We start from the raw sequence: 132,772 nt of genomic DNA on the forward strand, positions 1-132,772 counted from the left end.
TTCATGTAAATAAATAGTCTACTTGCAGTATCCTAAATCAATGGCCAATTAATTTGGTTCACATAAATACAATGTAGGTGTGTCTGTGTGTGTGTGAAGGCTGTAATCCCTTAGAGTCCTTCGCCTACCTCACTGACTTTTTTTTTATAATTGCACTATCCAAAGTCTATGGTAGGCTTACTTTTGCTTCACTTAAATGGAATGTACTTTTGCAATATTCATACCAATGGTACGTCGGGTTCACGTTTGTAAACGAATTTTCTGCTTGCAGTATCGAAACTCAATATTATATTTGGTTCACATTAATGGAAGTCCTATTTGCAGATTTAATGTTTGCAGACAGGAAATAGGAATTACAGGTACCTATTCAAAGTCTACATTGATGGTACGTCTTGCTCACATGAATTGGAAGTTTTTTACAGTATTCAAACGCAATGGTAGGCCTATATTTGGTTCACATACCTGTAATGGCTATTTGGAGTATTTAAAGTCAATGGTGCATCAGCCTAATTCCGGCGACCCTTATTATTGGTTATTCATTTTGTAGTAAAGTATGCTCGATGACTCGATGATATTAATCCGATTGTTCTTCTCTTTTTCTCTGAACGGTTTGTAATGAGCAATTTTAGATGATTCGTTGACTATCATACGTTTTGACTCTTGTTTACCTTTTTATTGTTATCTCGCAAATAATGCCATGGCAACCAACTAACCCTTAAGGTCCATGTTAAATTTCTAAAAGTTTAAATTCACGTAGGGAAAAGCCCTGTGGTCCGATTTGTACCGTTTCAGATTTATACCTTCCCATGGTTGGTTACTATGACTGTGCTAAATTTCGTGCAGATCGCTTCAGCCGTTCAGGAGGAGTATTTGTAAAACAAAAGCAGGGAGTGTAGTATAAGAGCTTCGCTCCGCTCAATTAATTTAAAATTGATAAAATACTATTCAACCAGGCAATGAAAACTACTAAAGTTATATCTAACGTTAAATCAATATACCATTCGATTATGAGGTTCGTGATGTTTCGGTGGTTCGGAACCTACCTTTGCTGAGGAATAATTGATAAAGAAATATTTAAATATTATTTTCAGGGGCCTATTTCATAATAAACTACAAAGTAATATTATTAATAAAACAACTGATTGCCCAATGCAAATCTAATGGAAATTACAAATTACAGGTTGTAACTTGTAGCTTATTATGAAATGGGCATATTTTTTTGTTAAATCAAGATATAATTCGATTATGTTTTAGTTAGTGATGTCCCAGTGGTTCGGAACCTATGAATTAGCTGTCATTTGTTAAAAAAATTAATATTATTTTACCAAAAATTATAAAAACAACTAAAGTCACATCATATAGGCTAGTTATACCGAGATAACATTCGATTACGTTTAGTTTAGTGGTGTCCGAGTGGTTCGGAACCCATCTTCGCTGCAGTTTGTTTGAAAACAAAACAAAAAGTGTCTTACGAAATAATTGAAACAACTTAAGTCATGTTTGATTTGTCGATCAGCTGTTTTGTTTCAAATGAATTAATAATGTCAAAGATTTTAAATACATAAACTATTATAGTAAAGTTTTCTAAATCATGGTAATTTATTCTCAACAAAATTTTACTATTCCCAGCATTAAAATAAAGTAGTAAGATCCATTATTAGTAAACTTTAAGTTATACAATCCTTGATTGAAATGTAGTATACGTTAACAGTCATAAGTCACAGCAATTGTTATGTAGTAGACTTTGACTATTTTCAAGTAACAAACAGATGTTTCTGTAAATAAAAATTATCTCCTATGTTATCCTTATGGAGAAATACGAAACTTTAAAAGGCCCCAGGGCCTCACTCTCTAATTATTTCCCTAAAAAGAAAGTTTCCTGCACAACTTCACGTTACGCTCTTTCCAATGACATCAAAAACATGTCAATCGGTTCAGTAGTTTCGGAGGAGTAATTGTCACAAAAAACCTGCTTGCGTATTAAATAAGTACGAGAGCACGCCCCGTGGTCGAAAAATCGACCAAAAGCATGTGTTGTACAAACTTCTCTATTTTCATCCCACACTGTAAATAAAACATGTGATTGGAATGTCTTCCATTTGTTTTGATTTTCTGTTTATATTGTGTTGTTATTTTGTCATCACCATAGCAACGCATAAGACCCATGTTAATTTTTTAAAATTTCAAATTCATTTTTTGTGCTTATTTTTGAGCCTATTTTAATTTATAAAGGGATTCTGCACACCTACAGGAAAATAGCTTTCTAACGGTATGCGTAGATTTTCCCTACGATACACACGAGCTGAGAAAAAAGGTTTTAAAGAAACATGCTTGCCTATTAATATATAGATAGATAGATAGATATAGATCTAAGTGGCCCCCGCCCCTAGTGGGTTTGGGTAGAGTTTGTTGACATCAGTTACATCTCCGTAGTTTTGAGCTCACAATCGGAACAAATATACGTAGTTGTAAATGCGAGATTTTTTTCCTAGGACGCTAGTAGACACGAGCCCGTAATTGTTCTTCACATTACTTCAGGCTAGACCTATGGGTTACGGCAATATCACTTAGATAAAATCCATTAGTGATTTACCGGAGTCCCGCGCTCTAACCACTAGACCAGCTCGCTTTAAATGCGAGAATAGTAATATATAAAGTGACACAAACGTTGAACGGAGTAGACTTGGCAACAATGCAGGGAAAATAGATATGGCAACACTGTAACCGGAAATGGATACAATACGCTGCACCGCAAAGTAAACCAAACAAATAATATTAGTCATTCAACGAATGACTATTATTATAGAATAAACGAAAATGAGTTGTATCGTATCTCAATTTCAGTCCATCTGCTTTCTTTGTATGTCTGTCATTGCGTATATAACGCTAAAATTCCAATGTACGTGGACTATTTCGAGGAAGCAACAGTATCTATAAAGATTGAAATTGCCTTCCTGTATTTACTGGATTGGTGAGAATGTCTATTGCCATTAAAACATATTCTAACCATTTTCAAAATAAAATCATTGTTCAAAACTCCCCTTTTGTTCGGTATTATACATATTTACGTCTTTATAAAATAATAATCATCTCTACAGAAAATTCACAAAATCTGTATAAATTATATTAGCCTACAGTTTTGTATGTAAATCGCATAGAATCTTCAATTTTACGTTGCCTAAACTAAGAATGCAGAAACTAGTCTTACCTCAACATATGTTTGGCTGTATGCATTTATTGTATCTCTGCAAAATGTTAGAAACTGAAGTACCTATCAAAATTCAAATGTGTTTCTGTATTTCCTGCAATGGTAAGAATGTCTTTAGCTCTTGATTAAGATCAGTACTGTTGATTTAGAAGTTGTTCACATATACAGTAGAACCCCGGTTTACCGAAATAAAGGGGGGGAAGCCGTTTCGGATAACCAATTTCTCGGTTAACCCATCATATGGTGCAATTATTTCCCTGCACGCTGTTTAATGAAATCGAAAATTATGTTGTATTGATAATTTTGTAGCTTAAATGACGTGGATTTAATGTATCCCAAGTACAATAGTTTTAGCCTGTAAATAAAATTAAATTACTAGGTACTATCCTGACTAGTAACCCGGATATTCTGCGAATTTGAAATTGTACTGTACGAAAAATTTAAGTTGTAATATGTTTTTGTTCTCACTTCTCAATGGCCCTTTACATTTAATTGGGGCATTGGCAGTTGTCAACAAGTGATAACTATAAATTTACTTATGAAACCCTCACAAAACGTTATCATAATCCATGGGTGTTAAAATCATAGCATTTTATAAACCAACTCATTCACATGCCCATTTTCCAAGAAGTAATTGACAAAAATGTAAGGCATTATATTTCAGTTACGAGAGCAAAGTTCTTCTTTAAGTACAGTAGCTTAGATGTTACCACTGTCGATAAGTAATTCTATGTTAATGACTAATAAGTTTGATGTTAAATGGACACGTTTCGAGGAAATACGTGTGACCACAGAAGGTCTTCCTACTCTAAAGACAGTCGTACAGTAAAAAATGGTTTGTAATGATTGGAAAATGCACATTTCATAAATTCAGATGTAGGCTTTAACGGAGTCAGCTCAGCATACAACAGCAACAAAAGCAATCCATCATTCTACAGCTAAAAAATTGTTACATTGGTAATGAACTCGAACTGTGCATTAATTGTAATGAATACCACCCCATTTGTTAATTTATTTCTCTCCATTGTTGAAACTTGCACCCAAAGATCTAGATGTAATTTACCAACACCAACTGTTTGAATGTTAACTGCCTGAGGTCATATAAATTCAAAGAATGTACTAGTAAAATACATATAAATGCATACAACTACATAGTGTTAAAAATCACACATTTTTACATCTCAGTATATATCGATCAAAGAACACGTCTCCAGGCAAGGTATGGAACAGTCCTCCGTAACTGGGTATCAGTGGCTGGCATCGCATCACCCCCCCCCCCCCCCCAATAATATTTATTGCAGAAATAGGAGATGATCGTGTACTCACAGTGTTTTCACTAAAGAGAACTGAGAGTGAGGAAGGGTATTTTCGTAAATACTGATACAAAACCATTTTCATCCGCATGTACAATTGATGTTATTCAATTTGAATTCATTTTTTTTTTAATTTGGTGTGTTTTAATGATTTTCACTACTGCAAAAGTAACATCGTGCAAATACATGTTCAAATTAGTAAGTTTTCAGAATTAAATAGTAAGTTGTTGTAAAGTGTGGACTAATTTTCTTATATTTAAATTCCTCTGTCAAAAACCACAACTTCATTAAACAATGACAACTGGTTCCTGGAATAAAAATAATGAACAACTGCTCCACAACTGCTCACGTTAAAGCCGAGTACTTTCTTATCTATCGGAACTTCCGTTGCAAATCATTCCCACGACTCGAGGATAAGCAAAGACTGGCAATGGTGTAAAACAATAAACTATATAAACACATGTAAAGCTTCATTTGAAGCGAGTTTGGAAACATTATATAATTATTGAACAAGTGATTTTTCTTCCTAAATCCTAAATACGTACGGAATAAATCACGTAACACAATAACAGCCTTGAAATTTCCTTTTGTAAAACTTTGGTTTACTATTAGCTATTACTATTAGCCAAACTGTTGTAAAAATTGCTGTAAAATGGTGATATTTTTCGTTAAAACTTAATATGGGGATATAACAGAGCAAACCTGTGAAATCCGCCGACTTTTACGAAGATTAGATTACAAATACTGTTCAGATGTTTTGTTTATATTTCGCTAATGCCAAAACACACTGTAACCTTAATGTGTCATGGAAAGATTGCTCTCGATAAGGTTAAGGCTTTTTTTGTTTTAGCTAATACTTACTCCAACATATATACATCAAAATAACCATCTTGACGTGTAGATTTGTAAACTAGCTTTAGATTTTTATGTACGCAATAAAACTCGAAAGAGACGCAAAAGACCCTTTGTTTCCTTTTATTAGCGAATTACCCTTTAGGGAAGTAGTTATTACCGTAGGTGGCACGGTAAGACCTATGCCCGGGACTGATTTACTTTTTCATTTTGATGTCATAAAGGTGAAATATGAGCAGATTACTCATCAGATCAATTTTAAAGTCAGGCTGAAAACATGAATGGATCGTCTGCAACTGTAAACGAGAGATGAAAAAGTTAAGAAAATAATATAATATTACGCATTTTGCACTTGGTACCCCTTTAAGTATTACATCGTACTGAATCATTGTTTTTACACACATTTCTTAAACATAAAGTAAATAAACTGTGGTGAACTGTCCATTTATTCAAGGTAGTAGTAATAATTGTTTAGCAAACCAAAACTCAGTTATAAACTGTTAAATTGAGAAAGAGGATCAATGAAAGTCAGGTGTAGAATGGTCAATTTTTCATATTATCTAGTATTCAAAATATCTGTTTCTAAATCTTTAGATGCTTACTAAGAAAGTATTTTAAAGTATTTTCTTTCAAATACTGGGACGGGTGGCGTCGTCATGTAATCCAGCTACTAGGAGGTCACGAATTGTGGATATTTATAGGCATGCACTGTGGATGCGATACTCCCAGGTGTGGATTAACGTCCGCACGAGTAAGTACTACCATAGACTAACAACACAAGTAGACTTCTCATCCCATTGTAAATTTTGAAGCACGTTTTTCGTGTCTAGTTCATGTTCGTGACACAAAGGTGCTAGTGTCGACGAAACTTTGTTTCCATTATTTTAGGGTCAATTTCTTGATTTGTGCTTTACTGTTTGGTTATATAACTAGGGGACAAGTTATTGTTTATGATTAGATCGTATTATTTGGTTAAACGAGGTTTTAAATGGCTGTATAACGGGAAACAAATTGTAAACAAAACACGACCTCTACATAAACCGTACATGAACTAACAATAAAATTGTCTTCAGCTGTTCCATAAGGATGAGAAATCTACTAAGGGAGTATGTTTTATCTATGGTACTACGATTATCCGCAGTACTATCCTGATAATTAGACCAAATCGTATATACTAAGGGAAAATGTGGTTCGGATTCCACTATAAACTGTAGGTCCCTTAGTTGCCATTAGCTGTATGGGCTATTAATTAACAGCTGTGTCTAAGGAATGTCGGCCTTAGTCACTAACAAGACTACAAGATCGCGCCACTCACCCTACACTCATCTCCATTCATACTTGGCTTAAAACACCTACTATGTATGGTCGCCATTTCATTGAACTGTATTAACAGTATAAGTTAATTTTTAAATTTCAAAATAATGACCACATTCAATTTTTTAAGGATAGCCTAATATATTGTAATATGTATCAACGGTACGCCTAAATAACCCCGTTACAACACATTTGCATATTCAGAGAATGTATAAAGACTTATTCGAAAATCCTGCCTAAAAAAAAATTTTGTCAACTCATGTCCAAAAATAAGTGTTCAAAAGATTAATTCATAAGAATAACATATAGGAAGTGAATCTGCAGGTTTCCTGCGAATAAAATTCTTCTGTTGGAAGAACCATTAAATAAATAGTATTAAAATCGTATTGGTCGATCTTTTGTGGTAAACATTTCCGTGATTTTGTGACAATAGATGTCCTCTCTGCAACTCTAATGCTACAGCCTTTTTGAGGTCATACTTTTAAATGGGAGTTGACTAAACTGACTTAAGGATAATAACAAACTTTGAATTTATTCATACATTATTACCGAATAAGTTAATTATCAATCACTGTCTATTCTATATAATTAATACGCTACATGAAACTTAGTCGGTTGAACTCCTCCGCCATTTCTTAATCGATTTTATCCATTGACGTCTCATTGAAAAGAGCGTGTCGCGTAGATTTGCAAACTGTTTTGAAAAAGTCCCTTGGGCTCTGCCCCAGTGGCTTTGAAAGTTCCCATGTTATCCTTATGAAGAACATAATTGTTTACATTTTGATCATCATATTTATTTTTTAATTCATTGAAACGCATTGAGTACATTTATTTACTATTTGAGTTTGTGTAAATATAACCCCCAAGACGGATCGTGTTAGTATGGTTGTATCTTAAATTTGTGTATTTATCGTTGTTTTGTGTCGCTATGACGGATCATGTTAGCATAATTGTAACTTAAATTTGTGCATTTATCGTTTTTTGTGTAGTTAAAATTTGTTTATTTGCTGTTTTTTTTTTTAAATGCCTACGACGCAACGACAACGAAACATAGACATGAGGCGTATCGTGATAACGACCGCAGCTACAGAACAGTGGCGCGTAGTAGGCTTAACTCATCACAGCCAGCACCTGACCCTGGACAAACTCAACTATATTAGGTTACAAATGCACCCTAACACTACCCCAAAACGATTTTTGGTTCTCGATTGGCCCTCTATCAATGACCTGTGTTGCCTGTACAGCGAGGAATTTTGAGAAGGAGAAAACCGGCCGGAATGCCTTAGGTTTATCAATAACGAAGATAATCGTGGACAACCTTATTTGGCTATAAGTCAGGAAATGTTTGTAGAAAACATTAAAAAGCAATACCTGGGGCCCATTTCATAATAAATTACAAACTAATATTATTAGTAAATCAGCTGATCGCCCAATGCAAATCTAATGGAAATTACAAGTTACAAGTTGTAACTTGTAACTTGTAGTTTATTATGAAATGGGCCCCAGGTTATGAAAATGATACAATATTTACAGGACATGTTGATTACTGTTATAAACATCGCGAGGCGAGTATCTCAATGAGTTACACATCGGTAATCTGTAAGTTGATTCTTTTAAACTCATTGTAAATATTACTGTTATTCGTGTTATTAGGTTATAGAATTTAATATAGAGGTTATAGCTGGATTATTCGACTGTAGACTCTTGAAAACATTTTGAGTTACTTTTTTTTAATAAACTAAATAAGTAGTTCCTTACTCTGTGTTTTTAGTTTTCCTGTGGTTCACATACTCTTACCCATTAAATTTAGCTTTAACCCATCAATACAACTAGACATTCCATCCCCATGTTAACTTTATAGCCAGCTTTGTGACCAAAATCGTCGTAGTTGATGTGAGCCACCTACAGATTGCGCTGATCTAAATTACTAAATTCTGCCTAATACACAATCTTTTTAACCAAGTCAAACATAGGGAATGACTTCTGATGAGTTATAGCAACTGTTATGACCCATCAATCAGGTCAGCAACAAAAAATAAGGTATAAAATAGAATTTCAGACAATAGCGTCTGTTTAACTCTGGAAGAAAACCCTCGAGAATTACCACTGATACATCCTGTACTGAACCTAAATTACTATTTCCTTTACTGACCTGGGGCTTTGGTATGTGACAGATGATTCTTTTCAGATCCCTATTCCCAGTGCATTGTCTTTGAAAGACTAATAAGTTAAATGATTTTTCTCTAGAGATACTTTCCACAATCACCTACGGCTCGTGCGTAAACATTATTTCCTCTCGTGTGCAGCAAAGGTACTTTTCACTTTTGTTACACATTATATTTTTTCCTGCAATTACTAAAAATCATATAAATAATTAGTCTTCCAAACACTTTATAACACATTTTTAGGTTAGGCTTGAATTAAAAAAATTAAAATGGGAAATGCTGCACCAGCTGATCGTAGTCATGGTATTTTTAAGTGTCATCAACCCATTTCCCAGCGTAAAAGGATTGTGAGCATAATGAAAGCACGTTTTTTGTGTTATTTGGTAGAGAGTGGTGTCGTGTGTGACAAAGAAGAAAACGGCGCGAAAAGTCAAAAGTGTGCGGCGAAGTAAGTAAATGCAGCAATTAGCAGCTTTCTGTTCTATAATCAGTGCAAGAAAGTCCACATTGTCAGGTGACTGTAGGAAAAGGTATTGTTCTCTCTCGCACATCATTTTGTCCTCTAAATGCCGATGTACAATTACTGATACTTTTAATATCATTATATATTTAATCCTTTCCCATTACCATCCCAGTTTATTATCTACAGCTAGTTTCATATTAACAATCTTGAAGTATAAAATTATGGGGTGGCTAGTTACTGAACTGATTTAAGACCCTCAAGACTCCATATTTCTCCTCTATCCTACCTTTTCAGGAATCAGTATTAGTTTTGAATTTCCCCTGAGTAACCTTTTCCTTACATACTACACCAAAAACAGCTCACTCCATCATTCCATAAATATATAATTTATAAAACAATCAATATTAATTTTGCCATGTGTGTACATAGAAATGAATCTACTGATTGATGATAACTATTCGATGGATTATTTTAACACTTTAAGACATTTAATACTTTGTCTGAAATGGCGATTCAAGAAATTATCATTTGAAAACTGCTGTGTTTTAGTAAAAGAATAGATTTAAATAACTTTAGTAACTCATTTTATTATAGGTGAAAACAGAAAACATAACTGTACAATCCCAAACATTAGAAAAAAGCTGATCAGCTGGTATAACAAAAACGATCCAAGAAATTATCATTTGGAAACAAGATGAGTCATATGCATTGTTTTAAAAATGTTGACACCATTACGTCTACTACATTCTTAGTTGTTAAAAATGTGTCAGTGACTAAAAAATAGTTTAGGAAATAGTAAAATAGATAGTAAAAATACAAAACAGTTAGGTGCGCGCACCGTATTGGGTGACTCGTCACAGTGGCATACAATGTTGGTTAGGTGCGAAGCATTGGAAACAGGTTTCACTTCACTCTACCGTTTGGCGTGCCCGTTCTATTTTAATTCTGTGGTCACTGCCTGCTGGCGCTCTATGTCAATGACATTAAAATCAAGCTTCTATTCATACAATAGGATTGAAAATCTACATTACTAGGCTGGTAACGGACCGATTTTTAGGTTATACGACAGTATCAACACAAGCAGTGCATTTATATAGAGCTCAGCCACATAACATAACCTCAAATGCTGGGAATATGCACCAAAGTCCGCCACTCTACACAACTAGGCTAACAGACCGGATTTAGGTTATACGACAGTATCAACATTAGCAGTGCATTTATATAGAGCTCAGCCACATAACATAACCTCAAATGCTGGGAATATGCACCAAAATGCTGGGAATATGCACCAAAGTCCGCCACTCTACTCAACTAGGCTATTAACAGACCGATTTTTAGGTTATACGACAGTATCAACATTAGCAGTGCATTTATATAGAGCTAAGCCACATAACATAACCTCAAAATGCTGGGAATATGCACCAAAGGCCGCCACTCTACACCAATAGGCTACTAACATGACAGATTTTTAGGTTATGCGACGGTATCAACATTAGCAGTGCAATTATCTATAGCTCAGTCACATAACATAATCTCAAAATGCTGGAAATATGCACCAAAGTCCGCGAATCTACACCGATAAGCTATTAACAGACCAGTTTTTAGGTTATACGATGGTATCAACATTAGCATTGCATTTATATAGAGCTCAGCCACATAACATAACCTCGAAATGTAGGGAATATGCACCAAAGTCCGCCACTCTATACCACTACGCTATTAACAGGCCGGTTTTTAGGTTGTACGACGGTATCAACATTATCAGTGCATTTATGTAGAGCTAAGCCACATAACATAACCTCAAAATGCTAGGAATGTCCACCAAAGTCCGCGAATCTACACCGATAAGCTATTAACAGACCAGTTTTTAGGTTATACGATGGTATCAACATTAGCAGTGCATTTATATAGAGCTCAGCCACATAACATAACCTCAAATGCAGGGAATATGCACCAAAGTCCGCCAATCTACACAACTAGGCTATTAACAGACCGGTTTTTAGGATGTACGACGGTATCAACATTAGCAGTGCATTTATGTAGAGCTAAGCCACATAACATAACCTCAAAATGCCGGGAATATGTACCAAAGTCCGCCACTCTATACCACTACGCTATTAACAGACCGGTTTTTAGGTTGTACGACGGAATCAACATTAGCAGTGCAGTTATGTAGAGCTAAGCCACATAACATAACCTCAAAATGCTGGGAATATGCACCAAAGGCCGCCACTCTACTCAACTAGGCTATTAACAGACCGATTTTTAGGTTATACGAAATTATCAACATTAGCAGTGCATTTATATAGAGCTAAGCCACATAACATAACCTCAAAATAATGGGAATATGCACCAAAGGCCGCCACTCTACACCAATAGGCTACTAACAAGACAGATTTTTAGGTTATGCGACGGTATCAACATTAGCAGTGCAATTATCTATAGCTCAGCCACATAACACAATCTCAAAATGCTGGAAATATGCACCAAAGCCCGCGAATCTACACCGATAAGCTATTAACAGACCAGTTTTTAGGTTATACGATGGTATCAACATTAGCATTGCATTTATATAGAGCTCAGCCACATAACATAACCTCGAAATGTAGGGAATATGCACCAAAGTCCGCTACTCTATACCACTACGCTATTAACAGACCGGTTTTTAGGTTATACGATGGTATCAACATTAGCAGTGCATTTATGTAGAGCTAAGCCACATAACATAACCTCAAAATGCTAGGAATGTCCACCAAAGTCCGCGAATCTACACCGATAAGCTATTAACAGACCAGTTTTTAGGTTATACGATGGTATCAACATTAGCAGTGCATTTATATAGAGCTCAGCCACATAACATAACCTAAAATGCAGGGAATATGCACCAAAGTCCGCGAATCTACACCGATAAGCTATTAACAGACCGGTTTTTAGGTTGTACGACGGTATCAACATTAGCAGTGCATTTATGTAGAGCTAAGCCACATAACATAACCTCAAAATGCTTGGAATATCCACCAAAGTCCGCGAATCTACACCGATAAGCTATTAACAGACCAGTTTTTTGGTTATACGATGGTATCAACATTAGCAGTGCATTTATATAGAGCTCAGCCACACAACATAACCTCAAAATGCTGGGAATATGCACCAAAGTCCACGCATCTACACCAATAGGCTACTAACAGACCGGTTTTTAGGTGATACGATGGTATCAACATTAGCAGTGCATTTATGTAGAGCACAGCCACATAACATAACCTCAAAATGCTGGGAATATACACCAAAGTCCGCCACGACCGATTTTTAGGTTATACGACAGTATCAACATTAGCAGTGCATTTATATAGATTTACAAGTGAATATATAACTGAAATGTTGATACCAGAGTGCTCCAATGTTGATAGTATCAACTTTAGACTGAGTATCAACAAGAGTAGGTAAGATTTAAGACAAGTATCAACTTAAGGCCCACAAGTATACCTATATATATATATATATAAGCAGGTTAATAATTTTCGTATATCCTCTCCCCCCTCAAAAAAGAAAATAATTAGGTAACATTAAACCATTTAAAATCAAGCACATTTAATATTTTCAAAACTATTCCTGTAAATCACCCCAACAACCATCACAGTTTTGATGGATATCACACACCAATTAACAATTTTAATCGGTTAACGTGGCTTATGGCTTTTATCGATCAAAGATTGCGCCTGCATGAACGCTGCTAAAGCTGAGATATCGACAGGCACGTGGACACAGCGCCCCCCGCTGGTAGCCGGCCATCGAACTCAACCATTGCAAACGCTGAACGTACACACTCAACCATTGCTAACGCTGAACGTACACACACAACCATTGCTAACGCTGAACGTACACACACAACCATTGCTAACGCTGAACGTACACACACAACCATTGCTAACGCTGAACGTACACACAACTATAACCATTGCTAACGCTGAACGCACATACACAACCATTGCTAACGCTGAACGTACACACAACCACTGCTAACGCTGAACGTACACACACAATCATTGCTAACGATGAACGTACAAACAAAACCATTGCTAACGCTGAACGTACACACAACCACTGCTAACGCTGAACGTACACACACAACCGTTGCTAACGCTGAACGTACACACAACCACTGCTAACGCTGAACGTACACACAACCACTGCTAACGCTGAACGTACACACAACCACTGCTAACGCTGAACGTACACACAGAACCATTGCTAACGCTGAACGTACACACAACCATTGCTAACGCTGAACGTACACACTGAACCACTGCATTGTACGGTATTGATATTGGTTTTTATCATTTAAAAATTAACAGCCAATTTAGTTGTGTCCACCCCAAACAATTAAATAAAACATTAAACCTTCAAAATCAGATTTTTCTCTAAGACTAACCACTCGAGTTACATGTAATCCCGAGGGGGCGTTTTATAACATGACTTTGTAGAGTGGAGCAAGATATTTGGTGGATGTTACATAGAGTTGTATAAACACAATTGCATGTCAGGTGAGGATGATAAGTTAGATACTTAGCATCCACAAGTGGTTTTGTAACAAGCTGACCAAGTTTTGGTAAACCGAAATTTCATAACCTGTTTGTGCGCTCAAATATTTTCCTATTGTTAATTTATTTATTGATGTGTGTTTCACATTGGAAAGACAACCAGATACCTTATTGTTATCATAATGAAAAATAACCTCATGAATAGAAGTACAGTTCCAACCGATGCGATGCCGTGACTGCACACATCAAATATCGATATTTCATCGCGACCGGAAGACTCATGTACCGGAAGTAACTGTACAATCACTAAGTACCACATCCAGGTCAGTAACAACACGACATCGACCAATTACTGTTATTGGATATAAGTCTACCTAGCACCTGAGGTTCCGGGTTCAATCCTTGTTTGTCCGGAAACTTACATTAGTAGGCCTACAGTAACACTACTACGATTTACAGTGCATAAAGGGGCCACTTTAAATGATAGGGTTGATTCAATTAGTGTTTCATCATAAAGATACTGTACTACTCTTGTAAGTAAAGTGTGACTGAAGGGTGGTAGCACTGAGGGGAGTTTAAGGACAAGGGTGGCAGCACTGAGAGATGTAGGAGGACGAGGGAGGCAGCACTGAGGAAGTGGGAGGACAAGGGTGGTAGCACTGAGGGAAATGAAAGTCCAAGGGTGGTAGCACTGAGGGAAATGAAAGTCCAAGGGTGGCAGCACTGAGGGATGTGGAAGGAGAAGGTTGGTGGCACTGACGGAAATTGAAGAACAAGGGTGGCAGCACTGAGGGGAGTGGAAGTCCAACTGTGGCAGCGCTGAGGAAGTGGGAGGTCAAGGGTGGTAGCACTGAGGGAAATGAAAGTCCAAGGGTGGCAGCACTGAGGGAAATGAAAGTCCAAGGGTGGCAGCACTGAGGGATATGGAAGGAGAAGGTTGGTGGCACTGACGGAAATTGAAGAACAAGGGTGGCAGCACTGAGGGGAGTGGAAGAACAAGGGTGGCAGCACTGAGGGAAGTGGAATAGCAAGGGTGGCAGCACTGAGGGAAGTGGAATAGCAAGGGTGGCAGCACTGAGGGAAGTAGAAGAACAAGGGTGGCAGCACTAAAGGAAGTGGAAGTCCAAGGGTGGCAGCACTGAGGGAAGTAGAAGAACAAGGGTGGCAGCACTAAAGGAAGTGGAAGAATATTGTAGGGTGGCAGCACTAAAGGAAGTGGAAGTCCAAGGGTGGCAGCACTGAGGGATGTGGAAGATAAAATCCGTGGTGAAATGCGCGGCAGATTGTTTGGTTACATATCGCAAGAGTTGCGCAAAGATTGCGAGAGGGGACGTTGCCCCATGAGATAACAGACGCCAGTGTATCTGAGCTACCGGCCGGCGCGGCGAGCGGCGCGGTGTCCGGACCTACAGTACCACATACTACCTTGATGGCACGTTCTTATCTACTTCCCAAAACATCTGAGTACAGCAGAACTACGGGTGAGACGTGCACCTATTCTGAGACATGGTGTCTCGCTCTTTTTTCGAGGAGCTCTTTTTGAAAAAATTCTTGGTTCAAGTAACGTGGGAACATCTAAAATAGGGATCTTCTCTATCTGAAGACAACGAAGTACCAGTAAATTTAAATCCAAACCTAAATCATGAGGAAATAGTAATGATTTGCCCGGTCCATTATCGAAGTTTAACGGATGAATGCAAATAAATGCTCCACGATGGCACACTTAAAAACTGTTTTGGAGAATAAGCAAGAGCTTGAGGTGATAAAGATTTTGTTTGAATCCTCCCCCCTGGATTAAAACATTAAAAAAGAGTATGAATCACAAGTTTTTGAATAGCCAATGCGATTCAAGAAAATCGACACTACAAAAACATAAATTTTGTGATATAATAAAAAGATATGTGCCCGGAACGTCTGATAAAAAATTGTTTAAACTGTATATAAATGAAATCTAGCAGAGAAGGAGGTAAGCTATGTTGTAAGAGACAGACCGAAGACCCAGTTCTGTTATCACTAAAGGCTTATCAGTCGTCAACCTCTATAAATAGCTGTGGACTCGACACAGGAACCCGACACGTTCTGTTAACACCATTCTGTATAAGTTTGATTACCTGTGATCATTAGTGTGTGGTGTAAACCCGATAAAGACGCATCGCTATCATCTAACGATATCACGTAATTAAATATAAATCTTTTATAAGGCTCTTATAAAAGTGAAGTACAGCGCAGCCTAGTGTGCATCACTAAGTGAAGTACAGCGCAGTGTACATCACTACAGTGAAGTACAGCGCGGCCTAGTGTACATCACTACAGTGAAGTACAGCGCGGCCTAGTGTACATCACTACAGTGAAGTACAGCACGGCCCAGTGTACATCACTACAGTGAAGTACAGCACGGCCCAGTATACATCACTACAGTGAAGTACAGCACGGCCTAGTGTACATCATTACTGTGAAGTACAGCGCGGCCTAGTGTACATCACTACAGTGTAGTACAGCGCGGCCTAGTGTACATCACTACAGTGAAGTACAGCGCGGCCTAGTGTACATCACTACAGTGAAGTACAGCGCGGCCTAGTGTACATCACTACAGTGAAGTACAGCGCGGCCTAGTGTACATCACTACAGTGAAGTACAGCACGGCCCAGTGTACATCACTACACTGAAGTATCACTACAGTGTAGTACAGCGCGGCCTAGTGTACATCACTACAGTGAAGTACAGCGCAGTGTACATCACTACAGTGAAATACAGCGCGACCTAGTGTACATCACTACAGTGAAGAACAGCACGGCCCAGTGTACATCACTACAGTGAAGTACAGCACGGCCTAGTGTACATCACTACAGTGAAGTACAGCACGGCCCAGTGTACATCACTACAGTGAATTACAGCACGGCCCAGTGTACATCACTAAACTGAAGTATCATTACAGTGAAGTACAGCGCGGCCTAGTGTACATCACTACAGTGAAGTACAGCGCGGCCTAGTGTACATCACTACAGTGAAGTACAGCGCGGCCTACTTAACTGTGGCAACAGAGATATCTCGGGCGTTCACCTCTCTGTTGCATATCAATATCGAATTGAATTAAACCTTTTCCTTTGAGCTCTCTGTGCATTATCATACATCGCAACGACGGCCTGGTGCTGCCAACACTATAGCAATGCACAAAGTTTGCCCTTGGCGTTCTATTAGAATTAGATAATATAGCAAATAGTGGAAGTGAAAGCATTACATAAACTCCTTCTAAGTCGTAGCATGGACTAACCAACGGTTGTAGCATGCATTCATAATGTTCTGATAAATTAAAACATTGGTTAACTGTTTAACTGTTTAATTAAAACGTGTTTCGCTGCTCCTGTAGCGTAATGGCTTAAGTTTATGAAAAGAAAAACTAGGATAAAGAGCCTTCTCGGGTAAAGTACAGTATATATATCCAGCGTATAACAACAGAAGTCCAAGTTCCAGTCCAACGGAACATAATTGTTTCATCGTTGAAAGATTATAGCAACTTTCTTTTATTGAACCATGATTTAACAAAAAATTATGGCAAACTTAATAACTTACAATAATAAGACTAAATTTTTCACTTCAAACTTGCAAGTATTAAAAATTCCATTTTCTTTTCCAAGGAGTAGTTTAACTGGAGTAACTGGAGTTAAAATACGAGCGTGTTTGATTTGGCCCTTGAATAATTTGTTCGTATATCAGCATCAAAATTACATCTTTGGCACTGCAAAAACTTGAATTTACTTGACACACATTTGGGGCGAATCGTGTCAAGGTTTTGTTGAGCTCAAATGTTAATCTGTTTAATCAGTAAACGTTGGATTTTAAATCCCGAAATCAAACCTGGTGGTTACAGGAAATTAACATTAGTATTAATAGTACAGTATTAAATTGTACCTTTTTGATGATTCGGTTGTTTGACTCATTATTCAGCACTGCTTTAGAGTACACAACATTTTTAATTTACATCGTGTTTTGCCAAATCAAAATGTATAGAAAATTGGAATCCCGGTTCTGGTAAAAAGTAATCCACGTCAAGTTGTGCTAACGTTACGTACTCGTTTAGCTGTGGATGGTTACTAAGTGACATTATGTAGCAGACACGATTTCTCGTCAATAGAATGATTGGCCTACATTGACACCGCCATTTTGTATTAGCATGATAAAGAGCCTCAAGGACAAACTGGGCCCCTGCAAGGTAGGTTCAAAATGGGCCTACTACGTCACCTACTGCAGGGTCCAGAATTAGGATGCTTTGTGAGTATGGACCATGTCCCAAGTAACATCATAGTGACAACTGCAAAGCAGGTTGGAAACAACAGGGCCAAACAGCATCCAGCGGTCTCAGGATTTAATTTCGGGGGGTTCAGGTGCCCCGTCCAACCCCCCAATCACTGCCTCATAAAACATGTACAGTACGTAAAACAGTATACTTACCCTTAATTCCCCCCCCCCACAACCACACCTCCTTGGATAGTCTCTCGCTACATACCGAAACAGCGAGCTCAATGTAGACAATTTTTTATAGTGATGCGGCCAGTAAAATTGTATCCCTACTTGGTGAAAATTTGAAGTGATGTATCGACTGGAGGAGACTATGTGATTACGTTGGTAAAAAACTAACGCAACGGGGAGAGAACGCAGAGAAGATGGTGAACTACCTCGTCCAATGCAAACTGCTGGATGGACGCTTCTTGATGTCAATTAATTTTGTGGATGTCCATGTCACGAGGAAAAATACTCTACAGATGCGTTTTCTCAGTTGGAACACATAACTCTATGGTTCTTGTATCACTTAATTATATACACAGTATTTGTCTGCAACACCAATTGCTGTGTTTTAAATATATAATAATGAACTAATAAGTAAATGTTTGAAACGGAATTCAAAGTCATGAACACTATCCCACATAGGAAAAACGTAATGTTACTTCTCTTGATGCAATATTAGTCTATCGTCTAAAATCAAAAGGAAGGAAAAGTAAACAAACTAACTAAAACAAAAACAAATCAGCTGATGTATCTTAAATGTTTTAATGTGATTAAATACAGCCCTTTAAGATCTGATTTTTTCTTGGAAGTTTCACAACAAAACCATTAATTCTATTTGGTTGATTGGTGTACGGCTTATTAAAGTTCGTGATCCTTGTTAGCTTTTTGGAACATAGGTCTCCTTATTTGCAACGTTACCCTTTACCAATGTTGTTTTAACAGTCAGGTGAAATGCAATAAGTACGACACTATAGGATTGTACTATGAGATCAAATAATAAACCATAAATGTCAAATAGAACCAAAATGCTGGAACACCAATGTTCATAATTGTATCACTGCAGGATGTTTTGGGTCATAACTAGTCACTAAGCCAACACAATTATCCGCTAGGCTGTCTAATAGGATTCGCGGACCAAGGAGCGCACAATACCTGCTCTAATGGGAGGTCATAAATAAAATCCGTAGGGGTAGGACCAAGGAGCGCAGAGGCACCTTGCGCGCCTCGGTCCTACCCATGCAAGGAACTAATCCCCTAATTATACGGATTAAAAGAGACAATGGCTGGGTCAACCCTGCAAGTAAATCCCATTAGTCGTGCCTCATTGAACACAATACTTTAAAATGAAAATGTAAGGAGTAATTTTGAAACTATAAATATGTTAACAGAGACAATGCAAGATACTGTATTATGCATTCGAAGTAGTTATCTTAAAAACAGTTGGTTTTTGTCCTACGTTAATCAGCCCATTTTCAATGCAGACAAACTGCATATTTTTCTAAGTTCAGTTTAATAAAAATTAAATATTTACCACTAAATAGTACGGAACTAAATTTGCATTATTCTATTATAATTAAAATCATATTAGATTATTCGAGACAGCTAAACTTTCTCTCTGCGTTTCAGAACTATCAAATGTTTACATTATTTTGTTTTGCAGGTATAGTTTATACAATTTTGAAATAGCTTTGAAGGCATGACGACTATTAATTGCTTGATTCTACGTGATTTGTTTTGATCATCGACCCGTGATTCAACCTTCGTCTCCGTCCTGTGGAAACACCTGACATTTTCTCTCGTGATAGAGGTTAGGATATTGAATGACTTAATATTACCGGACGTTCGTACTATTTAGGAGCAACGCATACCATTCTTGAAACTAATTCTTAAGAACAACATTATATTATGTTGTGCATTTCCAGATTAGGTGGGTGAGCCTACTGCTGAAAGTTATATTTGCCAAATGACAATGTGCCTGGGCTAAATTTACTTCAAAAAGTAGTGTTGTTTACATAGGCTTTGTTTAAATTTAAAAATACTTTTTAATGGTTTAAGCATCGTTTAAGTAGATTTTATAGCCTCCGGATTACCAATGAATATAAACATAATTACTCTATTTTAATGCTAAATTCAAATAACAATAACCGGCACATACTCTAAAAGGAATTCTAAAAAAAAGAGTAAACTACAAAAAATAAAACTTGTCTTTATTCAAGTAGTGTTACCAGTTACAAAGTAAATTATCTATTATAAAAAAATAAACTTTTGAGTCTAGAATCAAATAAGAGATAATAAGTAATGAGTAACTTACAATCAGTGACGTGGGTTTTTTTTTTAATTTCTTGCTGTACATCTAATAAGGTGACCAATTTTACAAATTCGTTACCGGTGCAGATTCCTAAAGAAAGTTCTATTCTCGGTTAATGTTAACGATGCAATTGGTACATTTTCTAACTAATGTCACAGATTCGTGGGTAAAAATACTTCATTGGGGCAAATAAATCCTAATCAGAGTGCACCATTAGTCAGCATCCACAATGTAATATACTGTGATTTTTCTTTAAATTAACAATAACTGTTTCATCTAAATAAGGCTAACTGATTATTTCAGGGCAAAATAATCAAACTTATTTATCCAGCGAGAACAAAGTTATTTTTGAAAAACATCAAACCGTAGGCCTACAGTTTAAACATTTTTTAGGCCTATACAAACATTAGTAACAATGAATTATGTTGTTTGACGTTGTGACATGTTGCTATTTAGACATTGTGATGACAATGTTATATTATACATCATTTGTGTAATTTAACAAACGTTTTACATGGTGACAACATAAACGCCAAATATAGATGATAATTCGAAAACTAAAAGAAAGTACTGTAATACAAATTGAGTTTAAATTAGGAAGATGATTTGGAATTGCAATAACTTTAAAATTATATGGAATTTGATTCATGCTACCATATAAAGTGTTGGCTAAGTAACTTTAAAAAATTGTTCCTTTGTAAAATCTTGTTTTTGTAATATTATGTTATCACTGTTGGCATTAAAAAGTAAAGCTTACCTCCTAAGAAATGTGAAATGAATTGAGAATGGCCCGTATTGTATTTTTGGAAAAAAATATATGGGATTCGAAATAGTACAAAATTGTCCACATAAAAAGTCATCATTTTTACACAAATACAATATACATAGTAAAATTCTGACTCCGATCCTTGCTCTCGAGTCTGAGAAACTGCAAAGTATATCAACTATATACTGTATTGGTACGTATGTTTTGTATTACCTTTTCTTTTTATCAATCAATGGAAAAATAAAGTACTTCAATGGACATGCGCATTTTACATATCATAAAGAAGAGATGGTTTCTGTCTGTTGAATTTACCTATAAAACTAAGATGAAAAATTCAGGTTGTTTTTATCAATGGTGGGTACACGTTGAAAGCATTTAATTGTATTCATGGTTTTAAATTAGCTAAGGATTTTACAAACCATTCCTGCATAAAAATTAGTATATTTCATAGCGAGGGGTCCCATTGCAAATTTGCACATTTTAATAGGGTTCAACACCTTTTCTAAGGTAAAACTAACGGTGCTATACCCCTTTCTTTTCAAAGATTATGTTTGTTTAAAGCAGTTATTAAAAGTGAATAAACTTACTAATTACAATAATTTCCATTCATTGATCTTAGATCCACACCATGAAGACTAAAGTCACCTACCTTAATCAAGTCGCAATTATTAAAAAGTAGCCTATTTAAAATCCATTTTTATAAAATAAAAAAAATCTAAATGTGGTTTAACATTCAACTGAAGGATCAGCTTTTATATTGCAATTTAAATTCGAAAGTGAAAGTGTACGGCCTGGTAATTTGTTGATACATTAGTTTGGTAATAAGTTGCACTAGAAAAATATACCTGAATCAATGGTGTAGTCAGTGAGGTGCGACTAATGGGATTTACTCACAGGGTCGACTCAAGCATTGTCTTGTTCAACCCTCGCAAGTAGGGGATTAGTTCCTTGCACGGGTAGGACCAAGGAGCGCAAGCACCTCTGCGCTCCTTGGTCCTACCCCGACGAATTCTTCGGCCGAGGGGTTGACAGTTTTACGACTTGCGCTCCTCTGTCCGTTTCCCGTCTAATAGAACGACCTTGGAGAAAACTAAATAATCACCCAATTTTGCTAATTTGGCTAGAATGGCTCATTTGAAATGAAACCTCCCATTACACCTGAAGCAGCTCGAACTAATTTGTCGTCCTTTTACTTTGCAGCGAATAATTGGTTTGTCAACGGAGAGATTAAATGGTGTGCATAGATTCAAGGTCAAACTTAGTTGAAAAAAAAACGATATGTTTAAGTCTTGTATGTAAGAAATAAGTCTTGCCTTTGTGAAATCATACTGACCGCCATTTAGATTATGATCAATTTAGCACTTCTTGATTGCTAAGAAGAAATAGATAATAGCTTATTCCCTTTGTGCGAAATTCGCTAAAAACAGAATTTCTTCATACATAGAATACCTTGTATCCGGTCCTTAGAGCCAAGTGTTGGATTATGATTTGGCTAGATTAATCGGTCAGCTTAAAAAGAAGTTATCCCAACCCTAATTTGAGGAACATATTTACGTCTAAAATTGGCAAATATCTCACTTTGGGTCATTCGTTACCAACATACTGTAGTTGATTTTTTGATAGATTTTCTAATCTTTAGAAACAGATGGGCTGTAAGAAGTGCTCTTTGGACCAACGATCACATAATTTGGACTTATCGTTTGGATCCGTAAAAAATCAATTTTAATTTCTACAAGCGGGTGCCGAAACGAAGACATACGAATGAATTCACTTGTACCAAAATTCTCCAACCCCCTATAACTTGAGCTCAAGGCAATTAACAATAATCCTCTTCTAATCGCTAAAGTATCCGGAGAAACTAAAATCAATCCCTACACGAGTTACATCAGCTACTGCGTGTTAACTTTCCGATCAGCTGATCTCATAACATCTCCCGCCCATTGCGGCTTTCTCCCGCCAAATAACGCGCCTGTCATAAATCTACTGGAGGAAATACGCCGAGATTTACACAGGGTTGATAATGAATGCTGCCGAAGGGCGTATAGCTTTAACAAAATTTAAGATGCAAGAATTTGGCGGGTGTAACAGTTTGTGGCCCAGTACAGACTAAAGATAGCATAAGCTTTGTACCATTAGATTGACTAATGCTAAAATATAATTAAAAAATCCTTTAGAATAATAAAATATTGTGTATACAGTGTGTATGTAAAATACACATTGTATTGTGCGTGGTTTAGTTTAGTTTAGATTGCATCAATTAATGCCAAACAAGGATATAAAAGAATCCTACAACAGAGTATTTTATACTTTGCCTACAGTGCCAACAGGCATTCTATAGAATAAATAGACAACACATGAGTTCAATTTCATATGGTGCCTGGTTCATTTTAGGCAATGTATAGAATGTCTGGTTGTATAATTTGCCAGTAACGTATACACTCATGTGTATAATCACATGTGTTACTCGAATCGCGCGTGGTAAACTCTTTACGCACCAGCTGTGAACATTGACATTGCCAAGTTTCAAGGTCATATCGATGACGTCACTGACCACGTAGGTGCGCTTAGGTAACACATGGTGTGTTGGTTTACATGCACTTTCCTGTAGATAGCGTTCATGACGGAGCGGGGAAAGTTGAAAAAATGAGAAATCATTGAGTATTGAAGTCAAAATCGCAAATCGAGAGCACTGAGTATAATTTGACAAGTGACGTTTCTATAATAAACATCTTTTTCAGAAAATTAATCGAGATTTTTGTTCATCCTACAACGTGTAGTGTACGAAATGCATACAATTTGCATAATTATTTAATTCAAGAACAGCAATTGAGGACGAAAATAAATTTGATATCAACAATCAATCAATTAGAAATACAGTCCACTCTTGGTAATTCAAACACTTGATAATTCAAAACTTTCGATAATTCAAAATGAAGGCTCAGTCCCTAGAGAATCTCTCAATATTTCAAATTTTTACCATGCATTTTGATACACTCGGTATTTCAAAGTCCAAATAGAGGGCAGGTCAATTTGTAACACGCAGTAATTCGAAGTTTCGTCGGAAAAACACTCTATAATTCGAAGTAACTCAGTAATTCGAAGTTTCGTCGGTTAACACTCTATAATTCGAAGTCATGCTGTAATTCGAAGTTTCGTTGAAAAAACACTCTATAAAACAAAGTCACGCAGTAATTCGAAGTTTAGTCGGCAAAACACTCTATAATTCGAAGTGATCTCTTCCTGTTATAACAGGAAACTATACAGTACAGTACATCCTGTTCCTATGGTAGGCTAGTGTTGGACGTTTTGATGTTTGTTTAGTTAGAGCAGTAGTCTGAGTTAGTTCACTGACTTGTTTTTCTAAGTTGGCAATCCGATCTCTAGATTGCGCGACATCTCCTTGAGCACAAACGTAGTTGTCGACAGCTGATAGATAGTTCAGCTATTGGCGAAATATATAGCGCTAAATAACAGACTTCTTTGCAACTAAAGTAACTGAAAAATAAGCCGTTGATTGTTTAAAAGTGTACTAAAATACGGTACAGTATGATGTTTTATTGTAACGTGCTGTACCTTTGTATGTATTAAAAAATGAACTCTCTGTAATTCGAATGGTTTATTTTTCTCCCGATAAATCGAACTCTTGATAATTCAAAACTCTTGATAATTCAAATTTAAATGCTTGGCCCACCAATTTCGAATTATCAAGAGTCTACTGTAGTCGCTTATTCTTTACAATTTTGTAGTCATACATCTAAGTCGTCAAATATAAAAATATAAACAACTATGTACAATTTAAACACAAAACTCGATATGAATTTGAAAATATATATTATATTTTACAAGAATATGAATATAGATGAATAAATACAATTTCATTAATATTTCGACGGTTCATTAATAATTATTAAAGAAACATGTTCGATTTAAAACGATAATCCATAATTTGAATTCGTTCTGATATAATAGATCGTTTTAACGAAAACTACTGAAAATTTTTTAGTTTGTGTATTTTTTCGATTTAGTGGATAAAAAAATCTTTAAAATTACACCATATTTATGGAAATTGGTGTAGAATTAAGGAAGTTATAGCGTACTGACGGAAAAACACTTTAGAAATTCAAACCTAAATATAACAATAAAAGAATTCAAAACAAAAACTAATTCGTTGTTGTTAGGGCTCCTGAATATTTTCCTAACATTCACTATTTAAGAATGCCGTTATAATTGAATTATTAATGAAGCGAGGTAATTTCAGGTCAGCTAATACCTCAGACCTTGAATATTACGAACCGAAATTCCAGCGCAATTTCCACAGATGGGTGAAAGTTGAACAATTTTGCTGAACGTTAAATGCCAAGAGTTTCTACTGCAAATAGACATTCTTGCCTAAACTAAGTAAAGTTTGACGAAAAATAATTTTAAGTTTTTAACAAGCAAAAAAGTATATTTTAAATTCGTATACTTTTGGATGACTAACTTTAGCAACAAGTTTACTTTGTAAATTAAAAATGTGACGAAAATCATAAAAAAACACACAGCTTGTCCCAAAATCTACATTTGCTAGCCTAGTTGATTTTTTTGGTCAGTGCCCCAACATGGGTGCTGAGAAACGAGTTCGATCCCCGATTTACCTAAAAAAAATGTTAACGGTTTTCCAAAACGCGTTTGTAATTTAATTTATTATTTTATTCAACATACCACTTACGTATCTCATATTAATAAGCAAGTATGTTTCTTTAAAACACTTTTTTCTCAGCTCGTGTGCATCGCAGGGAAAACATACACATTAAATCTATTTTCCTGTAGGCCTACATGTGCAGAATCCCTTTATAAATTGAAATAGGCTCGAAAATAAGCACAAAAACTAATAAACAATTAACATGGGCCTTATGGGTTGCCATGGTGACGAAATAACAATGAATTATAAACAAAGAATCAAAACAAATGGAAGTAATTCCAATCACATGTTTCATTTACAGCGTGGGTTAAAAATAGAAAAGTCTTACATATTTTTGGGCTAGTTTTCGACCACTGGACGACCTAATACTTAAGACGTCAGGTAATTCGGCACTTATCCCATATAAATCGTACCCATAATTCACTACGAAGTTAGTTATTGAGTACTTCTTTCGATATAATTATTTAGTAGTTTTTTATCCAATAGACAATAAATAAGTTTTTAACCCGCAAAGTTCCAACAAGATGGCGGATGGTCGCCAAGCGGTCAGCTGTGAGTAGACAGATGAATATTTACAACGCAGATTCGTGTCAGGGAGAGCGCATAATTGTATCACTAAAACTGTCTATAAATACGGTTCTTCATTCCTTCATTGGTGTCAAAACCTGCGATCCACATTCTAACCCGAATAGGCTAATAAACTTTCAATCAAACCTTTGATTCATAAAATTCGACATAATAATAGGCTACATTGCGTTTAGTGGCGCATAAAGAAATTAGATATTATAGGGCCTATTGTTCTAAAAGACACTATGGACATATTTTGTATTGTATTATGTTATTTAACTAAACAGTCTTTATAAAATAAAAATGAAGAAATATCCGTTGAAACGCAATTTTGAAAATTTGAGGCAACGAAAAAGTACAGAGGACAAGAATACAACATTACATACCGTACCGGCTATTAGTTATTTGTTGTATTAATGCCAAACCGGACTACAGCTATTTCTCTAAGGAAAGCCCTATTATGACAACATTACAAGAATATATGAATTAAAAAAGACAATGTCATATAAAAATAACATTTTCCCATCATAATCAGTACTGCAATGGAAATGAATATACAGTAACTGTATTAAGAATTGCGCATTTGAATAAATGTTATAGACATATTATAAAACAAATAAATTTATATTTAAAGTAAAGAGGTTAATTTAACACGTATAAAAATGTTATAGATCTAATGGTTACCAAAAACATAACATTTCTGTATACACCATCAAATAATTCACTTATAGCTGTTGATTAATTCACATAAACAGATTATACAAATTACTAATAAAAACTAATACACATTTTACACTTACTTAATGATACAAATATTTATTGCACATCGACAAAATAGTTAGAAAATGTATTTGGAAATACAGTACTAACTAACATACATCAAAAGGAGAAAAGTCCTCAAGGCGAGGAAAGCTCTCAAAAGCATTGAACGAAATTGTTTAAGTACTGTTCAATGTAAAGTAAATTTTAAATGCATTTCAACCCCCCAAATGCATAGTAATACGTGGTTACAGTAAAATTTCTAAGATAATTTTTTTGTTTAAATATTAACATTTTTTTTTAAGTACAAGTACCTTTGATTCTTAGTGGTGGCAGGACGAACCATAGTCCGCTTCTCTTCCTTGGGAAGGCGCAAATAGTCCTGGTCACCCAATAGAAACAAGTCCTTAGATATGATCATGTCCTCGCTTATCAGTACTGTAGCATCACAACACACGCGCTTCACACGATGTGTTCGTTACAGCGATACGCGCAAGACTGACGGGCGGCGCGGCGACGGACGGCAGCGGCACGACTGACGCATGCGCTACACACCTAGCGCTCCTAGCGGCCGCCGCCGCAACCACGCAACTGTGTCATACCATTGTTGTACGATCAGCTGATCAGCTGTCCGCCCGTTAACCGATCACGGCACTGTTATTATCCGGTTCCGTGTTTTCTGATATTTTCGGGACTTTTTAGGTGTTGTGTTTAGATTAAAGGGGTTAGTAAGAAACACTTGGTCGATTCACACATATCAGTTCCGGCACGTTACAGTAAAAAAATATTCTTTAAGATCAAACATTGCGCTTTCTACGCTCATCCGACGCAGTTCCGTCAGTCGCTTTGCCGGCGTCCGTTAGTAAATTTCAGATATTCTTCCCACCGATATTTTTTTATTGTTCGGACGTCTGTGTTTGGGGTTAGAAAAAAGGGGTTTTTAATTAAATGCTTGTGTTTATATTTTAAGTACTTTTTGTAACGTTCAACAAGATGGACGATGACAATTTGATTGTATTGTGTTTATTGGCTGTAACATCAATGTAAATAAAGTGACAGAAGACTGAATGAAACCAAATAACTGACAGTTGACTGAGGAATTGCGAATGCAACTGAGACTGGACTGTGACTTGTCTGTGATCGACCTTTAGGCGCATCTGATTGTGACGAAAATAGTAGGCTATCTTGCTAGACTTTTGGGCTGTCCAATCAACCAAAACGTACAGCAAAGGCAGAGTTTTAAGAATATATCGTATTTGTTATCAATATAACATTGAACTTAAATTTATTATTATATGTAAACTACAAGTAATGTATTTCATCACATGACAGCAACAATCGCAACCGCTGTTTACTAATAATAGGCATTACTTTGATAATGTGGGGTTGTTATAAAACATGATGGATTAGAATTTTCCTAATATTTTGGGAGGCTCTAATGTTCCTACGTTTTGATTTTGAAACAAGTTATGTTCACTTTTATCTCACAGACTATTGAATTAAACTAGCACGACTGAAGAAACGTTTTGGTTTGGCACAAATAAATAATGTGTTGATACAACTAGATGTTTAGACCGTTCTACTGTTTATTGTTAAATAATATAACATTTCTTCCTTGAGACGAATTATAACCATTTACAAACTGTAATATTGCGTCATAACTTTATTTAGAGTACGCGTCCGTCAGAGTAAGGTATTGCTATACTGTAAGTGACTACAAGCACAGTTAATAGAACACCATAATTGGTTCCTAGTCTTTGCTACAAGGAAGATTATTTTTCATATCAGGGGCCCATTTCATAATAAAGTAAAAACTAATATTATTAGTAAATCAGCTGATCGCCCAATGCAAATCTAATGGAAATTACAAGTTACAAGTTGTAACTTGTAGTTTATTATGAAATGGGCCCAGGATGTCAACAATTCAACAATATAAACTGCTGATTTAATATTACAATAAATAGACGTTTAGAATATACGAATTCACAATAAATCAAAAGTTAAATAATTAACGGCAAATTACAACAAAGCAACAACAAAAACAGCCGTTCCAGCAGTTTAAACATTAAGGACGTTTTAAATTCAAATTGAATTACAGATTAACTAATCTTAAAATAGTGAATAACATAATAAGCCTTAGTAAAAAATTTTCATTCTGAATATTTTCTAGTAAAAATTATTACAAAAATTACCTGTGCCTAAAATAGTTTAAACTCATGTAGGAAACAGAATTAGTCGTGACGATATTTGAATCAAGATGTTTTCTCATAAATCATAAGTAATCCATATTGGATTTCGTATATTGAGTTTGTAATCTCCATACTTTCAAAAAGTCTATTATATAGTCTATAAAAGTCTATATGTTGTCATGTGTATTTTAAAACTAGTAGTAAATTGAAAAAAAAAAGAAATCCCTCAATATTTTATTACAAAAACTTCTGCCCGACAGTTTCTTTTAGACGAAATATAAATACATTTTACAAACAGTATTTGCAGAAAACTTGTAAAATATGTTTGAGACTTAAGCTCTCTTTTTGCCGGGATGAGTCAAATGTGACACGGGGAAGGTACAGGACAGTTGTGACAAGTTACAAGTCGTGTAACAAGACAGTTATTACAAGACAGAAGACGTTATTGTTGTATCGTCATTTTCTCTTATCAGCTCCTTTTGCTTGTCATTTATCCTCACTTACTCAATCCTTCCTAGCGAGCTATCAGACAACGCAAAACACGTTGATTTTATATACTGTAATGTACTTCAAAAGATAGCATTGTTGTTGATGGTACGAGTAAGGTCATGCCAAGACCATGATACAAAATGGTATCTTGAATATTAGAAACGGTATGGTTCTTGAATATAAGAAATGGTATGGTTCTTGAATATAAAATAAACGTTTGGACATGACATTTTCGAGTTTGAGCTTTGAGTGGAAATATCCGTTTTTTGTCCCCCTGAACCCCAAAAAGTTTGTAAGTGTAAGTGAGTGTGGAACTGTACACAGCTACGGAAACCTGTAGTATGATTTTGAATAAATTTAATTTGTGGGTAATAATCCATAGTAGGTATCAAAAAGGGGGTTTACATTTATAAAAATGTTGAGTGTTAATGCTGATTTCTTATAAAACCCCATGATGTAATTAAAATCAGATTTTTCAAAAAGGGTACCAACGATTTTAATTAACATTTAGTATGTTATAGACCTTTTGACTTTGAATGAAATGGTACAAACCCCAATGTTGTAATGATTACGGTTCAAAAACTATTGCAATGTTGTGTTTTTCTCCATAAATATCATAGTTACTTCCACCGCTTGAATATAATAAGGATTTTTGGCAAGCTAAGTGACCGATCGTTAATACAGTTTATTTTGAGAATCTGAAACGATTGAATTGTCTTGTCTTACACATTGTACCAGTATAAGTACAGTCCACTATTGTACTGTACCAGCTCACCCCTTGGCCCTTGCGTTGCTTGATATGTTCCACGCACAGGTCCATAGCCTATGTGGACGGGCAAATGCAAGGTAAAAGAGGCCGCCAACCGTTTTATAAAAATGAAAGAAGAAATACATAACATATAAGTAGATTTATCAAATTCAAAATCTGTAACCTAACAATAAACTATTTTACTACTATACATAAAATAATGTTGAATTAAATTACGTCCCTACAACAGCATTGCATCATCTAGTAACAAGTTACCAACGAAATTTACATAATAGACCAGTTTGAAAAGTCAGTTCAAACTTTATGCACAAACTTTTCAAAGTTTGTAACTTGTGCGAGTTCGTAGTCAAACTAGTTGTAGAAGAGTGAAGTGAGATCATTGAACTGAGGGTGACGACCTTTCTTATCACTGCTTATCACAGTGATAAGCTACTTACGCTAATACTGTGCAAAAACCGCGCACTTAGTGCAAACCAGACTTGCTAGGCTGATAGAGCTGGTGTGGAAATTGACACCTTTTTACTTTAGTTTCTTATTGTGTATGGTTTATTAGTAAAGATGTTGAAAACTCAACAAGAGACAAGATAAGAAACAAGACATTCCGTTAATGTTTTAGAGATGTAAATTTATTAGGCCTTACTCCTTAGACACCCCTGATCAAACATTCGGTCGTGCATTAATTGTGCCAAAGAGTTCCTTGATTGCGCCAAGTCCACGCCAGGTAGTGGTGAGTTGCCAGCAGAAGGAATGTCCTTGTTTACACGTCATACTAACCTAACCTAACCTACCCTAGTATACAGTCAAAGAAGGCCGCCACTTGGTGCAGTTATTGAACGTATCGGGTGGCTGTGGCTCTCTGGAGTAGTTGGCGCAATTCAGGAATACCCGACTACCTGACTTAGGTCAGTTGGCGCAATTAATGCCCGTCAAGCATTCATACATTGATTTGTAAACAAAACATAAAAAAAGAATCAAGCCTCTTAATACGGTTCACTACATTTCTAACTTTACACTTTTTGAACTATTTGTTTGGCAAATGAATTAAACACAGTATAAGTGCCACTTTCAGTGATATTTGACTTACTGGCTACACTTAGAAGTACAATAAAACTGCATAGTTTCGTTTCATTACAATGTTCATATGAAATTTGATTTAGATTTAAGGGTGGACATTTTTGTTTTGCCTATATTCTGATAAAATTATCGCCCTTATCCTACGATTGCTGACCTTGTTGCAACGATTTTGATTTTGGATACGAACCCCAGCTTCGACGATGGGTGAAGGGTCCACATTTGCATCCAAAGACGTCTCTAAAACGTTTGACTATCCGTTGTAATGTCGAACGCTGTGAAGAAAAGGAATGCACTAGTCCACTGATAATTCATTTTCGCCATTCAATTTGTTATTATTGCTGTGCACATTGATAAAGTAGTTGTGGTACAATGTTCTGGAGGATTTTCCTCTCCATTTTTGTAGCGTGGCGATGCAACAAAAGTACGACCTAATCTCTGACGATTTATAAGCAGGTTTGGCGATTAACGAGGGAAAGATTAATGCCCACTTCAGTGAATATTATTCAGCTGATCTAAAACGCTAGTGTATGGAAGGACCAAGACAACCAGGTAAATGAACTTTTCCCTACGGCTTATACAACTTGTTTGTTGTATAGTGAAACAAAGTATTTAATATGTTGATTTGTTGATAGGCTAGAGTAATTTTAGTAAGGTTTTCAAGATTTGGAGGAAAATCTGGTGTAGTACTTATACAGGGTTCTGTAGGCATAAAATCCACATTTCCCCTCCCCTGCCGGAGCAAATCTGCAGGTCGTGCATTAATTGCGCCAAAGCGTTCATTAATTACGCCAAGAGCCCTCAAAAGGTCCCAAAAAAGTCTTTTAGTTGCGCCAAGCAAAGCCAGGTAAGGTTGGGTTGCCAGCAGAAGAAATGGCCTTGTTTACATGTCATCCTAACCTTCTCAATTATACAGTATAGTCAAAGAGGGCGCCACTTGGCGCACTTAATTAACGTATCGGGTGGCTCCCTGGAGTAGTTGGCGCAATTCAGGAATACGAGACTACCCGACTCAGGTCAGTTGGCGCAATTAATGCCCACCCAATCTTCAGACTAAGCGAATTTCAATTTGGTTAGTAGAACATACACAATTTACGTTCATAAAAACGCTTTCTCCAATAGCTGACAAATAGGGTCGAGGAAGGTGCTGTAGAAACTGTAGAAACAACAAGAAAGCCAAACAAAACATAGTTCAACATAGCGGGTTTTTAGAATATGAATGTGACATTATTGTAAAATATGGAGTGAGATGATGACTTCAGGGGTGACGCACGAAGAATATTCGGAGGGAGACACATTGAATTTCCCAACTATATTACACGGATTTCTCAACTATATTACACGGATTTCCCAACTATATTACACGAATTTTCCAACTAAATTACACGGAATTCCCAACTATATTACACGGATTTCCCAACTATATTACTCAGATTTCCCAACTATATTACTCAGATTTCCCAACTATATATTATACGGATTTCCCAAATATATTACACGAATTTCCCAAATATATTACACTGATTTCCCAACTATATTACACGGATTTTCCAACTATATTACACGGATTTCCCAACTATATTTCACGGATTTTGTAACTATATTACACGGATTTCCCAACTATGTTATACGGATTTCCCAACTATATTACACGAATTTCCCAAATATATTACACGAATTTCCCAAATATATTACACGGATTTCCCAACTATATTTCACGGATTTTGTAACTATATTACACGGATTTCCCAACTATGTTATACGGAGTTCCCAACTATATTACACGGATTTTCTAACTATAATACACGGATTTCCCAACTATATTACTCATATTTCCTAACTATATTACAAGGATTTCCCAAATAATACTACACGGATTTCCCAACTAAGTGTATTACTCAAATTTCTTAACTATATTACCACGATATTACTCAGATCCCCAACTTATTAATATTATGTTTTAACGGTAAGAAGGGTAATTTACTTTTAACGCATCTTAGCTGACATACAACAATAGAAAACGAATTGTTGATAAACACTAAACACTAAGTGAGTACGGCTCTCTACGCGAAGCTAAGAAAGAAATTACCCTAAAAAGCCTTGAATTACTCGGTACTACGACTGCGGACACGATACGCAACGTACTGTAGTTGCTCAACATATAAAATTACCAACACTTTTTTACTTAAATTATTGGGGTACACTTCCATATCTGTTGGCACAAACAACCGAATGAGTAATATTAATTATTCGATTGTTTAATTCATTATATCGATCTATATTTTCATTCGGTTGTTTGTGCCAACAGATATGGAAGTGTACCCACAAGCTGTTATACCCGTCCTTTGCAACGGGGAAAATGTGAGCTAGAAGTGTGTAGAGCTGGTGTGTGATTTAATTTGATAAGACAAACTCATTTCAAATTGTAAACGTACTTACTTTCAAACCCCTACTTTAAATGTGAAAGATCCAAAAGAATATGGCAACATACCTTAGTGTAGCGATAACATCAATTACTTGATATCAATTCTTCGTGAATGATGTTTGACCACAACACTTCAATTTTAGTTAAGCCTCTTTTTACATGTAGCTTACTATATTACAAATGAAACTGTGAGCAATACTCTAAAAAGCGTATACAACATTTCTTTAACCAAACATAACCCTCTTACTAAATAATCCACATATTGTCCACAATGTAAATAAAACATCACAAACATCTTTTTTGAGTAACTAAACAAACACAAGTTAATTGCATTGATCAGCTGTTTCTTTAGATAAAAATTAAATAATTTAAACTTTGGAAGCATGTCAGACATTTGGAAATCGGCCTGTGTCTATTGTAGTATCTATTACTACACCGATTCACACCACAGTGTGGCCGATTCACACACACTGGCTTTGAGTAGTATACAGTAGCTAGCTACATACCACCTTCCACTGCATACTATCACTTACCGTACCTTATTTTACCACCTTGGCCACTGAAACCTCTAAAATTATCCTGGCATCCCGTTCTCTTCTATCCCCTGCCATTTCTAAGGAAGATACCAGTCTAAAGATGTCTTTCATTACTTGGTCTTCCAAGTGGTCGTCTACCTTGTAGTACTCCTTGGAATACACTTTTAAAAGTTGAAGTATCTTCTCTCCGCCATGCAAAGCCTGCCCAGCCCATCCGAGATCCGAGCCTTTTGGTCTACTTTTGGAATGTACCCCTTTATCAAGTTTCTGAATCATACAGTACTACTGGGATAGTTATAATATGGTATGAATCGATTTTGGTTTCTACTGACACCCTGCAGCTTACTGGTCAGTTTTCTGGAGACCTACTACACCGGTTGACATTTTCATTACGAATAAAATGTGTACTGTATGCAGTCATACTTATATTCAAACATCTAGAAAAAGATGTATCAACACGTAAACCACTTATATCTTAAAGGATTTAGCACTTATACTTAGACGGATTGCATTTATGACAAAACTTGATTATACGTTTAAAAATGTTAGTTCAAAATTACACAATCTCCTGATAAAATAAATCTTTTACGGTAGGAAAGAAACTACATTTTAAAGTGAAATAGTGTATAGGCAAACTCTGACGATCAATATTTTTGTATACAAACAACTTGTAACATAAACATTTTAACGACAGTTAGAAACCAGCTGTTAGTTAAACCACCACTAAAACAACTTAAAACTCGTCCGTCGGCTGCTAGACTTTTTGAAAATTAAAACTTAATTTATAAAACACTGAAACCCTAAACGAAAATTATGGCTTCAATATTCCCTAGTTCTCAAAATTATCTTTCTTTCAACGCAAAAATCAGGAAAATCCCGTCAAGTGGTTGATTCAGAATCGTGAAATAAAAAAACCCCTGTTACGTTTTAATATAGGATATAGCCTATTATATAGAATGCCAGATGTCAGTTTAGTTAAAAAAAAAAAAAAAAACAACTTGACAGTTTCAAGCTTCCCAAAATCCCAACTCTCATACCTTCAAATATCAAAAAATTCCAAAATTTCCAACTTTTATACTTTTTAAAGACGATTGGAGCGGTAGTCCCCCCCCCATTTGGGCGACGCCCCTGGATGCCTTGTGCAGATTATTATACCGACTATGATCAAAAGTGTTTTTGTCACAATCAATTATTAAAGCTCAAAAAAGATCAAGAGCATTTTAACAGTTTCGAACTGCTTGAGTAGCCTCGATACTATGATCAGATCAGACGCTTTCCAATGCAGTATCCAATCAACGAAAAGCTTCTTCGTTTTTCAGGATCAACCCAACCCTGTATGTCAATATCTTGCTCATAGTTGTAGCCTACTCCTACTAGAGTACTCCAATATTTAAAATTTTGCGTTGGTATCACAAGTTGTACTGTCATGTACCATTCGACGTGGTACCAAATATACCTCACTCTGTGTTTGGTAGAGACATTTTTACCTCCTTGGTAAACCTTTTAACTTGTCCGCTCCCTTCAACTCACAATTATGTCACTGTGCTCTACGGGTCAGTTTTCTGTACCAATAAAATTTAAAAAAATCCCAACATCCGTTAACATATGTTTATGACATTTCACCACTACGAACACAAAACCAACAACTTATAAAAAACCAAGTAAACTCCTTGATCCTGTACATTCCTCTGTTGGAGATGGGTCAAGGAGTGTGCGGTGTCACGGTTCAATTCCTCCGTACCATCAGATCAGTTCCAGTGTTCCACTGTACCAGCTGTTGCACGGAGGCTGAGGTTGTTGACCCCGCGTGCCAGTTCCCGCGCATTTTGGGACTGACTCACTGACCCACTCTGCTCACGGCGAACAGTGAACAGTTATGTGCGCTAACATCTATGCGATAGCGCAGGCGTACGGCGGCCCTGTCACGCGCGCATGGATCAGCAGCGCTGAGACACGTAGCGCATAGGGAAGAGGGAGGGGGGAAACAGAAAACTCAAAAGCCAAAAACATTGTGTGTACAGTATTGTGTAAAAATGTGTAATCCTGGTCGTGGGGGGAGGAGGTTGAAAAAATCAAATGATCAAAAATCAAATCAAATTTAAAACTAATGTGTAGTCTATATCTAGTATTATTACTATATCTGTAGCCTTGGGTAAACTTGAAGATTAACATAAGTAGAATTGTGTGGTGCTAATGATGAATTTTAATTTTTATTAATAAACCAATGCATTGTCAATATGGGATTTCAATCAAATTTTAGATTAGAGAAACGTCTCTTAGCTGCGACCCAACATATGAAAATTGGGACAGATAATTTAATATAGACTATGTTTGATTATAGGTAGCCTACTTAATTTTTTTTTTTTGTGGAATATTTATTATCTTTATCCAACCCAACCTGGTCTTGCAATTAAATGAGGTTGCATCCATCAGATGATAGACCAAATTGTCCAAACTACAACTGGAAACTACCCTTTGACCTAAGAACACGTGGTATAGTAATGTGCATCTAGTTATAATAGCTATGACTTTAAATCAATGAATTTTACCTTATTAATAGCTGAAGTTTTATAGCAAAACTACTATTCGAAACTAATAACTTTAAGGTCTGCAAATTAAATACATAAAAACAATCTTATAAAACATACATGCGTCTGCTGTTTTATTTTAGCCACATTAGGAATTAAAATATAGTTCTACAATAAATGTATGAAACCTAAACCTTAAGATAAGTGTTTTACAGTTTTATTCGAAAAAATACTAAGGCTTTCAACATATAAAAACAAAAAAAATGTTTGATTGAAACTTTTTCTAACATTTTCGCCCCGAAATATTAAAAGTAAATTTAACACCTTCCAACGAATGTGCCCTCATGTCTGAGGTTGCCTACGAAACGCCGGAGAACATCTTGAAAAACATACTTCGCATTTATAAGTCACGTACATAAATAGCCGACTCCGGTGACACACGCGGTGATAAGAGCACTGCAAGCTGCACAAAATGATAAGGACACATCGAGCTGATACCGGCTAAATGTCCGGTCACTGACCTTAGCTGACCACTAGGTATCATTGCTTTCATTATTGTCATTAATTTTAAACCGGTACGGGTTCAACAGCTAGTCTTACTAATATTATAAATGTGAAAGTTTGTGTGTTTGTTTGTTTGTGTGTTTGAATGTCAATCACGCATAAACCACTGGATGGATTGGGCTGAAATTTGGCATGATGATAGCTCACATTCCCGATTAACATATCTATGATATACAAAAGCATTAAAAAGTTATAAGATTTACCAACAGGGTGCAGCACTATATTTTTTTGCATTTATGTAAACAGCTAATTTGAACTAAGCAGCAACAAACAACTGTGATACGCAATGATAACTGTCAAAGTAGGATTGTTTACAGTTATGATTATGTTTTTAATGTCATGAATAATTTGTGATTTTTTAAATTTGTAATACTTTATTTTTCTTTATTGTTTAGGTGAAGAGGTAAAACATTATGGCTATAGTAGATGTGTAATACCATAGTATACCGTCAATTTAAAGAAGCAAATTTAATCAAACTTTGTCCTACTTCATTGCAAACGCAAAGCTTGAGTATAACTGCAATAAGCAATTTAAACTTATATGCCAACTCCGTACGAAGGACGGGTACTCTTCTAGTATAACATAAAGCTACAATCGAAGTACAATGTATCTAACTATACATTAATAGGCAAGCATGTTTCTTTAAAACCTTTTTTCTCAGCTCTTGTGCATCGCAGGGAAAATCTACGCATACTGTTAGAATGATTTGTCTGTAGATGTGCAGAGCCCCTTTATAAATTAAAATAGTCCCAAAAAAAAGCACAAAAAATTAATTTAAAATAAATGAACATTATTGGACTCATGTGTTGACATGCTGTTGATGTTGAATAACAGCAAAATATAAACAGAAAATCAAACCAAATTGAAGAAACTCCAATCACATGTTTTATTTACGGCTTGAGGTAAAAATAGAGAAGTTCGCACAATACGACAATACATACTTTTGGTTGAGCTCTAATATTATTAAAATAATTTGTTGGATTTTTTGTGTTCAGCAAATCGACCCCTAAATATTTATTTATAGGCATAATGGGTATCAATTTAAAGCTCTTATGCTCTAGATGTGCCTTTTGCTGGTTTGGGTGAGGTATCCCATGAAAGCCCTTCGGCCTATAGGCTTTTAAAATTTCAGAGTTTGTGCTGAATTCTGTTGTCCATCATCTGAACTTTTTCAAGTTTATCGTTACTGTTGGTGATGTTTAAGAGAATTCAAGTAAAATATTGTAATGCTATTTGTTTTAATGTAAAGAAGAAAATTATTTACGTTAGATTTTTTGTATTTTCATAGTACATGTTTCATTAATTAGTATTTGTAATTTTTCTAAGATGCCTCGAAGAGATCGCGCACGCAATGAGAATGATAGGAACATGATGAGAAATAATCCTTTTCGCCCTTATCACATGTAAAATATATAACGGATTTTAAGGTCACCAAGTGACGCTGGCTGCTAGTCATTAATAACAAGAATATACAGCTCAAGGCAAAGCTATGGTATGAAGCGGGTAAAGTTTGGATTTAATAATAAAGTGAGTTATCATAAGACACAGGTGCCCTTGGCATAAGGAGGGTAATATGGCTCTGAGAAGAGGGGAGAGAGATGGGAAGATCCATATTGAATCACTCTGAGGGTAACTTTACAAGGGTTTATTTAAATTACAATACCTGCTGCACTGCTCAAGTATACAAACCTAAACAAAAATGTTGTAAATGATTTAATACCGCATTAATGTAAAAGAGCGTGTTGTTCTGTACAAACAACTTATTTGTTTTAAACTACAAAGTTACTTTGTACAAATATGATGGTAAACTAGGTTACTCGTTTGCTACAAAATGTGTAGCCTATAGGCTAATTAAACCTGTTGTAACGTTCGAAACTTTATATGTAGAAGGCTGCGGGTGACGTTCAATAAACGGAATTATTTATATGTTTTACGATTTCGAAATGTTATTTAATTTTTCATTTGACGATCAATTAAATTAATGCTACTACTGTATCTAAAAAGAGGTCAACGATAGGTGCTAGATTATTACGACCAGGTAGATGTCATTTAGCAAGCCGAAGCCAAAATGATCAATACCAGGACCGCAAATTTCTTTTTTTACTGTTTCCTTATAAAAAAATCCAAATGACGTTAATACATGCAAAATAATAAAAGTATGATGCAATTAATTGAAGATTTGAAATATGATTGAATGCCTAATCACATTGCAAAATATAATAAAATAAGAAATACAATTCTCTTTCTCTAAACAAACTCATAGTGGGTCCCGTTAAAAAAAAACTAACCATAAACTAAACGGAAATAATAAAATGTTTTGATTTATTTTATTAGAGTAACTAGCTGGCCCGACAGACGTCGTCCTGTCCTAATGTGGTTTTATGTCAAATGCTTGTTCATTTTCAATATCCTGGTTGAAATTCGTTCGCTACGCTCACTCACCTTTAGGTTGAAGTTCGTTCACTACGCTCACTCACCTTTTGGTTCCAAATTAGCTGTTGTCATAAATAAAAAAAAAATAATCGTGCTGCACCCTGTTGGTGAACTTATTAACTTTTTAATGCTATTGAACATCACAGAATCAAATTGCTTAGTTGTTCCAGCTGTTAAGACTCTTTAATGCCATTTAAATATGAGTACTCATAAGGTTAACATGGGAAACTCCAGAGCCACTGGGGTGGAGCCCTTTTGATGGATCTGCACCAAACTTCACACAAACCATCCTTTGAATAATGCTTAATAATGCCTGAAAGTTTCATTACAATCTGTCGGGCGGTTTCGGAGTCCATAAAGGACAAACAAACAAACATACATACATACAAACAAACATACATTGGATTTTATATTTAAAGGCTAACTGCTAAGTAAGGACAACATTGCAAATAGTGTGATGGGAGTAAAGTGAATACAAAACATAACAACAGCTGATCCACAGAACAAAACAGATGTGATTTGCGGTTCTGGTATTGATCATTTTGGCTTCGGCTCGCTAAACGACATTTTTCGTTCATCAAATGATCCGATTGCAGGTGATAAGATCCTGGTATGGGTAAAAATAGTCTGTACCATACTATCCTAGATGACATTTTCTACTCCAGTAGGTAGTCAAATAATTAAAATATGCAAGCTTACTAAACTACCTACATTACATTTTACACATCATATCATATCAATTAAATTAGGCCTATAAAAGCTTCCATATCGAAATATTCTACAACCTTCAGCTACCACATTACCAAATCTATTCCTGGACCTAAACATACAGTGCCAATGTTTAATCGAATCAACAAACTAAATTGAAACCGTCAACATAAACTCAGCGCCGAAATTCGCAAAATCTGAACGCAAACATAGATTCTCACGAACTTTGACCTGTCACCACCGCAGTATCAGCTGGAGATCCTAGCTGCACACTCATCAGCTGATAAGACAGACGTGCTACAAACAAGGCTGTGTTACGTTCCGAGAAAGGGAGTTCGCAGAACTTCAAAGAGTGTTTGTTTGGGTTAGAATGTTTGGGTTGCAAACTGATTATACTTGGAGTTTGGTTTGACATGTCTATTATCTACGATAGTTCTGTAAATTCACATTTGGAATAATTACTCACGCTTGATGTTTGCTCAAAGTCTTAAATATGAATACATTCGGATTTTAGGACACTTATTTTGTATAATTTCTACTTTGTAGCCTATTGCAAGCCAAAATAGAAATTTTATAGAAAGGATTCATCCACGCATGGTCCTGCAAAGTAATATCAATCGATTGTATCTGCCAAGGCTAACAAAAAGTTTTTAATATCTAAAATGATGGGTAGAATTGAAGCTCTTACCTTCAAACTGACTTTGGCTGATCCATTATGGGTTGTGAATCTATGAGAGTATAATATTTAACAACCATATGGCATACAGCATTACTTTGTGTTAAAATGTGCTTTATTTCTTCACGAGAAAGTAACCATTTCGATAGCAGTTGATATCAAAAGTAGTTTTTCCCAAACTTTAATTAAGAGCAAGGGTAAACCATCAGCTAACTTTTTCCTTGCTCTAAATTTGCCTTTCCTTGCTCTCAATCAATTATCCATTTGCCCACTGCGCTAGAGTGTTTGTGGTTTGTTTACAATTAATTTATATTGTTGAAATGAAATCAGCTGTTTTACTTTTTAACAATAAAAATGTAAACAGAAATGGGCATAAGCTAGTTATGGCTGTGTTTTAGCTTATAGTGGAGTTACTGCACGAAAACATAACCTTGAACATCTTATTTTACATTGTTATTTAGGTTTGCTTAACTGTTTTGATTATTTTTATAATTATGTTAAATAGGTAAAATAATAGTTTTAATTTTACTGAGGTCTGTTATTCTCTATGTTAGTTTGTTTGTGCTGTGATGAAAAGTATCGTGCACAAATTGTACCAATTTTACAGAACTTGCTAAAATTATTCCCATCCCCATACGTTTAAATTTAGCAGTGAAACTTGAGCGCACACAGTAAAATGCCACAATACTATTTCGAACACTTTACTCAACATTTTTCCATATTTACTGTAAACAAACTCAAATGGAAACTAAAAAAAATTGAAGATTCAAACACAGTAGCAGCAAGTTGGATTCTACATATATTCAAACAACAAACATGACATAACCTCAGACAAGGCAGATTCTGTTATCTCTACAGATTTACACCTGGCTCTCCTTGAGATAACAAATGACCTTGACAGGTTGACAACCTGACAGCTTATTGTCATAAGTCTGTGTAAACATTTACTTTCAGAACTCTTTTGGAGACGCAGTTCTGTGCAAGGCGAGATGAAAACTACAAGATGGCAGAAATAAAAGTAATTAACGCATAAGATATAAGGAAGCTGTAAACTAATTATTCATTTTTTTAACAGGTCTTTTCAAGAAGAGGGCCAAACTATTGAAATTTTCCGAATACAAAATGAAGGACAAGAGATGTAACCTAACTACCTAATGTAACCTAGCCTAATCTATCTTCTTAATTTTCTCGAGGTCAACTTTTGGCTTCATTCACTAACCATAGTAAACTTTAATCAAAATACTAAACCTGTTCTGAATTGTAATGTTCATAATAATTTAAAATCTTGTTTTATTCTTTAACATTAAGTTTTGAAATTAAATGAACAATAAACTAAGTATTCTCCTTTCTTATTTCCATGTGCTGTATGAAATATTAAATTCCATGAGATTGATAAGTACAAATGGTGAGAAAAAGTGTTCACAATCAGTGGGAACATTGAACCCTCAGGTTATGGTAGGCCTGCGGCAGCAATGATGTCATTCCAAGGTCAAGTTCATTATCAGCTGATATAACTAACAAACATCTCCAGCTGCATAATGGTGTGCCAAATGACTGCTAATATTTGCCACTTTTCACAGAAGTTTTCTTGCATCTGGCATGATGGGAAAGAAGAGAGGCTATGTTTATGACAAAATAAAATGGTGATAACAGTGAGTTCTGTCAGTAGGCCTAATTTTTGTTTTTACTACTGTACTATTCAGTCAGCTGTGTTTTTTTATAATTTTGGGATTTTCTAGCTTTGGCTAGGTTAGTGTGTATTTTCTCACCACTGGGAATGAAATCAGATTCCATCCTGACTCAGTGTTTCAAACAATCGTGATTAAAAAGGTATGTGATAATCTCTTCAATAATGCAGGAGAATGTTTCAGGATATTAAAATGTTGTTATTTTTTATTTAGGCACCCCAATGTTTATCAAATGTTTCATCTTTAATGTCCCGCATAGAAATGTTGTTTATATATTTTTTTTACCTTTTTACTTTCCGATTGTAACATTAATAATGTGGGAAAAGCATACTGGTAGCTTTTTCCCATAAGAAGGCTTCAGAACTTAGCAACTAAGTTGTATATCAATAAACTATCCAGTTATAATTATTTTATGCAAATGGTCAAATGTGGTAGAATATGTTGTGGTGTCAAAATCTGAAATAGTGATATAATCCAAAATAATACAATCACAGCATGATGAAAATTTCATTTAATAATCGATACACAGAAACCAGAACTTGTAATGATAAAAAATATATTACGAGACACTGAAACAACAATTACTATCTCACAAGATCTTTAATGAAAAAATTCTTCTATAAGTAACCTACAAAAGCACACTAGGTATATAAATATTCTATACAAAAGCAATTTACTAATAAAACTGTTACTTTAATACATTTCTCCTACTATAAATTACGTACTTAATATTAACAAATACCTTTACTGAATATCTTAATATAAATAATATAATCCGCTTAAATTTATATATTGTTAGAACACACACTTCTTTATTTTACATTAAGTAGGTTTAATTTATGTACAGAAAGTGAGTTAAAGCTATTTATAGAAATGCAGAAGGGTAGCTTGAAAAGTATACAAATGAGAGGGTAATAATTACATTAGCTAGGTTGTAATCTCAATTCATTCAAAACTGTTTATAATTCTTCATTATTTTCTGCCGACTTCAATTGTCCCTAACTAACTGTACTTACTACTCGAGATAGTAAAATTAGCTAATATTGAAATAAAAAGATTTAAGAGTAATATTTACATTTTTATTTTCATTGAAGAACCACTATACATGTACAAAATAACAATAAATTCAATCAGGGTCTCCACTCAAACTTGAACTAGAAAAATTTTATTAAATGATTTGCTGAAATTTAAAAAGTTAAATGAAATATTTATTTGCAAATGATAATGCAACACATTTAGAATTAAACTGAATATTTAGAAGTAGGGATTCTATTCTCTACTTTTTCCATCCTTCTTCTATTCCAAAGCACTGAGATATACAAGCCTGCTATGAAAGAAAACAAGTAGAACACCAATGAAAATTGCAGTGGTTTTTTTTTAGTTTGCAAGTCAGGATGTTGAATATCCAACAGAAGAAATCTCCAATCCCATTTTATGGGATTTAATTAATTTTGGCTTTTTCGAGACCGGAATCGAGAAATTGCAAAAGCTGTATCATAAGTTTAGATAAGTAAAAAATCCTGATGCCATCATGATCGTGGGGCCAGGTTATCATTAATTACATCGTGTCACCGTGGTCAAGGTAAATTATTTCACTGTGAATCTGAAGTCACAAAGAGAATCAGAGTTTCCTCAATACTGTCAGTGTAAAAAAATATGGATGATCAAGGATCCCCCATCCTCAATTTAAGGTTTACCCTACCACAAAACTCTTGGCTTATTCCGTTTTGTTTTAGGCTACAGCAGAAAAACCTCATGTATCATTCAAGGTTTTACGACTTTCATGTTTGAGTGGAGACCCTGACAAGTACTGAGCGAATTAACTACATCTTTGGATAATATTCTTGGATATTACATGTCAATTTCAACTAAAAAAGAATAAAAAACAAATTGATAAATAAAACAAGAAACCATTTGAGAGGTACAACAATTAAAAAGTACTGAGTACTTGAACAAATACACTTTATAATACATTTTTTTATGTACAGGATAATTGAAAAGAACTTTACAGATTTTTAATCTTTATTTTAAGGGATTGAACAAATAGTTATTTGTGCAACTAGTGAGAAAAGTGAGCAATTGACTCACTCAAGAGAAATCCTTACTCACGAGCCGTAGGCGAGTGAGGAATGGTTTCTCGAGTGAGGCAATTGTACTTTGAACTCGAGTTGCACATTATACTTTTCCTACAGTTATCATAAAACAAATAAATTTGTGAAGAAACATAACCTATTTTTACACAGAAGTAAACTTTTAATATAACATTTAATGTGAAGTGACAGATACAACAGTACAACAGCTGACCAGCTGATTCATAGCCAGTGCTGCCAACGTAGTTGCCTGCATGTTACTCGCTCACTATTTCGTGCCTTCATGTTGCAAATATGGAGTGAGACAAAGTAATTAGAGTGAGACAATGTTAACATTGTCTCACTGATGAGCGAATTGGCCATTTTGCTTTCTCAAATCAGTGAGAGAACATGTACATTGTTAGGTAACTGTAGGAAAAAATACTTTAAATGTGAATGTTTGTAAAAAATAAATAAGTAACCAATAGTGAGAAATATCAATATCAATATTTTTATTGTTGTTGCAAATCTTCAGGAATCTTTAAAATTAATACACTTTGCTTTACTTTTCTTGCTTTTTTAAATTTTCATTTTCATGTCTACTCATGATTTCCTTTTACATTCATATGTAAATAAGAAGCAAACCTAGCGATTATATTACATTAAATAAACATTTTCATTTTATGTTTTTTAGTTCATAATAGTCTAACTGTAATGCCCATCCATCATATAAACATATTTAGTTGTTCAACAATCAGAAATTATATTTATTTATTTATTGTTTACAACAATTAACAAAAAAATTTTAAGGATTCAACAAATTTTAAAAACAAAAATCGCTTTCAAAACCACAAGACAATTCTAAACTGTTTAAACAAGCGTCAGACAAAATATAGAATCCAAAACCATTCACAATCTTTAAACGTTATAGACATATGAAAAGTATATAAATATATCATTTATAATATTACAAAACAGTATATACATGCAATATGTACAACGAAACACTACAGCACCTAAGGGCAGTTTGTACGTTTCATGTTACAACTACTTAAGTATTTCCTTGAACCAAAAGAAACAGGAACACAAAAATTTAATATCACAATAGAAATGAACATTATTACACAAAGCGCTCAAATAAACTTGAAGTTATGCTAAATCAAAACGTAAGAAGCATTTTAATTGGTCAAAACGTCCAGTTAAATCAGAAATTTGCTGGAGAACTTCGGCACACAGTGCTTTGAAGCTTAACCTCATCACATCAATCCTGAAACAAAACAAAAGATTTCATACATGATGTAGATTTATTTTTGCTTATAAAATGCATTGTATAGCTTGTCTCGAGTTAAGATGGCTACCTTATCAGTTAACAACTGGGCCGGTTCGATTAAATCCATTTAGTCATGCCGCAGTGAATACTTTAGGATGGAAAAGTACCTAATAAATCATTTTAAAATTAAATTTTTACCTAAGATCATGGTAATCTAAGCTATCATGAAAAAAAAATTGAGTTTGTCCCATGGTAATCAGTTAACTTAAAATGTTAAATATTCAAAAAAGTGCAGTAAGTTTCAACACTTAAAAACGTGTACCATTTGTACAATAAGATTTAAAGTTTTCCCGTTTGGCTCAGTCATTGCTGTAAAAGACAAAGCAAGGCTCAGCAACTGATCAGATGCTTAGTTTCTTGTACAGATTTGTTCCTACCGAGGTTATATAAGGCGTCTGCCCCATGCTGCTGTCTCTTTACAGTCAGTTTTCATAGTAAATTCAGTGCATAACCCCATTTCGGGATTTTTTGATAATGTTTGCTAAAAAATAAATTAAAAAATGATAATTGATGAGTGAGAAATTTCGTTAAAACGATGTGAAGTTAATTTAATTCTTAATAAGATCAATGCTAGATGATGATTGATTTGTTTTTCCCTTGTAAGAATAAGTAAAGATAAATTGTGCCTATTTAAGAGACTTAATCTCAAAAACTCTGTCTAATATGAACAAGAATTTTGTAGGGTTAAAGAAACAAAGAGTTATTGGGAATGTAGAATATCGATAGCATGTAGAGTGGATTGAGTGGACTGTATATTTATAAGTTAAGCGGAGTTTTCATTCTTCAAATTAGAACACTGAGATACAATTAACAAATAGTTTTAATATTAACAAATAAACTTTCAATGATTTTACAGAACTTTAAAGAGAGATTACAGAAGAGAGAGGGATCTTGAGTCTTGATGTGTTTGTTTTTTAACTAACAAAAATTACTAATACATTATTTCATTGTTAAATCCCATATGTTGTTTTAAACATTAAAACAAATTAAAAACCAATGCCATCTGTATTTATTTTTAGTTGATAGAAAGTATTATTATAACAAATCACAATTAATTACACTGAATATTGAACATACCCCCGCCCGTGAACCACTAAGAGGGGTTCACCTAATAATGAAGTATTGAGAAAAAAATTATTTTAGAAATGAACATATTATTTACAATAAACTGATGGTTAACAGTCTAACTTCTTTCGTCATTCATCATTGATTGGTAGGGGTGAGACTTTAGTTATAGGTCTGGAGAGTGTTCCTGATGAAGTTTTTAACTGTACAACTCGTACAAGACCATCTTGCCCTGGGGAAGTTGAAATGACACGTCCCATTCGCCATGAAAGGGGAGGTTGGTTTGGTTCATGCAATAGGACAAGATCTCCAATTTTTATGTTAGGTTGAGGACTTCTCCATTTCCCTCGTTGTTGCAACGTGTAGAGGTATTCTTTTTGCCATCTTTTCCAAAAACTTTGGGTTAAGGCTTGAACAAACTTCCACCTTGACAATCTGTTTGTTGAGACATCTTTCCAGTCAGGTTCGGGAAGAGATAAAAGAGGTCCTCCAATCAGAAAATGACCAGGAGTTAAGCAATCAATTTCGCTGGGGTCAGATGAAAGTGGGGTTATGGGCCGTGAATTTAGAATTGCTTCGATGCGAGTTGTTAGTGTGATGAACTCTTCAAGAGTAAGAATCTGTTCGCCTATGACTCTCCGAAGATGGTGTTTTACACTGCGGACAGTTCTCTCCCAAAGGCCACCTTGGTGTGGAGCTGCGGGGGGTAAGAAATGAAATGTAATGTTGTTTTCCATTGCAAACTTACTAAGAGCTTCTTGAGTTTCTTTCTGGACGAAGAAATTCTTAACAATCTTTTGAACTTCATTAGCGGCACCTACATAATTTGTTCCGCAGTCCGAGTAGATGTTGCTACACAACCCTCGTCGAGAGACAAATCTCGTCAATGCTGCTAGGTAAGCTTCGGAACTGAGATCTGTAACAACCTCTAAATGTACAGCCTTGACAGAAAAACAAATGAAGATACAAACGTATACTTTGATTGGACAGGACTTCCTTAATTTGCAAGGTTTAACTGAGAATGGGCCTAAAAAGTCCGTCCCGCAGTTGTTGAACACTCTTGAGGGTAGGACTCGTTGAGGAGGAAGATCTCCCATTTTCTGAGTTGTTGTCTTAGGATTGCATTTGAAGCATCGGATGCACTTGTAAACTCTTCTTCGAATAATACTTCGAGCAGATAGGATCCAAAACTTCTGAGATAAAACGGCTTGTAAAAACTGAGGTCCAGCATGCAAGTGTTTCAAATGGTAATGATCAACGATGAGATTGGTGACATGGTTAGTTTTGGGCAATACAATAGGATGCTTTGCAGCGTAGGATACTTGAGAGTGCTTAAGGCGGCCTCCAACACGAATCAATCCATTTTCGTCTAAGAAGGGGGAGAGAGACGCGAGACGAGAGGAACAAGGTTTTCCATCTTTCAATCTAGAAATATCTTCAGAAAAGACAGTTTGCTGAATCATTTTACAGATAGTGATTGTTGCTTTATCAAGCTCTTCAAGCTTTAAAAACCCTGATTCTTTAACCTGGTTTGTAAGGTTATTTTTGAAGCGTAGAACGTAAGCAATGACTCGCTGGAGGGTTGACCAAGATGAAAACCTGTTGAATAAGTCTGGTTTTTTAGTTGTAACCATTATTGGTAAAGGTTCGACCTTACGTTCTGGCAATTGTTCGTCTTGGAGAGGGGTGAAGCGAGGAATAGGCCATGATTCCTGATCCAGAGATAACCAATTGGGACCGTTCCACCCTAAACTGTTGTCTTTCATAGAAATGGGAAGGGTTCCTCTACTGGCAATGTCAGCTGGATTACAATGAGTTGAGACATGTTTCCATATGTAAGTAGGAGTAAGTTCTTGAATTTCTGAGACTCGATTTGCAACATAAACTTTTAAGCGGTAGGGTACCGTTTTTATCCATGACAAGACTACAGATGAATCACACCAAGCATGTAATTCGTTGACAAGATAATCTTGAGAGAGTAGAGAGTTGCAATAGTTCAGGAGTTTGGACAAAAGATGGGCACCACACAATTCTAGTCTAGGGATGGAGATCTTCTTAAGAGGAGCTACTCGAGCTTTGGCAATTAACAGATGTACGTTGATTTCTCCGGAAGAACTTACACATCGCAAGTAGACACAAGCTCCGTAACCTGTTTCAGACCCATCACAAAATCCATGTAAACTGATATGAACAGCATCAGCTACGGAAACATATCGAGGTAAGCTAAGTTCACTTAAGAAAGGGAGTTGTTGGAGGAACTTAGACCATTTTTCAGTTAGATCCGGAGGTACAGGCGCATCCCATGATAAACCTAGTGCCCATAAAACTTGTATCAACGCTTTTACCCAAAGAGTGACTGGAGTCAACCAACCGTTTGGATCAAATATTCTGCTAACTGTTCCAAGTATACCTCGTTTAGTGGGAGGCGTGTCTGGGATATTCAACTGATAAGAGAAAGTGTCTGAGTTAGGTGACCATTTTATACCTAGTACCTTGAAATAAGGTTGATCTGAGGAGTTGAAATATAGAGGAGTTTCTTTGTAAGAGTCGGGGAGAGTTTCCATGATTTGAGGGCAGTTGCTAGTCCATTTCCTCAGTTCGAAACATCCTTTTAAAAGAAGTTGTTCCACCTCATTTCTTAGTACCAAAGCTTGTTCTATGCTGTTGGCACCTAATATTAAATCATCTACATATACTTGTTTCTTTAAAGCCTCAGCTGCCAGAGGGAAGTTTGCGCCTTCATCAGTGATAAGTTGGTGAAGTGTCCTTAGTGCCAAGTAGGGTGAGCAGTTGAATCCAAACACAACTGTAGTTAAACGGTAAACTGAAAGGGGGTCGTCTTTGTCATCTCTCCAATACAACATTTGATAGTTTCTATCATCTGGGTGGATCATTATTTGACGAAACATTTGTTTGATGTCACATGAGAAGACAATAGGGGAAAGTCTAAACTTTAACAGAATATCATTAAGATCATTATGTAGTTTTGGCCCGGTATGTAGAATATCGTTAAGGCTGACACCTGAGGAGCTGCGTGCGCTTGCATCGTATACTACACGAAGCTTGGTGGTTGAGGAATCTACTTTGACAATAGCATGGTGAGGTAAGTAAAATTGTTTATTATCACTATTTGGAGGAGGGTTAACAGGTTCCATGTGACTAGATGACAATAAATCATGTATGGCTTTATTATACTCTGCTTTAACTTCAGGCTGACTTTCTAATTTTCTTTCAAGTGATAGGAATCTATTGCGAGCGCAAAATGATGAGTCACCAAGAGGGGGATGATTTTCTTTTATGGGTAGCCTAACAAAGTAGCGTCCATTTGAATCCCTAGAGACCGTGTTTAGAAAGTGATTTTCACAAATTTCTTGTTCAGATGTTACATGATGTTTGATGGGAGGTTCCTCTAGAGTCCAAAATTTCTGCAGAGAATTGTGCAAATCAATATCTTGAGTACTTAATAAAGAAACATTACCCTTGCATTGAGGGGCTGTTTTTTGAGGGGCTACAGCAGGAAGAGTTGGGGCAGATCCTATGATAAGATATCCAAATACAGAATTCATGGCAGCAGGAAGATCCTTGTTAATGATGATGCGTTCACCAGTGATTACTTTAGCGAATAGATCAGCACCTATGAGCACATCTATCTTACTAGGCAAATGAAAAGTTGGATCAGCCAGGACCAAATGTTTGAAGTATTCTTTAACATTAACTGGAACTTCTGAGTGTGGGAGGTTTGAGGTTATTCTGTCTAGAATAAGGACTGGGTTGTTATCAGCAATCATTTCTCCGCTAAGAGACGATATGTTAACTTTTGACACACCTTTAGATTTAACTTCTACTGATGATAGGCCATCTATCTTGGAATTACTGGAAAATGTCCGTTTAAGCATAAGCAGGTTAGCAATATTTTCTGTTACGCAGCTTACCATAGATGCGGAGTCAATAACGGCTCGGGCTACAACTGTGTTACCGTTATTAGCTTTCAAGTGTACCAATGCAGTGGCTAGCAATATAGTGGTATTAGGGTTTGAGGAGACAGCTACAAAGGGAGGTTCAGGGTGATCATAAGTTTTATTCATTTCCTTGGGCATCGGAGCATTATCGGGCTTGGGCTTTTGATTACCGGTAAGCTTATCATTAGGCCTATTATTAGTTGTATGTAAGAGGGAGTGATGTTTCAGTTTACAGTGAAAACATGTTTTATTTGACTTACAGTCTTTGACAGAATGAGCGGTACCTAAGCAGTTCAAACAAAGGTGGTTTTTCCTCACAAAATTGTATCTTTCCTGTACGGACAAATCTTTAAACTCTGAACATTGGTAAATGTTGTGATCACTTTTACTACAAAATGTGCATGTGGCGTTTGAGTCTCTGAAAGCTAGTAAAGTAGTGCGGTTCGGTGTAGACTTATGTAGGCCTATCTGATAGGAGTGAGGGCTGGACCTCTTACTATTTTGAGTGAAACCTACATTGCTATTGCTTGAAGTAGTTCTAGGGAACTGAGAGTTAGAGAGGTTAGCAGCTTCTAAGTAAGCACATTCATTTTCTAAAAATGTTATTACTTCACCTACGGTTGGAAGGTCTTGAGAATTTAGACGTAAGCTTTCAAACTTTTTGCGAATGTCTGCGTGTAATTTCCTTAGTAACATGGCTGAGAGCAAGATATTATCCTTGGCTATGTCATGATTGAGTGCAATGAGTGCTTGGGCATTTTCATTATACTGAGAAATGAACGAGCGAATGTTCTTGAGGGAGGAGTCAATTAGGTTAGGTAAGTCTATTATGTTGTTGAGGTGTATACTTATGATTTTCCTACTGTTTTGATACCGTTTTTGAAGAAGATCCCATGCTACATCATAGTTTTCAGCTGTGATTGGTAAATTCTTTAAAAGATTGAAAGGTTCTCCCTGTAGAGTAGAAAGCAGATATTGAAATCGCTCAACTTTGGATATGTTTTCATTATCATGAACAGATACTTGAAACAGGCTAACATAAGATAACCATTGTTCCGGTGAACCATTGAAAGTTTTGAGAGATAGAGGAGGGAGTTTTAGAGAGTGGCTATCTTGGTTTGAGGAAGAGCTACTAGGCCTATGGGGTAGGCTACTTGATGGAGTATTTGTTATTGAGTCAGTGTTTAGAACAGGCCTATGACTTGTAGGATCTTGAGAAAGGTGTTTCTTCGTGAGAGTTTGAATTCCTACATATAAGTCAGATATAGTATCTTGTAATTGAAAGAGTGTATCTTCTTCATAATCATCGGGAAGCGTGTCACTATTGAATAGTTTCTCAAGGGAGGTTTCAAATTCTGAGTATTTTCTAAGTGTTTCTGACTCTAAAAGTTTCAACTTATTTATTTGTTCTTGGGACAATTCAGGTAATAAATCTAAAGCTTGGATGTTAGTTTGGATTTTGGCTAAACGATTTGCAATTGAGTTTAATTGCCTAGAGAGAGTGACGAATTTCATTTTTGTTGTACAACAAAACAATTATTCTGAGTATTCAGAGAGAGAGAGATTAGAGATTGTCATTATTGTCTGCAATACGAGACACAGATAACAGATGGCATTGTTACATTAGCGCTATTAGTGGTTGCTATGAGCATTACAAAATACCAAATTGTACAGTTTGATACAAATTGAAATGTCAATTGAATTGATAAATTACAACAAAAACAATATGCTTAAAATATAGAGGAATCAAAGTTTGAATCAAAGTCCTTTAGATATTGACCTTTTAGATCTACAGTAGTCTTGGTAGTCTTCTTACTTCTTAGTTATGAGAAAGGAGTTAGTAGTTCATTTTTAAGGTTGCAAGTTGGAGTTGGAGTAGAACTTATTGTGACTTATAGTTACCAAAAGAGCTGAGTTTCAGATGATCTGCGGCCGAAGGACCATGTAGAATATCGATAGCATGTAGAGTGGATTGAGTGGACTGTATATTTATAAGTTAAGCGGAGTTTTCATTCTTCAAATTAGAACACTGAGATACAATTAACAAATAGTTTTAATATTAACAAATAAACTTTCAATGATTTTACAGAACTTTAAAGAGAGATTACAGAAGAGAGAGGGATCTTGAGTCTTGATGTGTTTGTTTTTTAACTAACAAAAATTACTAATACATTATTTCATTGTTAAATCCCATATGTTGTTTTAAACATTAAAACAAATTAAAAACCAATGCCATCTGTATTTATTTTTAGTTGATAGAAAGTATTATTATAACAAATCACAATTAATTACACTGAATATTGAACAGGGAAGGATAAACAATTTTAAGCTTAAGGAAATATCAATAGCAATTACAATTTTTAGCTTAAGGAAGGATAAATAATTTTAAACAATTTACTGTACATACTAATACAGTACTGTAGAACCTCGCTAATTCGAACCTTGATAATTAAAAAACCTCTATAATTAGTATTGTTTGTCTGTTCCCCTCAGAAAACATCTAAAATTTGGAAAATAATATACCAATAATTTGAAGTGATTTTTACGCTTAATGCTGTCTAACCAATTCAAATTTGCATATACTGGAGCCTCTACAATTAGAATTTTGTTGCCGTAATTCAAACTGTTACCTCCAAAATTCAAAGTCAACCTCTACAATTCAAACAGTGTTACCGTAGAGCCTCTGTAATTCGAATTCAGGACAAAAAATACGCCTGTTGAAACATGAACTGACGCTCGTGTCTCCGTTCTCTCAAACTCTCTACACTTAAAACTGGGACCTTCATAATTCAATTTTTTTAAATTCTGACCTCGATAATTCAAACTCTTTATATTTCAAACTTCCTATAGTTTGAAATACATTGTCTTTCCTGTGAAATTTCAATTAGCGAGGTTCTACTGTATATTTTTCTTAAATTGAAGTACATAAATTTGACGTTGAAGAAGAAATACAACTTAATTTTTCCCTCAAATAATTCACGTTATGGTACTGACTGAAAAACTAACTGGCAAGGTTAGTCACCAGGTGCAAGATTGACTTCTCCCTGTTTAAATGTTTCCTAATAGGTCGAAATGGCAAAGCCGATACAGTACATTGAGTTAGAACTACCAGGTTCCATAGTTTGCAATCAGGGTAAATAACACAGATACTATGCAACTTCTGCAAAAATCTGTAATGAGTTCGCCAAGAAATCTGGGCTGCCAGATCGGGTGCTGACTTTGTTTAGATTTCCAAGTGTATAAACTATCAAGTGACGATGATGATCACGAGGATTATGCTACAAACCTCATCTGGATGACAGTGTTGTACGTCTAGGGTCTGGAGCCTCTGGCTGCCTCTTCTAAAGCTCTCACCTTCAGCTCTCTCTCCCTTTGTTGTCTGGAATACAAACCATCATTACTCGTCATATACTTGGGAAGCTGACAAATAGCACTATCTGTGCTAAGGTGCTTTTCCCCTACATATATCCTCAAACAGGTACGCTAAAATATCATAAACAAAAATTGAACATTTTGAAAAACAAAACTGATAACTAAAATTACTGTACAAACTCAAATTTTCTGAGTCAATTAGGACCATACCACATTCGGATAATCAAAAGTTTGTATACATAGGCCTAATTGGATTTGTGCTAATATTGGGGGTATTTTATAAAAAAATTGGCGAAGTCGAGCCGAGATCATGATTAAATAATCACGATTGGGAAGGACCACGACAATATCTATTGAACCTGGGGACAGCTTCAGGATTTTTTATGATCAAAGCTTTTGCTCTATTTAATAAATATTCTTATTACTGTGGTATAGGGTTTTCGAATTTCTTTCTGTAAGTGATTTCGAATGGTTGGCGTTTGACTGTTGTCAAATGCAAAATTCAGACACATCAAGAAAATTATAAATATTATTATCTTTAATGTTCACAGTAAGTTAGGCTTTGCTAAAAAAAAAACGGTACGACTAAAACTCATAATTTGAAATAACTTTGAGGTAGGATTGCTCGCCAATACCAACAGAAAATATATTTTCACAACACGATCTGTATATTTAAAAGAAAAAAAATTCTCATAAGAACAAGATCTAACTTATAAGGTATTACAATAGTTAAAAATAATCAGAAAACACAAGATTAATAAAGCATTAGACACACAGATCAGAATAACCATAAAATAAAAACACTCTCAAACTTGGGTGAAACCAATAAGTAAGACTTAGGTCGGTTTTATGCGCCGCGACTTGCGACTGTCTAGTCAAGTTCTATTGAGTTAAATGGGAGCATTTATGCACCACGACAGCAACAAAGTGTCGCGTGAGCAACTCCGCGATCTCTAAATACCCGCGACAGGTTTTTGAATCGCAGCTTCAAAAAATGTGTCACGCGCGGTTCAAGTTCTATTGGATCAAATGGTTACGTTTATGCACCGCGACAGTCGCGGTGCAAAAGTAGTATTTTTCATACTCCACGTAATATTTTCTCCATATATTTACATTTTGCATAGATATATTGATTAATGTTAATAAATAATATTAAAATAAGTTCTTTACCTTTTATTTTTATTATAAATTACGTCATGTTTCTTATGACTGGGACGGGTGGCGTCGTCCAGTAATCCAGCTACTAGGAAGTCACGAATTGTGGTTATTTATAAGCATTCTCTGTGGATGCGATACTCCCTGGTGTGGATTAACGTCCGCACGGCTGAGTACTACGACTATCCGCAGTACTATCCTGATAATTAGACCAATTCGTATATAACTAAGGCAAAAATGTGGTTCGGATTCAACTACGGTCATTTTTATTATAATTCAATTCAATTCCAAGATACTTTATTCAAAAATATACAAGAGTATAACCAACACCTAAGCACGAAAACATCGTCTCCCATGATAACGGCAAACTCCTGAATATCTCACTCATTCACGGAAACATTATCATCGGATGCATGGTATTGAAATCTCCCTTAAGGTTATCATTGTCATCCGCGATTGCCGCAAGATCCAGAATATCTCCCGTGGTTTGTATACTGTCGTCTCCCAGAGTCAAGGAAACATCATCATAGTCCTCTTGTGGTGGCAAATGCGTGCATTTTTCGATCATGCTATCTTCGCAGGTGCGTTTTTTACGATCTCGATAGTAAAAGCTAGGCTCGAGGAGCTTGATTTTTCAACTTTTTTGCTGGAACTCTCGAGTTTGCAGGCAAGGCTAAGCTCAGCTCGAAAATCAAAAAAAGAAATAGTGCACCACTACTGTAGTTCTAAATGGCCAAAATAAAAATCCCGGTATGGCTCTGAAAATTCCGACATTTCCCTTTTTCTTAAAGGTCCCTTCAAATTCAAGGTTTTCCGGTTAGTTTACACCCTGAAAATAGATGTAATTTGATAAACATTCATTTTTTAATTTCTTCAGGAGAGGGTTTCTTGATAGATTTAAGATCCTACTAGTGAAATACCAATAGGTAGTGTAAAAACCAATAGGAACTACAAAATTGCAAAAGACTGTTGTGTGTGTACAGAAGGGAATTGGAAACATTAAAAAAACTTCTACTATAGTAGCTGGATTGTAGCTGCTTTCTTATTTGTTCTGCTGTTCTCGTCAAAGTTCAGTTTACACTATGATTATAAATTGCAAGATTGATAATACCTGAGTGAAAATCTACTAAACTCTCACTACAACTATCCCTTCACAACGTCAGTCCCTACCCACTTAGGTGCAAAGGCAGTTATTTACTTGCTAAACCTCCCATTAAACCACTAATGCAACTTTAAGGAAAGAAGTTTGTGTTTTGAAAAATGAATTACGATCGCAAGCGGAAATATAGCACACACAAAATTAATTAAGGGCCATAGCATTTATTCCAAGTTATTTTTTTTAGTCAACTAAGTAACTTTGGTCTTTGGTCTAAGAGAAACAAAGCAATGATTTGGCAAAAACAAAAGAAATACCTAGAATTGATATTGAACACACACACCAGAATCAAAACCCAAGCATGAATGAGGTGTAAAAAAGGTAAGTACGTAGGCAAGTTCATTCTAATATTACTTTTTACTTTCTCTCTCTCTAAGCTTTTGGATAGAATGGTATTGTTTCTATTAAAATTTCCGAGTTTGAGTTTTGAGTGGAAATATCCTTTGTAGAGACTGACCCCAAAAAGAGTTTTTTCGAAACGATTTCTCTATGTTTGGATGTACAGAGCTTACAACTACCCTATGGCCTGATTTTAATGATGGTATAAAATGGGTACTAAAATTCATAGTATTTCCAAGGTTCAACAATTTTTTAAAAATTATTTTGATTTATAATTTTTATTTCCCATTAAAAACCCGGACTTTAATAAAAATAAAAACTGCTTAAACAATTTTGATTAAAATTTAATATGTTATGGTCCTTTTAACTCTAAAGAATTACAATCAAAAAATTAAATAGAATTGGCTAATCTCCTAGTATCTTTGGTCTATTGACCGATCGGGTAGATTTCATGGAGTTAAACAATACCACGTGTATTTCTTCTACCTAGCCTAACGTCCTAAGCTCCGGACAAGGAATCAGATTAGAGCCCCTCCGGTACAAGACACATACGGCCCTGCTGCCAACATGAGTTAGATGATGGATGCTCGGTTAGTCGCCCAGTGACACACAGACACAGAGGCTTACGTGACATTTACATTGTATTCCAATAGTGTACACTGTACCGTAAATACTCCTCATGATGAGCTACCAGTGACGGATGCGGGAACCTCTCTCTCTCCAACAACATCTGTCGCTGCAAGTGCTCGTGAGCCGCAGCCTACAACACAAGCTATAGGTCAGACTAGTACTACATAGACGGTTACTTTACAATGCAAAAAATACATTCAACTTGATTCAAAACAGTTAATTAGAAGGATGGTTCGATTCCAAAAGTCAACTCTCTATTCCACCAATTCTTGGCTTTGGAATTGAGAATCGACCGCTCAAAGTCAACACGTCAAAAACATTGAAATTTACATACCAAATGTTACATTATGCACAAGACATTTACATATACGAAACAACACGATAACGCTATCATGACATGGCGGTGGTTGTAGGTAGACTTTTTGAGTCTCTGAGTACCTACTACCCCCGACGTGTCATCACAGCGCTATTGTGTTGTTTCGTGGGAACGAGCTGGTGTAGTGGTTAGAGCGCGGGACTTCGGTCCCTGAGTCCCACCAAATCACCAATGGATTTTATCTAGTGATAATTCCACAACCCCTAGGTCTAGCCTGAAGTAATGTGAAAAACAATCCCAGGCTTGTGCCAAGTGTCCTAGTACAAACAATTTTAGTGTTTCGTGTGTTAATTTTAATTTTTTTGAATGCTACCAAGATCTTGCATTGCAACGAAACATTGTAAGGTTTAAATAATTGAAGTTTGGCATAATTTGGACTAGGCCTACTGACAGAGGTAAGCCTTAAATTCCTATATATGTAGTCCAGGAGCTATAGGAATGAATATTATTCTCCTGCTGAAGTTTTTCTTCAGTTTACAACATTTTAACAATTTAACGTAACTAAAATTATTAAAAGCTGTAATATTGTTGCCAATTACCTGATGTGCAAGCTGGTCTGCGTAGGGGCGAGCCAGTAGCTCAGAGGGATGGTGGAGGGCTAGGGCAGCCTCGCGGGGTGGCAAGAGGCTGGGCCGCGGATAACCTCCACTGCCTGTCGCTGCAAAAACATTGATAAGTATAATGAACAATTTACCTGTGTGAGTGTCTCTTGATTAGGAGGGAATGTTTCTACCTATGTAAGATACAAACAGTTTAGATACGGTAGGCCTACATTTATTTTAATTAAAATGATTACGTCGTTGAACTCGCAAAAACATTGGCCGACGTGGAATTATTGCAACAACCCTTCTTCCGGCAAATCAACTTGAATAACTGTCTGAGAAGTCTACAGTATGATAGCTAGTACATAGTCATCCCTTTACCACCTAGATACGAGAATCGTCCACTACTATATTATTTTGCCATATTTGGAATGTGATAAAATCACCGAACACCAAATAACAATAGAAGGTGCAAAGGGGTGTCTGGTGTCGCCAATTTTCACGAGCATTTGCAAAACTAAGATGGTGGTCGCAGCGCTGCTATTGGCAAGCGTTGGCCACTAGCTCCGCCTCCCTGCTCTCTGTCGCCAGAATATACATTAAATATAACTGAGTGGCAGTTAAGTGAATGAGTGAAACAATTAGTGATGACCACAATTGTTTTAAAATATTTTTTTTTTAATCACACATATTCAAAGCTATGTAAATCAGGAATACCTGTAACCATATTTGATCATCAATAACAAAAAAATCAACTAAGAGCTAGCAATATCACACTGACCTGGTAGGGGAAAGGCAGTGCCGGGGTCAGGCGGGGCCGGAGCTGAAGGATTGCCCCCCGCTTGTTGTCCAGGATGGAGGTGTAGGTGTGTGTGAGAGTGAGCGTGTGTGTGCGCATGGGTGTGTGCGTGGTACTCCGGAGATATCCCGGCCATCTGCAGCCTGACCATGGGGTCGGTCGTGAGTGTGAGCCTCTCAGCGTCTAGAGCCGAGGAGGGTTGCTGCTGCTGCTGCTGAGGAGGTCCGCCAGGGGGAGGTGCGTTGCCACTCGGCCCTGGCGCTGGGATACCTGCGTATGTGTAAGGGTTGTACACTTGGTGTTTCTGGTGTTCTCTTTCTGAATGGTAAGATAAAACAGATACCTGGCTGCAATGAGTGTTACAATACAAGGATGTCATTACGTCAGATGAGGTGCGCAATGACTGGTGTAAAAAAAAAAATCTTCTGAGTATTGTATGTTTTGATCAAAAAGGAAAAAAAAATGTCAAAAGAAAAAAAATAATTCTAAGAGCATAGGGCAGAGTTGAATGTGATTAACAATCCATTACAACTAAGTAAATTAGATACAACATTAGAGTAGTAATACCACAAAATATATCCTCAAATGATCCAATAAAATTATCTTTACTAATTCTATTCAAGCATATTGATGGAATAAACTACAGTGTAGTTTATTATGTATCACATAATGTTTAGAAATCGTAAATATTGTCATGATTAAAATTTATTTTCACATTATTGCACTAACTTGTTTCAGAACAGTTTAATTTTTGTGCGTCTTAAACTTTGTGTTATACATTTTCAATGGACGAGTCAGGTTGTATTAGGGATGGACGGGACTGGATTTTAAGTTTGAGACGAGATTCTTTTTCCTCATCATACTTCGAGACGAGGTTATAGATCTCATTACTATTGACAAATAGTAGTTGAAGCACAAAATGAGTGTTTTTATATCAAACTGTTTGAGAAATCGGCAAAAATATGCGGTAAACTATTATGAAGAAATACAAGTAAATTTTAGTTCAAATTGTAGGCCTACAGTGAACATCTTGGTCTACCGTGAAGGTACAACTGACCTAATCTCTCCATCCTTTCCCTCTCCAGTTGAGACAGAGCAGCAGCCTGACTGGGGCCTCCAGGACCAGGATACAAGCTGAACTGGTGTAGACCTCCGGGACCCAGGCCAGGATACCTGCGGATATCAAAGACACCGAGTTTTAGTTCTATGACAAAATACCTACACTATCGTAAATAAAACATCATCAGTCCACAGAAATCAGGACATGGGACATAAGTCGTTACCAATCTTATTTCGAGCCAAAGGCGCCAGTCGGCAAATGACGGGATGGGATGTTTTGGCAGTTTTTGCGAGAAACAAAAATGGTTCTGTGATTGTGGAAAATGTCCCATGTTAAATGAATTTTGCAGGAGTTGATCAGTCTTTGAGGACTTGAATCCGTCCGAAAATCAAGGGAAATAATTTCCCATACCGTCCCTAAGACAAAATTGCTGTTGTGCTGATCTCTAAATAAAATTTTAGTACTGTATAGTTTTGTTCAAGAAATGCTCTAGGCCAGTGTTTTGAATTGTGGAATTAAAAGGATAGCAGCTAGCTACCTTAGAAGAAGTACATGTAGGCCATAGAATGTACAGAAGACTCATAAAAACACAATATTTCATACTCCAGTGGTTTTTAAGTGTCTTCTATATTGTGCTCTAATTATGTACTTCTTCTAAGGTAAGTTAGCTGCTATCCTCTTTATTTCACAATTTAAAATTCTAGTATATGATTTCTATGGCACATACCTGTCCCTGGCGGCCGGGCCGTACATAGAGTTTATGGAGTTCAGCTGGTAGTGCAGCATTGGATCTATACACTGAGGTGGCAGACCTAGAGCTGCAGACCTTTGTAGTGTGACTGGAGAGAACCCTCCGTGTGGTCTAGCGTACTCACTGTAACCACATACAAACATATTAGTATATACTTATATACAGATGTGACAATGAAACATTAGTTAGTACAGTCAAAAGGCACGTCAGACAGATAAAACTTAACCGAGAAGTAAAAATTAGTTAAATAGCATATGAGTTATAAATGGAGAGATAGCGATTGCTTTTCACATTAATTCAGACTAGACCTAGGGGTTGCGGCATTATCACTTAAGTAAAATCCATTGGTGATTTGGCGGTATTTGAACCCGGGACCTCAGGCTCTAACCACTGCTACTCTAACCACTAGACCAGCTCGCTCCCCCAAGACTATGTTTATTGCAGTTACTGTACTTTTGGCCATGATGAGATTTGGACGTTATGTAAAAGTCAGATATTTTTATATTGGATGTCATGCTTGAGACAGCTTAAGAATTATATTTCGGACGTCTGACACTGACATATATCATTGAACGTCGTGCAATGCATCCATCCTGTTTGGTTTTTGAGATAGGTTGATGTACTACTCAGTGTGGTTTCCAAACCATTAGATCGTTGCATTATCATTATGTTGGTAGTTGGCATGAGCGTTTCCAGGAAAAAAATAGCAAACGCTAACCACAAAAAAAGAAGTAGAGAGTGATGTTTGATTGAGATAGGATTTTTATGAAAAGTATTTAAGAAGAAATTTTAGAAATAATTTTTTTTTGCACAACTTTTTTATGAACTTTGCTTAAAATTATTATATCTGATTATTTGTTATTGGAATTATCGATACCAATGTGCTTCTTACATTTGCTGGGAAGGTTTATACAAGTTAACTAAATTCATATTCTAATTTAATAAATAACTTTGAATCCTGTGGCTATTGGCGATAAGCTACTAACTGACCTGAGCTGCCGCAGTGCAGGTGTGTCTGGGTAGCCGCCACGAGGGAATCTGTCATACGGGGAGCTGATAGACTCTATAGGTCCTCGAGAGGGTGGCTTGGATGCCTCAGGCTTTTCTGGTGTTGCTATCTTTCTCTGTAATTAGTTAAACATGTTGTTAAACTGGATTCCTAAATGACATAAGATGTGATGAGATACAAAATATTATCACAATCAACATCATAACGGTATGAGTATAATGCCCAATGAAACAGTAACTTTTCACTTAAAAATTATTTCCAAGTGGATTCAAGACATTAAAAATCTGACATTTTTCAATAATTTTTTAGCCTTTTACAACCAATTTCAAATTGTAAGATGAGTAGTTTTATGAAATCGGCCACACGTCAGACCTACAAGGTCATCCTAAAGGTTAGGTCAAGCTCTCAAAACACTTTTGCAAGGGTGAGGATGGTAAAACTCCACCCTGAAGTCTGCAGGATCTTCTGAGTGCTTCTACAGGGTTGGGTTGGTACTAAATTTGGAAAATAAAATTCCTTGACTTTTCCAGGATTTCCAGACTGATATTATACTTTTTCCAGGTATACCGTAAGTCCATATCAACTAATCAAAATCAAGAAATATTAGAACAAAATTTAATTATTTAACTTATTTAATCACTCCCAAATACATAAATAGTTTATTGTAAAGTATTCAGTGTTATTTTATCTTCTACAAAACCTTTTGGGTGGATACAACTTTTGAAATTTGGTCCACCTAGATCCCGATTGATGATGAACCTTCAGGTTTGAAATCAATTTCGTTGGATCGACAATATTAGGATTGCTAAGGTAAGACCTCATCATATCAATTGTATATTACAATCCAGAGGCTAAAATGATTGATTGTTTTAGTCATACTTTTATGAAACTCTACTGACTTTATAACTCGGAACCCGTCACTAATGCTAGACTGTATGTTTATTGCTTACCGCTTGAGCCTTCTCCCTCTCTTCTCGCTCCTTCTCCGCCTGTTTCCTGATCCTCTCCTCCCGTTTGCGAGCCAGCTTCGTGTCAGGCACAGGTTTAAACGTCAGGTCAGTGCGGCAACACGAGTTGTAGTCTCCTCTGTTCCAGTGTCTTAAGAATCTGTAATCAGACGGATTCATGTCAAATTATAGTGTGATATTCAAAACCTTAGAAAAAACCAATTTAATTTCACAATACAAATTTTTTGAACAAATAGAGAAGTTTGAGAACAATTTATCCTTTATGTGATAAAACTAACACAATGGTCTTATTCCAGATATTTCAGATCTTGTAATGATGTTTGATTTTGGAACATACAAATATTTACTCGTTTCAAAAGTTTCTCAGAAGTAATGAACATTGAAATAGATTTTTAAGTCAGGGTTTTGCTGGTAAACAAATGACAACATCATTGACTCAAGCTCAAAGAGGCTTTCAAATGAAACAGTTAGAAATACAAGTTAAGCATCCATGTACTGCTTCCACTTAGGTTTTGGCAAGCTACCACAGAATAGTCAGAACTATGGCTGGGCCGAGTAAATGACATTGTCACACCACGCTGGATGGTGGGCTAAACATTGAAAATGTATTGAATAGTTTGAAAATGTAATAATTTAATGTAATAAATAAGTTTATTGAGAAATAACTCTAAAATAATTGTTTTTGTACCAGAAGAATTGTCCAAATTGAACTGTAGGTTTCAACACTTGAAGTCAGCTAATTAAGAAACAATTATTGTTCATCATGTGAGCACTTACAGCACTTAAATACAGAATAGAAAAATCAATGACATTTTAAAATTATGGGGCCTACATTAGGTTTCCACTGATGTATTAAGTGAGGCAAGCCTAATGGGATGTAATTGTAGAGCTGGCTCAGCCAATGTTCTGTTCTACCCTTTGGTCAGCCAGCTAATCTGAATTTAACTAGAGACAAGGTATAGTGATAGGCGTGCTATCAGTTGCCGGCTGTGCATCTTAACAAGTTCATGTGGTTACTGTTAAAGACATTTTCCATTGTAATAAAATCACAACATTTAAACATCAGCCTAGACCGTAAGACATGAGTACTAACATAGCAGACTGGCTCCGGTGGCACTCGGAGTCCTCGATCTTAGGTTCAGGTGAAGGTCCTCGGGGCTGCTGAGTGGGGGAAGGAGCCTCCTCCTCCTCCACACCTCCCCCCTCGTCCCCAGACACTGTCAGTGGCTCCGGCTTCACCTCCGGCTCCGGACCTCGGGCACCTTCTGGTGACAGGAACGCAGGATGTCCCAGCATACCTCCACCTGTGGTGACAAACAGTGCTGGGGTTAAACAACCGGTACTCATGTATACAAGGCTGAATAAAAAATTAACTTATTTTAACCTAGGATATAGCAAAAAGTCTTATGTTTTAAGAATTTAAGTTGTATAATCCACTTCTAATACTAAGCCAAAATAAAGATTTTTGTAAGTCAGGCTTATCTAAATAGGAGGAAGTCCATTCTGGAACCAAAACACAACATTTACTTACACCATCCACAACAATTAAATGCGCTATTCAAATCTTTGTTTACAGTGTCAAATTATTTCTTGTGCCAGAATGGTCAATTTTGGCTTGGGTTATTAGAAGTCGATTTTAATCAGTCTTAGGGCAAATAAAGGCAGCAATATGTTTTAATAGTAAATATTTTCTAATGTTATTTAACATTAAATGATGGCTTTAGTTGTACAGGCTAAACAAAAACAAAGATACTATATTCTTTAATTTGGTTTATTTGAATTACCAATGAGGTTAAATGGGTTAAAGTTTTTATAATTCACAAACCCTCAAACAAAAATTTTGTCTTATAAGAGGCCACCCACCTCTCACCCATAATTTGAAAAGGTACAAAACACAACAACGGAAAAGTAAGAAAGATTTACTACACTCCACGAACACTTGGCTTACATTACTGTGCTCTTAGTCTTAAACACTGGAATTAGAAATGGCTAGACTCTGTTCAACACATTTAGGCAGTTTTATGGGAAGAAATCTACCCCCTTCACTTGACTTTACCTATAAAAACATATCTCAACAGCTGAGGCTTGGCAAAACGTAGTTGGCTGTATAAATAAACTCAAGTTCCTGAGTAAAAACCTATTGACGAGCTAACAAACTGTTTAAACTTTGTGAACAGACTATAGTATGCACCTGGATGTGAAGCATGAGCGGCAGCCTGAGCGTGGGCCCGCAGAGCCTCCAGTGAGCTGGTGGGGGCCAACATAGGGTGATGAGGGTGTACCATCATGTGGGGGTGAGGCTTGGAGCCGACACCTCCGGCCACGGGTCTGGACCCTGGACCATACATGACATGATAAACCAAGGAGAAATCTCTCAAGGAGGAACATATATTCAGGTATATTCAATCCCAGTGTTAAAGTTTACATGGGATTTGCTTAATTGTTTTTACGGGGCTGGATAGCCAGTCCACTAATGAGGGGTCACGACTAATAGCTTAAGCATAAGTCACGATAGGTGTTTGTCTATTTGGCAAGCAGAAAATATTTGTGCTTGTGTTTTCCTGTTCATTGCCGGTATTTTTGCACACATCAAAGTGAACAAATATTTGTTATTCCTGAAACAAACAGTTGCTTGGAAAACAACACATGTGTGTAGACGTCTACTCATTTATCAGCAAATAGCAACTAACTAGATCGCCGAACGTAAAATATTTTGTGCTTGGCGAATGGCGCATGTCTGGAGCCGCCTTTTGTGTGGAGACTTGTTGTTTGACACCAACCAAATATTTTAAGACCAACTCTTGGCAACTAGACTGTACAACTGATAGTCCTAAATCCCTCTGATCTTGATCATGAGGTAATTCATAGAAGAGAGATAACCATATGGTAGCTCACCTAGCTGGAGAGGAGAAGAGCCCATCCCTGGACTGAGTCGTTCTCCTGTCACACTCTGATGGTGATGTGAGTGTTGGTGGTTGGTAGACAAGGAGGAGGACGTCGTCTGCGACAGAGTGGCCGACAGGTGACAGCTCGACTGCAACATACACAACAGTCAATGTAGTACAACTCCTACATCCACCAGTAGATTGAAATACTATGGTAAGGAACTTCAAACAATTCATAAATTCATTTTTCGCCACACTACACGGATTTAATAAATTTTCCACACATTAAATTAGTCCAGAAAACCGCTGTTTGCCACCTGCTTAATCAAATGTGGTTTCATTACGTACTACTGTACTGTAATGTTACCAGACAACAGCTGATTATAATATTGGCAATAATTCAGCGAATGAACAAACGAAAAATATAACCTCTCTTGGAAGTTATGAGAAGTGATTATTTATTGGGTAGTTTTAGTTTATTCAGTGGGAATATAAAACGGATTTGTACAGTTTAAGCAAATTTGCCAGGAAAGCTATTACCGTCTAGGTCTCATAGTTCTAGACCTAGAGTAAGACCGATTTACTTTTTTGTTTTGATGTCGCCAGAGGCCAAAAATACTGTGGTTCTGAAAAAACTTTAATATCACAGGTAAGATTATATTTTATTACAGTCTTTTCATTTTAAGAATCGGAAAGGAAGTCTCTAAATAGGAAAAAAATTGCTTAACAGACCCAATTTTAAAGTTTGAGGCAGATAAATCAACCTGTATATTTACCAGGCCAAGGCAGTCGATCCAGTGTCAGTTAAGTACTAAGTAGAGTGTTGGTATACAGTATTAATTTCTTTAGGTTGGCAGACGTTACAAAGAAACTATATGTATATATCTAACCTGTGTGGCGGCTGGGCTGGTGCCTCTCTTGGTAGAGTTGATCTTGTGCTGTACACTAGCAGAGCTGCTGGAGGTGGTGGAGTGACTGATGGTCAGAGGCTGTTTCTCTCCCCCATGGTGATGTACGGAGGAGTGGTGACTTGTAGAGTGGTGATGAGTCTGAGTGATCTCCTGTGTCGTGTGGTGATTGCTCTCCTCACGTGTCTCTACTTCCCTCAAGGACCTGGTAGTCACACTGGAGTGATGAGACGTCATCATGGTCGTCTCGAGACTGTCCCTCTTCTGGGGAGGAGGCACGGGCTGCGGGATGGGGTAGGGTCCATAGGAGAAGGGGTACGGTGGATATCCGTAGGGGTGATGCGGGTGATACGGACTGTGGTGTACTGCGGCCGCGTGAGCTGCTGCGGCGGCAAACAGTGGGTGGTGAATTAGAGCGTGATGGGGATGAGGCATGGCAGGAACAAAGGCGTGAGGATGAGCTAGATGGCCGGGGGAGACTCTACTCAGAGGGGAAGGTTGCTGTGAAGGATGCATCGGCTGAGGAAGTGAACTCGGAGGGTTCCCTGAAGTGGGTGACGGAGCGATGAGATTTGTCGCACTGTGTGATACCGGAGGAGGTGGAGGGGGGAAAGGAGGGGTGTGAGTGGAGGAAGACCGAGGAGCGGGAGAAGCTATGGGAGTGGTTTCTATCGGCTTGACAGAAGGACTTTTGCTAGGTGTATTAGTTCGAATCGGATGGAAACTTTCCGGCTCTTTCTTAATACTATCCACACTGGGACCAACACTTTGAAAGGGAGAAGAGGACTGTGAGGTGGTATTCAGATCTGCTTGGGAATTTGGTGGCATTGATGTTGGCATCAGTGGTTGAGAAATTGAGGATGAACTGGAGTAACCAGGAACTTTAACTTCCTTGAGAGACTGCAAGGGGTCAGAAGAGGGTTGTATTGAGTCTGGAGGAATAACTTCTTGTTTGATTTTTAAGTTTTGAGGTTCACTTTGTGGTCCAGAGCCCAAGTACGAAGGCGGCGAAGGGTTCATTTTCCCTTGATGAGGATGAAAATGGGGATGGTAGAAGGAGGAGAACGGGCTGGGGCCAGACAATCCGGATGGGACTGACGGTATGTTTAGAGTCGGTTTTTCTTCTGAAGCAACAGAGAATGCTGGGACGATAATGCCAGACTTATCATCATGATGAGTGTCCGGAGGAGGCTGTCTCGGAGAGTTGGGTGCGTAGGCAGTCAAAGGTAGGGGTGAGAGAGTGGGAGCTGTGAGGTCTGCTGCAGGGGGTCCTGATGTCTCATTTGACATAGAGTCTTCATTAGCCTCAGGTTTAATCGTCACAGTCTGTGATTGTGTCGTAATTGTCCGCTGTTCTGCAGGTGTCTGAAGCGGTGGAGGAGAGTCATTCATCTCCTCCTTGGGCACGAAATTCTCTACCGGCGCAATCATCGGAACTATCACACTCTCAGTTTTCACAGGTTCGAACAACCCTTCTCGTTTCACACTCAATTTTCCAGGCATCGGGATCTCATCAAAGGCTTTCGGCAGAGGCCCGGATCCCGGTGGATCGATGACTCTATCCGAGAGAACCGATAATGAAAAGAAATTGTCGTCTGTTTTAGGTTTAATGTCTGGAATTTTAATTTTCACGTCCTCTTCTGGCACTGGTGGTGAAGGGGGTTGGGGTTGGTTGAATGTCTGATTTTCTGTTGTCGGATTACACTCACTGTTTTGCTCTTCTTTGACACTAACCGGTGTATCCAAAGGCTCTTTCTTAGGCACTCCCACGTTGAATACAACGTTGCAGTCTTCCACTTTGAAGACAGGTAGTTGAGAGTTTTCTGAGAGTGGGGAGGGTGGTGGAGGCGCGTCCTCCTCCTCCTTGACTGTGCCAGCTGGCATATTGTCGTCTGCCGCAGTCTCACACGGAGGGTTACTCTCGCCCAAGTCCAGGTTAGCTGGCTCTGTAGTCTCACTCTCGTCCACCACAGATCCGCTGTCCGAGGTCACACTCTCCGAGGGACTGTCTGGTCGCTCTCTCTTGCGTTTTGTCTCCTCCTCGCCCTCCGCCTCGGTGGGAGGCCGCTTCCGAGGCTTACTTGATGACTCCGTTTTTATTTTGTCAACACACAACTGAAACAGACAAAAGACCTACTGTAAAATAACTTGTTTTGAAGGAACCAATCTTTCAGTTGCCAATTTAATTAGTTTTACAGATGTTAAGTAATTCAAGTTTAACCTCTCAACACTACGTCAAGAGAGATATATTTTACAATAGCGTGATATCAAATTCATTCTTCACATTTATTTTCTTGTTAGACTACTCTGCTAACTTGGAAAAATCATTCTTCCAAATTTTAATATAAAAAAATTTAAAAAATATATATATTAGTATTGCTATTGACTTTTTCCATACAATGTTATTTGTTTTCAATTAAGTAGGCCTACTATTAATCATATTTTTATTATATTACTATCATTTGTGTTGTAAAGCATCTCTTTAACAGATTTCTAATAATAATTTTGAGCCTTAAATGCTACCAACATTACACTTACGACATATAGCACACACACACAAAGAAAACAGCCGATACAATCACATGCACATGCGAGATATACAAAATCAACAACAAATAATACACATCCAGATAAAGAGAATGATATTTCATACTACTATTTTGACAACCCTAATTTTTTATAGAAGCAATCCAATAATGATTCTGATAAAAACAATTAAAAGTTTTGTATTTTGAAAACTAAACATGATAGAAATATTTTATTAATTTACGTAAACCAAATCAGTTTTTTGTGACACACTGAAGTACCTGACCCTAACCACTATCTACAGAAAATGTTACACCAAACACAAAGAAACAACGAGTGTACAAACAAGACAACTTGCTCTACTAGTGTTTAGCATGGTACAGCTTGCACCACTAAAACTATCGACAACATAAGTTATGACACTAGTGTATGTACACAAGAGAGGAAGCACGGGTAAGGACACACACATACAACAATTACTGAACTGGCAAGAGTGTTGTTTCACTGAGTATTTGTTGGTACAGTTCAGGGTTTTTCATAAGTAGGTTTATTGTACTCAAGTTCATGGTGTAAACTATTGCAGTTTGGACTATAGGCCTACCTTTATTTTACATTTAAATTTAATGTAATTTCAACATCTTTTATGAGCTAAAAAATATATAATAAATTTTAGCCTTGTCTAATAGAAAACCAAAATTCAGCTTGACTACTTTCTTACAAAAATCTAGTAAACATTTAAAATTGTTATGCAGTTACCGGTACCAAATAAATTAATAGTTGACTCCTTTTGAAATTGTCCTAATATACATATTTTTTGTTGGAAAGAAAACAGAGCGAATGAAAATAGTTAAATAAGTTTTTAAAACAGTCTACAAAGAATTCACGTCCAAAAATAATCGGAATATTTACATACAAGAATTAAAAAAATTATTATAATTTTGTTTAACTGATTCCATTGTTATGTCCAATTAACTTACATTAAACATACTATATTAATGTGACTACCAATAATCAAGAATAATTGATAAAACACTATTGTACTAGTTTCCCTTGTATTTTGTAACAACACAAAAATGAAAGGGTTTAGGAGTATCTATCAGGAGAATATAAAATAAGACCCAGGATTTATACATGCAACACCAAGGAATTGAAACTTACAAGGATGGACAAATTTGTAAAATATGTTAACATCTTAAGAAATCATTTTGTAACATTTTATTAATTCAAATATTTTGACCAAAACTTTCATTAAAAATTAAAGAATGCATGTTATGTTACAATCAGATCCTTAAGATAATTTATTTTCAATCTGCCATCATTAACATAAAAAAATTTTGGTAATCAAAAACAAAGAAATAAATCAATAACAAAATCAGCATGCTTTAAAAAGATAAAAAACACAATTCAAAAGTTTTGTTTATGAATAGCTTAAGACAATTTTAGATAGCAAAAAGTTTTAATGACTTCATCCAGTCCAAAAGCCACCATTACAATCCCGTTTATATTTCATTATAATTTAAAGTACTAATGAACTTTTTGCCTATATAGACTTAGGCGAGTTAAAAATCCTGTTTGAATTAGAGACATAAGATACCAAGTACATCGAGGTCTGCTGAAAACCAATGACTTCCTTGGTTGGCGTATTAAGTTACATGTTACATATTTTAGGAACAAAACATTCTCTTCTGATTTCTTTAAATTTACAAAACAAATAAAAAACAACATTCTACAACTTGACAACACCACAACCAGATTTTATTGTACTTTTATCTTCAGAATTTGACAAAATCATAAGAAGAATGAAATAGCAATGTTGAAAATTATTTGAAATTCGAACTTGGTTGAAGCATTAAATATCTTTATTTTAACTAGCAAATTTTTGTAATAAGGTTTGAAAATGGGAAAACCACACTTTTGATCATTTAATTCGTTGTGAACATAAGTATTCTGTAAATTTAGAGGTTCGCTTAGTTTTTTACAATTTACTTGAATATTTAGGCCTAGTGCTATTTTTTCAGCGGGGATAAAGGAACATCCACAACACACAAATTCTACACAAATTGTAGGGTTTAAGAGATGGAACACCCTCTGGCGAACACAACAGTGCGACATGCCATGCGCTTGTGCTGTACCCGTTTCTTAGCCCCGCCGGGTGAGTTGCTTCTCTGTCCCGAGCTACTGCCGCCGGACTTCTTGTCCACCTCCGGGTCCGGAGTGTTACTGCCACTGCTGCGTTTGGGTCTGCCACAAGCGCCCGTGCCCTTGGTCGGCTAAACATACACATCCGCACATACTCCACCGCACATACACATGTTCTGACTATGCAGTGTAACAAAATAGCTGGGTTGTTTATTGAGGAGAAATATTTATGGTTGAAATACATTAACACTCTTCCTCAAAAGTTGATTAAAGTAGGCTAAATTTGACCATGCATTGTACATTTGTCAAGAAAAAATAGGATTAGGACAAAAATCTATTTGTCAATTTTTTTCAATTTCTCATTTGCTATTAATTTATTGCACAAATTTCCCTCTTTGTATACAGATAAGACTAGGAATCTATTTTTAATCGGGACAAATTTGTGATAGTTAATTTAAAATACAATTTGTTGTTACTGTTTCTTGCATATATTGGGGGAAATACTCTTCCTTTCTTCCTTTGTGCAAGTTCGGAATAAAACAGTAAAAAATAAAATCATCAAATCACCAACCTTTTCGCTATTACAAGATAAGTTTCTCTCATTTTAGATTGGGTAGCTGATTTAAAATTTTTGAACCTAATTTTGAATTCCATAACCTAGCTTTAGATAAGATTAAGAGCATAAATTTGAGACATCTTAACCAAAATCTTACACAATTAAATACGCACAAATTGGTACTTCTACTAATATCCTGAGTTCCAGTGTAGACCTATACAGTATCTCTAAGAACTAACTAACATTTATAGGTACTCACAGTTTCCTTAGCCTTGTTGCGGGTCCTCATTCGGCCAGGAGAGCCGTCGGGAGAGTCTGTCTGCACGGGCCGGAACAGGTAAGGCGCATCCGACCGTTCTTTGGGCAGTGATCCGTTCTTTGTATAGTGTTGGCGACACTGCTCACACACCAGGGTAGGGTTTTTGGGGCCACAGACGGCCAGCTCCCTTGAACCTACGTTAATCACATTGCAAGTCAGTAAACAAGATATTGAATTTTAATATATTTTTCCCCTATCAGTTTAATAACTGACTACCTACGCAAACAATGACATATTTTATGAAATTGAGATTTTAAAAGAACCATGCAAATACAATTTTTTACTGCAAGAGATATTTTGTTTTAAAAAATACATGGATTGGCAGCACTTACAAGTGATTGAATGCGTGGGAAAGAGGCTTCAGTGCGGACAGAATATTTTTGTATTTTCTGAAAATATTCCGATCTGCGAGATAATTATTTAATTTACTATTTAAACCGTTCAGATTACATTGCTAATATAATTGCATTATGTCAATAAAATATTGCCAGGGTAAAACTTCAGTAATACTATTATTTATCCTATTACGTTTAATAACGCTCCCCTCTAGTAGGTAGAAAATTTATCTTTACTGGATAGTATCAATTTACGGTTTAAAATTAACTACATTAAACTAAACAGCATTAAAGTTAAATACTGACTGGTGGCGAAGCAGTGCTGGCAGCGGTTAATGCCTTGATCTCTGGAGTCTGAATCGTCTTCTGAATTCTCCTCTTCACTACCCGAGCTGCCTTCTCCTACAAAGCAACAAAAAGATTACCTCACGCGTACAGACACAATTTGATCTCCTGATCAAAGTAACCAGAGCAATGATTGTGTCCAAACAAAAAGACTAAATTAAAATTAAATATATTTTCTGCCATACTCTAATTACAGAACAATAGACTAAGGCTAAGATTCATTTTTAATATTGAAATAGTCTAAAACTAAAATTATAAAACAGTAACAGCAGTTACACAGATTATTGTTACACAGTAAATCCCTAACAAAACAAAATTTTTTTTTAAAGTAGTAACCAATTAAACAATATTTTTATGGAATAATTTTCCAGTAAATTTGTTGATTAGTTCAGAGTTATATATTATTTTTAATAGAGATAAACAGCATGATTATTTCATGCTAATCTTAACATATTTTATTGAGACTTGACCTATATATTGAGGATTAGGCCTACATTTTGGTCACTGTCCATTTAGCTTGAGAAAATCAGTCTACAGGCTAATAGGTAAACAGTAAAATAATACAAAACAAGACTGTTATGGAGGAGAAAGGAAGGATACAACTAACTTACCCGAATAAAGAGTCCCAGGAGGTCAATAGAACACATAAAAAGTACACATTAAACTGTACAGTTCGGACATTTTAAACGGTGCCAGAACTGTAACTGCCATTCTACCTTTTACCTCTAAAGAAGCCCCTGAAAGTGGCGAAATATCAGTTTAATGTGTACTTTTTATGTGTTCTATTGACCTCCTGGGACTCTTTATTCAAGTGAGTTAGTTGTGTATCCTTCCTTACTCCTCCATAACAATTTTAAAGCCAAGATGTTTTTTTCCTTTAAAAAACTGATATTATGGTATACTGGGTAAACAAAAAAAGAACACAAAACATAAGACCGAAACGGCACACGGAAGATTTCTCAGGTGCCGTTTGACGACTTTGAGGGAACATTATTACCGCAACGATACGGCATTGAGCCATCGGCCTCGGTGGTGTAGTGAATAGCGTGACGGGCCGATAATCCGAATGTGCCGGGTTCGAATCCCGCTGGTAGCACTAACTTTTTGTCAACATTTTTTTCATATCAGCAAGTTTGGTTGGTTTGGTTAGGTTATGACAGTTTAATTTTATAATTAAAAATTATAAAATTGAATTTTAGGCATTTATAATTATATTTTATGAACAAAACTATTTTTTAGATTAGTAAACCTTCATTAGATTTTTTCATTATCAGCACGTTTGGTCAGTTTGGTTAGGTTATGACAGTTTAATTTAATAATAGAAAAATTATAAAATTGTCTGTTTCTTCAGACGCAGCAGTTAGTGACGTCAAACGGCACCTGAGAAATCTTCCGTGTGCCCCACCGCCTCCTGATATTTCGTCCTGATGTATTTCCAGTATTTCTTCAAACTGACACTTCTCTTCAACCTACTCCCTGAGCCAAGTCCTACATCAGGACGAAATATCAGTCTTAAATGTTTTGTGTTCTTTTAGCAAATTTCCCATATAGGGAATAAGCTAATAAGCTATTACCGTAGGTCTCATGGTAAGACCTAGACCCGGGACCGATTTACTTTTTCGTTTTGAGGTCCCCAGAGGCCAAAAACACCATCCGTTCAAATTCATATATATATTTATATATGTGTCCGTTAGCGCGATAACTCGAGCAAAATTGATCCGATTTTGATGAAATTTGGTACAAACGTGTAAACCTACATTTATTCGAACGAGTTCGCGAACCAGCATAATCGGACCATGGGATCAGGGGTTTATATGGGGTTTTATGGGGTAAAAATGGGTTTTTCTAATTTTTGACCCTAAAAACTTTAAATTTCTAAATTTCTCTCTATACCAGTTTGAAGAGCTTAAAAAAACAAATAATTTAGTATATTGAAGTGTTTTTAAATGTTCATTGACTACGGAGAAAATAAAAAAAATTGTAAATTTAAAATTCCCATGTTTATTCTTATGGAGAATAAATAAACTGCTCTAGTTTGCTTGTTTATGGATATATTTTAATCAAATTTGGCAATTTGGTTTATTTCATACTAAGCTATCAATATTTCAATTGAAAAAAAACACACCTCAACATCTTCCCCGTAGCAGCAAACCTAACTACTCACTAAAATTAAAGTTATTTAAATAGGAAATAAATCTGAAAATGTATAGGGAATATTTTAGTAGAAATCAAGCCGGGTAAATGGAAATTCGCTTAGTATGCAGGTTTGCTGCGACGGGGGTATTTTTGTTTACCTATCAGCCCCTGGACTCTAACTTTCTCAGGTTTAAGCTAGATGAACTCTATTCCTTTTCAAAAAATCCTTACTATACAACTGTCTTTCCTGTATAATAGCCCATTAAAAACTTTAAAATTAAAGTCATTAGTAAAAATTTGTAATAGATGCAATTTCTGTTTTAAAAATTCTGTAAAAGGTAATGTCGAACCAAGTCATAGGTAATATTTATATTTTAATTTTAAACTAAGTTAAAATTCATTAGCTCCAGAATAAATTAAGCTATCACAAAGAAGAAGACCGTATAGCTTAATCGATTAAAATATACAAGGAATGTTGTCAAACAGCTATTTTTTACACATTGATAATTAATCAATATGCCTACTCCAATCCAAATTAATTTATTCAATTTTGATACATACCTACATTTAATTTCTAAAAATGACATGGGACCAAAAATATATTTTGGGGTTTTTAAGCACCCTTTTGTATAAAAAAAATGTGGTTGTAGCACTAGGAGTATTTAAATAGCTGTTCTCGGTCACAGCTATTATTGAAAATGTGAAACACCTGCACTAACTTCAATCACTGTGTAATAACGTAGTGTCGTCGATATACCGATACCTGTAATAGCTAAATACCATGGGTAAACAATCACTTAAACAGTGTAACTTATTAAATAATTCTAACAACGTATTACAATACTTTTAAACTTGCTTTTAACCTTGAAAAATTGAAAATATCTAACGTCGTACCTTGCTCCTTTGGATTAGGTGAGGGTCTGGATCCACCGGTAGCTACAAAAATAAATTGTATTAAGGTGTTGAAATTTTATATAGTGTAAAGCTAACAAATAGTTGTTAAAGGCATAATCAGCATGTCAACCAACTCCCCTACATAAAAGTCTTGTACTAAGTGTCCTTTTGTCATAGTCTGTTCCATGAAGTTCCATGAATTGCAGAAACCATGACTAGATTACAAAATAAATTAAGAGGTTAGGTTTGGAGAGAAAGGGCTAATTGCCTGAGAATAGGTGTGAGAAAGGATAGGATAAGCAGGCTTACCTTAAAAAATGTAGGCATCCCACTTCATTCACTACAGAACACAGAAGAAAACACAAACAAACAAAATAAACACTGGATATTTCGAGGCCACTGGCCCCTTTCTCAACATGGAGAGTCACATTAGATATTAAGAGTCTTTCACTGGTACGGAAGCAGTGTTGCCAACACACTATGAATTTACAAATGAATATTTACAGGTTATGAGTCATTGATTTTATTTACACTTAGTCTAAGCCTGCTTTTTAGGTGTGGAAGGGGAAAGGAAAATGTTAGGTCTATCTGAGATTGAGGTTTGGGGGCTCCCTGGATTTGGTGAACCATTGATAAGAGAGTTCCCATCTCCTTAGTTGTGATGGGTTACAGGTGGGAGGGAAAGATCTTATTATTTTTGAATTGAAACAACTGTTTAAATCTTGCATATTGTGGCTGGTAGCATGAATAGGCACTGGTTTTTCTGGATGGTTGTTTTTAGCGAATTTCCCTATAGGGAAGTAGCTATTACCGTAGGTGGCACGGTAAGACCTAGACCCGGGACCGATTTACTTTTTCATTTTGATGACCCCAGAGGCCAAAAACACTATTCGTTCAAATTTTTATATATGTATATATATATATATAGACATATATATATATATATATATATAAAAAAAAAAAAAAAAAAAAAAAAAAAGGGTACTCATGTTATTTTACATATTATTTATTAATATATATATATATATATATATATACGTCCGTGAACGCGATAACTTGAGTAATTTTTGTCCGATTTTGATGAAATTTGGTTTAAAGGTGTAAAGCGGGATAAACTTGAATGAGTTCGCGAACCAGCACGATCGGACCATGGGAACGGGGCTTTACGGGGGGTTTTATGGGGTAAAAATTGGTTTTTCTCACTTTTGACCCTCAAAACACAAAATTTCCCAATTTCTCTTTAGGCCTTTTTAAAGAGCTTAAAAAAACAAATAATTTAGTATATAAAAGTATTTTTGTTCAATTATTAGTAACGGAGAAAATTAAAAAAATTTTAAATTTTAAATTCCCATGTTATTTTTATGGAGAATATTGTCAAATGTTGTAGTTTGCTTGTTTATGAATATATTTTGATCAAACTTGGCAAATTTATTTATTTTGTACTAAGCTATCAATATTTTACTCAAAAACACACTTTATTAGTTTCCTTGTAGCAGCAAACCTAGGTACTCGTTAAACCTAATGTTATTAAAATATATTTAACTGAAAATCAATTCTGACAAATGGAAATTCGCTAAGTCGGCAGGTTTGCTGCGGCGGGGGTATTTATATCTGTCCTATGATTGTTCATTCATTTAGAACAAGAATGAACAATCATAGGACAGATATAAAAAACAACCATCCAGAAAAACCAGTGCCTATTCATGCTACCAGCCACAATATGCAAGATTTAAACAGTTGTTTCAATTCAAAAATAATAAGATCTTTCCCTCCCACCTGTAACCCATCACAACTTAGGAGATTCTCTCTTATCAATGGTTCACCAAATCCAGGGAGCCCCCAAACCTCAATCTCAGATAGGCCTAACATTTTCCTTTCCCCTTCCACACCTAAAAAGCAGGCTTAGACTAAGTGTAAATAAAATCAATGACTCATAACCTGTAAATATTCATTTGTAAATTCATAGTGTGTTGGCAACACTGCTTCCGTACCAGTGAAAGACTCTTAATATCTAATGTGACTCTCCATGTTGAGAAAGGGGCCAGTGGCCTCGAAATATCCAGTGTTTATTTTGTTTGTTTGTGTTTTCTTCTGTGTTCTGTAGTGAATGAAGTGGGATGCCTACATTTTTTAAGGTAAGCCTGCTTATCCTATCCTTTCTCACACCTAAAATAAATTAAGAGAGTGTTTACATGCACTGTAAAATTATTTGTAACAATATATATGATTGAACAAATATTGCTTTTCCGTTGTAGCTTCTACTTTCAGTAAAAAATTTGAAAAAAATTAAAAAATCGTTCTCTAGCCTTGAAAACTATTTGTAAATAATAAGTACTTAGGCCCTTATTGGCTTTTATTTACATCCAAACTTATGAGGTAGGCCTAGTTCAATTTACGTTTTGCCCAAAAAATTTAAGATTTACATGGTAACAGGTGACATGGCTTACACATGGTTTAATATGTAAACTTTTCAACAACTGTTTTTTATTCAATAATGCTTTAACTTGTGGGTTTGAACACCTATATTCACAAACAGATTTGAATGTATATCATACAAAGAATATAATAATAAGGAACTGTAAGTTGTCTTTCATAGCTAGTAGGTAAAATTTAGTGTTATTTTCCACCCTACTCTACTCAACTCAATAATACTTGTTTCAGTCACATGATTGAAGACTTCCGCGCTCTAAAGGTTTATTAAAGATAGGCCGACTTACCGTTTGTGTCCTGAGATGAGGGACTGTTATTATGAGGTGTACCGCCGCGGGTCTGACGTGTGTTCCGGTTGCGCCGGAGAGAACCTTGGCGTCTGCGCCGGTGCGGCCGGTTGTTGGTAGCACCGGGAGTCTTTTTCCACAGGTAGTAGAACTCCACTAACTCTGACTGTAAGCACAAAAATATTTTTACTTTTTCCATTTTGTGTGAGTCAATAAACAATATTCACTCTCAAAAGCTTACATAATAGTGGCCTACATTGAGCCAATAAAGTAAGACTCTTTTGCACAATTTGCACATTTTAATAAGCCTCAAACCCTGTTTCAGAGGCAAAACAAACAATGCAATTCCCTTTTACTTTTCAAATTTTACACTTGTTTAAAACAGTTATTGGGTGAATAAAACTACTAGGCTAATTTACAACACATTTAGATCTACACTATAAATAGTGATTTACCTTCCTCAATCAGGTTATAATAACTATAAAAAAGTTGCCTATTAAAAATCTACCATAAACTATTATGTCTTGTTCTTGTTGACAATCCGACTGTCTTTAACATTCAACAGAAGGATCAGTTGATCATATTTAAACCGTTATAAAGAAAGTTGGTCAGCATCACTGAATCTTCAAAAGCAAGCCGTAGATACAAATCAAACGCTGGGTGACGCCCTAAATGAAATAACCATTTCGTTACCATTCGTTCCTCTGCTAGATCATAAGCTTTAAAATAACACCTTATTCTTAAAAATCAGTTAAGTAGGACAGCTGAAAAGGGATGTTACTTTGAAAACCCTTACTGTATTAAGTAGACGGATTGAGTTTTTTATAATTGCAAAACTTTATAACATAAAAGGATTTGATGTACACAAGAAGGGGGCTTTACCTATAAAGACAAGCATGCAGGAACTGGTGATAAAGATGAGATAGATTTGTCAAAACAACACTGTTTTTATATTACCAAAAATTGGCAAATTTTAAAGAAACTTACAGTGTCTTTGTGAGGCAGGAGGTCTTTTCGAATCCGAAAGAAGTTCTTGCCGAACTGCCGTAATCCTTTCACAAAGCGTTTCTGGAAAAGAAAATCATGATTGACTATGACGAAAAAAATGAAAGGCAATAAATTTCCTAGGTTAACACGTTCGCTGCTACAGACGTTTCGGAACGTCAGCCGGGCCACGGCGCCAGGAGCTAGGAACGTCAACGTTCATTGTTGTTTAACGTTTCCATGGATAAGCCAGCTCGTCACAAGTGTCCTATATTTCTTTCCAGCTCGTGGGGACGTACTTTTCCGACAATAAAAAATATAGTTTCTCAAATCACCACTAGGGTCGTTTGGAACAGGGCTTTGTCCCATCTCTTTCCTGCTAGATAGCGACACTACTTTACCGACTGCAACCTGGGTAGTGCTGCTATCTATCAGAATCACTTAGTACTATGTCCAAAGCCAGTTTTATTGGAGAACATTGCCATCCTGTATAACTACTGTTGTTTTTACTGTAATTCAGTGTATAGGTGGCAATGTCACGCAGCGGCTGAGCGTTAGTTCAGCTCCTGACGCTGTCCCGGCATCTAGCGGTCAGCAGCGAATATGTTAATGCCAATGTTGTTAACTTAAGAATTGAATTTTGTTACTCAGGTTTCATCTTGTAAACTTTTATTTCAGCTTAGAAACCTTTCAATAGGCTAAATAAGGATTTTTTGTTGTTTGAAAAATATACAACAATCTGCTCTCAAATCATTTTATTCGGATGAAATATCAATTAGATGTTATGTTACCTCAATTGTATAGCTGGTTAAGGTAACTTACCTAAACTCTATCCTTTTGGTAGAAAAAATTCCAAAACCAAAGTAATTGTTTGAGGTTATACTAATCTTACTTTGGTCAATTTCAGGTTTAGGTCAAGCTAATTTTGTTTTTCTTTATTTCTAATATTTAGCATTAGCCAACCAAAATAATTTCTATTACTAAATAACAAATTATGAAAATCATGAATCTTTATTCTAGAGGTAATGACTGTATGTTTATTGCCTATGCATTATTATAAACTTACCGTTTCTTCTTCGCACCACTTTTTATCGATTCCTTTGGGAACAGGACACTTGACTAGTGCTTGTAAAGCTTTTCCTGGGTCGTAACCTGAATCGTGAAGCTGAAAACACAAATCCAGTAGGTAGTTAAAATGCAATTAGGAATAAGTAGGCCTATATAAATCAAGTAACGGTATCCTAAAAAATAGTCATCTCTAAACTATGAAACTTAAAACAAAACATCTGAAAACTAATCACAAATAAACTCACAACATCAAGAGCGTTGATGGTGGTATCGTCTCTGCTGGCGGCCACACAGCCGTCGTCCGCAGACCCGCCGTCACACATGCCCGCAAACGCAGCCATAGATCGAGCTGCGCGCAAGTACATGAGCAGGTCTCCGTCTAGTGCCATGGCCGGCAGCCATCTTAGCTCCTCTCGTTCTTTGCTCAACTCAGGATCACCAGCACTGCTTACTGTGGTGCGATATTCTGGGAGACGTGCCTACGCAACGTTAACACTATAGCAGTCACAGATACAAATGAATCTACTGGGATTAAGTCTTTCAAATTTTTCTCTTTGATTGTGAGAAGGATAGATTTTGAACACAGACACCGTTCGGCCTATTGGCTTATGTTACTTTTTGCGTCAATCGATCTGTGATTTAGTTAGAAACAACTACAGCTATTTCATTCCGCTGGGGCAAATCTTCAGGTCGTAGAACGTTAAAATAAATATGCTTTCCTCTGTGGATGAGTTAGTCAAGATATATAGTGTCTATGAAACATGAAATACACAAAGACAACATTAAAACCGGCACCAATTTAACATGTTCTACAACATGAAGATTGACTGATTGACGCAAAAGGTAACATAAACCATTTTACATTACAATTTTTGATCCAGAGACTTAAACACCATGAAAATAATTATGTTTTTGTACATACGTAAAATGTTGTTTTAAAAATCTTCCAAGAAAACTAGACAACAAATTGATTGTGGCAACTTACTATTGCTAATGCTTACAAAATAATTAAATTACAAATGATACTTGGGCTACAGCACAAAGTTTCTTTTAGACCCACTACTAGCAAAGCTGAACATTGAGCACCATTTGAAGATGGCTACAACATATTTTCATCAACAAAAAGCACCATCTTACGGTCAACAGCAATAAGCTGAAACATTTAAATGCCAAGATAAACAAGTCTGAGTTTGACTCCTCATGATTCCCTAAACCATTAATACAAAATAAAAATAAACATTATTTCCTCAATTTGACTAACTTAACCATAACAATAACAAATTTAATAAGTAGTGTTACCTGATGAGACGGTCCAATTCTAATCTCTCCTTGAGTAGACACCATGACGAACACACATACAGGCCAAGCCCTGAATCACCAGCCCTGCAACAGAAGGACATTACAATGTTCTACATTATCTACTAGTCAATTAGTGGGAAATCATTTAAATGATCACATCAAGTAAGCTGATATGCCACGATCACAAAAAAGGACAATTCATTTAGATTGCTTCCTTAACCATTTTATTTGGCTTTTCTCAGCTGATTTTCAAAATGAATTTATGAGTTCTGGTGAAGCAGCTACTTTTTGACAGTTTTGTACATGGCAGTTCTAATGTCAGTTAGTGTAGTGTGCTATAACATTTAAGTTGCCTCTTTCTCTTATCTTTGGAGTGTATACCCAAACTCAGGAGTATTTTGTCACCCTGAGTCCTATTTTGGAGGTTCCTTAGATGTACCAAAAGTAAGAGGCCTCGAAGGCAATAAAAACGCTTCCAAATCGCAAAAAAACCCAAGATTTTTTTGGGGGAAAGCCCGAAATGTTAAGGATCTAAAAACAATAAAGTCTGTACATACAGTAGGTAGATAAAAGACAAACTATTTTACCATCTTTAAGTTATCTTAGAATAAAAGCAAGTGACTGTAATTTATTACAAAGGAGTGAGTTATTAGTCAGTGAAAGCTACTGACTATTGAAACTCTCTCCCGAAACTCCGTGGGCATGTTCTTTAGGTCAAAGCAAACAAAATATATCAATGAATAATCTCTACAATAAATCATATAAACATATGCCCTATCTCGCTTCGTTTTCCGTCTGTCAGTGTGTATTTATTTTTTGCATAACTTCCCATAACTTTTAAATGACTAAGGTGCGAACTTCAAACTTGGTACGTGTATGATGACTAATAGGATCTATTCTTTTGCAAAGCATCAAGTTTCTACTTTCTACGATTTCAATATGGCGGCCATTTTAATTTTTCAAAGCTTTATAACTCAAAAACCATATGATTTATAAATAGGTTACAAATGACAAAAAGAATGGAAATCTAATTCCCTTTACAGAAATGTACAATTTTTACAGGGTCATTACACAAATAACGGAGAAAATTGTATTTTTATAAAGGTAATACCTGCTAATTTTTTTAATTTGCCCAAATGTTTTGTTTTAACTTTAGAAAATTTTATATTTCCCCCTTATTTGTGTTATGACCCTATACAAATTGTACATTTCTGTAAAGGGAATTAAATTTACACCCTTTTAGCGAATTTCCCATATAGGGAATAAGCTATTACCGTAGTACTCATAGTAAGACCTGGACGTGGGACCGTTTTTTTTTTTTTCATTTTGAGGTCCCTAGATGCCAAAAACACCACCCGTTCAAATTCATATATATATATATATATATTTATATATTTATGAAAAATAGAAAAATAGGGCTACTATATATAAATAAAGATTAAACATTAATAAACTTAGTACCCAAGTAAAATTATTTATTAAAATATTTACTGACTATAGTTTTGGCTCTAAGGCCATTTTCAAAGTCATAGAGCCGAAACTATAGTCAGTAAATATTTTAATAAATAATTTTACTTGGGTACTAAGTTTATTAATGTTTAATCTTTATTTATATATATATATGTGTCCGTTAGCACAATAAATCGAGCAAAAATGATCCGATTTTGATGAAATTTGGTACAAACGTGTAAACCTACGTTTATTCGAACGAGTTTGCGATCCAGCATGATCGGACCATGGGAACGGGGGTTTACGGGGTGTTTTATGGGGTAAAAGTAGGTTTTTCCCATTTTTGACCCCAAAAACAAAAAATTTAGCAATTTCTTTCCAAACCATTTTGTAGGGCTTAAAAAAACAAATAATTTAGTATATTGAAGCATTATTATTCGCCTAATGGTTACGGAGAAAATTTAAAAAAATTGTAAATTTAAAATATCCATGTTATTCTTATGGAGAATAAGTAAACTGTTGTAGTTTGCTTGTTTATGAACATATTTTGATCTAATTTGGAAAATGTTTTTATTTCTTACTAACTACTAACATTTTACAAAAAAAAAAACAGTTTTACCCTCCCTGATGCAGCAAACCTAAGTACCTACTCATTAAACTAATTCTATTTAAATCGGGAATAAATGTTATTTTTAAGTAGACATTTCAGTGTAAATCCAATCAGTCAAATGGAAATTCGCCTAGTCTGCAGGTTTGCTGCGGCGGGGGTATTTGTCATTTGAAACCTTTTTATAAACCCTATGGTTATTGAGTTTTTAAGCTTTGAAAAAATAAAATGGCCGCCATTTTGAATTTATAGAAAGTAGAAACTTGATGCTTTGCAAAAGAATAGTTCCTATTAGTCATCATACATGTACCAAGTTTGAAGCTGGTACCTCAAGTGGTTCCAAAGTTATGGGAAGTTATGTAAAAATACACACCGACAGACGGAAATTGAAGCGAGATAGGGCATATGTTTATGTGACATTTTTTGTTTGTTTTGATCAATGGAACACGACCACAGAGTTTTGGGAGAGAGTTTCGAAACACCCTGTATACTACACTGGAGTACCTATATTGAATGGTGATGATGATATAATCTGAGAGTAGAAACTGGCCAGAGGTTTTAATTTGCACTTTCAACACTAAAGGCTCCTTTCCTGTAGGTCGATATAAAATTGACAATTTGTATAATTTTGAAATGCCATTAATTATTTAAAGATTTTAGTATCAAACTAGAGCTCGCCCCGTGTTCAAAAACTTGACGAAAAGTATGTATTGTGCAAACTTCTCTATTTTCACCACACGCTATAAATAAATCATGTGATTGCAATTTCTTTCATTTGTTTTGATTTTCTCTTTAAATTTTGTTGTTATTTTGTCACCAACATAGCAACCCATAAGGCCCAATTATTTTTTGTGCTTATTTTTTGGGACTATTTTAATTCATAAAGGGACTCTGCACATCTACCGGCAAATATCTTTCTAACAGTGCGTAGATTTTCCCTTCGATGCACAGAAGCTGAGGAAAAAGGTTTTCAATTAACATGCTTGTCTATAAATAGCCTATACAGTATAGAACCAGCCCATATTTTAAATCTCCATAAAAGAAAAGTTTAATTTCCATTTTTGACCCAATTAACATAAATATTCTAAAAAATACAAATAATTTTCAAAATAAAAATAAAACCTGCACATATAGGATCTTCTTTTGGTTCAACCCGCGTGTAATTTGGTCCAGTAGTAGGCCTATGGTCAGGCTAGCTGTCAGTTTTGTCAAACTTTTTTTAATATATAAGATTCTGTGTTATAACAAATCAAATGTGTTTTTGAAGTTGCATCGCAACACATGACAGATCCGATACAGCCCTAGGCAGGTATTAATTGTCGAAAAAAATCCATCCAGGACCAGGGAACTTGATACCGGAACTGGGTTGGGTACTGTTTGATCCAGAGAATTTTTTATGACACAAAATTTAAATACGGTATACGAAATTCAATCACAGACACTATAGATACTCTGATTTTATCATTATAATATCCATCGATGTAATGCAACATATGTCTAGTAGGCCTATAACGTTATATTTTTCTGTTGTCAAATCAGCACACTACCTACTTAAAATTTTAAAAGTTGTAAAATGACTTATTAAAGATTTCTTTGAACTGTAATACCTTTTTAAAAGGTAAATAAGTATTGCTAAGGTGATTGAAAATATTTGTTTTAATTTATTGTGATGTATTTAAGCAAAATTATATTCATGAAAGATAAGCTTTTACTCTCATTTATTTATTTAATTTACGGCAAACACCATTTTTACAATAGTTTTGTATTTGAAAATGCACTCTATTTTCATTGAAAATTTATTGTACTTAATATGTAGGTAACTATAACTTCTCACAACTTTATTCATAAAAAGTAATTCCTGTGAAAACATTATAACATTCTATCCTACATTATTTACCAAGAATTGTTTGATTTTTACAGGCGGCTTCATGTGTAGCAAGTGCTCCAAGGGTCTAGGGTCCCAGTCACACTCAAATTTATTTATTACAAGTGACCTCGAATAGGCTATTACAAGATTTGTCAAGATAGCCTATCATTAGCCAAATATTAAAGCTAAATATTAGATTATAAGACAAATATTTTGTTTGAAGTTCTTAGTTAACAATAAGTTATGACTCATACATAAGGTAGGTACTTCTAGGAACTTTTACATTTGCCCGAATAAAATTTTAGAAAACAAGGTAACTTATTTTACATATAGGCCTACCTAGTTTGTAATTACATATTTAGAGTATTTACTTAAACCTACTACCGTACAGTAATTTGGACTAGCGTTTGCCTCCATCAGTCGGTGTATACTTTTTCTTTTTTTTTAATTATTCAATTCAATTTAGCCTATATTTCAAAATGAATTTTTCATGTTGAATAAACAATACCCTTCTAACACTATTTAATTCTCTTTAAATCACAGTTTGTTTATGCTAGTAAGAAAAAAGGAAGGGGGTAAAATGAGAAACATGTCTTACTCTTTGCCATGGAGCTCGAGTCACAGTTTTCCTGTTGAACAATAAACCAATTATTTTTAGTTACTTCAGGTTTCGATTTTTGTGTGCAAAGAGCTATTTTAAAATAGGCTAGTTAGAACCTATTGAATCACTTCCAGATAAGGAGTACGAACCTCAAATAAAAAAAAAACACATAAAGCTATAACTTATTATTAGAATGAATTGATTATTTTAAAATAAGAGCAAAAACATGCCTACCATCAGTGAAGATTAACTTTAATTATTCAAAAATGTTTTAATTTACTAAAACTCTAGGCTATTCAAGTATGATCATGTAACTTAAGAAATAAAATTTTTTGATCATTGAAAAAAATTAACACTTTTGGGATTTCTTACAAAAAAAATGTTTCCCAAATAAAAAAAAACTTAAAATTTGTACACTAGGCATTGGATTAACAGCAATATGTTACATTTTTGTTATAATTAGACAGTTTTTACAATGAATTTCAAATCATGCAAAGGTATCAAAATGCCATATTTTCATACATTTTACAACTAACAGTTCTATGTTTTTTATGTTTTTTTAAGTTAAAAGTGTAAGAAAAATTACAAACCGTTGCTATTAGACTATGATTTTATTTTATTTTTTTTCCTATGCAGTGTCTTAACCTATGTCAAGAATATAATATAAAAGAATATAAATGTATTTAAAACCTAAGTTACTGGAAGCATAAATAAAACAAGTTCTCATATTTATATAATTTGTATGATTTACAAAAATATTGGTTGCTCTGTTGACTTGGATATGACATCATGGTTTAAATAAAAATAAGTTTGTGAAAATTACGGATCTAGGCTGACTAAAATAAGACTACTATTAAAATACAGTAAGTGAAAATCTTATCTTATAAATGTAAAAGTTTGTAGCCTAGATGTTTGTTTGTTTGAAGTTCAATCACGCATAAACCACTGGACGGATTGAGCTGAAATTTGGCATGATGATTGCTCACATTCCCAAATAACATATAACTTAGGGAGTATTTCATTTGGTCCAAAATCGTTTGGTCCACAAGTTGTAAAACAGTTCGTTTGGTCCAAAATAGTTTGGTCCACAAGTTTTAAAACAGTTCGTTTGGTCCAAAATCGTTTTATGATCCAGTTGGGGAGTATTTCATTTGGTCCAAAATCGTTTGGTCCACAAGTTGTAAAACAGTTCGTTTGGTCCAAAATCGTTTGGTCCACAAGTTTTAAAACAGTTCGTTTGGTACAAAATCGTTTGGTCCACAAGTTTTAAAACAGTTCGTTTGGTCCAAAATCGTTTGGTCCAAAAGTACAGGCAAAACCAGAATTACAATTGTGTATTGTGGAGTAAACTTATGAAATAGACTGTACATTTCACTGTGGACCATTCGATCGGGTCGTTTTATTCAACACTCTATTACGAGTTCGTTTGGTCCAAAAGTATGAACTATTGCGTCCCTCACATAGAAGGCGTTCAAATAATCGCCGTCACGTCGTCAACCCAACCGCCTGCCTTCCGAGGCCTATTATTTGTTGTTTTGTGATATGTTTCTAAATAATATATATGTTTGAATTTCTAAACACGTACATATACATATATTTATTTATATTTAATGTGTTTGTGTAATGTTTACTATTTATCCCCAGTCAATCTTAAAACAACGTGTTTTAATTCCCTAGATTTGTGGATAAATATTGACTTTGCTTTGAGTTTGCATTTAATGTTAAACAGATGGTTTATTTTTTAATCTTACTAATATTATAAATCTGAAAGTTTGTGAGTTTGTGTGTGTGTTTGTGTGTGTGTGTGTGTTGCTCAATCACGCATAAACTACTGGACGGATTGGGCTTAAATTTGGCATGATGATAGCTCACATTCCCGATTAATATTAAAGCATATTATTATCCCAAAAATCCTTTCGGGCTCCGCCCCAGTGGCTCTACTGGCTCAGATGCTACTGTAAACCATCTGTCAAGATATAGGTACTACTGTAATTTAAGGTTTCTGTGTTTGGATGTTATTAGACACGATAAGAACACAATGAACTTCTTCTGCAGATGAACAATCTGTTGGTTACGAGAAATAAAAGCCGAATTAATAAATGCCACAATTCAAGCGCATTAAATTGACTCTGGTCTGAGAAACTGTTTATAGTATGGAGTTTGGGCCTTTTTGATGTCACCATCTGGGTAAGTAACTTTGAGAGATCAATGATTTTTGTTGCTGAGTAGCGCCAGTAAACATGCACAACACTTCTTTAGTTGAATAACATTCATTGACTCTATTGTGTATTCTTTCACTAAGCTGAATGAATGCATCAAAGTAAACTCTCTAAAAGTATGTAATAAACTGGAATTTAGGATTAACTTTCTATAACTTATCATGCATTTATTCATAAAATTATTAAACATTTAATCCAGTTACTGAAAACCACTATTATTTAAAAAAAAATATGGGCAACGTGCCTGAATGTTTGTCTCAGACAATTATGCATATCACAAAGAGTAGACCTATAATTGATGTACCTTAATGATATGTCTATGATAAATAAAAGTAGCCTATTTAACATTCATTTTCATAGACTGTAAAAGCCTTCTGCACTTTTATTATTAAGTATTGTATTACATAATGGAAAATTGTCCAATGATTAAATACACATGTATAACAATAATCTCGTGATGATCTGTCAGTATTGAATAATAAGACAAAATATCGGCAAAAGTAGTCAAAAAGGCAGACACCAACCAGTACAATAGATATAACATAATGCAATAAGAAATGATTGAAAGAGTTACTGTAATATTAAGATTATATAACTGTTCGTAATGGAACTTTATATTGCTAAACATGACATTATACAGAAGAACATCAATTTTAAAATAAGAAAATATGATCCTTATATATAATTCTGTAAGACAAAATTTTTACCAGGAAATTGTGGACGTCCAGAAAATATGAGTAGGCTAATTAATGTAATTTTCATGTTCTATTTTAACCTTTTGATTAAGAATTATAGACAACCATGATCAATAGTAAACACTCCATTGTAACCGGTACAACAATACAAATTAAGGTGTATGATAAACATTTAAAACACGTTGGTCCACTGAACACTCTGTATATTAGAAGGTCGCCAAATGTGATAAAAACTGTTAATTAAGATTTCCAACCGTATGATACACTATTGAGCTTTAAGTTTGTTTATGTACGCTTTAGTGGTTTGAATACAACAAAACATGGCGTCTTTAACGTTAAAAACATAGAAAGTCAACATGTTTAAAGCAAAAATTGTATTAATATTATTATTGTATACGACGGCGGATATTTGAACGCCTTCAATGTGAGGGACGCAATAGTTTATACTTTGGACCAAACGAACTCGTATTAATGTGTTGGACCAAACGATTTTGGACCAAACGAACTGTTTTACAACTGTTGGACCAAACGATTTTGGACCAAATGAACGAAAATATAAACGTACAGTATATTTCATAAGTTTACTCTACAATGCAACATTTTACTTCTAGTTTGGCCTGTACTTTTGGACCAAACGATTTTGGACCAAACGAACGTGTTTTTAACTGTTGGACCAAACGATTTTGGACCAAACGAACGAGTTTTTAACTGTTGGACCAAACGATTTTGGACCAAACGAACGGCAATATAAACTGTGGACCAAACGACTTTGGACCAAATGAAATTGGATAAAACGATTTTGGACCAAACGAACGAGTTTTTAACTGTTGGACCAAACGATTTTGGACCAAACGAACGGCAATATAAACTGTGGACCAAACGACTTTGGACCATTTGAAGATGATCCATAACTTACTGTAGGCATATTCTTATCTCAAAAATCCTTTTGGGCCCCGCCCCAGTGGCTCTGTAGTTCCCCATGTTAACCTGATGAGTATTCATGTTTAAAGGGAATTAAAGAATTTAGTCAGTTGTTTCAACTAAAAAAAGATGGTTCTATGCTATACAAAAGCATTAAAAAGTTATAAGATTTACCAACAGGGTGCAGCACTATAATTTTTTTTGCATTTATGTAAACGGCTAATTTGAACTAAGCAGCAACAAAAAACTGTGAAACGCAATGAGAACTGTCAAAGTAGGATTTTTTACAGTTAGTTGTGTTTATGTTTTTAATGTCATGAATAATTTGTGATTTTTTGTGGTTTTGCAATAGTTAATTTTTTTTAATTGTTTAGGTGAAGTGGTAGAACATTATGGCTATAGTAGATGTGTAATACCATAGTATACCATCAATTTAAAGAAGCAAATTTTATAAAACTTTGTCAACCCCCCCCCCCCCCCCCCAGTTGGCCCTTTGCCAACGCAAAACTTGAGTGTAGCTGCAATAAGCATTTTAAACTTATATGCCATCCCGTACGAAGGATGGGTACTCTGCTAGTATGTTATAAAGGACAATGCTTACAGTTTATTTTCCTTAATGATAATTGGTATTATTGGTTAAAGTGCTCGCCTAACAATCAAAAGGTCGCTGGTTTGATCCAAAGAAAAGTCAGTACGGTAGCTTTTTCATGGTTTGGACCTGGACATAGCTGTTCCTGATCATCTTATATATTTAAAAAAATTGGTTTTTCTTTGCCGAGTTTGTTTGGCTCTTCTACCCGACCGATTTTCATGATTGAAGTCTCAAATTGAAGGTATGCACGCACAGATTTGCCATCAAGCATCTACATATATTTATCTATAATCTCACTCGGCAGATACGTAAACAAAATTTACTCCCCATGGGATGTATTTCTTATGGGAGATAAATTTGGTTTTTCTTTGCCGAGTTCGTTTGGCTCTTCTACCCAACCGATTTTCATGATTGAGGTTTCAAACTGAAGGTATGCCCACACATATTTCACATAAAGCATTGACATATTTTTATCTATTATCCCACTTGGCTTGAAACACGTTAACGAAATTGGCTCCCCATGTATTTCTTATGGGAGTTAAATTTGGGTTTTCTTTTCCGAGTTTGTTTGGCTCTTCTACCCTAACGATTTTCATGATTGAGGTCTCAAATTGAAGGCTTTCACATAAGGCATCGACAAATATTTACCTACTGTACTCGTCCAAAACACATAATTTGATTTATTTTCTAATTCTTACTCAATTTCAGATGTACCTTCACCAGTTATAATTGTAAAATCCTATATATTTTAGCCTAAGAACCTTCAGTGAAATACTGGCTTTCATTTAAGGTCACAGCGATTCTGGAGAGGGTCGAGGAATGTTTCATCATAGCCTAGTAATAAATCAATACCGGTAAGTCTAGTAGTAGTGCGAACCAGCTGATTTGTTTGGAAACACACTCCAACCATTCCGCTTAGAGAATTTGCAAAAATGTCTGCTCCTTGCCCGCAACACTTTAACTATTCTAACACCTTCTTTAACACCTAACATTAAGTTAGGCCTAACTTATGATGATATTAGACCGTCACCTGCTTCAAAACAAAAAATTGAGCGGATCGATAATAGGCTACCAATTGCCCTTCAGGGAACGATTAAGTTAAGTTAATTATATGAATTAGCCTAAGTTACTTACTAAGTGACTTAGTTGACTAAGTTAAAGTCTCTACATGACTTGTAACGTGCTTTCCATTGTGAACTTGACATGAGTTATTGCTAAAGAAGCATCTAAAGTAACTTATGGAGTTGGTGACCGTGCGCTCGGAATGATCGAGTCCCACCTTGATAATAGGACTCAAGTAGGCCTAAGTTACAGTAGTGTCATAGGCAGGTGAATACTCAAAAGGGCTACAGTTCCATAAAGGGCCTACGATATATTATCCGATAAATAACGATATAGGCTATATCAATTTAAGGCAGTTTGATAATAATATCGCAATGATTTTATTTGTACCATATGATATTAAATTAAAACAAAAACAATAACATTGACGGATCTTTATATTTATTCGTTTAATCCCTTGTTTCCAATTAAATATTTAATAGGCCTACTAAAAATGGAAGAAATTGTGAATTTTATAAATTTATGTGATTACCATATCAACTCTTGGAAATTGCGTTGATTTTCTTTAAGAAAAATGATTTGATTCCAAAACAAGCTAAATGCAAAATAGCCTACGTGGAGACGAGATTAAGATTAGAATGAAATGCGAAAACCAGGTAGGTAACTTGATTTAGATGTCAAAAATAACGTTAAGACAAAATTTAGTTTAGTTTAGGCCTATATTTTTGAATACCGGTACACAGAGGATACGCCTCCGGTAACCGGACATGGATTAGTCAGGCAGTGACGTCACCGGGTTGTGGGGGCCCGGAACGCCATTACCACAACGATACGATGTACAGCCATCGGTGTTTGTGGTGTAGTGGATAGAGTGCTCGGGTGATATGCAAGAGATCCCTGGTTCAAATCCCAGCGGTAACTTAAACTTTTTGTCAAAGATATTGCTTTGAATGCCATTTCTTCTTAACTGTACCGGTGTACATCTTTTGTTAAAATTTTTGGCATTTAAAATGTTATTTTGTGAACATAATTTAACCTTCATTTGATTTTTTCATCATCAGTAGGCCTAAGTTTGGCTGGTTAGGTAAGGTAATGACAGTAACTGCCGGACGCCTAATCCACATTCGGTTACCGGACGTGTATCCTCTGCATTCTTAATAACTTAATTTATCGATAATTTAAGTTTTGGTTATGCTTAAGTTTTGGTTTTTTTTTTGTTTTTTTTTTTTGTTTTTTACTTCCATAGGCTATAAAACCTAACTTAGGCTAGGTTAATAAATTGTGTTTTTATTTTTTAGATAGGACCTAGCCTATATTAACTTAAATACCTATTAATAAAAACATAAACAAAACAATCAAAATCAATGTTTATAGTCGTGTTAGTTAAATGTTTATTTAGGCTAATAAAAAATGTTAATTGATAAGTTATACTTTATATCGAACCGAGCAAATTTTGATATAGGTAGGGCCTAAATACTTAGGTCTATATCGTTATTCATCATATAGGCCTAATATATTGTCTGCCCTAGGCCTATACGGAACCGCAGCCTTCAAAAGCTTTCAAGATCACCATGGAGTCCCACAAGGCTCGGTTCATGGGCCTTTTTTATTTATAGCTAACTTACAATCAACAACCTCCGTCACAATGGAGCCTAACTTATCTAACGATGTGCTATTGTACACGGATGATACCATTTCGTTCACTAAGCACACTGGTCATTTTACAGCTAAAAATTGTGTTAAGACACATAGGCTACTTATTGTTCAATGCATCTTCTGAATGATTCACCGGAAAAAATTGGCCCTAAGTTAAACAAGGTTAGGCCAAGGGCGCCAAGGCTAAATTTAATTGGTGAGTCGGTGCCTCAGTTGGTAGCGTCACGGACTTCAGGCCCACCAGGCAGCATTGTCGTGGGTTCGGATCCTGGTCACTTTGCCACTAAAATTATCTATCAGTTCAGTTACCCACCTTTGTACTGTACCGGCTCACCCCTTGCTTTGCTGGATACGTTCCACGCACAGATCTGTTGTCTATGTGGACGGGCAAATGCAAGGTTAAAAGAGGTCGCCAACCTCTTAAAAAAAAAGAAAAAAATATTTTATGGAAGCTTAGGCCTTACTTAAATAAGTTAGGCCTAAGTTTATACCAATCCTAAAATGGCTTCTCATGCATTTTAGGGCCTAAGTAAAATCTCAGACTAAAAAGTATCATAGGCCTAATACTTTTATGGAATATCTTAGGTACTGCGAGTTGAAGAGATAAAGTAACTTAGCCTTACAGAAAAATTGCTTGGCTAAATGGGAGCTAGGCGAGGTTACGTAGGACTAAACTTAGGCCCTAAGTTAAGTTAAAATAAGAAACAGATCAAGTTCAAAGGCCTAGGATAAGTTAATTAAGTTTACTAGCCAACTATAATCTGGACGAATTAGTCTATAGGCCTAATCATTATAGAAAGGAAATCATTTTTGCTAAGGCTTCTTGGCTATGTTTGTATTTTGTCTTGGCCAAGCTTCCCTAATCCCTAAGCTCCTTCATTGTCTTCTGCACTGTGTTGCAGTATAGTCCATAATAGAGCTAACTTACATCTTTTTAATGCTAAACACAACAAAGCGTCAAACTTGATCAAAATTTACTCAAAAAGCAGACTAAATTTCCAGATAATTAAGAAGCGAAAGTGTTATTACCTACTGAAAGTGGGCTTTTGATGAGGGTAAAAGGCCAGAGAAGGCATCAGCCTCGATTGAGTGTGGCTTGCAGACGCTGTTACTATTCTAAACAAACTTTATGTCTCTGAGTAAACTAAAAGTTATACATGTCTAAAATAAATTAAACTTCAACTTAACACAAAACAAAACCACTTTATATCACACATTTTACCAAAATACACCCACTCAATATCTAACATTCTGCATATAATCGATTCTCATTATTATACAGACACATTCACCATTATGAAGAACGCTTTCATTTTGCTTTTTGCATACAGGCAGTACATGTTATACTATAACAAATGTAAATATTGTATGAGGTAAATCATTATAATTTCTTCATAATTTCATTAAACTATTCTAAGGCTTATAGGATTTTAAAACAATGTTTACAATAAGTTGAGGATGATGTCTGAAAAATTTAGTTTCTTGTCGTTAAAAAATACCTTACCTTACCATCAATTATCATTATTGAGATGGGGACGCCACCTAGGTGCGTATTTTAACCCAAATATGAGTGAAGGATGAGTGTAGAATGGTGTGAGATGATCTATGTAGCTTTGTTACTGACTAAGATCAGCTGTTTCATTAGCCAGGATCATTTATTTAAAGCCCAATGATCAGTTGGGTCCAGTTTCAAACCATCAAAAAGATACTGACTTTTCTCAGGATCGAACCGGTGACTTATCAATTATCAATCATTGAGATGGGGACGCCACCTAGGTGCGTATTTTAACCCAAATATGAGTGAAGGATGAGTGTAGAATGGTGTGTGATGACTTGTGTAGTATTGTTACTGACTAAGATCAGCGGTTTCATTAGTCAGGATCATTTATTTAAAACCCAATGATCAGGAACAGCTGGGTCCAGTTTCGAACATTCAAAAAGCTACTGAATTTTCTCAGGGACGAACCGGCGACCTTTTGATTACTAGGTGAGCACTATAACCATTCAGCTACCCAGCCAATTACATGAAAGAGCCAATTACCATGTACATGAGAGAGAGCTTTCTACTTGATACTTATACTTACTTGATACTTTGTGTGCTGCGTCGTTGACCGACAATGTCAGATAGCCTGCGTTATTAATTTCATTCTGAATCATCAATGCTCAATTAAATTTGTTTCCACGTATAAGAACAAAACAGTGAAGTCTTAAGTTAATCTCATGTTATAAAAAACCCCCGCCATAGTAAACTTGCAGATTAAGCGAATTGAATTTGACTTATAGGATTTATACTCAAATATTTTCATAATTTTTCATAACAAGACTTATTATTTCCAATATTATATTATTTTTTTGTATTTCCATCAAAATAGTTAAACTAAAAATCTGCTTTTTACAGTACTGAGGAGTAGGTTTTATGTACTGGTAAGATGGTGATTTTGTATGAAATAATTGAGCGGAGCGAGTGAATCGAGCGAAGCTCTTATTTTATTAACTCCCAATATAAATAACATACGATTTAAACGAGGGCTTAGTTTTGCTACTGTGGGGAAGGTAAAAAAGTATATTTTTGACCAAACGATAATATTATAGCACGGCCCATATTCAACAAAGATCAAAATGAACATTGTAAACCATTATTTATTAACTTTAACGCTTTGACTGTGATAAACCATTTATAATGTATTGTTATCTAGTTTTAAAGTTGCATGAAACCTTTGCTTTAAGGGGTGATTTTCATTGCCTTGACACTATAGGAATAGAGAAAAGACAATATTGCCTTATGCATATTGTCTTAAATCAATCCTGGAGGCAATGCTGAATAAAAATAGAGAAAACCTTGACATTCCTTTTACAAAACTGGAAAAGATTAAAAGAAGCCATATTATTATGGGTAGAAAGTTGTGGAATAAACTGTCGCCAAGAATAATTCAACTCCCTTACAATAGTTTTAAGAATGCAATTTATGAATGGCTTGTCAGAAACCCCTGTATAAGATTGGTGATTTTTTTGCTTTACAACCAATGATATAACCACATATTATTATCTTATTCCAGCCTTGAATGTCTTTTTCAGGGAATGGGCACACGGGAGGGACTAAGGCTAAAGTTGTAGTGACCTCATATCTCTAGTGGCTAATGCCTTCTCTTGAGGCAACACGAATACCGTAACGAAACGATGTGATGTGATGTGTTCGTGACATAGTTGGTAGCGTTTCGGATTAAAGTTCAGGAGGTCCCGGGTTCGAATCCCGCTGGCAGCACTATCTTTTTGTCAATACATTTTTCATATCAGCAAGTTTGGTTGGTTAGGTTAGGTTATGACAGTTTAATTTTATAATAAAAATTTTAAAATTAATTTTATAATTAATTATAATTAATCATTAATTAGATTTTTATCTTATATAGTTTTTATATTATCAGCAAGTCTGGTAGGTTAGGTTATGTTATGACAGTTTAATTTTAAAAATTAAAAATTAATTTTTTAATTTTAAAACAATATTTTATAATTAAAAAGTTAGTTTTATAACTAAAAATAAAAAAAATAATTTAAATTTTGTCAACTTAGCAGTTATAGCGGCGAACGCTGACACTACAAGATATGTTAGCCTTAGTCCCTCCCATGTGCCCCACCGTCTTTTTCAGCCTGTCTATGCTTATCTGCTTTTGTACCTTTTTATTTGCATGATGTGTAAGTTTAGGTATCCTAAAACCTTGTACACTAATATTGTTTACTATTATTATTAGTTGACTGAACTTGACTTGTGCCTCTTCCAGCATGTATTTATATAATTTGACTCTGTCTCATGCATTCTATAGACGAATAAATTAATATAATTTCATTTCATATCTTTCAGCAACTGAACATTCTAACATTTGCTTTAGCCTTTGGTTTTAGAATCAACAGTAGCAGGGGGGGGGGGGTTGAAATTTATTTAAGCTTTTTTCCAAGAGCCGGGTTGAGACTAACAACTGTGCCAAATTAGGTTCGTTAAAACTTCTTAAAATACTTAATTTATATCACAAATGCGGGTTTAAGTAACATCCTTAATATCGGCATATCGGTTAGAAACACTTTGAGCCAGCAATCAATCCCTGTACGAAACAACGGGAAGTTTAGTGCACCAAATAAAAAATCAATACTTGTTTGGTTGGTACTCATGAAATCTAAGTTAGGACGTGATCCCCTCCCCTTGAATTTCGCTGTCCGACCTTCGGCCGCTGTGCTGGTTCGACCGGGCGAAATGCGATGCGATATTCATTCGAGACGAAAGTCGAAACACATTTTATCGTCTGCTACGCTGTAGCTGTAGTGCTGTGATGTTGTGTTCTGTTCTGCTGTCTGCTCTTTCATACGCCTTGGTCTGCTCCTGCTGTCTTCTGTCTGTGACTGTGTTGTGTGTGTTCAGCTTCAGCAATCTCTTCTTCATTGTCACATAGAAGATTCGTAGTTAGTGATTTTTATTATCCTAATTACTAAATTCTCTACTCTTGAAGTTTTGCCTTAGTTTTCTTATTCGTTGACTCTCCGCTCATTTATTTATTACTGTACTGTGTGTTTAACATTATGTAACTCTATTAGGGCATAGGCATATTCCTCAAATTTGAAAGTCTGCTATTTTAAAACTAAATAAATTAGGCCCAGACCTAAAAAAAGTTGCCAATTTAACATAAAGGCAAATTTAGTAGCCTACAGTTGTATTGATTTGTGTCATATCCTAATCACAGTTTCTAGCTTTTGTACAGTAGGCCTACATCTACCTAACTTATTTTGATTCTGTATGACTAGGTTATGGAATCTGTCTGGAAACTTTTACCCTAGGCCTAAGATGACCTGAACACCATTTAAGTCTACTAAGTGAAATCGACTTCTTATCTTTTGATATGGGGCAAGCAATAACGAAACTGACTTCACTCACACTACGAGAACTGAGGAGCTTCAATGTGGAGAAAAGGGCTGAAAAAGTGATTTCTAGGGAAAAACCAACTCCAGCACCCATGTACCCGTCCACTATCAAAGAACTAGAACAGTTAAAAGAAGGTAAGTTAATAAATAACTTCTTGATTAACATGGTACATGTTATTAAATTAAGAGTTCATGGAGTTTATCGGCGTCAACTGCGTCGTCACTAACTTACTATACAATAGCCAGACATTTCGCCCTTAAGTTATGAAGTAGCATCCTCAGTGGCTAGGCCGAGCCTCAGTCTAGCCACTGAGGATTGGCGTTGTTCATCTTCAATAAATATTTCCAACTCATCCACTTTACTGAAGAGACCTCTAATATTCTGATGGATGATTTTTGGACAGTAAATGTCAACACAATCAGAATGCCCCAGGGACACCCACAGGTCTGCATCCCCTAAAAAATGGCTACCTACCTATTTGTGATTGTGCAACTTTTAGAAGAATGGTAATACCGGGAAGTGGAACTAGGCCCTACTTAGAGAATTTCCAACAAATGGGCACATTTAGGGGGTTTAGTTGACTTGTATGGCTGATTTTCACATGACATTGATGTGATGGTACTTGGAACAGGGCCTGATACAGGATGGGATATCATCAAAATCATGGGATTGCGTATCTATTTTGTAAGGAGCACAACCAGCCCTTTTTGTGGGCTCCTTTGTTGGAGTCCTTATGGTAGTTATTTGATAGGCTATTGACAATGTGATGTGATATCGTGTAATTTTTAGATCTCTTCTTATAGTATTTTTCACGTTGAATGCAAAAATGCAATCAGTTTTTGTCGGAAAGATTCCTAAGTTGCCGTAAAGTTAAATAATTAATATTAAGCTTCAGTTTTCTTGGGTTATTCACCTATTCGTGGTTTGGACGACTCCCCCAAAAAGATAAAAAATAAACTAAATTTTTTACAAAAGAGAATAATTTTAATATAAAAATTAAACTCAAGTTCTAGTGGCGACTAACCCTAAAAAGGGTGGAAGGTTTGTGGAGTGGAAACAGCTGTAAGTTGTTTACATTCAATACTAAACAGACAAAACCACACACGACGCCATGAGAGCAAAATCAGAGTTACAATATGCAATACCGGTAACTCGATTTTTAAAAGAAAATGGACTTCGGCACCGTTTAGAAAATACAATAGCCTAAATCAACTACGATAGGTATATAAACTATTAATCACATCAACATAAATAAAAAAAAAAAAAAATAGAATTTATTCACGTAAAATATCAGTAAGTTAATAGAAGCTAGGCCACTGCCGACATGATCGTCCTCATTCCAATCCTCAACGTCTGTTAATGAACGTGCCAGTTTTTTTAGTGTGGCCTTGGCCATAGTGCATAATCACATAGTACATAATCCCATTGTGCCTAAAAGTGAAAACGTGGCACAGTGCATAATTTCATGTATCAGCAACTAATAAATTATGTTACATAATCTAATCTAACCTAACCTAACGCAACCGAACCTTAATATTAATTGTTAAATTGCATTTTATGTCAGAAAAGGCGTGTGAGGAAGATAGGTCGGACTTTATGCGGATTCGTGACTGTATTAAGTCCTTTAAAGTGAGGTTAGATTAGGTAAGTTAAAGGTTAGGTTATAATGAACCGACTCATTAATTTATTGAGCGCTCAAGCTTGCACATTTTTGATATTGTTATTTCATTGTGTTTCACCCACTATTTAATTGTGCAAAAACAGTCTGGAAGTAGCATAAATTAATGAGTCGGTTCATTATAACCTAACCTTTAACTTACCTAATCTAACCTCACTTCAAAGGACTTAATACAGTCACGAATCAGCATAAAACCCGACCGACCTTCCTCACATGCCTAAATAAGAACTGATTATTTGGTTTCAAAACTAATTGATTTCATTCCCCATTAAGTCGATTATAAACAGCTGTTTGCTCTCCTCCTCACTCAGTCCACAGTCCACATACGGACCCGTCCAAACAACGCTATATTACCATCCGTATAGCTCAATGAACCTTAGATTAGTAAAATTTTAACCTTCGTTTTACGGCCACTTATGAATCTCTCCGACAAAAACTGATTGAATTTTTGGATTCAGCGTGAAAAAAACTGTAAGTAGACATCTAAAAATTACACGATATCGCATTGTAGACATATCAAATATTTTTTTTGTGTAATTGCCTGGGGTGGGTAAAGGATGGTACTGGGACAAAGGTTATGTTCTTGTAAGACGAGGTTAAGGATTGAAGTTCACGATTGGTTCTGGAAGTCATTTGGTTCAAGAGTGAAAATTTAAAAACGTACGTTTTCATGTCCCTGGCCTTTTACTTCGTAGATACTGGATTTGTAGTTTATTATTATGTGTTTTAATATTTTTTGGGACGGGGGCAACATGTTACACACATTTATTTGGTTTTAAATAGGTTCTAGGTATTTTTTTTCGTATTTTTAAAGTCTCGAAATTCACGACCATGTTGTGTCCCCAGGGTACATTTTCCAACTTTCACGCTGTTTTTAGACTAATTATTCATGCCGAAATATATAAAGCCATATTTTTAGGTCATCAATGGTTATTAAACTTACAAAAAAGGAGCATATTATAATTTTATTGTCATTGCAAACTGACTACTATGACAAAATAAGTCTGTCCCTCGATTTGGCGTCACGACCATTTGGGAAAAATTTTTAACTTTGGAGCACGACAGTGGCAAGCCTGGCGTCGATGGAGTCAGTTGGTTTTAGAGACTAGTTCGGGGTGTACGTCAGGATTGTAGTGCCGGTCGTTTCGAGTTGAAAGGAGGAATTACAAGATTAATAAAGGAAAGATTGTGTTTTTTGTAATTTTGGTGTGTCCATGACCGTACGTAGTCATTCGATGAAGTAGACATGGTGTTAATTTTTGTTTATAAGATATTTCAATTGCTAGATTCACCTAGAAGTTCACTTTGTATCCTCGAACATGAGGTGCAGGGCTACCGCCAGAACAGAGCCAAATAGCACGTAATTTCACGACCAAAGTTTCACGACCATCGCGGGTTTTTTCACGACCAATCCAGCCTTATGGATTATAGTGTGTTTGGTCGTGACAATAACTTTAATATAATTGTAATTTGAACAGTTTAGTTCAATTGAAACACTTATTTTTATTATAACTAACATCATAATTGAAGGATTGTTTAGAAAGATTTAGATTATTTCAGAAATTTCACGACCGTACCGCTTGTCCCTGACCATCACGTTTATGATTTCTATCATAAAAATTTAAAAAATTAAAATATCGTCATATTTCAATGTTTTATACCCAAAAGAAGCACAGCTCTATACAAACATAACGATTTTTCGGGTCTCAGGTAAGTTTTTTTGGAGTTATACAAATTTAAAAAGATTTTATTGGCTTTTTTCAATTTTTTGAGTTTATTTATTTTTTTCTAGAAAGACCAAATATACCAACAGCTCAGTGACCTTTTTATTGTATAATGGTCATAAAAGTAAATTAGTTTATAGCAAAACATAGTTATAAAAATAATATTAACTATTTTTAATATTCATTTAAACGTCTGTTATGGTCGTGACAGGATTTTGTGTTTCTCCACTAAAGATGCTCTTTTTTTTAAAAAATACCAAAGATATTGCGTTACCATGGACATTTTATGAAACTTCAAATGTTAATAAAATAAAAATAATAATAAAAGTTTTGAAAAAAGGGGAAAAAAATTTGCAAAGTGCTTTTCCTGAAAACGTACGTTTTTAAATTTTCACTCTCAAACATTAAGTACATTTTACAATTAGTAAGTTAACAGAGGCAGGGAGAAAGAGAAGTCAATAAATCTGTTGTGTTGTTCTTACTCCAGTGATAACAAGATTCTCATCACTTTCTAACTTAAAATAAATATTTCTACTGTATTTTTCAGACAATGTATCAACCGAATACTTGCATAAAAAAGATGAAAGACTTGATGGATATTTGAAGAAAGTGTATGTTTCTTCCCCGGATCCAGCCCCTCCAGTAAGTAGCCATGCTAACTTACTTTGTTGCATTGTAAAAAAATAGAATACACACATACCAAACAAAGTTTAAAAACATATATATATATATATATATATATATATATATATATATACTAGCTGACCCGGCGAACTTCGTATCGCCTAAGTTATAGGTTTTCCCTAAGACAGACCGATGGAAAGATAACGTTTAATTTTCAAGATGATCTCGTTCGCATCGCTCAATCACGTCCTGGTTGAAGTTCGTTCGCTACGCTCACTCACCTTTGGGTTGGAGCTCGTTCGCTGCGCTCACTTGCCTTCAGGTTAGCTCGTTCGCTACGCTCACTCGCCTCCAGGTTGAAGTTCGTTCGCTACGCTCACTCACCTTTTGGTTGCAAATTAGCTGTTGTCATAAATGTAAAAGAAATAATAGTGCTGCACCCTGTTGGTAATCCTTGTAACTTTAATGCTATTGAACATCATAGAACAGAACCAACTTGTTTAATTGAAACACCTGTTAAGATTCATTAATTCCATTTCTCATAAGGTTAACATGGGAAACTCCAGAGCCACTGGGGCGGAGCCCTTTTAAGAATTTCGAAACGGGAAATAGTTTACGCCCGATTCGCATACCTACAGAATTTACACACCAAATTTCATAACGATCGGTGAAGTCGTTCCGGAGGAGTTTGCAGACAAACACTGTGACACGAGAATTTTATATATTAGATATAGGGGCCTATATATTAGTCTTTGCAGTATTAAAATGTTTTTGGACATTGTTTAGGCCAACACCCTTGTACATGTGGATAAACAAGTTAATACAAAATACTGATTTGGCGAATGGGCATGCAGGAGGGACGATGGCTAAAGGTGTGGTGACGTCATATATTTAGTGGCTAATGTCTTCTCTTGAGGCAACACAAGTACCGTAACGAGACGATGGGATTCCAGTGGCGTTCGTGGCATAGTTGATAGCTCATCGGACTAGTGTTCAGGAGGTCTTGAGTTCGAAACCCATCGGGGACACTAACTTTTTGTCAGATTTTGCATTATTTGATTTTTATCTTATATCTTTTTTATATTATCAGCAAGATTGGTTGGTTAGGTTAGGTTACGACGGTTTAATCTATATATATAATACGCTAAGCCGATTTTTGTAAACATAATTAAAAAGTTAATTTTATAACTAATAAACGGTATCAGCATTCTGACACATACTTTCTCCCATAAGTTTGTCAACAACCTTTATCATGTGTAAGCGGTGAGAGTGAATATACGGAAATGGGATTTGTACAATTTTCTTCAGAATTTAAAGGACTATAACATACTAAATCTTTATCAAAATCGTTCGAGCCAATTTTGGGAAAATCTGATTTTCCGTTATTTTATGGGTTTTTTTATGGGAAAAGAACATAATTTACAATAACTTTTGAACCGTAATTTTTACAGAAATGGGATTTGTACCATTTTGTAAAGAATATAAAGGACTATAACATACTAAATTTTTATCAAAATCGTTCTGGCCATTTTTGGGAAAATCCTATTTTTCCGTTATTTTATGGGGTTTTATGGGAAAATCCCCATTAAAAATAAAAATTTCTAAAAAATGAAAAGATCTATCAAAACTGTAAGGACCATAACATACTATGTTAAATCAAAACCGGATTTTTGTTTAAAATCCTATTTTTCGTTATTTTATGGGGTTTTTATGGGGAAATAACATAATTTACCATAACTTTTGAACCGTAATTTTTACAGAAATGGGATTTGTACCATTTTGTTCAGAATATAAAGGGCTACAACATACTAAATTTTTATCAAAATCGTTCGGGCCATTTTTGAGAAAATCCGATTTTTCCGGTTTTTTATGGGTTTTTATGGGAAAATCCCCATTAAAAATCAAAATTTCAAAAAAATGAAAAAAACGCCTGGAGATACCATGGATTAGAACCTACATACCAAATTTCATCGAAATCGGACCACAGGTGTAGTCTCTAGCTCTGTACACATCCAGACACACAGACACACACACACACACACACACACACACACACACACACAGACATCACTTCGAAAACCACTTTTTTGGGTCCAGGGGGACCCAAAACGAATATATCCACTCAAAACTCAAACTCGAAAATTTTGACGAAAACAATACTTTCTCCATATACTATGGTATAGGGGGAGAAAGTAAAAATTATAAAATTAATTTACATTTTTCAACTTAGCGGTTCTAGCGGCGAACGCAGACATTACAAGATATGTGAGCCATCGTACTTCCCCTGTGCCCCACCGACTGATTTGGTTTGTAGGCCTTTAACCAACATATGTTGTAAAGTAGGCCTACTAGTAGTTTATATTCATAAGCCTTGCTAGGTGACATTGTCGCAGCGAGAAATGATCAAATCAATGTGACCATATCAGTCAATCAAGAGTCACGTAGATACAGTACCATACCATAGAATTTCTTTGTCCAGGGAGCCAACTTATCGAGTGTAGTAAAATTTTTTGCTTGCATATAAATATCAAAAGTAAGCTAAAAAATACCTGTAGCTTTCATTGCTGAAGGATATTCACTTTTTAACCTAAATCCTGGTTTACAAGGGTCGAGTACGGCGGGCGAGTCAGTGTGCGAGTTGCCACTCGCTCATTAACTCGCTTGGTGTAGACATGCAGGCTTTGAGCAACGGGCGAGTTGATAAAAAGAGGTCAGTTGAGAGCGAGTCGAGTGATTTAGTTGAAAACCGAGTTGCTCGGCCCAGTAGCTACCCCCACCACCACGATTTGCCCGCAAAACATCTTTTTACTGCTATTAAGTGAGTCCAGCGACCACAGAATAAAAATATTTTTTTTTAATTTTGTGATCGCTGAGTGAGTTGATCACAACGATCAGTATTAAGGTTAGTTCAGTAGTGTATACCTAATCACCTTCAATACTCAATGGTTCAGTTGAACAGTTGGCCCTGTGTTGCATTGTCTTGCTGTTCGTAAATCTACTCACTCTTATAAAATTCAGTTTTCAAAATTGTTGTGCAACTGAAGATCTACAGTTCTACTAGAACGATTTTATTAATCAATGGGTTGTTAGAAAGCTCACTCCCTAAAAATGTTTTCTATCAGAAATACATTGAAAACAGTGTTTTCACATTTCTTTTATTTGGAGGCATTGCCTTGGCTTATATATTTTATTTTAAAGAAATGCAGTACCGGTATAGTAATTTGTAGTAATCTTATTCTTTTCCACTTTGGTCTATAGCGTAAGTTATTTGCAAAAAAAACTTTTAAGCAACCCCTGAATTTAAGAGGTGATTCAGTTTTAATTCTAATAATCTAATTCAGTGATTTAATTAATTTATAAATTCAGCATTAAACTCTTGAAGTCCCATTTTAAACTCAAACAACATTTAACACAAAAGCTACGGTATACGGAATACTCTACACCACAGAACACAGAGAAATTATAAAAATTACATCTCTGTGCCTACACTGTCGCTGTTCGAAATAGGAATGCGTAGACAGTCTAGTTGAACAAATCAACAACTGGGCCTAGTAACTAGGCCGAATAACTCTTCTGACATACTCGACCCGTGTAAACCAGGCTTAAGATCTTTGTAGAACTCTCCCAGGTTCTTATCTGATGCAATTAATATCCAGGAGTTGAGAGATCCACAAAAATATCCAAATAATGTTAATGTTTTATCTTAGTGTTTTTAAGGTAAATTGAGCAGTCCTATATTAGAACAAAATATCATTGTTGTATTTTTTTGGTTCTTGTAAAAACTCCTAGACTAGGCTAGAGTATTCATGGATAAACTCGCCTAATTCAATCCCTTTTCCAAAGAAATTTCATACTCATAAACCAACATGTCTTAATTTTAAAATCCAACCAAAATTTAATAAAGTCATATTTCTATTTAACAATTTTAGTTGGAGAGAAAAATAGACCCAAAACGACCATTACCAATTATTAGAACAACGGACAATGAAATAACCTATGGCTACAGTGCAAGTGAAGAAGCCCTTGTACCTGAGGGTAAAGTGACTCTGAAGCAAGCTCTTGCCTTCATCAGCAGTCATCAGGACGACCCAAAGAAGTACAGCCAAGCGGCCATTGCCTCTCAGTACAAGATAGCACTTGCAGACTCAAGTAAGTTTACTCAAGTCTTTGTATGAAAAATCGAGGGCACTGGGCTTAATTTTATTTGAAACTGTTTTCCCTAAGCTCTTGGAGATCCAGGGATAAAATTATGAATTTATCATGCACATTTTTGCTATGTTTTTGGTACCCCAATCGTATCCAGACAAATTTTTTAATTTGTTCGCACAAAAGTGGTTAGGGGTTGCAATATGGCAGAGGTAGGTAAAAAGTAGAAAAAAAGAGTTTAGGTGTGATTCACAAAGAAAACTTACATTTAGACAATTTCTATCCGTGCTGCGCCAACACTCCTGGTGGAAGCATTTCCCAAAAATTAGTTAGACTTAATACAGTACACTCTCGATTAACCAAGGTTGTTGGGACTGAAACTACCTCGGTTACCGAGAATCTCCGATAACTTATATTATGTCTCCTAGGTTTTGAGGTTAATAGTACCACATTATGTAGTCCTGTATGATGTTGTATGTTAAAAGTTAAAAATACTTACAAAAAAATAAATGATCAATTAGTATTTTCATGTGAACATTTGTTTAAAAATAAGGTAGGTGTAGAAGAAAACAACAACTAAAACATGCTCAACACTACTTAAATTGACTTAAAGAACTTTAAATACAGTATTATTAAAATTTGACGCTTCTAAAGCGAATGGGCTTAAGTACATATGATAAGCTGATGTAGTTTCGACCCTTTATCTTGCCAGCCACAAATTTTGCTAAGCCAACACACTAATTATTTTTTTTTTTGAGCTGACCTGAGCTGTACTTGACATAATCATGTCAATATCAAAACATCGAATAACAAAGGCTGACAAAAGGTGATGCCGAGCCAGTAATGCCACTGCTATTGTTTACGTTGTGCACAACTTATCGAGCTTGCCAAAGGTTGGCAGCCAAAGTGGTGTCGTCTGATTTTCATTTTCTAGGTTATTGCGGATCATTCATAAATTAAAATAATACTTGCGTAATTATTTCAAAGTACTGTATTCATTTTAAGAAATCACAAATTGCGGTACTTTCCTGTTAAAGGGAACATTCATTATTATCGATGATTTTTGTCTCGATATATCGATATTAACAAATTGAAACATATCAGCTGACAACTACGATAAATATTGTTCAGTATCAACAAACAATAATGAAATGAAACTGTAAAAAAAAATAACCTAATATAACTAACCAAACTTGCTGTGTAACATTCCATGTTTAACTGGCCTTTTCTGTTATCAAAAGGAGTTTTTAAATAGTACAGCAAGTTTGGTTGGTTATGTTAGGTTAGCTTAGAACAGTTTCATTTCTTAATCCATAATAGACTATTTTAGCCTAAACAAGATCAGTTGTAAATATGTAATGGATCGGTAAACAAAAATATCGATATATCGAAACAAAAATCATCGATAATAATGAATGTTCCCTTTAACAGGAAAGTACCCAAATTGCTAAGCTATTTTTATTCGACTTTCAATAGAAACATTCGTAACCAACATAATTAATAAGCTTGACTCCACAAAGGGGAGTATTGATAGCTTTTAGCATTTTATGTGAAGCTCCAATAAAGGCATAAGACAAATATTTCTAGAAGCAATAATATCATTTTCACTTTTCCAATTCATAGCTCATGTATACAGGAAGCCAATGTATATTGTATGATGCTTTTCATTTAAAAACATCACAATAATCTATTTACTCACTTCTCTTATTTTTACAGATGATATCCTAGAGCACTTCAAAATGTTTACAGTAAGAGTGCAGAAGAAAGAGGTTGACCCTGAATCTTTATCAGCTTACGAACGTCTTCAACTTAAAGTAAAAAATATGACTCCTTTAAGCTCCGCTTCTCTATTGAAAGAAATGAAAGCGGTTTATGGTGATCTCAATGAAAAGTCCCCCGTGGTGAGTAAGGACGAAAAAGACATCCAGTCCAAAAATATTGTCCAGATTGAGATGAAAACACCGAAAACAATTGAAGATTTTAAAATAGAAGGTAACACGAAGGCGGAAGAAAAAGAAAATAAGAACGAAGTAGGTAAAAAAAGGTCTTCAAGAAAACATAGTCAAGAAAATGGATGAATTTATTAATGCTTATATAGGTTTAGTTATTTAATGTTGTATAGAAAGCTAAAAGTTGATAACTTATTGTAAATAATATCGTTAATGAATAAATAATGTTATCTGATTAAAATACCCAAGTTAATTTATTCCTTCACACAATAATTTTCAGTTTATTAATAAACATATTTGTAGGTAATTAGCAGAAAGAACTAATAAAAATAGCTCTTTAGTCTCTGCCGTGTACAGTATTTAACAGTATTTAAATATTAGAAAGTTCAGCAGCTCCCTTAAATTTAATTATTAATTTTGTGACTGCCGGGTTTATGCAGATTTATTAGATGCTAATTAATAACTGCTGACTTCACCTTATTACTTTCTCCCTCTAAACTAAAAAAAAGGTTATTGAAGTGATCTTTGTGGATGTGTAACGCTACAGACGACACGTGTGGTCCGATTTTGATGAAATGTAGCAAGTGGTTACTAATTCATGGTATCTCCGGTTTTTCTTAATTTGGATATTTAATGGTATAATTTTTCCATAAAACCCATTAAATAAAGGAAAAATTAGATTAAGGCTTGAACATTTTTGATTAAATTTTAATTTGATTCCCCGGATGCCCACTTGCAATTTTTAATGGTTTGGACCACTTTCCATCAAAGCATTAAGCATAATATTGTAAAAATACTAATGGACAAGCTAATGGGAGAAAGAATCACTTAATAAACTAATAAACAGCTGTTTTTGAACGACATGCTTTTTAGGCGAGGTGTTATTATTGATGTAGATTTTTGTGGGCTTCACTCACCTTTATTTTTGTTCGTGATGTCCGGGACTCGTCAAAACACATAAACACACATATGTACAACACAAAATCGTCCACGGCATCAAGGTCCGACGTTTCGCGGAACTCAAACAACGTTCCGCTTCTTCAGGGTATTAAACTATTTAATCTACATCATTAAAAATCTACATCAATAATAAACAGCTGATTGTTTGCGTTAGCAAAATTTAAAACAAGTTGAAAGTTGTTTTGATAGTTATCTTTACATGAAAAGTGTATTGTTTTGTAGCTAAGTTTGTTAAATAATATTGCAATATGATATAAAATATAAGTAATCATACGGACAAAAGTGTCTTTTCAACCCTACTCATTTTCTGATCTCGGCTTTGCCTTGGTGTAAAGAGTCACTTTACGCCCTAGTGATAAAATATACAATTTTTTAAAAATAATACCGTATGTGATTTCAAAATTTTAGTATCATACTGTTGAAGCCATGAAATTTACCCATTTAACCTATTATTAACATAACCTTCCTGAAAATATTAATCACTACATTTCATGCACGCTACACTACTTAGAACTAGAAAATGAGTAAACTTTACGATTCAATGATATACTGGAATCCTCCAAGATAACTGGTAGGACAAGCTGAAGAACGATAAGTTAAAAGGAATTTTAAAATAACATTAACTCTAGTTAATTTTGTACATTTTTATTTTTGTAGCAAAAACTTTAAGAACAATTGTAAATATAAAAACAGAAGTCCTAGTTCGTAGACAGTAAAAACAACAAAATAAAAACATTTATAACAGTCCTAGTATAATAAAAGCTATTTCTTGAAACCATGAACATGTTTTGCAAGCATATACAATCATACAAGATCCAACGTGAGAGTTAATAAATAGAGTAGATAAATCCTGCTCCAAAATAATTATTGCTGAGCTCATGTGAAAGTTTTAAGTCCCAACGTGCTAGTCATCTTATGTATTCTTTGAATTGGAACAACAAGCTTACAAGTTTTGTTCTAGAAATTTGAAAGCACTGGCTAAGTAGGCCTAATAAAGAACAGAACTAGCACAGCACTGGTAGAAAACGTTTTGACACTTAAATATAAACATTTTGAATTTTAACAGTAAAATATCATTTAAAAATCTTGTAAGAGAGAGGATTTCACTTCTAGTTAAACAATTAAGATGACCCATTTCTCAGAAAATAATACTACAAGAGATAGCTTTACGCGCAAGAATTTGTTTCAGTAAAAAACGTACAAAATTTTATAAAATAAGTAGACACTAAATTATACATCACAGGATTTGACAAAGAATAATAGACTATCAAAGGTAAACTGTATAACCTGCTCCACACACAAAGAGAAATCAAACTTATCGTGTAGATTTACAGTGTATTTACTTGGAGTACAAAAAGGTTTCTATTAAATCTATTCAAATCATATGTCAAAATTTGTGGTTGGTTATATTCAACTATTTTGCCTCTAATTAATATGCTTGAGTACACTCCAAATTAAAAAGAGGAGAATACAATTTCTTATTGTGTTTTTACATTCTTCCAAAATATTTTTTAATAAATGCTTATTGCTTAGTGAACAAGTGAACTAAGTGCTTTAATGAATAGGAAGACAACATTTATTAAATTTGTGTTTGAGAACATTGCTAAAGGTGAACACTACTTCCTTACTGTTAAATACGTTATTAATTACTATATTTATTTATTTTTTCATTTATCATTTCATTTAAAAAGTGTACGGATAAGAGGGAGTCTACTGTAAAGGCTTTTGTTACTTTGGGGGGCTATGATGTTTGCAGACCGTGGGGAGATGTTCAGATTTTTCTTTGACCATGACATCAGCCTTCTTTAATAACGATTCTTTGTTATTTTGTGCACCTCGGATAGTTGGAGTCAGGGTTTTTGGAGTTCTACTGTATTTAATTAATGTCAATTATCACTAATACTTGAAGTTTTATTCTCACAATTACTGAGTTATATTAAGGGAGCCTTAAACTCTGTCTACGTTGGTATAGCAAAAGCCAGCTTCCATTTACCTATCTCTACATTTTTAGACAAATCGGTCTTTTTGGTAAGGTTTTTGATGAAGTAATGATTAAAATACATTGCCTAACTTGTCCTTATTACCTAACCTAACTTTAAAGTTTCATCCTTTGTTAACTGGTTGGTAAACATATCTCCATTGAAATAGGGTTCTTTTATAAATAATATTATATTATAATGTATTTTGAAACTAAGTACCCTGCCTGTACAAATAATCCACCAGGTTAAATAAAAAAATATTAATATAGAGATTTTTAATTAGATTATATTTTGGAACTCAAAACTACGTTTTGGTTTAGAAGGCCCTAAATACAATGCAAAGCATTTGAAATACAACATTAATAATTCAATCAAGCATAGTTTACCTAGTCGACTGAGAAGAATAAGGATGTGTAACATAATTATTTTAATACTGAAGTTTTTCACAATCTTGAGGTAAAATTCTCTCCATGTACTTGGTATCCATACTCACAATAAAATATAATGACTTAACTAAAGCAAATAAATGTTACTAATTTTAAACTAGTAGATTTTTATGCAACACTTTGAGCAAATAAGACACGTTTAGGTGTGCTAGCACCTATCACAGTAAAGAAAACTTTTCAGTCGAACAGCTAAAAAGAAAATGATCTATAATCAAAATGTGTGTCACTTGTTTAAGAATGTCAAACATATCAAACAAAAGATACACCCACTTTAATAGTTGTTTTTACGGTTTCTGAGTTATTTAAATATGAACATGCACAAGGTCATTGTTTGAGGTAGATTCACAATGTGTGGTTTCATTGTGCAATTAATACCACTCGTACTCAACAAAGCATGGTGTATACCATTTGTTTTAGAAAAATTCTTTTTAGCAGTCCAACTCAGATCAACATCAGATGAACAAGAAAAATATTAAAGGCACCGATATCAAAGCTGACTGCAGCTTTAAAGAACACTGTTACACAAAAACTGGCGACTTGTTTAGCGATGGATTCAACAAGGGTCGTCAGTGTAGAGCCAAGATCAAGGACGTAGTTGACTGGCCTCCTTATGTATGACTGCTCCAGGGTCAAGGATGTTGTAGATGACAGCGTGTTTGGCAGCGAGGAGTGTGTTCCTCATCAACATCGCCACCGTCATCGGTCCCACGCCTCCGGGCACGGGCGTGATGTGACCGGCCACCTCGCTCACTCCTGGAACGGAAAAATTAGTTACAGTAATAAATACCTAGTAAGCATGACACATAAATGTCAAGACGCCAATAACGACTACTATAAACCTTCTGAAATTAAATTTTAATCTTGATGTTTTATGTCAAGGTAATTAGGTATGCTGTTTCAGTTAGCAAGGGTTCAATACAATTAAATTTGTTATAACAGCAATGCAAACTTTGGTGCACTATTTAAACTGAATATGAATGGAAGGGTTCAGCTCTTGGTGGTGATTAGAATGAATAACAATTATAAAATAAAAGTAGCTCATCAAAGTAGAATTAGAATAGCAAATATACTTTGTAATTTTTATTGGTATAAATTTATATTGGTGGACAACAACATAGCATTAAAGCAATAAACATATATTACACTCTTTAAGTTTCTCCAATTAACATACGTAAAAACCCTGCTTTAGATTTAGAGCTAGAAAAATTAATTTTATAAAATCTTAAAAAGATCCTACATGAAAACTTGGCTTAAGCTGCCTTTGGAGGATTAAATTTGTACATACAGGTTAATTAGAGGATTACAAGTTATGCTTATGTCAACAGCTTCCTAAAAATTTATCTAATACAACATAGTTTAGGAAAGTATATTCGTTTTAAAAACTCAATCAGAATCAAATTGCACTAGGAGTAAGAACTTCAAATTAAACTGAGAAACCTAAGTATTGGTAATTGTAATTTTACATGTAGTAGAACTATTTATGCTGGATAGTTTTATATCCGGCCAAGAGACTGTAAGTGTTTACTTACATACTGCAAGAAGAGAAAATAAATTAAGCGGAAAGGAGTGTAACATGGCCTAAACAGGCCTTTCCTCCTGTGGGAATGAACATTGAAACAACCCAATGTTCATTCATAATCAAACGGGACCAATTTGAAAACCACGGCCTGAAACCAAATACAGACAACTAAAAATAATCTATTTTTATTGGAAATGGAATTTACATTGTAACTAACAGTACGAGTTCCAAAATAGTACCATAAACAAATAAATTAAACTCTTGAGAAAAATTACAAATTTTATGACAATCACCGAGACGGTTTCGAGAAGTGTATATTTGGAATATGCTGCTTCGGCTTGGGGTTATAAGATACACTTTGGGGAAACTAATGGAATTTTAGAAGTATGATTGACTAATCTTGGACAGTCCTAAAGAGGTATTTTTCTCATCCCTTAAGCAGCATTGTCACGAGGCCAATATGCAGGCAGGTTACAGGGCAGGTTACCTGCCTCTAATGTATTTCAAGGTACCTGAAGCAGGTGACCTGCTCGTCAAATGGCTTTGTGTAAAAACGGTTTTACTTTACCTACTTAAAACAATAAATTATGCAAATCTCATTTAAAACATAAAAATATTCATGGAAAGCCTTTGATAATGTATTCAACGTGAATTTCAACAGTAGCATACTGGTTAAAAAAGTGGACACTAACCTTCAAAGTCTACGTCACCAACGAGACGATTTTTCCCAGTAGCCTTGTCGATGATTCTGGTGATTCCAACGTCAATGACACAAGCTCCCTCTTTCACCATATCGGCCCGTATCAGGTTCGGAACTCCTAGAAATAATCTCATTAGCTATAAAATATGGTTGTAATTTGATGTGACAAAAAGTGTAAAGATTATTTAAGTAGAGTATACAGTAATGTTTTTGGACGATTACTCACTCCACCCTTAACTTTCAAACAATTATATAATCCACTGATGATTTAGATTTCAAATGATTGTACGAAAATGTTTTAGATACCCAACAAACTGGGGGATCTGAGCCTCCCCTTAATTAGATGGTTTGGGGTTGATATATTTGAGTTGTTAATGGTTGTTATCGGTCTTCAGGGTGATATTTCAGAGTGTAAATAGTATATTTCATCACTGGGGCGTAAAGTACTCTTTTCGACCCAAGCTCGGAAAATGAGCCAGGGTTGAAAAGTCACTTTTTGCTCGTGTGATGAACTATATTTTGTGTCATATTGCTCCATTATTTCAACAAATTAATTTACAAAACTAAAATATTTTTCATTTAAAGATAACCCCTCAATGCTACTTAAACTTATTTTCAATTTAATTTGCTAATGCAAACAAGCAGCCGTTAAGTCAGTGATTCAATACTTTCGTCTATTACGATTGTGTACTATCGATAATGTGCTTATTACATTATACTATCGATATGTCAAACTATTTACAAGAAGGCAACAATAAGCTACAAGCGATTAAACAATCAATATACAGTAGAACCTCACTAATTCGTACCTCGATAATTCGAAAACCTCTATAATTAGTAATGTTTGTCTGTTACCCTCAGAAAACCTCTAAAATTCGAAAAATAATACTGATAATTGAAAGTGATTTTTTCAATTATTGCTACCTCTACAATTCGAATTTGTACATACTTGAGCCTCTACAATTCAAATTTTGTTGCCATAATTTGAATTGTTACCTCCAAAATTCGAAGTCAACCTCTACAATTCGAACTAACACCGTAATTCTCTGTAATTCCGAATTCAAATTTAGAACAAAAAATATGCCTGTTGAAACATGAACTGACGCTCTTATTGATAATCCACAATGTGTTCATTAGTCTCCGTTCTCTCAAACTCTCTACACTTAAAACTGAGACCTCCATAATTTGAATTTTATTAATTCTGACCTCTATAATTCAAACTCTCTATATTTCAAACTTTCTATGGTGTTTATAGATGTGTCACCTTACACAAAATTTGCAGGAAAACTATAACATAGAAATTGAATTTGGAATAGGCCTACACAGTTTACACCTAAATGAGACCACATGTACACCTACCTGCGGCTGATACAATGATGTCAGCTGTCTTGGAGAAGACGGCCAGCTGTTCCGGAGGAGTGTACCTGTGGCAGATCGTGGTGGTTGCATCCATAGCGTTTGTCTCACCTGCAGGAACACGTTCAAACTTGTCAGTAAAGACTAACTTTATGCTTTCATTGTTGTAGCAGCAGTAACTAAATGTTCATGTGTAAACAGGGTCGCTAGTTTGCAAATTGTTATTTGAATCCCATGTGGTTTGGTTTTTTGACGTTAGCCTCCGAATTACGTTGAATATCGATGTAAATAGCTGCTACGTAATCCAAATTGTTGCTAATACAGCAAATAGTTTAACCTTTTAAGACAATGTCATGATCACTTCACCAGAATGTTGTCGATTCACATAATACGTATATAGACAAGTGACAAAAAAATAACAACGTTATGGGAATAATGCAACACGCCTGAATGGATGTTGAGTTAGGAAAGTAAATGTACATTTTTATTGTTTCAATGTTCATGTGTCTATGTACTATATGTAGATTGACGACCTTCTGAAGAAGTGATGATGACATTTTTTGACCTGATCATGATCTTAGCGCCTCATTTAAAATGGACTTCAATACAAGTGAAAACTATTTTTTTAGCTAGTACAATTCTTATAAACTATACAATGCTTGGTTAACAAATAAAACTCGATTGTTTGGGTAGTTGCATGTTCATATAGTGTTCGGCTTCAACTCTGAAAGTTGGTGTAATGCAGAGTGGAATCAATTCTGGATCCTATTGTTGTTAGGCTGGTATAATTTAGTTGCCATATAATAATAACAAGACTGGGTCTGGACTGCCCCATAAAAAAATGTGAAAATGCCAGTTTGTGAATTAAAGTAGGGCACAGATATAAAATGAAAAAGATCAAGTAAATACTAGCTAGCATGTTAGCATTTAATATCTGAGAACTTTTAGCTTTTAAGCCACTATTTAAATGTATGCCCATGACAACAAGGATATACCTAGTACAGATATTTTAAACAGGTAATTTGTAATTACCTGCTCCATCCGCATGAAGAAGCATCGCAATAGGCATTCCCACGTTCTTTGAACGACCACAGACGACTGCGTTTTTTCCAAATGTTGAAATACCTGAACAGTTAAATTCATTGTTTTATTCTAAAAATAGTAACCTAGCACGATTGAGATCAATGCTTTTATACAATGCTTTTGTACAGGTTAAATAACACTTTTAACTTCAAACGGGTACTACTGTATTGATTAATTTAACCGTGTATTATTTAATTTATTCCCTATGCCAAAGAACAATGACAAAAACATAGGTGTAACAATTTATGATAGGTGGTCACAAATAAAATTGATCATGAAACTTGTTTTCGACTGACACACATTAAGGATCGGTTACAATTACAAGTAACAAAACGCTATTGTACATCAGACCATTGTTGTCTTGACCTTGAGTGAGACGGAGATTTTAACTCACAAAAAAATGGAAATCATGACTAAAGAGTGTTTTAATCTTTGCCTTTAAAAGAGCCAAAGCCAAAGCAATAAATAATCCCTTCAATTACATTTTCAAAAGTAAAAAAAAGCTGCATGTTAACAATTCTTAAGCAATGAGTTACCTGATCTTTTGATGAGTTCCTGCACTCCTAGGGGTGTGCAAGGGACAAGTGTCCTCATGTCTAAACAGAAACGGCCGACGTTTACAATGTTGAAACCATCTACATCTTTTGATGGTGCCACGGCATTACAGATCGCTCTTTCTGTTATGTGGTCTGGGATTGGAAGCTGAAACAAGGGTGGATAAAAATGAAACTAATACAGTGGAACAAAACCAAGGGACCAAAAAATTCAAACGATCAAAAAATTGTAATTAGCCTAGATAAGATAAGTAGGCCTAAAGAGGTTTGAAATTTGAAAAATCCCACTTTTGATTGCATTTACTACAGTTAAAATACAGGCATTCAAACAATGTAAGGTATTATATCTCTCCTATTTTTTCAGCAGGTCTAGATAGAGTAGGGTAATTCTAGGGACCGAGGGAAGAGTTTTAATTTAAGAAGTTTTTAATTTATTAAAAAAACTTTTAGATGATTTTATCTCTTAAAAAAGTAAAGAATAATTTATAAATAATAGATATTTTCTAGCCCCTGAGCTGATTTTATAACTAAATTGAAATATTACCTTCGTCAACCAGCTCCTGTAGTGTAACAATTGTTACGGCCGTTTCAGCATCACTGTGCCATTATCAGACATACCTTCAGCCAAAAGGCGTGATTAATGACACAGTGATGCTGAAACGGACGTAACATTTGTTACTCTACAGGAGCTGGTTGAGGAAGGTAATAGGTAATATTTCAATTTAGAAAGAATTATGGCTAAACTGATTTTTTAAGTTGATTTGCTGGCTGTGATCAGCTGTTGATTGAAAGCCATACAGTCAAATGGTAATTACTCGCGGCTATGTCTGATGACCAAGTATTGTATACCTGGACTAAAATTCCATCAACTTCTGGATCATTGTTTAAAAGGTGGATGTGCTGTAGAAGATCCTTCTCTGATATGCTCATCAAACAGTGGATTGTTTTGGTTTGGATTCCTGGAAATATCATTATAATGAAAAAGAAATATTTTCTAGATACAGCACTAAAAATACATACCTATGGTATTTCAAGATTAATATGCAATCTTACGGTACTAGTCACATATAAAAGACAAGTTATGAAGGTTGTGAGAGTTCAACACCTCAGTATTTGGACTTTTTGATAACACACCTTGATAACTCAACCCTCACTTACTTAAAAAACTCAATAACTCAAATGTTCACCCTTTCGCCTTTAGTTTTAAGATCTTGAGGTCCTAAGTTATTTTTATCTACCTAATTTTGAATTTCAAAATAATACTTTACAGAATTTTTTTAATTCATAATGACATTAGTTTTTATGTTATGTTACTGAATTGGAATCCTCCAAAAGTGTTTTAAACTACACAACGTTTCTGAAGGTAGATAAACTCCTCCCGTTATCAAGTGAACAAATATTAATGCTACATTAATCTAAATTGGCTCTCAAAAGGTGGCCGGCCACCAAACTTCTTGCTGAAAAACAACTATTTACAACATATAGGCTATACAACAATCAAGTACATAGTGAAACAAAAATTGAAAAATATACAAACACTGAATAGAAAAACTGTTAATACATTGCTATAGCCTAGTTACAACCTTACAGCTTAACACAGATAAAAACAAAACACTGAACTGACGCTACAGTTCGCCACCAAGCTAGCCGGCCGAGAACCAGGTTACAGCTTCACATCACAGAAGCAAGGCCGGTACCGACCTGCCCCTGGCCGTGCAGAGTGAAACTTCCTCCAAGCGCTCGCTAGGAGCACTAGCACCGTTGTAGCGTAATGTGGTGGGTTCTTGCAGGCCTATCTGAAATTTTAGTTGTTGGGGCGGGATTTTTTTTAAATATTCAGTTAGAAAAAGAAGCCATAGGGGCCTAACTTACATGCTTCTTTGAATTCAAAGCAAAAAAAAAACTTTAATCTTATTTTTGGACATGTGTAATATAAACTAACAACCCACCTACTTGTTTAGCAGCCTTCATCTTGTTCTTGACATAAGTTGTGCTTGCAGGGTCTTCTCCAACCAGTAGAGCTGTGAGTTGAGGACGTCGATTACCTGCCGCAACCCACTCCTCTGTCTCCTGTCTGAGCTCGGCCAGTATTGTGTTGGCAATCTGACGTCCATCAATGAGTTTTGCCTTGAATCTTATGGGAACAGACAATGATATAGGTATATTCATTACAACTATTGTTTGAAAAATAAAACTTAAACTAACAAATTGTTGGTATAAGTTACTTTAGTCATAACAGAAAAAGAAAATAACTTAAGTTAATTCTTCATAACTTATATAGGCCATAATCTATATTACTCATGATCTACTCATAATTTAGAGTAAAAGTAGGCTACGATTTCCCCCTTTTTGATTCAGGGTTGCCGTACATGATAGGAGCATAACCTTTGAAGGAGTTCACTTATAAGATATTATTCTTTGGGAATTCTTAAGTTCTTGAAGTTTAATTTATTTAAGATGTTAAACTTACCTAATTGTGATTATAAGTTTTGTGTTTTCATGAATGCTAGGCCTACACGGTAAGTAATAAAATGTTTAAGAGGTTGATCTATAGTTGAAAATTTAAAGTATCCCTAGTAGGATACCTATCCAGAGAATTAGTGATTCATGCACTGATTTGTTAGATCAATAGTGGAAAAGGTAACTTAAAACCTTTAAATGCTTGTTTAAGATAAATCAATCTTGAATAACCATCAAAATATTAGCACCATATCACAGGAATTTATTTTTAAATTCTCACTAAAAATATGGACTAAAATCATCCTACCTTACACCTGAAGAATGAAATTGCTTGTATCTCACAACTGGAAGTTCAAATTTTGGAGGTATAAAAGTAAACAACTTGGACAATAGTGTCGTCATCCTAATGATCGATTTCTGTAGTTTCGTTATGTGTGACCAAGTAGTATTTTATAAATTTGTCAGCAGCCAATTAATGATCATAAAATAATAAAACATGCCAACATGACAATTTTGTACGTAGCCTACACACTGAAGCTCAGGAAGCACAAACAGAAGGAAGATTCCGTTCCGTTAGCAGACACCACTTTTTAGCTGCGTCAACTTGCAGACAGCTCTAGCTGGTTGGTGCCTTGACAACACAACACAAGTAAAAGCGTCGTAGGTTATTCACACAGAAACAGCCTGCCGCCTGCCTTTCACATGCAGCCAGCTGTTAAATTACTTTCCGCACGTCAAGCTATACTATAAAAAAATTATCCAGATTACTGTTAATTTATTATCAATATTGAAATGTTAAAATCTACTTCCAAGTAGCAAAGCAACTATTGTGACAGCGAGGACGAGGTAAATATTGTACATATTGTAAATAGTGTAAATATATGTTTGACGCAATCTATGAATCTATCCGAAGTCATTTAAGTTAGTTTTGTCTATGGTTAGAATAAGTCATCATTGTTTTTATTGTAAATTGGTTCATGGCCGTCGGAAGGTAAAAAAAAAACACAGTTAAATATTGATGTTGCACTTTAGTGCACGTATTCAAAGGCAAATTATTAACTTATATTTAATTTTATTCTACCAGTAGATTACAACGAATTTCTATTATTAATTATTAATGTTTGAGATCAAACCCGACTCTCTCTTTCACCAAAACCAGAGTTACTAAGAAATATACTTACCTTCTCCAAGGTATTACCATAGATAAAACATACGTTGGTTAGTCTATGGTATTACGTTTTATCTATGGTATTACAGTATGGTATAAACTTTTAAAAGATTCATCCTAAACTGGCTAAGCTTTTTAAACAATGGTATGGGTAATGAAATTTGGGTATTTCAAAAAGCTTTTTGACGGTGTAGTGGTCACACTGACACACTCACCAGTGGTATTTACTCAGGGGAGGTACAGAAGAGGCTACGATGACAGCTGAGGGCTTCTTATTAGCTGAGGGAACGCCATTACCGTAACAAAACGATCGATTGTCATCGGCTTCGATGGTCTAATGGTTAGCGTGCCGGGCTGATATACTGTAGGTCCCGGTTCGAATCCCGCCGGTGGCATTAACTTTTTGTCCAAGATTTTTTTTTATTTTCAGCAAGTTTGGTTGGTTTGGTTTGGTTATTACAGTTTAATTTTATTATTAAGTCATTATAAAATTTTAATTGAGCAATTTCTAGTTTTATTTTATAAAGAGAATTATTTTTCCGATTACTATAAACTTTTGTTATATTATTTCTTTATCAGCAAGTTTGGTTAGTTCGGTTAGGTTATGATAGTTTAATTTTATAATTAAAAATTAATAAAATTGAATTTTAGGCATTTATAATTTTATTTAATGAACAGAACTATTTTTTCGATTAGTAAACCTTCATTGCCAAAGTGCTTTTTACTACAGCGCTGTTCACGGAGGAATTTTGAACTAAATGCCTCATTTGTACCTCCCCTAAGTCAGACCCCTCACCAGCCACATGATTGTGTTTGTTTCTTTATTTGATTGAGGTTAGGTTTTGGTTGTTTTGTGGTGTGTTGTAAGTAGCCTAAGTTAGATTGTTTGAACCTAGGTCCTAGAATCGATAGCATAAGTTCAGTTTATCTAAACTGTGGCATATCTGATAAGTAAACAAATTAATTACTGAGTTTCAAGAAAATGGAAAGTCTATAAGAAGTATTTAAATCATAATGTCCATGCTTGCAGAGAAGAAGAAACGTGAAAAGTGGTGTTTAAATCCACGTGGTAAAGCTTGGAGTGAAGGTCGGTAGTGTAAAGCCTATTTTTTTACAAATTAACTAGTACACTTAAATTAACATTTACCCATACTGTAGTTACACAATTAAACCGTGGTTATGGTTATATACTTATTAATCTAATCACAACGAGTAAGGGTCAGACCAAATTAAATTTTACAGGCGATTAAGCTGAAATTAGGCTATAACTTTAACTTACCGTAATCATTTTGATTAAATTGATTGCAGAATGTTTGCTGTGTGTTGGCCTAGGCGGGTACAGTTTCTTAACTGGGCTACGCTAATATTGATTGAAACTATCGATTCAATTAGTAAACCTTCATGCGATTTTTTCACCATCAGCGCATGATTGGTTGGTTAGGGCTATGATAGTTTTATTTTATAATAGATATAGGCCTATTTAAAAATATCGATTAACCCTCCGAGTGTTATGTGTCGTAAAAGGGACTCATAACACATCCACTGTAGTGTTATGTGTCGCTTTTGCGACTCACAAACACTGTTTACGGCGACGGCTCTGGGACTGACTGAATCGGATTGAACTGGATTGAGTTAGGTATTGTTTTTTTCAGCAGATTCAGAGCTTTCTCCTCTGATCACTTTTAGCGAATTTCCCATATAGGGAATAAGCTATTACCGTAGGTCTCATGGTAAGACCTAGACCCGGGACCGATTTACTTTTTCGTTTTGAGGTCCCCAGAGGCCAAAAACACCATCCGTTCAAATTCATATATATATATATATTTATATATATATAAATATATATATATTTATATATATATGTGTCCGTTAGCGCGATAACTCGAGCAAAATTGATCCGATTTTGATGAAATTTGGTACAAACGTGTAAACCTACATTTATTCGAACGAGTTCGCGAACCAGCATAATCGGACCATGGGATCAGGGGTTTATGGGGGGTTTTATGGGGTAAAAATGGGTTTTTCTCATTTTTGACCCTAAAAACTTTAAATTTCTAAATTTCTCTCTAGACCATTTTGAAGAGCTTAAAAAAACAAATAAATTAGTATATTGAAGTGTTTTTGAATGTTCATTGACTACAGAGAAAATTAAAAAAAATTGTAAATTTAAAATTCCCATGTTATTCTTATAGAGAATAAATAAACTGTTCTAGTTTGCTTGTTTATGGATATACTGTTAATCAAATTTGGCAATTTGGTTTATTTCATACTAAGCTATCAATATTTCAATTGAAAAAACACACCTCAACATCTTCCCCGTAGCAGCAAACCTAACTACTCACTAAAATTAATGTTATTTAAATAGGAAATAAATCTGAACATTTATAGGGAATATTGTAGTAGAAATCAAGCCGGGTAAATGGAAATCCGCTTAGTATGCAGGTTTGCTGCGACGGGGGTATTATTCCTTTACAACTTCTTTTTTTATTACTAGGGTAATTATTATTAGATCCCAAACCTATTTTATCGTGAAAATAATAGCTTTATAATGGCTGTTAAATTTCACTTCTTACTTGTACTTTCGGCTTGAAGATTCAATTTGCCGCGGCCAGTGCCTAGTGTCATAAAACTGTTTATGGTTTCATATTAAACATGTAAATAATCTACAGTCTTGTTTTGTAAGTTAAACCCTTTTTTATGGACATTTTATCTTTCAATTGACAAAACCACTAGCATTGTTGTTTGCATTAATGTTTTATCACTATGTAGGCCTGCTTGGTTTCAAATTATGTCATTGCATTTTCTGTATCTTTGTCTTATATTGTTGGCTATTCAGGTTTCAATGTTTTTTGTTTCCCATATATTTATTTATTGAGTTGTATGCTTTAAGCAATCAAAATCTTATGTGAACTAGAATGATGATGGTAACTTTGCTGCTATTATAACCTCATTGTTTGTTACTCAGTTTATATAGGCGCCCTCCTAAATAATTAGGTCTAGGCCTGGGTATTTTGATTCTTGAAAGAGCTGTAAAATATATTAAGAAAATGTAATTGACCCTATAAGATAAACAACTAATGATTGCTATGTGTCGATATTAACTTTACAAATGAAAATACAATAATCTTACTCTGTGCTTATTGCTTATTAATAGCCGCTTACCATACCTTGATTTTGTACTAAGAATTGAGTAACAATATGCATTAAAGATTTTTTTTCATAAGTAGTCGAGAACCTAACGTTGTGCCAGGGCGAATCATGCCAAATTAATCCGCCTGGATTGGATAAGCTATGTTATGAAGTTTACGTGACGGATGGAGATATTTGTCGCTATCGCAGGAGAGAATGATTGCGTTTCTCTGTTACACTATAAAAGCTTTACCTAAAGTATAGCCTAGGTAGGCCTATGTTTGTTTACTTTCAATACATTTCTATTTTGTCATTTTTAACTCTTATCTATTATTATTTACTTTTCTCTCTGGTTCAACTACGGTGAATAACAAGATTAATACGGTACAGTTTGACAAATCAGAAAAATTATTCGGTAGGCCTAATGACACCGACAAAGGTTACGGCAAAGTGTCCTTAAATGTACGGGAATTGTCCATGAATTTTTTATCCAGAATGTAGTAGACACCCTGATCCTGGTCACTGCCACAAACTTTTATCAGTAGGCCTACAGTTCACCTTTGTACTGTACCGGCTCACCCCTTGCTTTGCTGGATACGTTCCACGCACAGATCTGTAGTCTATGTGGATGGGCAAATGCAAGGCTAAAAGAGGCCGCCAACCTCTTTTTTTCTAAAAAAAAAAAAACAATAATAATCAGCTGGTAGTTTATGTATAGGCTAATGTATACCCTTTGGGGCTACCAGCCGCCTGTACAGGGCCTGTTGTGAGTCGTTGCATGCGTGTATTGTGTGTGTGTGCGTGTGTGTAAAAGGTGAATGAATGGTTTCCTACTCCCAGTGATTTTTGACATCATTACTAAATACTTTCTTAATTTGACTTTTCATTTTATTTACATTTGCTAGTTATTTTTCATAGTGTTAACGTTATCTGCTGTGGCTTCCTGGTAAAATGATTTTTCTCCTACTTTTGTAAATGCAACTTGTCTATATAACAATGTTTAGATTATAGAATATGGAAAGACTGATGTACTCGTTCCTCACGCACAAGCTTTGCCTATGTGGGGATGTAATTTCTGTAACCATTAATTTTCATGCAATAAATGATAGGCTATATTTAATTTTTTTTTTTATTTTATCAAAGTAAATGTAGGACGGACAAATTAAAGTGCAACCCATTAAAGGTTAGGATGGTTTGTTGGTTAGAAGTATCATTGAGGCGACATTCACGTGATACACAACGTATAGGTTATGGAAAGTAATTTTTAACTTCAAATTCAGCTAACAAAATTACTTAGTTTACTAAACATTTCAGTAGGCTACAATACATAGGCTAGCTTACTTACATAGCCTACAATAATCATCTTGAGAAATAATGGTTGTATACGTCCTACATTTTTACTATTATACATTAACTACCAGCTGATTATAAAATGAAACTGTTTAAACTTAACCAAACCTTACCAAACTGCAGTAGCCTATGTGAGTAAATGTAGGACGTAAACTAAAGTGCAGCCTAGTTCAATAGGCCTTATAACAGTACTTTCTTATCATACGGGCAGGCCACCCTTATACAGCACGCTGTGGTGGTTATGTTAGGTTGGGTTATCATAAACATGTTTGACTTGTAGGACTTTCCTCGTTTTGTTATGAATCGAATGATACCAAATAAGTCATACTTTCGCCCACCAAATCCCCTCCAAGTAGGCCAAGGTGCACCTCCTTGACCGGAGGGTGCACATTATCTGCCACCGCCTGTATCTGCATCAGTGTCCTGAGTGACGACTCGTTCAATTCGAAATAACAAAACGAGGAAGTCCTAAAATACTTTAATACTTTCTAGTGTCCCTGTTGCTCGAATTCAAGCAATTGATAAGTGTACTTTTATTTTGTATTACAGGCGTTATTTTCAACCAAGCCAGCAAATATTTTTAGCAAACTGTTAAATTAGCAAACTTATTCTCTGTTTACAATTAACATATGCTCTTCTTCTCACTTTTGATTTTTGACAACAGCTGGAGTTTCATAACAATTTTTGTTTCCAATGTTAATCTTATGGAGAAATACAAAACTTTAAAGGGCTCCAGGGCCTCACTCTCTCATTATATCCCTAAAAAGAAAGTTTCCTGCACAGCTTCACGTTATGCTCAATTTCCAATGACACCAAAAACATGACAATCGGTTCAGTAGTTTTAATAATCTTATTAAATGGCGACCATACAAAGTAGGTATTTTAAGCCTAGTATGAATGGAGATACAAACATATTATGATAACCCAACCTAACATAACTGCCGCAACGCGCAGTATACCTACTTGGCGGAGTAGGCCTACATGTGACAGCTAGCGGCGGCGACACAATCAACTCAATTCTCGCCGACAACGCTGCCTTCTGGGAGGAAGAACTCAAAGGCCGCTAATTGTAATCATGTCAAATGTAGACAGTAGTCAATTAAAGTATGTTCTTTCCAATTAATTATGTAACCTAAGTTTACTGTAGTTATTTTTGGTCTCCGGTAAAAAAATCCCTCTAAAATAAGTGGCTTCCGTATATTATGGAAGTTTTTAAATACCTTAGACACTGCTATAAGAATTGATGTGGACAAGCGTTTTTATAAGGCTTATACAGTTAAGTGTTGGAAATCACCTAGATTGTAGTACTGTATAATGTTCTGTACCAGGTTAATGAGTAAAAATAAATAGAATCTGGACAAGGTCACTAATTGCTTAAGTTCATGTTTGTTTTTCAAAGAGGTGTAGCATGTTTTTTAGTTCCTTTTTAACACAAAGAATAACATTTGGAGATCTCTGGGATTTTAAACCCTGAAAGAGTATTTTTCCCATTTTTCTTTTCATTAAAATTACGCATATTTTTTGGCAATGCTTACTAACAGTTTGGATAAAATATCATTTTTGTTCAGTTTTACGTGTTGTAATTTTAAAATAATGAAAGACTTGTTCAGTAATAAAATCGCATGTAAACCGACTAGTTTAACCAATATATTTTGTCCAGATCAGAACAAGTTTGGACAGCGTCTGATGGAGAAGATGGGATGGAAAGCAGGCGAAGGCCTAGGAGCAAACCAGCAGGGTATCACAGACATAGTCAAAACGAGAGTGAAAAACGACAGTAAAGGTTTGTATAATTGTACAGGTAATACATTAGCTCTGTGACTATCTACATTTTAATACTATGATTGAAATTCCGACATGTACAAAATGTGTTACAAAAAGAGTTTTTTAAATTATTAATTCATTGATTGAATAATATATATTTGTGTTAAATTCATACACTGACAACAACAAGTTAGACAAGTTTTGACAAAAAAATGTTTTAGGCCTAACCCACTGATGCCAACATTTTTATTTCTCTACTAGCTGTGTGCCCGTTCTACGCACGGGGATCTTAAAGTAGACAGTTGAATGTGACAAAAATCACAAAATGTTTTGGGGTTTTTGGACATTTGTAACTTTATTTCTTAAGTAGGTAGGTCATGTATTCCATGGAAAAGTACCGGTATCAAGGATCGTCATCGAAAAGGTTGTTATGAATAGAATAAATAGGTAGGCGTACGTACCCAAGAGATGGGCTATGGGCCTATTGGCTGTATGGTCCAGCGATTGCATCACACGGTGAGTAGAAACAGAAAGTGAAACATTGGAAAAGCGAGTTTAGCATCATCCGTATACCTCTATTTCTTACAATCACCCACTGCAGTTGTCATTTTTTTACTTTACACTTTACACAATCGCTATTGAAGCGCCGTCAGTGAGTGGAAACCTTGTTTGTAAGCTATTGGCGACGATCATTATAAGTGTCCCAGTCCAATACAACACTGATTCAAGGTCTTCTTTCTGGTTATTAAAACTCAAGAACAATTTCACACACAAATAATCTCTGGTTCCTGACCTGGATGATGCCTAGTTATTTAATTTCATTTACGGTTACACTATAATATTGCACTTGCGATTAATTAAATCCGTTATGTAAGAAATACGTTTTTAATCTCACTTTGTTTGGGATTTGCTTTCAAAACGTGATCAGAAATGATTGCAGTATTCGTAAACAACATTTGTAAACATATCAGTGACAGATAGAAAAAATAATCTTGATCCGAACAGCTGTTCGTTATTTCATAGATGATTATGTAATAAAAATTGACCGAAAACTTGGCAAAAATCGCACAAAACTGCATTTTTGAACGTCCGTAATTTTATTTACAAAGTAGTGAGGCCATGTTTTAATGGCTAAAGACACTCTCGCCAATCCAGTGAATACATTAAAATGACTTGGATCTTGATAGGTACTCTCGTTTTCATGGAGAAGATTGCGTAAAATGCCATCTTGAGTGTTACAGAAAGACAGACAGACAGAAATAGAGATAAGACTTGTTTCTGCTTCTTTAATGTATAAAACGTAAAAATAACCTAAAAATTTATAATTCTGAGCAATGTACAGAGTGAGTCGGTGGCTCAGTCGGTAGCGTCGCGGACTTCGGGCCCAAGGCAGCGATGTCGTGGGTTCGGAACCCGGTCACTGCCGATAACATTTTATCAGTACAGTTCACCTTTGTACTGTACCGGCTCACTCCTTGCTTTGCTGTAAACGATCCACGCACGGGCGCTTAGTCTATGTGGACGGGCAAATGCAAGGTTAAAAGAGGCCGCCAACCTCTTTAAAAAAAAAAATAAAAAAAAAAAAAAAAAAAAAAAAAAAACTCTAATTTATTTATATAGATTAAATTATTATTTTAGGTTATGCCCTTTATCATACTGGCTATGTAATTCCAAGCAGGATTTGTCTATTTTTAAACCTAAATAAAGCCAAAAAGAAAAGAAATTGGTGTAAACTCACTACTGTTGTTAATTTATACCCAAGACGGACACCGTTTATTTAAGGTCTTTCACTCTACCAAATCCACACATTAGTAAGTTCAATATGTATTGCACATGTACAGGAATTTAACCTTAAATTGTCGAAAGACCTCAACACTACACTTGTCAGAGCAACGCCATAGCCAACTGAGCTACCATCGGCTGATCAGGTCTACTATCACTGTAAACAAACAACGATACTTGTGCTTGTAGGTTAGATTCAGCAAACTACTTGAGTGCCAGTGGGTTATCTCGCTGAGGGTTATCTTGCATCAAAATGTGGTCACGTTTGCATAGGCTTACTTGAGCTTTTGTCAATGGGCTAAATATCATGGCATATTTTGAAGCTATTCTATCATGTTGATGATAACTTACTGTCTTATCCATTTAGAGCTATGGTTAGTAGGTAATCCTTTTGTGTGTTTTAGGTTTGGGATTTAAGGAGAACGGGGAGGAGTGGATGAAGACGACGAGTGAATACGACTCCCTACTTGAGAAACTTGCCAGCAGCAATGGAGAGGAAGGGAAAGAGAGTCAAACTGCTGCGCCCGTCTCCCTTGAGGATCGCTCCAAGAAGTCTAGAGCTCGTATCCAGTAAGTCAATATGTTGTTAATCTTTTAGCGAATTTAGAAGCATTAGGCATACGCACCTAGACCTAGACCCGGGACCGATTTACTTTTTAATTTTGATATCCCCACTTGCCAAAATACACTATTTGTTAAAATTGGTTTATATGTGTGTGTCTCGTGAGTTCAATAACTTGAGCAATTTTGTCCAATTTTTATAAAACAAAATGTTTGTGTGGTTTGAAATTTGTCAAAAATTGATTTATTCAAACTTACCCTTAAAACATAAAAATGGCCAATTTTCATACAACTATTGTTAAGAGCTTAGAAGACAAATAATTTTGTACATTGAAGCGTTGTTGTACAATGAAAAAGGTTACAGAAAAAATTTGAAAAAAAACCTGTAGCCTACACATTTTTAAAACACCCATGTTATTTTTAGGAGAAAACTTAAGCTGTGCAGTTTGCTTGTTTGTGGATATTTTGATCAAATTTGGCAAATCCTTTGATAGAGTACCATACTATTTACATTTCCCGCCAAAAATCACCATTTTCCTCCCCTGTAGCAGAAAACCATAGGTACTCGTTAAACCTAATTTTATTTGAATAGGGAATAAACCTGGGTCGCCGGAAGGTTGACACCAGAGATCGAGGGGGCAGTTTTCCAGTCACGGACACTCAAGTTTTGTTGTCATACTGTTCTAAACTAACCTAACTTAACCAACCAAACCTGCTGTAACATTTCAAAATTCTGTATGATATAGGCCTACATGCCTTCTCTGTCATCAAATGGAATTAGGTACTCGAATTAAAATTACAATTACATAGCATCACATTTTGCTAGGGGGGTAGTATTCCAGTCGCGGACACGGCTACCATATTGGTTAGTTGGCAGATTTTGTGACGTAACGTTTCTGCATTCCCATAAATCTGACTATTTGAAGGGAATAGGGAAATATTTTTGTAGAAATTTAATCAGACGAATAAAATTGTGCATGGTCTGCAGGATTACTGTGTCAGGGTTATTGTTTTTACATCACTGATAAGTAGTCGAAAGTCATCATAACCTGTGCTTTTGCCCTTTTGGTCTAACTTACTTGTAATTAATTGTAGCTTGAAAGAGTCATATTGTATCACATTTTTTGTTTCAGTTACCACAAGTTTACAAGAGGAAAGGACGTAAGTCGTTATTCAGAAAAGGACTTGGCTTCCATATTAGGACCTGAAGTAGTAAAAGTGAAAAGTGAACAAAAGACCTCTGCTGATTATACCCAAAACCAAATAAATAAAGGGAGCCTAGAAGAATACTTTAGCAAAAAGTTAAAGTCGAAAGAGAAAAATTGTGATAAAAACATTGAGGATGACAAATGCAACGACGGTGAAGATAATGGGATTGATTCAAAAAATAATTTAGAGTCAGACCCTCCTGTCCCACATAAAAAGAAGAAGAGGAAGAATGGCAGCGTTGAAGATAACCTGGTGGAAAACTCAAAGGAAGATAATATATGCAACGATGATAGAGAAACTGTGATAGATTCTAAAGATAATTTAGAGTCAGACCCTCCTGTTCCACCAAAAAAGAAAAAGAGGAAGAAAACCGGAGTTGAAGATAACCTGGCAGAAAACTCAAAGGAAGTTAATGTATGCAACAATGATAAAGAAAGTTTGATGGACTCAAAAGATAATTTAGAGTCAGACCCACTTAAAAAGAAGAAGAGAAAGAAAACCAGTGCCGAAGACGACCAGGCAGAAGAAAAATCAAGTGTAAACTGTGATGAAGATATACCAAAAAAGAAAAGGCATAACGTGAAAGCAGAAGAAGAAAAGACAACAAAATATGAAGAGTCCTCTAATGTCAGTAACCTTGTTTCTGAACAGAGTCTAGCTGATGAAACTGAAACCACAAAGAAGAAGAAGAAGAAATCCAAAGTTAAACTTGAAGAGGCAGAGGTACAACAAACAGAACTTATTAGTGAGTGTATGAACAATGAATTTGTAAATGCTGAAGATACTGTTTCACAAAAAAAGAAAAAGTCTAAAAACAAAAGTGAAAAATTAATGTTAGACTCATCAGAAGTTATAACTGAAGATGATGTAAAACCATCAAACATCAATGTTGCTGCATCTGATACTACTGAAGTTGTACTAAAGAAGAAGAAGAAATCAAAAGAAGTTTACCAAGAACAGGAAGAAGAGCCTTTGCTGAACGTATCGGTAAAAAAAGAGAAAAATAAACCACCAAAAACAGATCAATCTGAAGAAGAAACTGCGCAAGGAATTAAACAGGTAATTAATGG

The 132,772-nt window shown here is 35.3% G+C and overlaps 5 protein-coding genes across 10 annotated transcripts in view; 2 read left to right on the forward strand and 3 right to left on the reverse strand.

Annotated features, from left to right (window-relative positions):
* Positions 1–43,815: 43,815 nt before the first annotated feature.
* LOC128988641 (arginine-glutamic acid dipeptide repeats protein-like) lies at positions 43,816–95,944 on the reverse strand. 4 transcript variants are annotated; one of them, XM_054410122.1, is made up of 23 exons: positions 95,689–95,944; positions 82,987–83,070; positions 81,933–82,166; positions 81,686–81,784; positions 80,623–80,703; positions 79,636–79,801; positions 76,919–76,960; positions 73,850–73,945; positions 73,149–73,342; positions 72,327–72,464; positions 67,651–69,783; positions 66,771–66,909; positions 66,067–66,210; positions 64,969–65,179; positions 63,858–64,014; positions 62,889–63,022; positions 61,875–62,021; positions 61,145–61,260; positions 60,070–60,405; positions 59,286–59,404; positions 58,406–58,500; positions 55,005–55,097; positions 43,816–46,631 (listed from the first exon to the last, which is right to left on the reverse strand). In XM_054410122.1, exons 2-22 carry the CDS (start codon positions 83,029–83,031, stop codon positions 55,031–55,033), a joined length of 4,893 nt encoding a protein of 1,630 aa, XP_054266097.1. In that variant the 5' UTR covers positions 83,032–83,070; positions 95,689–95,944; the 3' UTR covers positions 43,816–46,631; positions 55,005–55,030. The 4 variants fall into 4 exon arrangements, with proteins under 4 accessions (XP_054266097.1, XP_054266098.1, XP_054266096.1 ...); XM_054410123.1 differs by having other exon boundaries at positions 60,070–60,357; positions 95,685–95,944; XM_054410121.1 differs by having other exon boundaries at positions 95,685–95,944.
* LOC128989489 (uncharacterized) lies at positions 47,891–51,856 on the reverse strand. The gene has a single exon (XM_054411382.1). The coding sequence runs from the start codon at positions 51,854–51,856 to the stop codon at positions 47,891–47,893; it is 3,966 nt and encodes a 1,321-aa protein (XP_054267357.1).
* A 3,013-nt stretch (positions 95,945–98,957) lies between the features above and the next one.
* On the forward strand, positions 98,958–109,925 carry LOC128990293 (NADH dehydrogenase [ubiquinone] 1 alpha subcomplex assembly factor 4-like). The gene is made up of 5 exons (XM_054412619.1): positions 98,958–99,104; positions 99,444–99,695; positions 103,511–103,605; positions 107,517–107,736; positions 109,450–109,925. Exons 2-5 carry the CDS (start codon positions 99,539–99,541, stop codon positions 109,809–109,811), a joined length of 834 nt encoding a protein of 277 aa, XP_054268594.1. The 5' UTR covers positions 98,958–99,104; positions 99,444–99,538; the 3' UTR covers positions 109,812–109,925.
* A 1,376-nt stretch (positions 109,926–111,301) lies between these two features.
* On the reverse strand, positions 111,302–121,327 carry LOC128990887 (bifunctional methylenetetrahydrofolate dehydrogenase/cyclohydrolase, mitochondrial-like). 2 transcript variants are annotated; one of them, XM_054413528.1, is made up of 8 exons: positions 121,047–121,327; positions 120,229–120,413; positions 119,129–119,238; positions 118,262–118,427; positions 117,675–117,767; positions 116,646–116,753; positions 115,279–115,404; positions 111,302–113,820 (listed from the first exon to the last, which is right to left on the reverse strand). In XM_054413528.1, the coding sequence occupies exons 1-8, from the start codon at positions 121,139–121,141 to the stop codon at positions 113,651–113,653; spliced, it is 1,053 nt and encodes a 350-aa protein (XP_054269503.1). In that variant the 5' UTR covers positions 121,142–121,327; the 3' UTR covers positions 111,302–113,650. The 2 variants fall into 2 exon arrangements, with proteins under 2 accessions (XP_054269503.1, XP_054269504.1); XM_054413529.1 differs by lacking the exon at positions 111,302–113,820 and adding an exon at positions 114,662–114,734.
* Positions 121,328–122,775: 1,448 nt separating this feature from the next.
* Positions 122,776–132,772, forward strand: part of LOC128990212 (nucleolin-like) — a 17,093-nt gene continuing 7,096 nt past the window's right edge. The window contains exons 1-4 of one of the 2 annotated variants that reach the window (XM_054412503.1): positions 122,776–122,994; positions 128,047–128,169; positions 130,337–130,502; positions 131,627–132,761. In XM_054412503.1, the coding sequence (XP_054268478.1) occupies positions 122,922–122,994; positions 128,047–128,169; positions 130,337–130,502; positions 131,627–132,761 (1,497 nt within the window). In that variant the 5' untranslated portion in view covers positions 122,776–122,921. The remainder of the gene's footprint in view (positions 122,995–128,046; positions 128,170–130,336; positions 130,503–131,626; positions 132,762–132,772) is intronic. The other variant, XM_054412504.1, reaches the window with a different exon arrangement.

This window comes from Macrosteles quadrilineatus, unplaced genomic scaffold (genome assembly GCF_028750875.1).
Source record: "Macrosteles quadrilineatus isolate MER2022 unplaced genomic scaffold, UCM_ALF_1.0 Scaffold_3__2_contigs__length_128488019, whole genome shotgun sequence".
Classification (NCBI taxonomy): domain Eukaryota; kingdom Metazoa; phylum Arthropoda; class Insecta; order Hemiptera; family Cicadellidae; genus Macrosteles; species Macrosteles quadrilineatus.

Coding starts and splice junctions, on each gene's coding strand:
- LOC128989489 (XM_054411382.1), bottom strand. CDS start 51,856: ATGCCCAAGGAAATGAATAAAACTTATGATCACCCTGAACCTCCCTTT.
- LOC128988641 (XM_054410122.1), bottom strand. CDS start 83,031: ATGGTGTCTACTCAAGGAGAGATTAGAATTGGACCGTCTCATCAG. Junction 76,961..79,635: donor CTCATCTCAGGACACAAACG/GTAAGTCGGCCT, acceptor TTATTTTTGTAG/CTACCGGTGGATCCAGACCC. Junction 60,406..61,144: donor GGAAAGGATGGAGAGATTAG/GTCAGTTGTACC, acceptor CTTACCATTCAG/AAAGAGAACACCAGAAACAC.
- LOC128990293 (XM_054412619.1), top strand. CDS start 99,539: ATGGGGCAAGCAATAACGAAACTGACTTCACTCACACTACGAGAACTG. Junction 103,606..107,516: donor CCCCGGATCCAGCCCCTCCA/GTAAGTAGCCAT, acceptor TAACAATTTTAG/TTGGAGAGAAAAATAGACCC. Junction 107,737..109,449: donor GATAGCACTTGCAGACTCAA/GTAAGTTTACTC, acceptor TTATTTTTACAG/ATGATATCCTAGAGCACTTC.
- LOC128990887 (XM_054413528.1), bottom strand. CDS start 121,141: ATGACGACACTATTGTCCAAGTTGTTTACTTTTATACCTCCAAAATTT. Junction 117,768..118,261: donor GGAACTCATCAAAAGATCAG/GTAACTCATTGC, acceptor TTAACTGTTCAG/GTATTTCAACATTTGGAAAA. Junction 116,754..117,674: donor TCTTCATGCGGATGGAGCAG/GTAATTACAAAT, acceptor GTGTTCCTGCAG/GTGAGACAAACGCTATGGAT.